The following is a 116678-nucleotide window of genomic DNA, read 5'->3' on the forward strand; positions in this document are numbered from 1 at the left end:
GGCTGTTATTATATTTAACCCTCCTGACTTCAGTGTGTGTGATAGCACGCTACATTTGCTTTATCTATTGAGGGTTGCCAAATACAAATACAGCCACAGCACGCCGCATCAATCCCCTGCTGCTGTTGCCGTTACCTAAATCATCCACACACACATGGACGCACACTGATGCAATCGCATGCCAATACCCAGACTTGTCCCACCATTCCCCTCTTTACATTTTATTTCCCTCAACCCTGTTTTCTCTTTCATCTTTACTTTCTCCTTCACTTTCCGGCCCGTCCGTCTTTTTCCAGCAGCCTTATAATGCTGACAAAGCCAATAAAGAGCCTTCAGGTGAGATGGGTCAATGTTACAGTTTCATCTCTGGACAAAGAGACCTTCAAACGAAGAGCAGAGAGGAGAGAAGAGGTCAGAGGGGAGGAGGGGGAAAGGGCAAGAAGGAAAAGAAGGGATGAAGGGAAAGGAGGATGAGGAGAATATTGAGGGAGAGAATGAGCGATAACAAGCGATAAAGCCAAGGACGAGGGGGAGAGATGGGGTGGGAAAGACAAAATGGCAGGACAACGGGAGCAGGTGGATAAAGATGTGATTATGATAAACCAACAGCATGTGTACACAATGCTCGCTCTCCCCCTCTCTCTCTCTCTGTGCATCATCTCTGTGACCAGCCGCTAATTTATGACATGATAGGCCCAGCCATGTGCCTGAGAGGCACACATAAATCTACCTCATCACTGTTAAACACAAGGGCACGTCAAGGATACCACGTTCCATACACTGCAAAAAAAAAATGTCCACCTCAACAAGTCATTTCATCTCATATTCAGTCTTAAGATCTTATTTTTCTCAAGGCTAGAGGAAAATTCTGCCAGAGGGTTGACAGAATTCAACTTATTCCCAGCATGGTTTCTGTTTGTCCATTATTTCTGTTAGAAATGTGTCAGTAACTTGAAACGATGCAGATAAAGGAAAAGACACTCCACTAATGAAAATGGCGATTTATCCCTGTGGCTAGTGGCTCAAATGAAGATTTATCCCTGAATATTTGGCAGATTTTCCTTTTTACAAGAAAAACATTCGATGCAAAAGGAGCTGAAACAATTAGCAGATCGAACAAAAAAACATTTCCTGGTTCCAGCTTAAACTTAAAACGTGAGGATTTGGTGAATTTCTTCGTCTCATTTGTCACTTATCATAGTACACTGAATATATGTGTTTTTTGCCAGATAAAAAAAGCCATTCGAATATGCCACTTTAATAGGAAATGATGATGGGCATTTTTCTCTAGTTTCTATCTCTAACATTTTAAGACAAAACAATGAATTGACTAGTCAAGAAAATAAACGACAGATGATGATAATAATGATAATGAAAACAGTTGCAGCCCTCGAGGCAAAGACACGAAACTTGATTCAATTATTCAAAAAGATGCAAACACAAAAAAAGAAAAAGAAGAGGAAGAGAGGCTCTTTGACAGACAGGAACACAGCAGCACCAAGGTTAGTCAGTCTTGGCAAAGGAGTGAGATCAGACCAAGGAGGGAAGACAAAGTGGATTATGGGAACAGGAAAGATCAGTTGGTCTGATAAGCTTATTGCCCCCCCCCCCTTCAGCGCGGTGTGCCCTGCACCACAGCAGGAAGCTGACAAAGGCAAGCCAGGGGCGCTACATTCAAACACAAGGCCTCATATCACAAGGCGTTATTGATTCATCTACATAAACAGAGGCATCACACAAATATGCAATCATAAAGCATGCACGCACGAACACACACACCCACAAAGTCATTTACATTCGATGCTGTATGTTACGTACCACCACAGGCATCAGTGAGACTTATACATTCAAAAAAGCCTTCCACTATAGGCTCAGTGTGATTTTCAACACCATCATGATCGTTAGAGGGACTCACGATCTCAAGAGTATGTCCTCCCTCTCCTCCCTTTTCCCATGATGCCATAGTATCTCTTGCCAACGGCTCTGGTCTATACGTTCTCCTCACTTGCAGATAACCAAAGCATGTACGTGTAATTAAATTTGCACACTAGTCACTCACATACCTCTACACACACACACACATACAAGTGCACATGCTCTTTGTCACACACGCCATCTCTCCTCCGATCCTTACCCAGTCTATTGTCTCCATAAGATGTTGCCTTAATTGAGCCCCCCCCCCCCCCTTATGAAAAAAAACGCAACATAAACGCACGTGGATTGCATTCTTAACAATCAACCAGCTTTCGGAAGAAAAGGCTCCCGTGGGGGCACACCTCATCCCATCTAATGCAATTTCTCAGATGTTCGAGCGATAAATAAATAAATAAACTCCTCTCTGTATGTGCCGTAATTAATTTAGAACAGTGAAAATGAAATTAAGGCGGTCGGAGCGCGGGCTACACGGAGGGGGGTGCACTTAACATTGGGATGATAAAAAAAAAGATGGGAGGTGTTGGGTGGAGTTTCACGTACGCAGGCATGTGGTGATCCAGTGCTGGGTTTTGACTGGCTGAGTCACTCAAACCAATCACAACTAATGCTATACAGTAGAGCTACGTGCATCAGAGAGATCAGAACTTTTAAACTGCTTCATCTGGGTAATGTTTATTTGACTAATTGATACTAATTGATTGTTAGAGGGGACGTCACTGAGAGGCTAATATTTTCATTAGGTACTGTAGCTCGTCTTTTAAAAGCCACTAATGTTTATATTGTTGCTCCTTTGGTAGCTTTCACTTCACATTCATTTGAAAGTTGCTTTTTCCATTCATTTCTAACTTGCTCGTGGAAGGCAGCTGATAAAATGTCATGTTAAAAGATTGAATTTCTCATATATTTTGTTGGACTTCTTTGTGTGGAAAAATCCTTTTTAAAAGCAGAAAAATTAGGGTGTGGGCATAATGAAGACCCAAATGTCTACCCTCGGGCCTTGCAGACTGAGCTGCCGTTATATGTACCACAATTACTTCACATCGAGTCTGTGAGGGTGCCGGGCCGCAAAGGAATAAAACGTGACATGAGACAAGAGTTACAACCTCAATCATTTCCACAGATATAAACTCAAGTGCCTGTAACCATCCCATAACCCAGCATATTTTGAATTTGTTGACATTAGTAATTTGAGCTTTATGTAGATATCTACTGTAAAACTTTCCCAAAACATTAACACTTATAATGTCATATTTACATCAAACCCTCAACCACACGTCCTAATATTGTAGGCGGTCTTTGCCTGTCTCACTTTGCAGATAATAATATGCATGTGTGTGCACACTTGTTGAAACAGTCTATTGTAAAAAGCTTTGTGAGTTATGTTCACTATCACAAACGCAGTCATCAGTGCACAACAAAAAAACGTGCATGCCAAGCTGCCACTTTGTGAAGTTGCAGAATGGATAATGGGGGGGGGGGGGTGGCGGTATCATTCAAAACTGAGCAACTCTATCCTCTGAGGAAGGCCACAGGAGGAAGCTGAAAGCTTTGAAAACACTAAGTAAGTGGTGGTAAGTGATGAGAATTTCGTCAAAGTAAATGGATTTTAAGGAAAATTAGAGCAAAATTTAAAACTATTTTGTATTCGATTGACATATTGATAAATACATGTACATTATGGAGTGTTATTGAACATTTTTCTTAACTCTTAGATGCTTTAAAGATGATTTGCTTCTAAAGTAGGACTTAAGTGAAGTGTATGAAGGCAGTAATGTTTGTTGTCAGAGTTGTGGTGGCAGCTATTATTGGTGATCTGATTTTTCACTGTCACATTTTCATTTCCCGAGACGTTCGCAGCTGGCAGCTAAGCTAATTTTCACTTGCTCATTAGAATTTGCTTCCTTACTGCCGTTTAATAAAAGCAATAAGCTTCAAGGCCGTGTTTTACAGTGTCGTGGCTCAGAGCTTAATTATCCACGTGATGCCTGCTTGCCTTTCATACAAGAGCGCATATCAGCGTCATGCGGAAAGCTCTCGCCAATGATTTTCCATTTGATTTACCACAGCTGATTGATGGTGTTGCCCCAAACAAGAAGAAAATGAAAAATGTGTTTGAATTTTTTTTTTTTTACGACCATCGGGAAGAGAGACAAACTCATCCGCAGACAAACACGCCATCATCTCTTTGTATGTCACACAAACGCTCGCGCACTCGAGCGTCCACACACATGCACACATAATCTGTCTTCTTCTCTGGATCAAACACGCACCTACATATGTTGCTGCTGTCTTAACGGATAGAATGAGAGGAGGGCCTCATTTGCCAAAGTGTTGGCGCTGGACCGATTGCGGTGGGGTGATGAATGGCTGATCGAGGCTCGGCGGGGGTGCAGAGGAAACAATTAGTGCCATGTTGATCTCTCCTCTTCTCCTCCACCCTCCATCCATCCCTCATCTCTGTTCTCTCCCTCTGATTCTCTCGAGTGTTCTCCCAGTCAATCATTGTCTCTGTCCTCCATCCCATCTGCTGGACCAGTTCACTGTCTGTCTCCTCTCTCTGTGCCTGTGTCTCTCTCTCTCTCTCTCTCTGTACCTCAATGAATTTGCACCTTATCGCCATTAGTATTAATATGCATCTTGAGGGAAGAGAGGGAACAGGCATAAATGAATAAAGATGGAAATAGGGAACCGGCGGATGAGGGTTGGCGAGAGGACAATGAAGTGTCTGGTCCCCGTGACGCCAACATCATTAATGTTCGCTGCTGGTGGAGTCAGGGCGAGCGAGGGAGACGGAGACAGGGAGGAAGAGAGTGAGCACAGGTGAAAAATAAATGAATTAGAAATAAACGCACAGATGAACAGGTGAAATTGTTCTGGACGGAGGAGTTGGGGCATGTTTCAGAAGATGTGATGCATGTTCAAGGCCGTGATTTCCACTGGGGATGGGGAAGACAGCCCCCCCCCGCCCTCACTGTCCAGCTGCTAAAATCCAGATAAAAGAAGAGAGGAGTTGATCAAAATGTTAAAAATGAGTCACCAATTATTACCTTGTGCTAACAGCAATTAAAAGAGCACACGATTTAACATTGCACTCCTGGACTCAAGAGGGGCAGTTTTAAACAAAGGTGATGCAGCAGAACCAGAAATATCATCTTTTTTACTCCATGCATTCTTCTTCTTTGTCAAAATCTGGCACCTACATTACCCACAATGCAACTCCACCGCCGGCAGTTTGGTCAGAGATTTGGGCGTGTTGTGCTAGTAGCGGCTATTATAGCTTCGAGCCGCTAGCCTCAAGCAGACATAAGGAGCAGCCTCCAGAGGTCTGGTACACTAACTTCTTTCATTTTCAAACTTGTAGGCTTTATATAACTTTTTTTCACATATGAAATAGGACTCCCCACGACCTGTAAACAGACTTTGATGTATAAAAATCGGTGGAGTTCCCATTTAAGCTTTAGAAGCAGCAACGAGTACTTCGCTGACTCTTTTTGCCCCGAGTTTTGCCTCTCTGGCATCGTAGAGGTTGCCCTATTTGTTAGAGGTGTTGGGGCCATATACAGCCCAAGAGGAAGACCGCAAACACTAAAAAATATTTTCTACCTCATCTATATGTTTCTAAATCATTGAATCTATCTACAGTTATTAATAATAATAATAATAATAATAATAATAATAATAGTAAGGTTGGTATTGCCTCTATAATGTTTTGTTATACTACTATCATTATGAATAACACGATAACCAATTTAATCATTATATGTTATTTGTTACATTGAGAACCTCTGACTTCTTTGCGTTTCCGCCACTTCTGAAACCAAACTTACAGCCCTGTATGCATGTGTGTGTGTGTGTGTGTGTGTGTGTGTGTGTGTGTGTGTGTGTGTGTGTGGAGCTTCCATACCTTGTAAAGGACACATTGTATTAAGTGTGTCTGTCCCACAACGAGGTCAGGCTGATGAATGGCCACTCCTCCCTAAAGTGCTAGGCAGGACCAATCTGTTTATGTCACCCTACCACTCAGTGGACAACAGTAAGTGTGTGTATGTGCTTGTACAGTGCATCCACACAGTTTGCGTGTGCGCTTTGTGCATACATGCATATATTCACCCAGTGTCACCTTTATGAATGCATTCATGTTTTTGTATAATAAGAAGAGTGTGTGTCGCGTGCATGTGTGTGAACTTGTGGACAACAGCTGCAGCAGGTGTCAGAAAATCCTGCTTTGTAGTTGCAGATCCCAGGCAGATGAATCGCTCACACTGAGTTACTGATCATCACTACAAATAGGTCATGACATAAACAGGCTAAAGAGGGAGGGTGGAAGCAGCAGAGACCATCCCATAACTGAAAACGTCTGATCACAGCAGGAGAAAATAAGTGGCACGTGTGCTTTTAAAGTTTAATGAAAGGCAAGACGGTGAAATTTAGCTAATTTGCCTTAAATCTAATCTAATTTGCGATTGATGTTTCAATTTGTGTAAAATGGACAGTTCTTGTCTTATACTCACAAAAGTGTCAAAACAAAATGTCCCCTAACCTAATTTCCACTATATTTATACCAGTTATACACAATGGGTGTTCATTTATGACCATTTATGTCCGGTTAAAGTGTCCTTGAGCTGAAATACTGACTCACTGTTTTGTAAATTGCTCTAAATAACATCCTCCATCAAAGTCTAAAGTTTTTGATGAAAGGAGCATGAAACACAGATTAGCTTGACCTCTACATCTCTATTTTCCAACCACTCTATTTCAATGTCAGACAAAGTCCTCCTCTTAAGGAACATATTTACCCGACTTCTGGTACAAAGAGTGTGTTATTCTCTCCCATAACATTCTGCTCAATTTACAAAGATCAGTTGTCAAAATGTCGTGAAAAAAACATGAAAATGTAAAATTACAGGGAATGAAAATATTATAATCTGATATAATTACTGCAGAAATGTTGTTTGAGTGCCACATTAACTTAAATGATTCATTGACAATGTCTGCAAATGAAAAATCATACATAGAGAATGATTAGACCTAAAGAGACTTTAAATATTTTATACTAAATGTGTTTTTAAGCACAAAGCATATGATTGGTGGCAATATATGTTCTACAGCTAAATGGAAGTATACAGTTTTATAACACCAAAAAAAACACAAACACATTTTTCCAAAAAACATAGTGTTCTAATGAAAGTTAGCTGCTGTAACAGCTTGACTTCTATTAGATGCTAAATTTGTGTTATAGATACCCGAGTGGCTCATTTTGATAACCTAACCTTCATGAAGGCAGGATTTATTGCAGGACTGTTGAATTAAAAAAAACACCACTTATCCATTATGGAGGGTTGAGTCTGGCACTCTAATATTTAATGCAATATTTAATAAATATATCCTTAAATAAACTGTTTAATGGTGTTTTTTAAAGTACTGTCAATACCTGAGGTGTTTTTATTTCCCAGTGTAATGTAACTGTAGTTTCAAACGAAACTCTACAGATACCTTTAGGAGGTAGATAGATGCTTTGGTTTTCAGGTTATTACCATAAGCCCTATAATCTTTGTTAAATGTTTTAATATGACATGGAAGATAAAAATGGAAATAGGTTGGGAGAGAGAGAGAGAGAGAGAGAGAGAGAGAGAAAGCACCTCCATAATGAGAATCATGCCCTAATTCATTTCGCTCAGGTAGTTAATTCAATGCAATTCACCACACTCACACACTTATCTGAAGTGCTTTAGAAGAATATGGTAGATATAAAATCTCATTCCACTGACAAAATGAAAACGGAGAGACAAAAAAGACAGAAGCGAGAAGTTTAGGGAAAAAAAAGGCGAAAAGAAAAATAGATTTTGAAGCTTCATTTCAACACCATGGTCCACTTATTATACAAATTACTTTTCATTTTCATTCTCGTGGCGTACAGAAAATTCACTGGTGGAAGTCACCCTTTTAGTTTCAGTGCTCCACATCAGAGGAGAGACTATCCGTCACAGAGAAGCACAAATAAATGCAAGCACACAGCCGTACAGTCATCTCTATCACTGTTCGACAGATTCTGATGTTTGTCTTTGTCAGACTCAGTGGATTAAAAACAGTGGATCTGGCTGACTTCTTCAGAGTAACCTGACAAACATACTGGATGGATATAAAGCAAAGGTCAAGCTGATTTTTAACAATTAAGTGTATTAAAAATAACTCAAAGGTCTGTTCTAATGCGTTTTGATGAACTACGTCGACAAGACCAAACATAACCGGCTATGCTGAAGACAGAGTTTTTAGAAATATGTGCTGCTGTTGTACAATGTCATGACAATGGCCTGACAGTTTAATCCCAACTTTAATCCCAGATGCTCACAATGATTATACTATAGAAGCACAGTGCATGTCAGGGTAGAAAGTTGACATGTCTTTGAAGCGTTTTATTTTACAGGTTTACAGGTTTACATGTAATTTGACACTAATTATTAATTATTATTATCTGAAAGAGCTGATTGAGTTAAGTTGACAAAGCACAAGCAAAATGTTAGCAACTGTAAAAACGGACAGATCCATCTAAACGCGCATAAATATTCATCAATCGACTCTAGAAGCTGTACTCCCTATATATGTTGAATTGTATGTAGCTGTCTGTAGACACATTTCACATTTTTTTCATGTTCAGCTCACCTGCTGAATAAAAGACTCTGTCGCAAGGTGAGATGCAGGAAAGCAAGGTGAGACGTGAGGAGGACAAAAAGGGTAGGTAGTCTTTTATCCAAAACAAAAAAACTAAAGAAAAATTTAGCAAGAACACTTTGCACTCACTGCACAGCTCAACCAGCTCTGGCGCTGCTCTTCCTTAACCTGTCCATTTTCTCTCTCATTGCTCTCACATATATAGCATGAGGGCCCGCCCTGCCAGTTCAAATTGGCCTATCAGGTCAACACTGTAGCATGGAGAGTTGACAATGTTAACAAAAAAAAATACACCGTTTTTCCAGCCTGCTCACACCAACAAAGCCTCAGTTCACTCCCCAGTATCTTATCATAAATGCCACTCATCCAACGCAAGCAAATCATTTGTACACCGTAGAGTATTCATCTTAATTAATTTCATCACACATCCTTTGACCAATCAAATCTGAGAACCCACCCACTCATACACCACATAAAAGGGCTATAGTGGAGGCGTGCTTCCTCTTTAAGCATTTACATTTATATTCTTCATGTAAATAAAACATTTGTACAAAATTATACACAGTAGTATTTCATTTAAGAAAACCTTCTGAGAATTTACGGTTTATATCAGTTCCTTTCTGGAAAAGGACACTGCAGGGCCTGTAAAAAAGTGTTACTGGGCTACGTTTGTTTTGTTTTTACTGGTATTATCTTCCTTTTCCATTTTGCAAATGTCCAAATACATGTTCACTTGTTTTTGTAGCTCTAAAATGTATTTTAACATCTCTCTAACTGCTGAAAACTGGCCTTACGGGACACGAAGGTGCACAAGCGTAAGCAGGTGAAAAATAGGTACCCCTTATTATTGGGTGTATATTGTGCTCATTCACTATTTTGAAACTACTGATGCCATTTCGATCCTGAGGCCCAAACACTTTCCGACCACAGGGTGTATGCACAGGGACTCAGACAAGCAACATATAATACACACCTGCACGCACAATATCTGAAAGAGATCTTGTCAGTCTTACTCCACGCTCGGCAGTTTACAGAAGACTTTTGCATTGGAAAAGAAACATTTCACATCCTTTTCAAACATTGTAGCTGGCAAGCATGAAGGGCTTTAAACTCATTGAACATATAAACGCAGAGTTGTCGCTTTTAAAACTGAGGGAGTTAGGTGTTCATTAATGAAAGAGCCACACAAGTAGCTGTAGAAAGGCTCTCCAAGCTTGTGCAGCCATTATGGTGAGCCCTCCTGGAAATATAGAGAGGGAGAGAGGGGCTTGAATGAGCTCTTGTCAAAGTAATGTGTGTGGGAGTGTGGTGTGTGTGTGTGTGTGTGTGTGTGTGTGTGTGTGTGAGTACAGGCCACCAAGTGAATGAGTGACTGAATGAGTGAAAGAGAATCACAGAGATAGATAGACAGCAGGGAGAAGGTAATCTTCGTCAGAGTGCTGATGGAGCTCCCAAGTGGTCTACCTTCCTGTCTGTGTGTGTGTTTGTTGTACATGTGTATATACATCTGACTCATCGCAGTCACAGCGTCCCATATTGTGCGTGTGTACCCAACACGCTTATGTTTGCAACCGACCATGTGTCTGTGTGTGTGTGTTCCAGTCACAGTTGTTTATGTGTGTGTGTCTGATGCACGCGCCCGGTGTGGGTGCTAGGAGGGTTGCTGACAGTGACAGAGAAGCAGGACACTGGGTAATGGAGTTTGTACCAGTCGAAAGTGCATCACACTGACAGATGCTAGTCCCCTCGGACACCGTGGGGGAGGAAGTGTTCATTCACTCTCATTGCCACCTCGTGGGAGGGCCTGTAGTACCGCTACACACACACACAGTGATAGGTTACACCATACACACAGTCATGGGAGGGCAGAAAGAGGCTAGATGAACACACACACACACACACACACACACACACTTGTAAATGACAAAAACACATGCTGCACACTACACATTACAAACTCACACATGCATGCACACACCTATTTTTGTCACCTGTGAGGACATTGTGTCGACTCTCTCATTTCAATGGAGGCTTTCCTTAATACGCCAATTTGCTTTCTTACCTTCCATAAAACCACAAAAAAAGACATTTTTAAAATTAGTCTTTCGTATGGACTAAACAAATGAGGTATAACATTTTCCTAAGTGAGCTTTAGCATAGCTGGTAGGCAGATTTTGTTACCCGTTTCCAGTCTTTAAGCTAAGCTAACTGTCTCCTGGCTCCAGGTTCATACCGAGCTGACAGATATGAGAGTGGTATTGATCTTCTCATTTCACTCTCAGCAAGAACAGAAATAAGCGTGTTTCCCAAAATGTACAACTGTTCCTTTAACACTTAAGGACTCACCAAAAACACCAGTCCCCACAAAGTTAACAATTAAATTCTAGTTTAGTTTAGTACAAACTGCATATGAAGGCCAGAGAGCAGCTCACATGCACACATACTGCACACAGCCGAACTACACACACACACACACACTCGTACAAAGACTCATTATCAAAAACACTAACTCTGACGAGTATACTCTACAAGGGCTCTTTCTCTCTCATCCTGTCGGCCGCCTTTTTCTCTCTCACACATGCTCATACCATCACTGTTCATACTCGCCAATCCATTTCAACACATTCACACACCTCCATGCACACACACACAGGAGCATGTACAGTATTATGGCACCAAAAAGCCTGCAGACAGGTACATTAAGAGTGGCAGGAGTTCACCGAAGCTGCCCTTAGGAATAAGAGGAATACAAGAGAAGTGTGGTTTTGATGATAAAATAAAGGACTATGGAGCACACCACATATTCTTTATTTTATTATACAGTTGTACAGCTCTGGTTTTATCTTTTTTTTTGTTAGTTATGTAATTTTTTCAGTTTTTTCATGAGCAGGTGTTCTGTACATTTAGGAGCCACATTTATGGGTGCAGTCACCAACTCCTCACTTTGCATTACACACTATTTCATTAACAGGCTACAGAAACCAGGAGATGAGTTGCTATTTTACGGAGCGTATATTAAATGTAGTCATTTCTGGGGCACGTTCCATTTTTTTATTTTTTTATTTTTTCATTTCAATCTCCCCAATTTTCTTGAAGAGCTGTATCACTAAATTAATCTTACATAACCAGCTCTTATCTGGACTCGGGGCTTAAAGCTCTTATCCAATTACAAACGTATCCATCCTGCACTGACGGACTACCTCAGCTTGAGGACACTACTACAAGCACAAGAGGAGGACACTCGTTCTCTCTGTCTGTATTATTCCTCTTTCTCACTTTCTTTTAATATACAGATGTTATCGACTCCTTTGACTCAGAGAGAGGGGAGAGTGCTACACACATCTACTGAGTAAACACAACAGGGAGACACTCTTTCACTCTGTTCATCCATCCCTCTGTCTCCATTCAGTAAAAAGATATTATCTGTTGTTTAGACCAGCGTAAAGGCTGGGGGAGTGTAGCAGAGATAGTCTCGGTAATCAGGATGAGACTAATCACAACAAGAGGACCCCCTTTCTCGCTGTCCTCATCTAGCTTCCGCTTCGCCCATGGTTTTTAGAGTAGAAAGAGACAGATATGCTTTAAGTATAAAATGAGTGAAATGAGCGCTAAAGATAACACTCCATCTTCTGAGACCTCTCACAACTCCACACAACACGACGACACTCATCTTCGTCGTCATTATCTATCCTTCTTTCAGCAGAGAGATGAATCTGTGCATTACTCCCTGCAGAGTGTCCATGTTTCAGACGGACTACGTCATCTGATTTATCACAACTCAACTAACCACAGCAGGACGCTCACTTATGCCATTTTATGTCCCTCTTTCCATACAAACAGGACATTCAACAAACTATGTTGGAGGAAGAAATGTTTCCATAATGTTATAATTTGCATCCTCTGAATAACAAAGACTTCACAAAGCCAGTGGTAACATAGGATGCTTTTGTCGATGCATTTTCTTTTTTTCAGTCATTCTTTTTTTTTTATCCTTTCTGCAGAAGCTGTTTTGAGCCTATTTCCGCCTTTTTTGAGAGCCACATTTGATTGATATAGACCTTCGTTAATGAGCAGCTTGTTTCACATGTAAACAAATTGCAGACACCGACCAGCGTCCATACACCGGGGGGGCACAGCGGAAATGGGTTAAAAAGCACCCTGTGAAGTTGGAGACAAACACAGTTTACTGTTTACTCTCAGTGTTTGTCTCCAAAATACAGTGTGTGTATCCTGAAAGCCAAACAAACATTTGAGAGCCATTTTCTTTCCTATAAAATATTTGCAAAGTTGTTTTTTATGTTTTGTTTTTTTCTTTAAACCTCAATTGTTTACATCCATGTTTATATCAACCTGTATTATTCTTCCTTGCCTTGTGTACTGCTATGGATGAACTTTAAGCAAATACAACTACTCTAAGTTTAGAGAAAAATCATGGTCATGGTTAAAGCCCCTGGATATTTTGTTTCAAATCTCAGTATTTTGATAAAACTGAATAGTCTAATACTCTTCAGGGTACCTTTAAGTCTAAAGTCAAAAACATGTGAATGAGAAAGCATTTAGCTCTTGTATGAGATGATAAAAAAATTACAAGTTCTTCTGTGTGCTACTTAACATCGACGTCCCTTCAGGCTAGCGAAATGAAGCTAATCAGATCGCTTACAAGTTGTTGTCAATCAGTCACTGCATTGCAACAAGCGTGACACAACACTCCTCGCGTCCTTTGAGCTTTTGCTCTTTCTGTTAATGATGCCGACAGCTGTGTTCTTTGTGCTTGAGCAGAAGTGTGTGTCAAAAGCCTCCCAGACTGTGGCCTCAGCTAGACTGCAACTTCAGCATGTTTAAAAAGCAACAAAGCACTCCTCTCCCTTCTCTTTAAATATTTATATATATATATACACACCTACAAAGAAGAAAAGGGGAGTATAACACAGAGAACTACATCCTATTAGAGTTCAGAATAAAACCAGTGTCAGCTCTTACCACTGTAATCCTCGAGCTCTTCATTTCTTTACCAGCACTTACTATTTTTTTATTTTTTCTAGATGCACATAGGCCCAAAAAGTCACGGCATGTTTCTTCAGGATCAGCTCCTGTGATAAAGCATTTCTTCCACAATGATCTGGATTTGAAAATGTGTTGTTTCAGCACCAAGCCAGTCACAAATGTATCTCAGGTCACCCCAAACTGTGTTTGTTTTCAGTCGCTGTTTGTTTGCTTTGTGTTGCTGCAGTGTGGTCAGTACTGTAATGAAATGATGAAATATTTCATAATATTCTTTTTTCTTTGTTGCTTTCACTACTGGTGCTGAATTAAGGCTGTCCCCAAAACAGCATTTTCAGAGATGACTCTCTGTTAATTTGTCATGTGCTTGTGCTTCATTGGACACAGTCCTGCTCATAGTTCAGTTATAAACCCCAAGCGCACCACGAGGCATCTCTCCTGCCGGGCTTCTGACACCGCTGTCAGCCGAACATGACAGCGGAGAAGGTTGTACCAGCGTCTGGTTCAAAAGTAGTTTAGCCGACTTCATTGACAGCCAGCACCGGGGCGTCCCACAGACACGAGTCGTGCTGCCCTGCCTTGCGCTGCCCTTCATTTCCATTACCCTTCTCTGCTTCCATCACAGGTTATTTTGAGACAAGACTCTGTTTGTGAGGAGTACAGCCTGCCGTGCTGTTGCTCCTGCATTGCTCTGTGTACAATGACGCAGCTAGAGAAAAAACATGCAGCGATTCGACCAACAAAATGAGAGTCTAGAGAACAGATGACTCGAATCATTGGCAGCCCTTTGCTAAATAGTCTTTTTTCTTCTTCCGTTCATTCCTGTCACAAAACATACCATAACATTTTCATTGTTCACATCACTGTTCATTCGTTTTCAAATGAGTGTGGATGAGATCCTCTCTCATCATTTACTTTCTGTAACCCCAGGCGTCATATAACACATACAGCTGAACCTAATGTAAGCACATTTGCTCACATGAGACAGGGAGACATTTAAATAAGTACGTTAATGTTAAATACAGTATCACCTTTCAAATCCTTAACCTGCAACGTGCTTCACAAAAACCAATAAATCCTCCAACCTAAACGAGGTCATCGTCACTGCCTTCCAAAATGACGCATGAGGTTTTGTAATCCTGCACCCCTCTCAGCAGGACGCCTTCCAAAAGCGTCACATATGAGGGCTGACTTTGTAACAACGCTGTCACTGTTGCATCCATCCTAATAAGATTAATATTTGAAGAGTAACTTAACACCAGGCAGAGAAGCAGTGTGATTAAAAGTTTAAACCCTGTGTTTAAATAATGTGAAAACAATGTGACGATGTGAAAGGAGTCGCTTGTAGTGATGAACCTATAAAGAATTATTACGCGACTGCAGTTTTATGAGTTTCAGCTCATTGTTTAGCTGACCGGCCCACAACTTTACTGTTGGTTCACTCTCACCACTCTCACAGCATCGTTTTCAGCTGAAGCTGGCAGCTGTTTTCAGTGAAAAAGCTCCAAAAACCCACTGTAAGCTACCTGCTCGGCACCAAACGGCAGACAGACACAGTTAGCAACTAGCTGGTGAACATAATTTAGCATTTAGCAGCTAAAGAGTAAATAATAAATATAATAATAAATAGATATTTCCCTCAGGAGTTGATGTTCACTGTTTGCTAACAATCAACTTAAAAGGTGATAATATATCAATACTGTGCTCACAACTTGTTTCCACCGCCCCAAGTGGCCAAAATAATCAATTATTGCAGGTTTAAATCACTGGAGGTCAGCAAAGACAAGACTTTCAGGGGGGGTGTTATAAATATTTGACCGCAAGATCTTTACCTGCACCTCGCAAAAGTATGTTTTCTGGTAAGGCCAGTTTCACACACTTAACACGACACTTAACAGAGATGAAGGCCACTGACAGACCGTGAAGGAGGTGATGCGAGAGACAGACAAGGGTGAAGAGAAAAACAGGTGGTCAAGGAGAGAACTCAGTGATACTGACGTCTCCACTCTTACAAACATAACAGTGACTGCTCCAGAGACTCCTCTCTCTCTCTCTCTCTTTCTCTTTCTAACTCTCTCCACCTGCCCTTTCTCTTCCTCCCTCCGTTGCTCCGTCTGCCAAAAAATAGTAGGGAATATGGGACCAGAAGAGATAAACAACCCAAAAAAACATGCACATGCATACAAACACACTGTGTTTCTCATGCGGCACACACACACACACGTACACACACACAAGTATTGAAGCCAATCGGATAACATTCACACTGCAGAATGTCATCATGCATGCAGCCAAACCCATTTCTCAGAGACATAACATGGTTGACAGAATCTCTCTTTCAATTCAATGTGTGTTTTTATTTTGACATGTAAATTAATTTGTGTTTCAGAAGGAAAATAGTTGATACAGGAAAAAAAGGTGATAATGACACAAACTGGTTATATGAATTATGAACATAATAATAATAATATACTGAATGTTGTAAATCTTCTTGTGTTTATACCCATGTATCATGCACACAAACATGAATACACATACAAAGAAAGACCTCTTACAGAAGGCCCACTAGATAAAGGCAAACATAAAACATATTCAGTGAGCAGAATGCCCTGTGTGCAGGTAGACACACCCTATCACAAACACACACATGGATACAGTACAGACAAACACACACACACTCGCGCAGGCAGGCCAGCAGGAACAGGAGCCCACCGTAATGTGATTTTGTCTCGATTAAAATGGTGGGAATTGGATCTGAGGTAAAAGGCCATGTCAAGAGAGAACAAATGGGAGCGGCGGCACACGGAGGAAGATGAACGACTGTCTGGGAGATGGAGAGATGAGATGGAGGGGAGGAGGTGATGGAAAGAGAGAGAAAGGCGGAGAAAGAGTGGGGTGCTATGGGTCTATATTAATCCATTATGGAGAGGGCTCCTTCCCCTCCTCTCCTCCACACATGATGATAGCACTGACCTCCTCAGGGGAGGGGGAGCCATGAGCTGAGAGTAGCTGTACATACATCCTTCTCCTCCTCCTCCTCCTCCTCCTCCTTGTCTTCCTCTTCCTTTCCTTTTCCCTCTCCTTTTTCATCTGCTCTCACCTGATTCCACCTTTGCTGCTCCACCTATATGCTTTTTCCATTTACTTCCATTATTTGTGTGTTCCTCCTTATGCTCCAGATGTTCTTCACTATTCGGTACTGTTCCTCTTCCATGTGCCTTCATTTTCCGTTTCCATTATAAGTTTCCAGAGCTCTATGGCCAGCTCTTACAAAGTAGTGTGGTGAGATGGAGGTATTTTGGAAGGAAAAGAGGTTGTTTTTTTTCTCCTTGGACAATGTTCGGGAGCTGATAGTTGGAGCACTTCCAAAGCTTGGATGACCATGAAAGTCTTCCAGTTAAATCATGAGACAAATAAAGGTGAGAAACTATGTTAAAAAAGATCAAGTCTTCAATGAAAAGTATGAGATACATGCTAAAAAAATCTAAAGGGGCGGGGTGTCAACTACAACTCCTGTGGAGCAATGTTGTATGAATCAAAATCTGTTTCTCCATACTGTAGTGTGGTGACTGAAGCTGAGGGTATCGTAGTGTTTAGAGCCATCTGCTCTACCAAACTGAAGGAAAAAAAACGTAATAACAAAGTTGAAGTAATCATTCAAAACTGATGGCTAAATCACTGCATTATCCTGGGGACTCCCATGTCTCTGAAGAACATTGAAATGCTGAAAAATCGGCTTGAAATGAATATTGATTTTCATCATGCTCCTTTCCTGGCTTCTCCTGGTCACCCAGTTTCTCCTCCATTTACCTTCAGTTTCCCTCTTCTTCCTCCTTTAGCTCTTCATGGTCTGGATTTCCCTGTTACTCTTCATCTTTCAACCCCCTGCTTTTAATTCCATCTTCCTCCTCCTGCTTCTGCTTTAACTGGATTGCAAAGACTAAAACCAGCCAGAGTTTTCTTCTTAAGTAGCTTCTTTCCCCTCTTCCCACACACACAAACAGATTTGACCTGACTGTCATTTATCTCATTATATCAAGTCCCTTCAGACAAGGAGATAAACATGGCCAGCTTGTAGAATCCATGTATTCTGTAATAAACCTTTTTGACGGAGAGTATCTCTACACGCCCAGACTGAACATGGAGATACTGATAACAACATATATCTCATGTATGTGCAACATTTACACAATGTACGCCGACCCAGAGTCTATATGACAGTAAACACATGTACTGTCAGGAAAAATATAGTCAGTACATGCACTGCTGACACGCGTATAATATATTTAGTCCATGTGGGACTGCAATATTTCACACAGTGAACAGTGTGTATTAGATCCATCATGAGCGTGGATAATACCATCTCTCTGTTTGCAGAAAATCCATGCAAAAAGTTTGCCGAGATGATTACTGAATTGAAAGGAGGGACTAGTTTTTTTGGTACAGAAAAAATGACCGCGATCATTTTACTTTTTCATTGAAATTATTGCTGCCATGATAACTTTTCAGAGTTGTAAAATCCTCCTGCAAATACGTATGAAGTGTTTGGGTGTCTGAAAAGCCTTCAAACTGGTCTTCCTGGTCCATACTTCATCTTCATACTGGTACATTACCAACGAACACGGCCTTCAAGTGAAGCCAACTTTGCTGTTTGGACAAAATCCAATGATAAAGATCAGTATAGTATGTATTTTTTATGCACTGATATTAAAATGCATCTACCGTTTCTCTTTTTGACAACACAGACCACAACAGCAAAAAAATAATATCCCATTCAATTTCTCCCCCAAAATACATTTCAAGCTTTAGAACTGACACGAAGATACCGTTTCTTTTAAATTGTGATCTGTACCTTGATATCTTATCAGCGAGTAGTAAAATGCAATGCAACACAAGGTGCACTGTGATAAGAATATGATCTGATCTGCCAGAAAAAACGTGAGAGTACAAATGCAGTCTGTGCTGTGTTTGTATTTGTAAGAAACTATCGCCCACGTTGTAGAAACTACTCACTCATAGGTTTGACGTCAACTTGCCTTTACCTCCTCCAAACAGTGAAGGCAAGGCAATACTGTAATAATATCATGATAGCATGCCTCTGCAAACATTTAGAAAATATAGAGCTTAATCAATTAGTTGACCAACAGAAAATAACTCGGTTTGATAATCGATTAATCGTTAAGTTTAATTACCTAGTTCCATCTTCTCCAATGTGAGGAGTTGCTGCTTCTCTCTGCTTTATATCATTGTAGGCATATCTTTGGGATTTGAACGGATATACAGTATATTGACATGCTAGATTAAACAATTAATGGGTGAATCGAGAAAATAATCTGCAGGTTAAACAATGATATGAACTGTTTGTTGCAGCCCTATTATATATATAATAAATACATTAAATTGTCATTTTGTGTCTCCTGTTAAAGTGTGACCCCATGTGTTTTTAATTATAAGAGATTTCACACCTACTGTCTTGTTGGAAACACAACGTAGAAGGAATGTTGTATTAAATCTGTGGATTTAACACTGTAGGCAGTGTGCTGCTTAACTAAAAAAAAAATGGCAAGGTACCATTTATAGTGACAAGTCACATTTCATTTGATAAAGGCTAGACATGCTGTAATCATGGTGTGAAGCATGATCAGAGTGGCTGTGAAGAACCAGCCTGCATTGCAGAGCGCTCCCTTGGGTGATTCTGGGCAGAGAAAAGTGATCTGTGATGAATCTCTTGTTAAAAGGTCAATACAAAATATCAGCTGGCCAGATTGCTTGCATTGATTTGAACTAGAATGTTTTGGAGACAGAGACATTTGGCAGCGGCCAGAGAGCGGCCCTTGTGGTGAAATGCTGTGTTGAAAGGCCACCCTGACAATGATGGAGATTTCTAAAAGCAAAAAGGCAGTAAATTAATCTTTCTGAGGGAAGAAGAACTTTTAAAAAGGTGAAAACCCTGCGGCGTAAACTCAAGAGAACCAGCAGGACTTTGGAGTGTTTTTTGACCTGCACCAGGTCACACAGACTCATCAGTTTTCTGCTTTTCTGCATTATCCACAACAGTGACCAACACGGGCCTCCTCTTACCTCTTGTTACAGGTACTATGTATCCATGAGCTCTGAGTGATTTTTATGTCTCCGATTGTTTCATTTGAGTAATTGTAAGAGGCCTTTAACCGTAGGATTATCCAGTATCTTGAAAGAAAAGGAAACAGAGATTAAAGAAAAGTCCAGAAAATAAATATAGTTCCCACAGGAACATGTTTTTTGTTTTTCATATCCAGTAAATCATCTTGTGACCCCTCAGGTTAGGAACAACTAGTCTAAGTAATCTGAGTGTTTCGAGTTTTTGTTTCTTTGTCTGGGCTTTTTTAGTCATACTGGTTGTTATTCACATTAAATCAAGTATTTTTCATCACCTATCTTTTTGTTCAGCACCAGATTTGTATCCAGATTAATTCGAATTATCTATAGTTTGATTGATTGATGCATTTGAATCTAGTAATGGAATCAACAGAGAAAAATAATATTTGGGTTGGTTTTTTTTTTAAATACAAAGGACCACTGCTAATGTTTATGCTGCTAGTGTAAATCAGATTAACAACTGACATGCCACCTATCCGAATACACCACTCAGCTCAAAATGTAATGTTAAGTAGCACAAGGTAACATATAGCGTGTAACATATACAGTGTATCACACAAATGAACAGCATATCCCATTAAAAACTGCTGGTGATGACTAATACTGAGCAGGTCCCAGTAGACGTCTCCTGCAAGGTAAAATGAAAAAAGTATGCCCCTGCATTACCATTACATATTTATATAGGTTCTGATATAGGTGTGTATGTGTCTATGCATGCATTAGGGCATGTGTGAAAAGGTGTGACAGCATATGAGAGAGAGAGCGAGAGAGGCTAGAGAGATGGAAAATGAATCAGTGTTGACCCCTGGACCACAGAGCGACTGATGAAATTACCCTGCTGCTGAATATTGTTTTGAATAGAGCCAACTGTGAGATGGCTTCTAGACACACATGGCTGGAGTACATGCAATCACACACAAACACACACTCACACACACACACACACACACACACACACACACACACACACACACACACACCTTCAGTGCCACTTACGGAGCACTGAACTGCAGTGAAAGAAAGTGCCCAATCTCACGTGGGTAGAGGAAGAAGATGTGTAGTGTGTGTGTGTGTGTGTGTGTGTGTGTGTGGTTGGGAAATAAAAACATGAAAGTGGGAATTGTGGGGTGGAGAGAGAAATTGAAAGAAGAAAAATTGAGAGGATAAAAAGAAGAGGGTGAGAGACAGAAGCAGGCACCTGAAGAGTCAAAGAGAGAGGAAAGAGATATGTATATGAAGAAGAAAAATGAAAAAGACATCCAAAATGAAAAGAAAGGCAAGGACAAGCAGTGAAAAGGGTGAAATAGAGTGCAGCTTATTTGAATGGCTCTCAGACTCAAGTCTTTGACTCTCTTCCCCCTTGTTCCGCTTTGACTGAGCCTGCGCCTACTAATGTATCGATCTGGGACGGGGACCGACTGAAAAGACTATGGAGTCATTTAAAGTTTAGTCTGACTTACTATCGCTCTCAAAAAGACCAGAGTTAGACATGATAGCTGCAATTTAGTAGTCCTGTCCTACTCTCTGCGTCTCTTTGGCACACTGTGATTGTTACTACTTTAACTTCATTCTTTGACTTCCCTCTCCCAATGCCCCGTGTTTTAGCCACACTTGAGATCCAAGATTATGAGACCACACCTCTGGGTCTGAAAATGTCCGTTACAAGTCTCCTGTTGCTGCATCTCTTTTCAATCTACAGGCTATTTTTGTTGTCTTTCAGTTACTCGTGTGTTGTTATGCATTCACTGGACGTCAAGTTCTGGTCACAATGAGAGACTTATCAGTCATCAGATTACCTGACCAGCGAAATCTCAAATCATCATCATCATCATCATGTTACAAATTACACATGTATCATAACACAACAAGTATCTCCGCAGAGGGCTGGTGAAAGGCCTCCATTTTGTTAGTGTTATATGTTGATGTTGTCATACTGTAAGAGTTTGGAGTTAAACAATTACTTAATCAATCAGTCAGGAGATTGATAGAAAATCAATGAGCAGCTATTTTGTTAATAGATCAGTTGTTTCAATCATCCTTGGTTACAGTTTCTTAAAATGTTTGATTTGTTGCTTCTTTGTCATAAATGAAAGTAAACTGAATATCTTTGGGTTGTAGACTGTTGGTTGGACAAAACAAGCAGTTTCAATATTTCACCTTAGGCTTTGGGAAATCCTAATGGGCCCTTTTCCCTATTTTCCATTATTCAAGATAATAATCGGCATAGTTTGGCCTTTAGCAGCAAAATTCTCCAGCTTGAATACTAACCATTATTTCTAATCCGTAAAACGCTGTTACAAGCCAGTGCTCCTTAAGTATTCATATCAAATTAGTGTAATCCTGTTAAATGCAACCGGTTTCAACTCAGGCAGTTATGCTTAAAGCTTCACTGGGCATGTAAAAAATGCAGCCTTCTTAACAGGCAGAATTATAAACTAAAGCTCAAAAACTTTTATTGGCCACATGACATTCTGACAAATGACGACATAAACACTTCCTGATGATTTATTTTCCAGAGCCACTAAGTAAAAGAAATTGCTCCTGAGTTACGTGTTTTTTCCACATTTTCAGAATTTCACTTCTAAGGCCTCCTGCTGTAGCTCCACCGAAATGTTTACAGCATTGCAGGAACCACAGGACAACACCTACATTTGATTACTATGGTGTTTTTCCAGTATTTGGGGACGATTTCGGTCACAATATCTGTAATCATGTCACAGTAATTGCATTACATGTAATCCTCAGCGTAAGATATATGCAATCTGGTGCTCTGCAGCCTTGTCAGCCTGTCTGGATGCCTGGGGACGAGAACACTCACAGCGTTGTCGGGGCATTAGGAGAACATTACAGAGACAATGGGAACCATGACAGGGAATCATCATTGTGTGTTTTGATTCTATCATTGTGAACAATGAAGCATTTCCCCCCCTGAGGCTCAGTGGTGAGATACTATGAGAAACTGCAGGACTAACGCTGAGAATGTCCCCGGAGGATGTGGAAGATGAGGAACATGTCAGTCTGCATGAAGACGTTTTTGCACAACAGCACAACCGCACACGCATAGACACGAACAATACACTTTCCTGACAAGTGGCAACCGTGAACGAAATCATTTCATTCCCCGTCAAATCCTCACATGAACACACACACCAAAGAAGTTAGTACATCAAAAGTCACGCGTGTCGGAGAGAAGAAGCATGCTTCTTGGCCAATACATTCAAACACACACATACGTCCTTTTTTTTGTCTTTAAAGATGGACATTACATCAAATTATACCGCAAAAAAATGTTTATCCTGTTTACAATCAAAATTCAATAAGTTTCTGGATCTTGAAACATGAAAGACTAAGGCAGGTCGCTACAATAGAATCACCAACAGTGAAACTCAAAACAAGGTGATTTGCATTGGAAAAAAGACAGAGACAGAGACATTTTCTCACTGCACTGACTTAATTACAGAAGAAAATGTCAAATGACTTGATAAAAAGGGGATTTTTGCAGTGTAGGTGATCATAGGCCCTGCCTTGACCTGGCCTGAGAGATAAACAAATGTGATCGGGCAGGAGGGCCAGAGAGAGACCTCCAGGATCAGGAGTGTCAACAACCTGGCAACACGAAGCCTGTCATATGTATCGTCAATCTGTGTGAGAGAAGCCAAAATATTTTGACATGCTCGCTTTTTGTTCAAACCTTGTGCGGCATCCTAGATGCAGAATGGGTTGTTTTTCCCCGAGGACACTAAACATGGGCAACTATGATAAATTGTCATACCTGTCACTCATTTCATTCCCGTCACCCCAGATCTGTTGGATCAGGACGTTTTTGTGCTGATATCATGTAGTCTTGTCCCAGAATTTTTATTACCCACATGTAGATACAAGTATGCAGCATCCCTTCATCCTTTTCACTGCAGAAACTATTAACACTACCACTTTCTCTCGTTCCTCTTCCTCCATGTGCGTCTCTTGCTGGCAGGAGATAAAGTGGAAGTGACACTTGTGTGGGAAAGATGATATTTATGCAGCGCGCAGAGGTCATTTGTTAAAAGAAAAATGGCTTATTACTGGCCACGCATGATGAAACAAAGGATTTATTCTCACCTCAGGTTTTCTTTGCAGTCAGCCTCTCCCTGTAAAACAGCTGGGATTCTCTCTCCTCTGTCTCCTCCTCACTTACTAAATCTATACATTTTTTCACACTCTCGCCCTCCTTCTTCTTCTCTCCCACTCAGGGCTGATTAACTCGGAGGACAAATTACAGCCTTGTATCTATTAGTGCCGTCCAGGTGCTCTGGCCTATTGAGCGATCAGAACTAAAAAGGTCTGCGAAATACACCCGGCTGCCAAGCCCCTTAGATTTAGATGAAGTCTCTTTATGCACCAAAGGACAAAGGAACATGACAGTTTGGAGATGACATCATTTTGGTTTTGCACCAGCTATCTGCTCTGCAGTCAGATTGGGCAGCAGATTTATGATCTGTTCACATTATTCTAACTGGCTGCTCTCTCTGTCCTTCTAAAATAAATGATTGTACACAGGGAGTTGATTTAATTTGTGCCATGCTGAGTCCCCAGTCAAATTAAACTGAGTGTTTACTAGGGATAAATGCAGAATGGCCACTGCACAAAAAGACCTACAAACGGAAGGAGCTCTGGCAGCCAATGAATGTAAAGAGGAACAGTGTGAACTCCACGCTCACGCAGCTGGGCATTTGTCGGGACAGAAGACACAGTTCATTTTCCTCTTTCTGGTAAAGAATGCTCAGATATGACGTCACCTCCAGGCTACAACAACATAGACTCCGTGGGATTTTTAATACTGTCTAATGAGCCGATCGGGTCCCACTCGTTTAAAAAAGTCCTCTATAGTCCTATATAAGCATTTTCTGATCTGACATCCCTATCAGCAGGACAATATCATTTGTCATCCATCTATTTCCATCCATCCATACATTTTCCTGCGTTTATCCAGGTCCGGGTCGCGGTACCCCAGAGTCTCCTACCAGTTGGCAATGACCAGAAAACCTCCAAAGGAAGGCGCTGATTCACACTAATTTTTCAGTGTTGTTTTCAACCGTTGCAAAAATCAAACTATGTTTTATATATATCATCATCATCAATGTCCAACAGTGGTCTCTGTGTCCAACATTTTGTTGTTCTGTAACAACTTCACATTTCACGTATCCTCCTTTACTCCCTACGTGAAAGAGCCATAATATCTATGACCCCTGGAGGGTTTTGTCAGTTCAACATATTTCATGTTACTGGCTATTTGCTGAAATGACTAATGTCTACTTCTAATTTTTCATGGGAGGACAGTCTCCTCCTGTGGGTGGGCAATAGGGATACAACCTCCTATCACCACATATGTAAAGTAATACAATGGAAATTCAACTGAGAAAACCATTTACAGATAAACTACATAGGAAAATTCTGTTTTTGGCTAATCCAGTGAATTACATACCAGAAAAATAAAGGTACTTCATCACATTGATACAATGATAGGTGCGATGAGGTGCGATAAACAATATAGCAAAGTGAATGAGCTGACAAATTACTTCACATCATATTGCAGTAGATATATAAAGCAGCTTCCTCCTGCTCTGTCCAGAAACTGTCCTCCCAGACTCTCTATATATCTAAAAAGCGTTAACCACTCAAGTTTCTTTAAATGAGCTTCTCAAGTGGTTTGCCATATGTATTACTTATAATACTTATAACCTCAGTCTGAGAGTTTTCTGACCACATACATGTGTATCAAATGCAGGTTTTCCCTCACTGTTTTCCGGCAAATGCCATATATTTAATGTGTGGCTGTTGTTTCAGACATGATCTACTAAATAAACTGATCATGAGAAGAGATTTATGTGCCTCACCACCGTTAAACAAGCACCTGGAGGAAACACTGAAAAGGCCTTATGTTGTCATTTTGGATGGTATACACAACCCTTTTGTTTACATTTAGATTACGAATTGTGCCTTTAATACATTTTCACATACCTCCAAAGCTTTCCTCTGGACTAGATACATCAGATTGGACTGGACTGGACTATTTTTCAAAATGGGAGCTCTGAATATTATTCATATCAAGAACATGACATTTACACAGGCAAGTCTCTCTCTCACACACACACACACACACGTGACATGTATAAAACCGAATTAGATATAGAGACAGGTTCATTCACCTGAATGTCATACGAGCTAATGAACACATCACAGACAGAAAACAGAAAGTGTAAAATCCAATTAAATGGAAGATATTTTAATAAGATTCACATACCCAAAACAGCACACACGCCTACCACACATACATTCATGACAAAACCTTCAACGGTTTAAGTTTACATTTCTCAAAACACACACACACACACACACACACTGATAAGCATGTATGCATCCACAAAGCCAGGGCCGCTGGTCCTTCATTACTTATTAATGCTTTCAGACAACCTTCGTAACTGGAGAGCTATTTCGGGGGCCTGAATGATCTTCGAATCATCTGCCAGGGAGCCAATCTCTCCCTGTGCTCATCACTCTCCCGCCCCGACTCTCATCACTTTTTCTCCTCCTGCTCATCACTCCTTTCCTGAGAGCAGGAGGATGGCTACGGCCAGGGCATGACAGGTTGGAGGGTGTGTGTGTAAGAAACAGACAGAAAGAGTGACTGTGGTGCATCATGTGGTTAGATAATGCCAGGTCATGCTTGTCTGACACTGTGCAGTCAAAGGGCACCCTCTATAGGTCGTTGAGCAAACTACATCCTGATACAATGGGTCAAAAAGGTCAAAGAGGAAATCATAAAGACCCCACAAAATCATGTCTTCAAATTATTCAGTCACTATTCCAGCCAATATTGAGAGACTGCTGGGGTCATGATGGTCTACATTTCTGGCCTTGTCCATTCCACAGAGAAATATCTATCATGCAAGTACAGTTTTGTTTTGGAGGAGATGGCGCCAAAAATATGCTTCCAGCAGCTTCCTCTGTGGAGCAATAAGGTTGCCCCGTGCTTGTACTGCTCTCATTATCCAGTCAAACCAGTTTCATAATAGCACAAACAGGTCTTACGGGAAAGATTTTCAGGGTTTCTTGCCTGAACTTACTGATCTTCTCAGAGATGATCTTCCTTCTGACTGACAGCTGAAAATGAAACAAAAAAAGAGAATGGAGGTGGATGAGGGAGATGTGAAAGTGCATTCCCAAGGCAAAGGAGCAGGAAGACGATGTGCAGCAATGACAGAGGATTACATTAAAGGTATATGCAACTGTGAGCGAGAGAAGAAAGATATGAAATAATGCTAAAGGAGAAGACTGAAGAAAAATTTAATTTTAAATGAATGCAGCACAGAAACAAAAATAAGTTTTGTAGGCATCATAATCTCTACACAACTATTGAAAGAAACTATTTAATAAAAAGTTTTACAAATTATACAATTTAATTAAAAACGAATCCAGTCAGTTCAAAAACATGAACATTATCAGTGACTTAAAAGACTGTTTTAAAAAGCCCCAAATGTATTCAAAATTTAAAAAACCCTCTACACTGACACATTATTTACATACAGGCTTTAGTTGTTTATTGAAACAGGTTGCCAACAGCAATTAAAGAGACTCAAGAGTGGAGACGGGGATCAATTTAGTTATAGTCCCAAAATATGAAAAAATCTCCCCAGATTTACCCCAGAAATTGTCGTCACCCGGAGCAGGTACAGGTGTTGGGCAGCTCACAAACAGCAGGTGTGCCAGCTGATTACTCAGTTGTATCAATTAGGCCGGTGATGTCACAGGCCTAAATTGAGAGTATTTGGGTGTTGATATGCATTCATGTCACAAACAAAGTCATGCAAACCACTTCTGCTCCTCAGAAGCTTTTAGACCAGCGTTTTGAGAAGGTTTATACCTGTTGCTGTAAATTGTCCGTAAATCAAACTAAAAGTTGTTCACAGTACATTGAGAGTACTGGGTGTTGATATGCACCGATGTTCAATCTGGTGCGACAGATTAGGCCTGTGACGCCTGTGACGTCAACCTAATTGATGCAACTGAGCAATCAGCTGGCCCACCTGGTGTTTATTAGCTGTTGTTTCTGGACACCTCTAACTGCACCTGATGACGGTTTTAAAGAAAAAAAAAGAAAGCTTGGAAAAGCAAATTTGCCTCTTTTTTTGGAGTAGTTCTGCTCTTACACTCTAAATATCAGTGAATATAAAACTGCTTGTCATAAGCAAGTATTTTCTATACTGTGATAAACAGCATTTTCCGGTTTTCTTTTTATGAGTATTTCTCACTTCTATCACTGTTATCATTAAGACGTTGCTTCATTCCATGTACTGCATATCAGCACGTTTTTATGTATCCGTTGTATGTATTATTTACTTCATAGTTTATGTATATGATTTGGCAACAGGTACTATATTTGAATCAAAAAGTTATGCCAATAAAGCTTTGGTTGAATTGATATGAGAGAGACAAAACTTACTGTAGCGTTTTGGGGGAAAGTGTCACTTTTACTTTAAGTCTTGTTTGTCGGTGTGTGTGTGTGTGTGTGTGTGTGTGTGTGTGTGTGTGATGCACATGTGTGAGAGAGCATTGTTTCTTTCAGTTCCTTCCAGGGCCCCTGCAGGTTTGCACTTCTGCTATTTCACTTGAAATACACACTGAATCAACACTCCCATTTCTCCCTTCTCACTCGCCAACACACACACACACACTTACTCATCAATGTCGAGCTGCCTACCTACTGAGTCTTTCACAATGAGAAACTCCAGTTCTGCTGCAAAAATCAAAAATACCAATGAACAAGGGATCTCGCCCCATCCTTCTTCACTTCTTTTTTCCCTCCTTTGATTTGTAAAATGGAGTTTACCCAGCTTTGAAATGACAGCATGAATCTCTCTTGTAGTATCTTGACTGATTTTAATAGTTAATAAAAATGTAACATCCAACATTGAGTAAAATCAAAGCCGTATTTGTTGTTATTGTTTATATTGAACGCAGTTTTGATTACACTAGATTAGAGCTAGACTAATATGAAGATGTTTAAGGTCATTTAGAAACGGTTTCATAATTGCATAGTTTGGCCACCAAAGAGGACTGACGAGACCATCCATCGATACTGTTATCAGCTTTTATATACTATAAAATATCGATATTGGTATCAGTCAGTATCAATGTTAGCATTGGAAGTTCTGTACTGTTCAAATCAACAAATGAAGCCACACTGCACAACACAGTATTTTCTCACCATATAATGTGATAGAGAGCAAATTCAACACCAGAGGCAAGGCATAAAGTACAGCCCATCTCCACACAAATATATGATTTAATATATGATTTTGTGGAAGACGCAGATCAGGTGGCACTGACAGCTTGAAATGCCATCCTCTCATGTAAATAGCAAATAAGAAAAAAAACATGAAGGTGTGTACTTAAGTTGAACCAAGAGAACCAGCATTGTGACAGTTAATGCAAAGAAAATGTTGCACAGATAAACTCTCATGTGAGATACATTGTACACATCGTAAATCTGGCATCTCTAAACTCTGCAGGTAAACTGAAGAAGACAGTCTGCTAGTGCAGCCGAAGCTCAAGACTGTCTGAAATCCCCCGGGGTGAGTAACAAAGCTCAGGCTGTGTCCACCTGCTTCTCTGGGAGAAACAGCCTGTCGTGTTCACTGCCCTGCAGAAAGCATATACTGGTTGAAGTACTGATCACCCTGTCTGAATCAGCCATGATTCTCATCAAATGAAGTGGCAACCACACTCCTCTATGAGGAAGAACACCCCACCATCTTCATGATTGCCCCAATCCAGGACAAACTACAGGAGCACTCCTGCCAGTGATTTCTGAGACAAAAGTCAAGACTGGGATGGCCAGGAAACAGATCTTCCAGACTTCTACTTCCTTTTGTCCCACAATTCAGAGAACAGTCTTTGCTTAATAGTAATGACCACAAATAACTACCTCTTAACCAAAACGTATTTACTCTCTTTTTCCTTTGAAATGTTGTGCTGTATTGTCATGTTCTGAAAAGTTGGGGCCAGACAGGCAGTCAACATATTGTTTTAGTACATGTTAACTCTGCAGCAAAGAATTTATATATGGCACACAATAAACTGTTTGAAAGCATTAAGTTAAATTATTATGTGCTGAAAACATCCAGTGCATTATAATAAATGATACTGCAAATAGTATGTGCAGGAGCCCATTTGAATTTTTCTCTCGCTTAACTGCCTTGTGCTGATTTATTGTTTACAGGGTTTTTTTTTTCTTGCAACCGATGTAAAGAAATATAGCAGAATTAAAGAATGAACTTTTTATGCTCTATTGAATCACATCACATCATTTCACATTATGTCGCATCACACACAGAAACTCGGCGATATCAAACCACAGCAGCCTAAAATATATCATTCATGAATTGGATCGTTAATCATGTGTTGAGATGTGTATCACATCACTCTACAGGGAAAGATACTCATCTGCAATCTGTAATAAGAAAAAGGAAATGGCTGGTTCTAGGCTGTATGAGGCCTGCAGCTCAAACACACACAAACACACACCAAACTCTCACCATCATCTACTGTATTTAGTCCTAAATACATAACAAGCACATTAGCATAGAAGCTGTCCTGAAAATAATTGTCCAATCATAGCTTCTTAGCAACCGTTAGCAGGCCTATGAAGATTTGGGCTCTGTCTAAAATCACTCCCTGTAGTGCACTACATTTACAGTCAGTGTGTAAATGTATCCACTAACAATCTCACAATGCAATGTAGTAACTAAGGGGGCGGAGCATAGGGAATTGTCAATTTACAATGAAACAGAAGCTAGTGGGCCTCATTAACATCTATTATGGCATTAACCAACTACCACTCTAATCATGTAAGAGTTTCACACCTTAAGAGTAACCCCACAGACTGGTGGTGAAGGTCAAATGACCAAGATTTAACCACAACACACACTGCGTTAACATTGTCAGCTTATAAAAGTCTCAGTTCTGAATGATTTAAAGCTCTGCAGCAGCTACAAAGTCCAGGAAGAGATCATAGTTAATTTGCTGTCTGATTAATGAGGAATAAACTTCCTGTGTTATCACTAAGTTAGTTTAAAATATCTTTGGTAGTAAAGTTTGAACTTGGGTGAAGCAGGTGGAAACTACCTCCTGTCTCCCTCTCACAGTGTCACTCATGAGCAGTCACAATCAATTTCCAACTAGGCCCTCAGCACTTCCCCTAGCTGTCAGTGCGATTCAAGAGGTATGAGAGCTATAACCTGTCGCTTTTCTCTTTCTTCACCCACTTTCCCTCTTGACTTCTTCCCGATCAAACCCGATTCATAGGAAATTGCTCATTCCAGGGTTACCTATTGAAGCCTGTGATTAGCAAGCTATTAGGCCTCCAGTCAGACAGAGAGGGAGCGAGACAAGGGCAAAGAAACAGAGAGACAAAAACACTACAGAGAATCCTGCTGCACGCCTGCCTATGGCTCTGTTTAGTCCGTTTCTATAGAATGACAATCGTAGCTGTATGAGGGCAAGACATCTGAGATGTAGCGTTGTTCACTACAAGGCAACTTCACAGCCAGATCTAAAAGGGCACTGCAGGGCAACAATAAAACAGAGCAAGAGAGAGAGAGGGAGCTGTGCCGGGAAAGAGAGCAAACAAAATGAAAAACAACAGCGAGGCCCTTAAAAGACAGGGACAAAAGAGCTTTCCCCCCGCTGCCTGCTCCTCGGACATGACTAATAAATCACCTTCGCACCATCAATCACCAGGCATCAAGTGCGAGACTCACACGATCGATTCAGATGCCTTCGCACCTGAGGAAAAACGGGGAGTAGATGCTGAGGCCGGGCTATGTCATGTATGCAGGGGAGCACACAAGTACACACTGAAGAGGAAAACCCATGGGAACCCATACAGTGCCTTCATAGACACACACGTACAAGAGGCACCGATACAAAACTGCCATTATTCATCTGAGTGTCAAACATGAGAATCTACTTCATGTGAAACTTTCACCGGTACATGATGTGGGAGAACAACAGAGACAAGTTGAAGGGAAATTCCAGTATTTGTCTTATATTCTTTTTTTTTTTTTTTTGCCTGACGTCATTATTGCTCTCTCCATTGTAGAGATTTGGGAAATGTGGACTTCTGAAAGAGCGTCAATCGAGGCAAGAAGCATTAGCACTTGGACAAAAGTATACACACAGACTTTCCTGGAAAGCCCTGTAGTGGCAACCTACAGTTGTAGAGCAATTAGCCACAACTGTCTCTCTTTAGCCAGTCTTTCTTTATTGTTTCACAGCAGTCAATGAAATCTGCAGTGCGTACTATTTTATTCTTGCATTTGGGAACAAACTATTGTCCACTACCATATGACCACAATGTCACCGGTTTGATTCCGACTGGAGACCTGTGTTGCATGTTGTTCCCCTCTCTCTCCCCACATTTCTGACTGTTTCTAGACTGTCAGCTACAAAATGAAGGCAAAATGGCAAAATAATTCTTTAAACAGCCTCATGAAAAACGTAAACAAACTCACACGTTCGCATGAATACGACAGGTGGGAAAGTTGACCAGGCAATCGATCCAACGACAGCCACAGGGCTTTCCAAGGTACTACTTTGTGTGTTTAGCTGCAGTCAAACTCAAGGATAAGTGTTTAAGAAAAATGTGTAATATTTGGAAAGCTGTAGGAGGCTCACGTTTCTTGCCTCGATTGAAATGAGACTGTGTTTGTCAAATCTCCATAACAGAGGTGGTGGTAAAATGGTATTAAGACCAATAGTCACAATGGACAAAAATATGGGATTAAGATCCAGTTTGATTTTCCCTTTCAGACATTTTGCAAAAGAAACTGCAGAAATGGTTTTAATGTGATGTCTGTTGCTGCAGACAGTATCATTCAGAATTAATCCATTTTAATTTGTGAACACCATTCTAAGACTCTGGGTGCAGTCAGGAAGTAAAAATACATTTTGTCAATACTGTGTGTCTCACAGCTCAGATGCTCTTACACAAATAGGAACCGCACACCATGTCCTTACACACAAACACACCAGGGTGACGAGAAATAACAGAAAATATATCACAAAGCAAAATGTCTTTCCCCTTGGAGGCGCGTTGCTGTTAGATATGATCAAAATCCCTTTCCTCAGGACTATACATCCTCGCTTCAGAAACTTCCCCCCCAAAAAAGTGTGGACTTTTTGAACTCTGAACTCCCGTTTCTCTAAGGAAACCAACCAGAACATTCTCTGTGAAATGAAGTTTCTCTTTAGTGCCATTCTTCCTGCAGCAAGAGGAGAAGAGAGAGGCGAGCAGAGGGAGAGGACAACGTAGCACTTTGTTGGCCTCCATGGATGTTGCCTTCAAACGCCTTATACCCGTCGAGGCAAAAGTGCTGAGAAACATGAGAGACTTTTATTTTTAATACAGCCTTCCATAATCTAATTACCTCAGCAATTAGACTGCGCTGTCATGAAAATGAACTCGCAGAAGGCAGTGCGGGAGCTGTGACATGCTCTGTTTGCCTTGGCCAGCCTGAAGACGGGAAAAAACGCTTCTGAGAGTTGGCAAAATATTTCATCAGTTTTTCCGCCTGTGGCAAGTGTGTGATGAGTGCTTGTGTCCATGCCAGTTTGTGTGTGTTAAAAAAGAATACTGTGCATACATATCTGTGCGTCTGCATGCCTCTTCTCTGGTTTTTAAAACGACTGATCTGCTACAGTAGGAGCTGAAATACATTTTTCTTCCCACATCAGAGACAGCTTATTGCTCAGCTTCACACACAACAGTCATAATCTCCATTAAGGAGAGACAGAGTCAGATCATGTGATCCAAAACAAGGCTTTCAGGAACACGTCCATACCTCCTTGGCGCTGCGAGTCACGTGTTTTGGACAACAGCCTGAGCTTGCTGGCAAAAGGTAAAGTCACACACAGACGGAGAGATGAGAGGCAGCACACGGCTTGGTGTAAGTACAGACGGGCATGGACAAACAAGGCAGAGCAGGGTGAGGAAGCAGAAGAATGAACAGAGAGAGAGAGAGAAAAGAGAGGACCATGAAGACAAGGATGTTTAGCTGGTTGTTGTGCGCCCATGAGAGGGAGAGGAAATAATTCATACTTTACATCACTTGTCTTGTGTTTAGAACCGTGTGTGTGTGTGTGTGTGTGTGTGTGTGTGTGTGTGTGTGTGCATGAGCTCATCTCTTTACCACCCAGTCTCCCAGAACACTCTGTCTCACTACAAAGTCAAACCAAAACTGATTTATTAAGTATTTCCCTTGACGGGACATTATGGCTGCTGATTAGCATACACTGGTGGGGTGGAGTGTATGCAGATACATACAGATACACAAAAGGCATACACGAGAGAGCACAACCAATTTGTTGTTGGGTTGATGATATCAGCTGGCCAGTACATTTTATGGTGTACTCTTTATGTTATGTGTTCAGGTAAAACTGGCATAAAAGAATCCAGTATCGGTTGAGCTACAATAGATGCAATAATAACAAAAGACAACAGAAATGCACAAATGATGGATGGCTACACAACTTGAGAAATATGTACGTACACAAGCAAAAAGCATCACTATTGTCAACTGCATCTGCACCAGTACTTGTACATCTGCTGTTGCTGTCGAATAAAGTGTTCCCGATTCTCAAGACACTCATCACACTCACACATATTCAGGCGCGTCTCCAACATTTAAAGCCACTGCCACCCACCCACACAAACACACAAAAGTCTGTTTTCTGTCTCCAGTGGTAATTTTCAAGCTGTCAGTCAGAACAGAGGAACCTTGAGATTAATGGAGACAGAGAGAGTGGAGTTACACACATGACTACCGCATGTGTGTGTGTCGCCACTGCAGCTTCTGTATTGCAGTTGATTGATTGACTGGATTTGATTATTGTCTTAACGCATGTCATAGAGGGAAAGGGTGGCGGCTGTCCATAAGCAAGCCAGCTGACTTTTGAAAACACCTCAATAGTTCATTTTCTGGGGTGGATTGTACTATTTCTTCTACTTACATTGAGAGATAGTCACGGATGGTCTTTTGAAGCTATGTTGAACAATGAGATTCGTACAGCTTAGCTACATTACTGGGTATCTGTGCTACTGCTTCAAAGTAGGGAAAAACACCTTTCTCCATTGCTGATGCCTCCACGCTTTAGTTCAAATTATACTTTCTGTGTCCGCGTAGCTGCTACATTTTGTCATTTTTCCATGTCTGCGGGGGTACATGCATGCCGACCACACGTTTGAATGCGTACATGCACACAAACACACAAAGTAGTATAAACAAAATTGCTTGTGCATCTGCTGTCCACCCTGCTGTCCACATCCATGTCCATTTTGGAGTGTGTCAGGGCCTTTAGCCCACCCGTGACAATCTCTTGCTTTGGCTAAGCACGTGTAAACAGGAGGTTGATAGGACATTGGATTGAATGTAATTTCATAGTGGTGTTATTGACTTCATTTGAGTTGTTAATGATCTTACAAACATTCCGTAATGAAGTTAAAATATGCAAATCTCACCAAACTCTTTCAAACTGCATGCAGACATACATGAGTTAGGTTTGTCCGACACTGGGTGAGTAAAGTACAAAACTCTAAAACCTGAACAATCTCTTTCATGCTGGCAGATGTCCAATCTCGCTCTGAACATTGCCGGTTACGTATTGTAGATGTTGGGGCAATTTTTCATCAGCACTGAAATGAATTCTACTGGCCTGACTGCGCGGCAATAAAAGGATGTTAAACTTGGATTCTCTTTTGGTCTCGCCCATCAAACATGAGCAGACACAACAACAACAAGAGATTAGAGAGCAAAGCTTATATCGGGGCAATAAATCAATGAGAAAACTCCTTTACCTGGCATATCTGAGGAACAAAAGTCCTGCAAACAACATTGCTGGCCTTGACAGTGCACTGTGCTTTGCCACAACATGTGGCTGCACCACAGCCCTGCATGTACAACCGGTTTCATATTCAATGAGTCTGTTGTCAGCAGCGTATGACATGAGAAATAGAGGCATAGCAGAGAGAATTTTCTGAAATGTATTCCTTCACCTCATTCACTGCTTCCTCCATCTCTTAATTAAATCAATTTCACCCTCCTTCTCTGTACCTTCTCTTTCCTTCTCATTCTTTCCATCTCTCTATCTCTGCCTTTCTCTCATACTCTCAATCTCTCTCGCCCGCTCTCTGCCCTGTGTGACTCCCCGGCTGCAGTTGATTGATGATGAGAGAAATCTCCCAAGGACAGGCGCCTTGTTAAAGACAGGCTAGTGTGTTCTGTCTGTGGGAGCAAACGGAGACAGAGTGAGTTGGGGGGATTACAAAGAAAGGAGAACCCTGAATTCCCCCTGGTTTTTTTCCCCTTCTTATTTCCTCCTCTTCTTCTTCCCTTTCCCTTCCTATCTCCTACTTCCATTTTTTATTCCATATTTTCTTCACCTTTTTTCCTTTTTTCTTCAGCCCCCCAACCTCCCCAGCTTTACTACCAGGCCCTTTTTAGCATCTCTGCTGAGGGAGGGCCTCGTCACCAGAGGGACTGCAGGATGGGGGTGATAGCTGTCAGGTGGAGGAGGGTGGGAGGAGAGGGAGATAGGAAGAGGAAAGAAGGGGGCTCTGAGGTCCCTGCTGAGCCCCCTCCGAGGCCTCTCCAGGGGGGGCCGAGGTGCTTTGGACGGGGGTCCATCCCAGGGAGAGACAAGCTGATTAATGACAGGGAAGCCATCGTATTCATCACTGCCCCACATCAGCCCAGAGAGAAACGCTGTTTGTTGCCAAGACTGCCTCTGGATGTGTTTTTTTCCCCTCCTAGTTTTACAGCAATTAATTTAGAATAATGACTGATGAGGCGAGCAGAGTCAGAACACATTACGGTAAATATTAAATGAATTAAGAGTGATAATAAATTAGATTCAGGAGAGATTTTTTGTATTGGCTGGTTAACAATTTGCTGCTTTTCTTTGTCTTATGTGATAGTAATCTTTGTGTTTTGGATTTTTCACAATTTTCTGACGACGTTTTTCAATTTATCTGTTAATCTAGAAAATAATCAGTAGATTGGTCGATAATAGAAATAATGGTTACAATAGCTGCAGCCCCAGATGAAAGCATGGATTACATTTGGAAGCATGGAAGAAACATGGAAAAACACAAAGGCAATGAGATGTTGCCACAGTCAACAATTTCTTGGATTCTCAAAAACATATTACTGGATTTGCAAGCAGGGTCTTTGTCCAAACAGATTTTCCGTGATTCTCCAAATATGTTACACTTCCAGGAAGAGAAAAAACGGTCACTCAGTACCAGGCTATGAGCACCTGAACAAATTGTGATAAATTGATGCCTTCCATGGCTAAATCAGGCAGCTTGTTGTGAAATCCATGAGCTGCTGGGAATTGTAAATGAATGTAAATAGCTTTGTTTTAATTTACAAGCAGAACTTATTGAGCCTCTGAGTGCCTGATTAAACCTACAGCAAGCAGCATACATGGTCATGCAAGGCAGATCATTCCTTTGATCCTCTTTCACAACTACACAGACACAGAGAGAGCAAGGTTTCTGCGACTCCCTCTCATCTCTCAGATCTTTCTAAACATTTCAGTCATTTCTGAACTGAGGCCAAGATCATTTAGGAGTCTTTTAATCCCAAAATAACACCCATCACTGTAGTTACAGCATATACAAACTCATGTACACACAGAAAAGGGGGCATTGCCTTCAGTTACTTCCTGGCCTTGAATCTGTTCAACGAGTGTCTTTTTCTCTACTGCAACCACCACCGATAAGTTACTTTTGTTCCTCTCTCTTCCTCCTCTCCTCTTCCTCTCCTTCCTATGCTTTCCTCTTCCTATGCTGTCCTCTTTTTCTCTACTTCCTCTCCCCTCCACGGACTCATACAACATTTATGACTGTCTGGAACATACGCTTGCAGAAGGAAACTGAGGGGCATATCTTCTTATCCAAAAACCAATACTAACACTGTCTAACAGCTCATCTGTCACCAGCTATGTTTTGTTTTACACTGGACAGTATTACACCGATTCTCTTGTGGCATCGTCCTGCTTAAAACTTTTGCTGGAGCAAATGCAGTCTGGAGTCTGAGACAAATTTCCCCACAGGGGCATCAACCTAATCCAGTCGATCTTACCTCCCGTGCGAATGTAAATCAGAATACTCCTTGTCTGCTGTGTATCACAGATGCAGTACAGGGTGCAGGATGGAGGGTGGAGCAACAGTGCAGCTTGTAAAAAAGGCGGGACCTCTGGGACAGCTGCATCTGCACACAGAAATACACCTTACTTTTTATTCATTTTCTCAGTTGTTTTTGAATAGAAAGTTGACTGTCTTGTGTGATTTCCAAGCATCACATTTACAAACTTTCACACCTGGGATCTGTCTAATAAAATCACAGCAGTCTACTGTCGACCACAGAGCAGCTTCTCCACTTTGCTCAAGGGCACCCTGATGGTAGTTGCTGAGTCATTTCTGATTGAGATTTGCACCAACAGCTTTCCTGTCACAAGCCATTTCTTTGCCCTCATGGCTTTTTCTGCTCCACTTGCATCACTCTCAGTAGCAGCATGGTGTCTTGCTTTGTGGCAACATTCCTATATGTCCTTATTGTAAATGTTACTTTTCTAAAGGTTTAACTTTTCTAAATTGAAAGAGCTGACAGGGAGTTTTTTAGGGAGTTTTGGATTTTAGTGGTTACAGGGTAAAACATATGTATAATCTTAAGCATGTTTGTAAAACAGGCACGTAGGAGACTGACTACTCTGTCAGAAGCGCAACAGAAGAAGAGCAACTTGAACCAGTTTACAGCACAGCCGTGTCATGTTGTTTTGATAAAAGAAGACTTTTCCAAATGCCCAACTCTGGCTTTTGCCATTCGCATCACGTCCGGTACATGTATTGTTTCCTGTGAATTCCTTGTGCATGGGTACGCAATCTGAATCCTTCCCGCACGGGAAAGTCGGTAACAATGAAAACTGCTACTCAGAGAGGCAATTACAGAATGCAAATGCATCGAATGGCTGTTCCTTAAAAGAGTGCTGTCCGTAGTATCAATAGTGTCCAAAATGGGGTTTAGAATGAAAAATCTTAAGAAATATCACTACAAAGAATACAGAGCTAATGTACCTCAGAGGAACCACAATTAGCTATCATGAAAAAAAAAGCATCAGGTTGTGTGAAAGAATGTATGGTGCCGCTTCAGAGCTCAATACAGCAGTGTGGAAGGATTGAAGCAAGTAACTACAATGGCCGATTTTTACAACGGCCATTTTATTGGACCTCACACTCTTTATGTGGTGCAGAGCCATAATAGACCGCCATTGAAGTCCTAAGTGAGCACACTAGAGGTGCGGAAGGCTTAAGGAGATTCCACCAGTTCATATTTCAGAGGTTTTTTGATTTCACGCCTTTATCCTGCCCATTACTTTCAATCATCTGCATTAATAATGAAATAGGTGGCTTTCTTTTGTTGCTAATCTATCTTATTTGCTATTCAGCCACTTAAGGCCATTTCACCAGAACTCATATTAGAATACTGGGCCCAATGGGCATTAATATTGGATGAAGTGGGACTATAATAACGTGAGCTCCCCTCACTGGAGGCAAACCACTCTCAGTGCTTTTCTCTTGGGCTCTGCGGCAATATGTATGGAGGAATATTAATTACTGTCGAAGCATTATGGTTATTATTATGATTTCACATTATGTAGCTTCCAGGGGAAATCGCTGGTGGGATGCTAAACATGTACGAGCCACTTAAGATGATGAGGTGAGGAGGAAGAGGGTAAAATAAGGAACGCAGCTGTAAGACCAGTCATTTTTCTTTCTCGCCCTTTCTCTGGTCGTCTTACTCTTCTGTTTCTACCCGAGGATAATAAAGTTGGTTATTTCTTGGCAACAGATTTATGTCCATGTACTTTCTGTTTTCTCCTCCCATCCATTTGCTCCACTTCCTATCCTCGCTCTCTGCTCCATCTCTTTTCACTTGCTCTCTATCCTGCTTTTTGGTAACTTTCTCTTTCCTCCTCAACCTCTGCCTGCCTCCCACTCTCTGTCTACCTCCCTCTCCCTCCTACAAGCACAGTGGATCAGAGGGTTTTAGGTGATAAATACCCTGGACCAAGGGCTCACCAGCCACCGATTCCTGCCACTTTACTGTGTCACATTGTGGCCGAGGCCTCATTAAAAAGGCATTAGCCTCCTCTTGGTCCCATGATGGAGGCCGTGTCTGGCTCAGTCACTGCCGCAGGGATCTATTTAAAAGTGGCGGCAGGAATGGATAAGGAAAGGAGAGATAGGGGGAACAGAGAGAGAAAAAGATGGCCTTGTAATGAAAGGGAAGATTTGGTGCGAGAGAGGGAGCGAGAGGCATCAATTCCACGGGTGAGGATGAACCGAGGTCCGGGAGTCCAAGGAGGCAAAGGAGGAGGAAGCAGAGATAACTAGCTGAAGTCCACTTACTTGTCCCCTGTGAGTTCATGTGCTTTCAGAATTTAATTGATACCGGCCAATTAAAGCCACTCAGGTTTCACCTTGAGGGGGTCAGGTGAGGTGGAGTCGGGGTTGGGAGCAGCATAAAGGGGGGGGGGGGGGGGGGGGGGGGGGGGGATGGAGAGGAGCGAGGTGAAGAGGGGAGATGGAGAGTGCAGCATGAAAACACAAGAGTAAGCATTTGCAGCACATCATTAGTAAATAAGTAGTCTGGAGGTGATGACAGACGAGAGGAAAAAGTGAGGGACGGGGGGAGGAAGGAGAGAGGACGACGAAGGGGTTGACACATAAGAGGAATGTTGTTTGGGGGTTTGGGATAAAGGATGTAGAGAGTATTATCAAGCAACTGTTACAGCAACATTTGAAGTGTTATAAAACAGATGAAATGTGTAGTAGTATGTGGGTTGAATCTAAAAGACTTCCTGAATCTCAACAAAACTACAACCGGAAAAATATATTATTATTAAAAGGAGAGATCAATATTGGGCCATTTGTTACTGCTCTTTAGAGTCAAGTAAAATTGACCATGCATCAAAAAACAGATACACAAGGCAATATTCTAATGTTCCAGCTAAAGGTCAATAATCCACAAGGGGCACTGTGTACATGGGAGCAATGCTGTGTATGACATTTCAAGAAAATTGTGGTCCCACCTTTTTTACCAAGATAAGCAGACCCAATCAACAATGACCCCAACCCTAACCTTAAACCTGCAATAACTGATTTTTTCAACCATTTGGGGGCAGCAGAAACAAGTTGTGAACGCAACATTGACGTATCATCACTTTTTAAGTTGATATGACAAACCTTTTAACAAACAGTTGCTTATTTATACATCCAGTAGTTACAGAGCAACATTATAATTCATTTCATTTCATTTCACTTGGCGAACGTAAGTCCGATATTCACACACTCTGTATAAATCGCTCTCTACAAATATTTTCAGTGTTTTTGTTAGCAACTAGCTGGTTAAAATAGTAAAGCTTTTCCTCAAGAGTTAGTGGACGCCAAAAACAAGGTACAAGACTTACAAGGAGAATGAATATGGACTTACATTCATCTGGTGAACAGAAACACGACTCTTGAAAATTTAATATGTCAGCATTGTGTTAACAGCATGTTTCCGCTGCCCCCAAGTGGCCAAAAAAATCAGTTAATGCAGATTTAAGGAGGATGCAAGCACATTTAGTCTCCTACCAGTGGTCATAAACAAGTAGTTTTAATTGCCTAAAACTAACCATTCCTTAACCACGCCAGGTCCGAAAACGTTCATATCAGCCTTTTGGGAAGGCACTGACAAACAACCTACTATCTCACTAAAGGTACGAGAACAAACTGTTGACCGTAAAAGCAGCTTATGATAGTTTAGAGACCGAAATAGAGACAAAGGAAAGACAGGAAGGCTGGGTCTGAGAGACAGACTGATAAATGACATGACATATCTCCACGGGCGGATAAGTAGATACATATGTAGAAGTCCTCAAGTGGGCTCCAAGAGAGACGCACAGAAAGACCAGCAGACAAACAAGCTGGCTCCTTATTTATCAGCAGTGCAGATTCCGATGCAGCTGCCCCCGTGCCCTCCTCACTGTGATGGAAGGATGAAAAATAAATGAGCAGATAGCTGTCACCTCCACCGTCTGTGTGTCTGTCCATACTGCACACTGACAAGCTGAAGGAGTAAGACGGCAAGTGTGTAGGCAGCCCAATGAAAGAGGACGGGGTCAGGCAGGCAAGTGTCACTCAGGTGCAGAGGAACGTATTAGTTAATAAGGATTTCAGGGTAAAACAGCCACAGACAGACTGAAGGGTTTTCAGAGGTGAGTCAAGGCACAGGTGAGTAGTTCGTCTAGGCAGATAGACAGAGGTCATACTGTAGACAGCTCAGGAAGAAGACAAGCACTGCTGAGGCAGGGGGAAGCTCTTGCACTGATGCAGATCAAAAAGCAAAGGTCAGACAGGCAGACAGGACTCAGGTGGAAGGAAGTGGATTAGCTATTGTGATTTTTTTTTGTACAGTTTTCTGTTTTTGTACAGTAAGAGACAGACAGTAGGCTGTCAGAGGTTATTTCACAGGAAATAAAAGTGTTTGTTCAGGTGAAGGAGGAGAGAATCTGAAGTGAGGCAGGCTGTGTTAGACCTGGCAGGCTCTGGGACTGCTGTTCGACCAATGAGCGCTATGCTGTGAATGATTCAGAGGACAGACAATCAGCAAAGTGGAAGGAATGATATAACACTGCAGTCAGACAGACAGATAAGGTGTCGTTGTAATGATGCAAATCAGTACACTGAATAGACAGAACTTTTCTTTCTTTCTCCCATCTAAGGCCTTTTTGTTCTGTTACGCAGTTTGTTTAGCTTGTTCTTATTCTGTTACGTATTGTCGTGTTTTTCTGTTTGGGCCAATTAATGAGTCTTCAAACATTTGGTGCCTATTGTTTTTTCCTGAGATGGTCATAAAAGAGGCAAAATCAGAGATGAGACAGTTTATTCTTCTGTATCTGTGCACAGTGGAAACCCCTTGAGAAAACTATTTTCAACAGATCACATCTGTTGTTTACCAAGCAGCATTAGCATAATGAAGTAGAAGTTCTATTACTGTAAAAAATGTAACTATAGCTATGAATCTTCACACTTTAGCTGCAAATTTTCACACAACTCCCACAATCTATCATGTCTTCTGAAGGAACTTCGACAACTCATCCTCCTTACACTATACACTTGTACATTGTGTCTCTAACTGACTCATACTTTCAACTTTCAACAATATTATGTTCTTCAATATTTTAGGCCGCGCAGTCTTTTGAGTGTATGTTGATCAAGCCTGTCAATGCCAAGCACTGAACCTGTAGTTGTGAACTCTGAGGTGATGCTTTATATGAAATAGAAGATTTAGAGCTGTGTGTAAACTCATATGATAAAAAAAGGGGGGGCAAACCGTGGTGAGCCTGTCCCATTTAAAGCTGAGGAACCAGACTAGAGCCAGCTGGTCTCTCAGACAGGCCAGTTAATTAAATACTGACAGTTAATGCTCATTTTAGCAGTGGCATGGTTCAGTAAAACTTCTTGGGAAGCAAAGTAAGACAAATCCTCCAAAAAAATGAGGTCTAACGTTGGTTGTGTGGTTTTACAAAAAAGTTAACATATACAGATTTGTAGTACCGTTCCACTGTGGTGTAATACAACAAACCCTAAAAGATTCTTGCAGTTACAGCTCAGTTGGTAGATAAAATTGGCCACAAATCACAAGTTGGTGGTTTAACCCTCAAACTCCTTCTGTCCTCATGTACTTTAGCAAAAATTGCTGACAATGTATATGAAAAACATGAGTCACTTTGAATGAATGTGTTGAAAATTGATGTCAACAATGCACACAACACACTCATATCTATCTTCTTAGACAACAAACATGCAGCAAATCTTATGCAATATGCTACAGATTAGTAGTGGCTACTAATATATCATCATTCATAGTATCAAGGAATGTCTGAAATACATGGATTACACATTCCTTTTATTTATATCCTCAGCATACAAAAACATCCCCACTGATTAAAGCTAACTTCTCATTAAAATGCTCAGCTTGAAAACAAAACAGGGATGAAAAACTGGTCTCAAGAAACCTCCTCCACAGGCTCCAAACACAGTCAACTGGTGACTGAACAACCGATAAAAGCAACATTTGAGATGATATAATATTCATAATAATAACCTCAACAGGCTCTGTCCCTGCTGACTGTGTCGGCGTAGACAGCAGCAATAACACAGCAGCTTTAGTGTCCAGCCAAGCAAGTCACAGAATAAAATATAACCTCAAATACATACAGCTAATGCAGGACATTTAACCACCAGTAACAAAACCAGCTAACGCTAGTAGACAGACAGGCCATTTTACTTACTTTATTTGTCGTCGAAGCCCATTCTCCTTTCCTTCATGGAGCTGAACTGTATCCATGTCATAAAATGTCCCATTGTACTTGTTGCTGTGATGGTAGCTAACTTGCTGACTTCTTCCATTTCTTCTTCCACCGGCTGCTAGCTAACATGTCTCACAGAAGCACGTTAGCCGTTACCCTTGGCAACACTGTAAAACTAGCTAACTCTCCCGGTTGTTTAAATGAAACGATACTGAAATAACTTTATTTGCCGAGTGCAACCGATGTCACAATTAACTTACAGGTTATTTTCCAGAGTTATGTCCACTCAATATGTCGCAATGAAATCCGCATCTGATTATTTACATTGACACATATTGGGGTTTTTTTTTTTTTAAACACCTGGCTTCACCTCCACAGGCTGCCTTCTCGTACCAGCCGTTACAATCCAGGGGGGCGCTGTTTCACTCTTTTGAAGAGTTTAATAGTTGAGAGTTTATTAGGTACAACTAGCTAAAACTAATGCAGTCTAATACAGCAATAATACATATACTGCATACATATTTACCTTCATGATGGTTAATGTGTTCAGTTTTTGTTGAAACCGTTTTGCAGGGCTGTTGTATTAGACTGCATTCATTTTAGCTAGGTGCACCCAATAATCTGGCAATTTAGTGTTTAATATAATACACTCCATTGCAAAATCACCACAAACTACAGCCTCTGTTTACCTAAGAGTTAACTCAACATCTCTCTGACAAAGTCTAAAATAAAACTGAACATCATAAGCTTCCCATAGATAGTATTTGTTGCAGGACTTTTCTGCCATTTTTGCATTATACAGGTGTTATTTCCAGTACCGATTAACCTATTAAACCATTTCTTGATTGACTGATTAATCATTTAGTCAATGAGATGTCAGAAAAAAACACCACATGTTTCCAGGGCCCAAGGTGACGTCTTCAAATTAGTCATTTAGTCAAACCAGTTGCTCAAAACCTAAATATATTAAGTTCACATGGAAAAAGCAGCAAATACTCACATTTGAGAAGCTGAAACCATAGAATATTTGTGTTTGATAAATTCTTTTGATTGACTAATCGATTTAGTCATTAATTGTTTTAAGTAATGCCAACTCTGTATGTGTATGAATTGTGTTTTTGCTTTGTGTATTCTGTATGTATTGTTTTTTAAGATCCATCTTAACTCATCCAATCTCACCAGATTGTCAAGACTAATGCACCTATATACAAATGTATGTCTTCAGCCTGTCCTCACATGATACTCTGCACTGACCTTAGACAAACCGCTTAATTTATTAAACTATAGAACGGAAGGTTTATCAGGTTTACCACAAGAGACCAGTGTATGTCTTAATGGTCCCACAGCAACTCTGAATGTATGAACTGACAAAAAAAAAAGTTTAAAAAAAAAAGATCTTTGGCATAACTTATTCGTGTTTAGGTGAAACATCTTTTCCAATAAACTTTGGACAGTAGGTGAACAAGATAGAAACTCCCAGCATCCGGAGGAAGTTGCTGAAATAGCTGGACAGTAATGAGACGACAGGAACGCAGACATTTTGCTGATGCCTGTAGAACTCTCCAATCCAATTAATAATAAAATTCCCCTACATCCCTCTATATCCCCTATCCTTCTTATTATGAAACTGTATTCAACTCATGCTCAGAGGGCGTTGAGTTCCCATGAGGACGCTCTGACAACAACCGGCCTCCTAAAAAAAGGTCAAAGAAAGTTGAAAGGTCATGAGTCCTCAACCTTATTCACTCACAGATGATTTACTTCCCGTGTTTGCATGCAGGCACGACTCCAGGGGTGTTTGTGAGGTGAACTGGGACAGGAGGAAGGATCGTGACAACAGGGTCAGGTTGGGTGTTTATTAAAATGATGAATGGCCTGGGGTCGGGGAAAGGGACCCTCATATTGGGGTTAATGATATGAGGCATTGATGGAAAATCTATGTAGTAAGTACATACATGAATGTATGCATGTATGCGTCTGTATGCACTTGCATGTGTTTGCCTTTCTCTGTGGGTTGATTCAATTGATTGAATTTTTAGGAAATTAGGTGCCCACATTGTTGGTGGCCTTCAGGTAGCATTTGAAGGGAATAGATGCACACGAAGATGCCTGCAGAGAACAAAAAAACTAGTAGAAGTTCCATCTGTCTTTATTTATGTATACCAACATTACAAAGCTATACCACTTTCCGACTATACATACTTTATAAAGGATTTATAGGTTGTTATTAATGGCTGAATTACTGATTAGTACATGATTTACTAATGCTTCATAGATCAGTAAGAATTTGGCTGGTGTATGCACTTCTTAACCAAAGATTAATCAGGGGAGCCATATGATGTAGAAAAGTGAGGATATTTTATCTGCTCAATAAATGCACAAATAAGGCACTTAAAGGAATAGTTCTACATTTGGGGAAATGTGCTTATTTGCTCTCTTGTCCAGAGTTAGATGGGAAGATGTTGGGTAAATATAAAGCTAACTCCAGCAGCCAGATCTGACATCTGGTTAGTTTAAGTATAAAAAAAAGTATAAAAATGACATGTTGGAGTTTTACGCAGGGTTATGTGACAGACTATTTCCTGGAGTCTTGCCATCACCATGAGGAGTGACTGCGCCGGCATACGAGGCGCACCAAAAAGACTTAAATGCAGTAAAGATGACAGCAGCATCTCCCTCTTTATTTGAACATCTTACTTTGCCAGTAATATCTACCACACTACTATCTTGTTATAACTTATGCTACATACTGTGCGCAAAAACATGTAAACTGACTGTCAATACCACACTATGTTGTTTGAATAAGCTGTGTGTGTACGTACAGTGTGTGTGTGTGTGTGTGTGTGTGTGTGTGAATGGTTCAGTGTACAGGCCTTTAGAAGGACAGATAGAAATTGCTGAGAGAGGTTGTAACATTCGGGGTGAGGAGAGGTTGTACAGCCTAGAGAGCAGTGGTTTTGAGTAATGGACAGTGAACTGGGTTAGGTCAAAGGTTACTAGCTCTAGGCAGTCTAACCTCTAACCTGTTCTCTGGCAGATTTGTGGGTTTGCCGAGCAGCAAAGAGCCCACCCCGACAAACCTTTAACACCTACTGCCTCGTAGAATCAGACGTATGATGGATTGAGACAGCGCTGAGGTGGTGACTGCCATCTGGGAGTGTGTGATACAGAGGCGAGTGATTGACTGGGATTTAGCGGAAACGGGTCTGACTGTGTGGCCTGACAGGGACTGATAGCCTCACCATCATCATTCTGGGTCACAGCAGGGGCGGTCTGCACTCTGTCTTGGAGGTCAGGATGGAGGGACGGCAGCATATGGGCAAGAGTATAGACCGCTACACTGAGTGTTAACAGTATTTTGTCAGACTGTTCATATAAAGTGGGAAAGCAAAGGTACTCTCAGTTAAATCTTACATACTTCACCTTCACTTCACTCATGAAATGTAGAAATGAAGACATAGGGGAGATTAAAAGAAAAGGAAATTTTAAGGTTTTAAGTCCCATAATCACTGAGATTGAAACCACACAAAATGAGCGTAACACCTTTTCTATTAACATGTGTGCAGCACAGATGCACAATATTCAGGGATGCCTAAACTCACTGGGGAGACTGCTGAAACAGTCTGATTATAGAAATATTTATGGATGTAACTGAAATACTAAAATAGGTGTTTAGATTTAATTAACTGATTAACCATAATACCCTAACTGGAGCAGATTCATTGTGAAATTACACTACACAAGTAAAAAACTTAATGTAACAGTATGTCAGTGACCGTTAGCATGACATACACAGCATATGTGACTATCCTCATAAAACCAGAGCCACATATGAGGCAAAAATATCCACCATGCTATATCACATTTTACACATCTAATTTCTACCGCACGTGAAAATGGCCAAAAATGGACGCCTCCACCTGTTAACAATAATAATCGATCACACTGTATGATTGTAAAGCTACTCCAGCTGCACTTAACTTAATCAGTTCTTTCTTGCAACAGCATTTCCACAAACTCTGACATTAACTGAAATGCAAAATGTAATAGTAATAATAATCTAATTATTATTATAGTAATAATTAGCAGCTTATCACTGACTGTGCACAACATATCTAAAATGAACAAAACAGACAGCTAATGTTATTCATTATAACCCTATTAGTGCATTTTAACCCAATGTGCAATTAAAACTCCAACTGCTGTTATGATGTAATAAAACTAATCAGCCCAATCAAATCAACAATTAAACTTTGGGAATATGATGTGGGTCTGGTATTTCACCCGCAGCAACATTAATTTACAGTTGTGCCTTTTCTTTCAGTCTGAAATGTTAATCCATTTGTAATAAAGCTCATCATCGACAACACAATAATGAATGAGAGGTTACCGTAGCCTCTGCTAGTGAGGGGATAAAGACTTTTGATTATTACTTCTGCACTGTGAATGTCTCTGGATTTAATTTTACTCTCTCCCTCTAGTGTTTTTTTATCCCCCCCTCTCTCCCACTTCTTCTTCTACCTCCTTACGCTCCTTCATTTCATCTCTTTCTCCATCTCTCTTACCAACCTCGACTCTGTAAAGCCTATAAATCACATGGTGATAGATTGGCCCCATTGGGAATGTCTCAACCCGAGGCTCGGTGCAAGGGTAGCTCACCAGATATGGGTCCTCTTTGTTCGGAAACCACGTCACAGGGGGATATTTACATGAAGGGCACAAATCCCAGTCATCCTGGCTTGAAAGAGGGGAAGAAAGGGCTATATTCACGGAAACCGTCCAAGGACAATAAAAGGCTACAATAACAGATATTTCCAAGGGACCAAATTGCAGGTTATATTTGGACTGAGGACCTCTGGTGGGAGTGAATACTACGATCGTCTCTATTTATATTGCAGCTTTGTGGCTTCATAGAGAATGGGCCATCAAGGTAAAGTGTGTGTTTGAGTTCAAGAGGCGTAACCTAGAAAGTGAAGCATGCTGCTGCTGTGTGGAAGACATGCTGGATGAACATCAGCCTGGGGTGTTGTTCGCTTCCTGCCGCCTGAATCTTTGATAAGTGGTTTATACCACAGACCGCAGAGCTCTGAGCATTTTTACATTGTCATTGTTCAGTTTAACTCGTGTTTCACACAGTAAATTAGACACTTCAGTTTGAAATGACCTTCATCCCAACATGCTGCCTCACCGCATTCCCCACGCCAGCGAGCCACCATGGAAAGCTCGCGAAAAAGACACGCTGCGAGGGGCTCGCACCATCCATCACACCTCGCAGGAAACGCCGAGGTGGCTGTCACACAATTCCAGTGGCTTGTTTGACTTTTAATGTATTTATCTCTGTACAGGAATGCCAAAAGCAACAAGGTCACCCCGCGTCATCACAATTTGCCAAAAGCTCCGTCTGCCATGAGTCAGTCATCCCAGAATTTTGACCCCGGGCATCTTTCACAGTGGGATTAAATATTTATGCGACGCAGCGAGGGCTTACAGTTATAACAGCAGGAGTGGCACAGTTTAACACAATGCCAGGTAGAGTTATCACCTGATTGTTAATGACCATAGACATTATATACTCTGGGCTGTATACAGGTGCTATATACAGGCCACCCAGGGGCTTGACGGGTACAGGGCATACTTTCTTTGCAAAGCTGCCAGTCTTTCTTAAAGATGTACTCCCTGATCTTGCTGTAGTGCCCAGTAGCATCCCCAAATCCAAAAGTGTCCTCACAGCTCACTGTTGATATTTTGAAACTCACCAATTGGAGGCGCTAGTGAGTGGACCTTTAAAGACTCTGTGTAGAATTTGAAGAGTTGGCTCCCTCTAGTGGTTGTATCGGAAGTGCAACACACTGCACCAATTTTCACAAGGATTGTCTCTTTCTTTTAGCCATGCTAGCAGCGTGTCTCTGTGGATGGCGATGTCAGTTCAGACTGAAATATCTATTGGACGGATAGCCATGACATTTTGTACAGACATTCATGGCCCCCAGAGGATGAAACCTCCTGATTTGGAGAATCCACGATTTTGCCTCTAATGGGACAATGAGGTTGACATTTGTGACTTTGAGAGACATTTCTCCGGATGAAGTTAATAAACTAAGATCGTGAATGTGATTATAATACCTGCTAAACATTAGCATGTTAGCATTGTCATTGTTAGCATTTAGCATGTTCAGAATCAGAATCAGAATCAGAATCAGAAACTGTTTATTGCCAAGTAACATACATTACAAGGAATTTGCTGTGGTCTGAAGGTGCTAATGTTTTGATAACAAATAAGTAGAATATAAAAGCTAAAATAAGAATAAGAATAAAAATAAAAATAAGATAAGATAAATAACAACAGTGCAGTGACCAGAATAAAGTAAAGTGTCCAGATAAAGTGTCCAGTAGGGGGTGAGTGCGTTAATGTAACGCAGTGGGGACAGGGGTGATGTACGTTAATTACGTTAATATAACGTATAGATTGATCCCTCAAAGATAGATGTTAGCATTTAGCTCAAAGGAGACGGTTCCAGGTCCGGCCTCAGAGAGCTGGTAGCACAGCTGTAGACTCTTAGTCTTGTTTACAAACAACATATGCTATCAGTAAAACTTTGATGCTACAGTATAATCACATAAATAACCAACACATAGTGGCTTTAATGTCAACATTAGAAACATTCTGTACACTTTCTACAGTAATTTGAAATCAGAGAGGTTTTTATTCCCGTTGCTAAAATGATGAAAGATCGAAAACATAGAAAAGACATGCTTATATTTGGTTAACAGATTAATCAAACTTATCTGTGAGCCAAATTTGAAACACACGACTCTCACTCTGTTTCTAAAATGACAGATCACCTGGCAGACCTTTGGCTTACAACAGTAGAAACGTCATCGTTGCACAAAGATGCTTCAAAGAAACCTCTATAAAGTGACACTGAAGTCACTGGAGCTACAAAATAGAAAGCAATGCTCAAAACTGTCCTTGACAACATGCATTAGACATCCAGGAGCTGGAGTTCTTTGATAAATAAGACGAAAAAAACAAACTCCCTTGCTAAGCCTGCCTGTAATTGCTTTTCATTATTAAGTGGTCAAAGGCAAGACCTGATTTAGCAACTTGAAGTTTCATTCCTCCTCTCCGCGATGCCTTCCCTCCATTAGCTTCACCAGCTCATGGGAGATGATTCCCTCCAAGAAATCTGGCGCAATAATGTACAATGCACAGTGACAAGGAATAAGACTTTTTAATAAACGAATATAAGAAGAAAATCCTGCCAGGAGACAGGACCAGGAACCTTTTATGGCCTGCCTGTTGAAAGTGTCTCGCTCTGTATTATACTGCTGCGTTTTTGGGGGGTCTGCTCCAGATAAAGGTAAATAAAGCCTTTTATTGCCTTGATTCCCTCAAAGATAGACTCAGCTGTGTAATATAGCCACGAGATATCAGGGGATTGGGGACAAATAAGGACAGCAGCAAGGTAAGGAATATATCATATGAAAGATGTTTTTATCCTTCTGGTGATAAAATGTATGCAAAGAATAGCTTGCAAGCACTATTAGAATATTTTTTATTATCCTGAGACCAAAAGTAATCAGAAATTAGTTACTTCCTGTTAAGTGGTCTGTCTGTTTAATGAAGACATTCAAAAGTAAAGATACACTAACCCTGTTTGTCTTCTTGTGACAATCAGAACACCAAATATGCATTTAATCTCATAATAAAGGTGTATTTTGTGTAGTAATAGTGTTTATTCCCTGCAGGCTGTGCCACAATTAATGAAAACACCTTAATTCAAAACCAGCGGACATGGTGGCCTATCTTAACTCGGCCTGGTAATAAGGTCATATCTGACAGCAGACAGTTTCCTTTCATTACCTCCACCTGACACTTAATGTGCCTGTTCACATACAGTAGCCCTGACACGTATCGATTGAGTATTAAACCTGCTATTGGGCTCAGCCTCAAATCAATACACAAATACTTTACCGGCTCTCAGAAAGTCCCTTTTCTGTAACATCAAGTCCTCAAGTGGTTTAAATAATTTCTGCAGGCACAGATGAATGCTTCCCGAAATTACTTTTTTATTCGTGCCTTATTAGCAGTTATGTGATAATATGGCAGTGATTTATTTCTCAGCTTGGCCTTTTTACTTGTTCACATTTTCTGACACAGTGCTTTCATGCAGCAAGTGGAACGACTCGTCATTCACGAGCAAAGTCACCTAAAAGTCAACCTTTTTTCCTGCAAACTCCACGTCGTAGAGTGGGAGTAAGTTACTTTTTCATGCTTTCTTTCTCATTAGATTCCTTGTGGATGATATATCGATGTATCTATCTGTCTAACTGATCTGTCTGTCTCTCTGTGTATGTGTCATTAGGTGGGTTTGCATCCACCTGGTTTTATGCACATTTTCAAGTGGAAACGATAAAAATTCAAAAGTCTAAATAGCACCAAAAACGTTTTACACTTGGCTGAGGTGGAAACGTTGGTGTATTGATAAATCTACAGATCTACGTCATCTGGTTGTGCCCTCTTCTTCTGCAAAGGTGTAATGGCACCTGACTGCAGCATTGGTGCCACCTACTGCTCATCTTGATGAGCCAATTCTTAACCCTGTAAAGCCTGAACCATGAAATAATTACCAGAAATTTTTTGCAGGGGGGAGGTGTTCCTCCTTCTTCTGGAGAGGATAGTGGTCTGCCACACTTGATTTTGCCCTTTCCTGCACTTGTGAGAGAGGTGCCAACAGCAGCTTGAAACCTTCGCAGGGGCATGGGTTTCTGCCTGAGCTTCAATTTCTTCTGGTGCACTGCATGTGTCTGATTGCATACATCAGGTTTTTCAGGAAAAAAAAATATCACACTGATGATGTAGAGGTCTCAAAAACTCATGTATGATACACTTGGCATTACAGGGTTAATATTCACATAATAGTAGTGGATGGAAATGTGCTTACATTTGCGTTTTCTTTTGCAGAATTTGTGTTACGTTTGCATGGAAACCTGGAAAATGTTCATGAGAGCTTCATGAAGTGATGCTGCTTCCTGCTTTTTGGCTCAGGACTAAACAGCTTTTTCAACAAAAACCTGTGTCAGTAAGAGGTGAGACAGGACCAGCAGGTTTGAGTCAAGTCAATTTTATTTATGCAGCCCAAAATCACAAATTTCCCTTAACCTCCTAAGACCTGGCATCCACATGCGTGGACATCACATTTTGGGTTATACCATAATACTTAATTCTGCTTATATGGAAATTCAAAATTGTCCCCGTATGCGGAACCACATCATGTCAACAGATGATGCTTAGTTTTTATACTTATCAGGTCCCAATAAGCCCAAATAGCAAAGACAAATTAAGATAGAGCTTGGGTATTAGGAGGTTAAAGGGCTTTACAACCTGTACAGCATAGGACACTTTCAAAACTTTAACAGGGAACGAAAAGGAAGAAACCTAAGGAGCTGCAACAGAGGAGGGATCTCTCTTTCAGAGCGTACAGACATGTAATAGATGTTGTATGTACAGAGATATTAGATATGTCCTGAGCCCTGAACTACAAGCCTTTGCTTTTCCAAGTTGAAGCTGATTTCACTGCACATATTGTAAGAGCATGGGACAAATAACACTTTGTCAGGCTTTTAATCTTCAGTCTTGAACTATCCCATCTGAGAGTCAACCGTCAAGGCAATAAGTTGCAGCTTTAATTACTGCACAAGCAGCTGCCCAATAAAATAAACAACATGTTTCAGAGAAGGACAGACAGAGACAGTATGTTCAAGACTTTTTATTGGATCATGTATTTGCAGACGGCCATTCGACACTGCATGTGGCTGCATCACTCTCTTTTGTTGAGAGCAGTCGAAACAAGGAACATTGTGTTTTAAGCGCAATGCATGTACTCTGTTACAATAAAAATAAACAAAAACGCCCAATGTGCTTTAAAATGGATTCAGTATTAATTCATAGCGCTGAGGCAGAAGGGATGAGCAGTCTCAGAGCAGGAGACGCCTGAGACGCCACACTATCCTCAGTCAATTTAAATCACATCAGTGTTCTACAGAACCCGTCTGCCCAAAAAGCTTAATTGAAATGAAAAAAAAATAAATTACTTCATAACTTTTTCCACAATTTATCCTTTTGGGTTCTGCTGCACGGATATAAAACTTGTTTTACATGTAGCCGACCACGTCAGCTGTCGGTTCTTGGGAAAAGAGAACAAGGAAAATGGAGAAAGGGTCTTTCAGCAGGATACCAGCAATAATCTGTGTTAAACCTGCTGAGCTGCTGTATTACTGAAGCTCTTGGCAGGTGCAACCAACACCGTAGCCTCGCTCAGTCAGTTTGAATAAGCCCTGCGTGGCTATGATCACCGTGAAACTTCAGATAAGCACGACGCGCACTCAGACATGCCAGGGGAACGCTGAATCTGCTCTCTTGCCGCTGTAACGTCAAAAGAAAACCAATCAGGATGCAAATAATAAACGTGTTTTTGCAGCACTGGAATCTGTAGCCGTATTGTTTCTGAAGGAACGGCAGGCACATGTGGGACAGGGAACATCATCTGAAGACACAAACAAGAGCTAAGCATGACTACAAATGTCATGCAAATGTTAAAATATTTGCTTGAAGCAGATTTTAAATTCTTTTGTTTTTTTTTGTTCACTTGGGATTCCTGTAATCTGTTCCATCAGCGGTGGCTGTCCCTTCTTAGAGGCCACAAAAAAGAAAACACTCAAATTAATGCATCCAGCCCATTATTGTTAATGTGATGTACTGATTATGCAGGAGGAGAAAAATCAGCAACTCAGCATTTTAACAGGCATGATGTGCTTTCTTTTTTTTTTTACAGGAAAACAGGCGAGGAAATGGGCACCTGCTACTAGAGACTTGAGGGCACAGCACTTAAAAACACTTTGCACATTTTTTGCGACTGAGCGGACCGAGGCGGGGGTCAGGAGGTCGACAGCTCTGTGATGCATGACAGAGGAGCAGGGCTTTCTGCTAACGGGCACGCCGGTGTTGCTTACAGCGAGGTCAGCATTTTACTCACTTCGCTCTACGCACACACTCCCTCGGCTCTGGATTTCTGCCCCAAGACACATCACATCAGCTGAGTGAGGGGCCTGCAGCCTATCTCCACTCACCTATTTAATGCGTGTGTGTGTGTGTGTGTGTGTGTGTGTGTAGGCCTGTTATCTTACTTGTGTGTAGGTGTGTTAAAGCTGCACTAATCAATATCTTTTTATTAACAATGTCACATGACTACAGTGTCACATCTCTCTAGTAAAGGCATGCATTCAAATTTTTTGCTTGTACTTGTGGCAAAGAAAATGACCAATTGATGCAGCTTTAAAGGGTCAGTTCTGATATATTTGGTTTTATATTGCCAGTTTTTGTGATATCAGTTTCTTAAAAGACAGCAGAGAGGTGTTCTCATTCTCTCTCTCTCTCTCTCTCTCTCTCTCTCTCTCTCTCAGTAAAGGAACAACTGTTACGAAGCTAGTGACTGGATCAATAAGTGCACTATGTTCAGCTGAAAACTCCCAAAGTTAAAAAGTCAAACATCTCCTTCTTTCATGGAGAGAGATTTATTGACAGATGACTTGTACCAGAAAAACTACTTTTGAAAGGATGTTAAAGGAGTTTTCAAAGGTGCCTGAAGGAGTCCTTCAGCAGCAGAACTGTTCCCTGGTGACTCAGTCTTCTATTACAAATGAAATTACTCTCAATTATATTTAAATTATGTGGTGCTTCATTATCTGTCTAAGTTTGCTCTCTTTCTGTATTGAAATGCAATGCAACTCATCTTTCAAAAAATGTATTTTTGCTAAGAAATCGGTAAAGTAAGCGTCCCCTACGTTCGTGTTCTGCGCAGGGTGTGAAGTTTTGGTTCCAACAAACAAAGTTGTTGCTGTAGTTTGATCTACAGCAGTTCACTAGTTCAGGGGCCCATCTGTGATTTAAGTTAAGCACGTCATACGTTCCTGACGTGAGGTTACAGGACCAGCTGTTAGTTGTAAGTTTTGACAGTGCGGTCAGCTGACATCACACCCACTGGAACCTTGAATGACAGATAGCTAACGCTAGCTAGCCCTTACTTTGTGTAATGTGGAATAAACACAGCACTTTGTGTGTGGGAGCTGACGATCACTCAGCAGCAGCTGTTGAAAAAGCCTAATCGGAAAGTAACTGACATCTGGGCTGGAACTGTTGGCAAGCTAGGCTAATTAGCTTCCACCTTTCGAGTCTACGCTTGTTGGCTTAAGATGCTAGTTTCCACTTTCTGAGTGGAATTCAATCAGCAGCACGATGGGTCCTCCCAAAAGTTGGCTGTTGTAAAGGGACAGATGTCTTAATGTAATTAAGTGTATTATTAATTATGTAACCTACACTATGTGGGCAAAAAAAAAATGCACAATTTATCTCCTCCATAATTATAGTGTATATTCCTTTACACAAAAAGTAAGGAGAACACACTTTTCAAGCCTCACCTAAATTTGGGTCGACCATCAGCAGACTATTCAGAAGCAAAGAATTATTAGAAATATTCACTGCACATTTAAATGACAGACAGGAATATTAATCACCAAGATTATATCCAATTCTCTTCTGTAAAAAAGAGACTATTGTTTCCTGTGCTGAGATGTGTTATGTGTGTTATGTGAAGTGGGGAAGAGGCCCATTGTGCAGCAGCTCTTCAAGCAGACCCCCCACCCCCCCGCCCCCAATCATATCACTCACCACAGCATCTAATAAAAAGAGAGGCTGAAAATGAAGACAAATTGATCCCCCAACTTATTTTATCATGTAGGTCTGCTGCCGTGAATCCAAGAGACAGGTGTTTCTCAAATGATCCAAGAGCCAGCGTGTGTGTGTGTTTGGATAATCGGTGTCTCACAGCACCAATGTAATCGCCGCTAACTTCATCTCTGCGTTGTTTTGTGCCCAGAATCACAAGTACACACCTGGACAGGAGCTGCCGCCACACACCACCCCAGCATTTGGCAAGAAAACAAGACACAGTGTCGGGAGGGTGTTTTTCTTTGAATGCTGACCATCGTGGCAGCAGGTAGTTTCAAAAGCAGGTGTCTTTGGAGAGTGTTTAAGACAAACGTACACCACATATGGGTTATATAGATGAGGCATATGGGTTGTAAGCACATCACGTGAAATCACACACAAGGGAGCAGTTAAAGGAATGCCACAGAGCATAAGCCTTAGCTGAACAGCAATATCAAGGTCCAAGTGACAGCAACGCTTTGAGTTCAATCTGCGAAGTTATTCCTGCGTCAGAGTCGAATTATATTTGTATTTCTTGTCTAGTTTTAACACTTTTGTTGTGCACAAGTTACTTTGACTTTGAATAGTTTTTCTTGAGTCCTAACCTCTTAGCTGCTTATGAATAGTTTACATCGTACTAATGTGGTAATTTACTGAGCCTTCTAAGTTGTCCCCTCAGCAAGGCAATAATAGGATGCTTCATCAAAGCGGAGACGCACCAGTACGGTGAACTTAGCCCAGGTCATCCAGCTGAAGGACATTCAGCCACCCATATTGTCTCAACATTATACTTTGCATTATATACATCATGTCCTGTGATCATGTGTTATCACAGATAGTGTGTGCTGTTCATATTCGATCTGGGGATGTTATTCTCTCCCACTATGATTAACATTTGTCTAATTGGAAAATCTACTGCATTAACAAGGGAGAATCCATTGGCTTTCCTCCGCACACATCACCCATTAGTGCAACCTGTATTTCCACACACTATTAATCACATATGAGTCATACTAAGTGATAACATCAGCCTCCAAACACAGCCTGTGACAAGGTGAACAGTAAGGCATTTGAACTTAAAGTGGGATTTTCTGTTGGAGGACACAAACGGGCCCTTTGTCTCCTTCCTGGTCTCCTAATGAATTGGTTTTAGTCTGTTTTAGAGCAAATTATTCTTCCCTCTCCTCCTAATTTTCCAATTTGCTGTGTCATTTATATCTAATTGAGGACCGCACTGGGCTGTATTACTCTCACAAATAGGGTGATATAGTTTATTGAGGGTCTGCTTTATACAGAGGGGCTGGTAAACCAAACATCAATTGTAGACCATACAGAAGATGGGGATTTTTCCCGGAGGCTGGGGAGCATTGCAAAGAGGCTTTAATTATTTCTCAAAGGCAATCCCGGCCATTGCTCCACCGCTCATTTTATGGTCACTTTCCTTTTCTTTCTTTGAAGCAGGTAATGAATGGGGTGAGAATTCACTTTATTTTATCCCTGCTCTGTCGCCCTTCCTGATATTTGCATCTCATATTCGTCTAACCAAATAAGAAAAGCTTGTTTTCAATCTGGCCAGGCCAGGTGCAGCATAGGAATGAATGGCAGCACAAAGCTCAAGTCAGTGCCTCCACTGCTAATGCTTTCCACATTTAAAAGCCTCTGCATGCAGGCTTTGGTTCGCCCGGTTAGGAAAAAAGTGTAAGTTTGTGCCCTTGACTCTCAAACAAAGGATGAAACGCTGCTTGTTGGTACGCATAGATGCAGGGCCAGATTATAAAATATGCCACCTCAATGTCTAATTAACTTTGGGAAAACAATAAACAAGAATGTGCTGTTAAACTCCTAATTAGACTGGTGACCCAGGATATTATGTTTTTTATATTTGAGTAAACTGAGAGTGTAAAAGTGTCAACCTTGCAATGTCGACCCTGCAAACCTTTATATATCTTTTTACAGAGGGGTCCTCATTCTTTCATTCAACTGCAGCATTCATCAACAAACCAGCATATGTCCAGTGAAATTGAAAAAACACATCTATGGTGTCTACCATTTCAGTGCAGAAACATCACTGAAATTTCATCGTGTCATCCACAGCGTATACTTTACTGCTTTCATTTCTTTAACTTACAGATCAACTACTTTCAGTGCTTGAAAGTCAACTGAAATTTCAACTGCTGTCATTCCAACTATTTACAGTACACACAACTTTTTCAAGCTCTTCAATCGAAATCAACTGGCAGTTCAACTGCTTTCAGCACTCCCACATCAACTGACGTTCTTGGCGTACACATGGACTGACATTTCAGCTGCTTTAATACACCTCAACTGAAATTTGACATGCTGTCAGTGATTACATTTCAACTGATTTCAACTCTGAGACTTCGACTGACGCCTCAGCTCTTTTCAGTGCGCACACCTCAACTTTCCTTCAAATGACAGTTGAACTGCTTTAACTTCTTACACTTTAACTGACGATTCAACTGCTTTCAGTGCTTACACGTCATTTTAGACATTCAGTTGCCTACAGACATTTCAGATGTTTCAATCGCTTTCATCTCGTACAGTTCAGCTGACAGTTTAACTGCTCACATCTTGTGCTCCTCAACTGTTAATTCAAATGCTTTCAGTGCTTACAAACTACAACTCAATTTCCTACTTAAGGTAATTACACTTCAACTGATTTCAACTGCTTTTCGCTCTGACATAACTGACACCTCAGGTCCATTCAATGCTTACACTTCAAATTAAACGGCCACTCCCATACAATAATTCACATGCAAAGAATTTGCATCTGCTATTTTCAGCTTAAGTGAAAACACCCTTTTCTTTTTGGTCGGTTTTCCCATGAATACACTCCCATTTGCATCACACTATTGGCACAAACCTGACAATTACACAAATCAAGAAATGTCCTACACATGACTCATGAATCACAGAACAGGTTTAATGTGTAACTTCTTTTGTTGTCCAGTGCAAACAAACGCTGTCTTGTCTCTCGCAGATAAATGTCTGACTTTCAGAGCCACCAAGGGGCCTCTCTTGCAAAAGCTTGTCTCTGTGCAATCAGCAAATGGCCTCCTGCCTCTTCCTCAGAGCAGCCTGTTATTTTCAGGGCCTAATTTCCACAGGATTTTTTTGGCAGCAGATGTTCCTCTCCACCCCGCCCATCATCAGGGGTGCCTGAGCAACAGAGGGGCCGCCCATCAAAACGCCATCAGGACCCTGCTGGCCACCAGACGAACACATGCCCAGAATGCATCATGTGGGGGCCGTTCGGCCCCATTTAACTCTTCCTCCCGTCTGCCACTTCACTTTACCGTCAGCTTGTGTCCTCCCAACTCTCCATCACCAAAGCAGACAGAACAAAGCAGTCAGTGACATTTTTTTTTTTTGGTTATGCTGACAAACCAACTTAGCAAAAGATGAGTCTCGACCCCTGGCTGGCTCAGTATGAACTGAGCGAGAGGCAGCGGCAGACAGAGGTGTGGGCACGCGAATAAATCGATTAGCGGAACACTTGACGGATGGGATTTATAGGAGGCCTCGACGCACCACAGAATTAATTTTGCTAGACCATGCCTCTGCCAGGTTCATTCGTCTTGGCAGGAAATTTGGCAATTTCCCCAGGTCTGGGGGCTCAATTAACCAACGGCTCCAGCAGTTTGGGGAAGGAACAGCTTTGTTGAGGAATACGCCACATTCATGTGTCAGATACGCGTGATAATGATAACAGATATTTGGAATATAAAATGAGAGAGATTGTAAGGGAGGTGAGGTGGTTATGGGCTAAGAGGTGGGATTGGTGTTGGGGGGGGGGGGGCTTGTTGTGGAACAATAGGACAGGTTCGAGGTTCGTGGAACACTACAGCAGCTTAAAACATCCTGTTATTCCGACTTGGGACTGTTCTCGCATTATTCCGAGATGGTTACCTCGGCTGCTACAACCGGATAACATAAATTACGTGGAGGCCGATCTGATCTGTTTCTTCAACTATGATTTGAAAGATATGACATGAAGACAACATTACACATTTAGCAGACACGTAGACAGCATTCGCATTCATTTGGAGTTATAGTTATATTCAAGTTGGGTTATGATACTGTCATTTGATCCATTGTTCCTATATTGATTAGTGTAGCTTTAAAGACTCATTTTGCACAAATGTGTTGCTTTAAATCTCTCATTTTCTTTGGACTGCGTTAAAGCAGGCGAATACGTAACGACACAGAATGGACGCAAATACCGAGCTGCTTGCCAAGTGTTGAAGCATCTCTGTACTGTGCGTCTCTCTCCCGCTATCTCAGGTTCCAGTCCCTCATCCTGAACATCTCCGCGGATGATTTATGTAGCAGTGTTGCTCTGTGACCTCAAAAACCACCCCATCCATACCGCACCTGTCACGGCGCCACTGCCTGCGCGCTTACTGAAAACCAAGCCATCCATGCAAAATGGCAATTTTCCACTCACCTAGAGAATAAAAAAAAAAGGATCCAATCCATTCAGAGGCAAAACTAGGAAAATTCTATGATATGTAGAGCAGGTGCGCGAGAGGCTCGGTACTCCGCTAACGAGGGAGCTGAACTGCACGCACCGCTGACCACAACATCTGTCGTTTGGAGATGCAGAGTTTGGTTTTTAACTCTGCAACACAGTTTGCACGGCGAGAGACAGCAGATGATAAAGCGCTTAAGATGGATACAGATGGAAGGGACCAGGCCCGGTTTGAGCTGGGGGCCACAGAGTTCTCATGCTGTGGCTTGGTAGCATATGATGCATGAGAATCCAGCGGGAACAGCAAAGAGCTATACTTGTCTGTCTGGGCCCAAGGTGAGGCCCGGTCTGACCTCGTTCACCATCCCAGGTGGAAACCCTAACGAGCTCATCAGGCCTAACGAAGCTTAACAAGCTTCTAATTGGCAGCGTTATGATGTCCCCAAAGTTCAGAGTGCAGGTTTCTGTGCCAGCAGCGGGACAGGCTGCCACTTCCTGCCAACAGCACGTCACGTGACCCGCTAATGTCCCTCTGTGTAAACAAAGTCATGAAAGGACAAGAGGAACTTCTTACATAAGCAAAAGCAAGAGTTTGTTAACCTATAGTGGAAAATTACACCCAAAAGCAAAGTGGACAGCTCTGGTAACAACACTGTAGAGCCACTTTAATTTATTAACCTGTCTGTCAGCATTAACTAAATAAACCTCATTAGTGTAGTGCAGCACAAGGTAGCAGTGATTTTGATATTTTTCCCTGTAAATATGTAACAAAAATCAATGTACATCAAAGTATATAGACCCAAGTAATACCAAAACTACAATATAGTACTGTGTTTAAAGTTCTTAAGAGTAAATATGAGTATTTTTCTTGATCATCAGCAGAAGCAGCAAGTACTGAAATTGATTTCATTTGGCAACATCTTTAATGCTGAGGACAGGTTACAACTGAAGAAAGAAAGCAGTCAGAGGAGGATGCTCAGACTACTCCAGACAAGCAAACTTCTGTGGTGAAATGCTGCAACCTACTGGTCACCATGCAAAGGTACAGCTTGGTGATGATAGACTTGCACCATCCGATTTTAAATCATTGCTAAAACTGCTCATCCACACTCTAATTTTAGCCCCAAATAAACGATATCACACACATTTAGAGCTGTGGTCAAAATCCTTTATCAGTTTTGCAGACAAAGAGTGATCTATTTACATGAAGTATGTATTTGCAGTGATAATGCAACTGCAAGCTGATGTATAGAAACGTGAGGATCGTTGATTCAACAATGACAAAATGAAACACAAAAAAAATGTAGCATTACAGTGTACTTACAACACAATCAAAGAACGAACAGCAAATCCTATTTGCAGAGTGCAGGCCTGTCAATTTGAAATAATCTTACAAGTCTTACAAGACAAATAAAATCCAGACTGAACAAGTCTGACTGGCCAACAGGAATAAAAGACTGGAACGGCACTAAAATGAGACCAACATTAGGCAGAAGCCTCTGAAGGATTAAGCCTAATGCTACAAAAGCACCAGAAAATACCCATTTAAGAATGAAAGGTGAAGTAAGTAAGGCTGTTAGCTAAACTATCTTACAAAAGCAAAGGAGTAATATAGTAGTAAATGGTAAAATAACCCATTTTAACCCACATTTATACATTTGACAGCTTTCATCAACCGGATGAATTCCAGTGAATGTGTTGGGTTTAAAGAAAACTACGTCTAGTAAAACAAAACATGGTTTTCTTATCAGTAAAAAAAAAACCCATCATACCATGCCACAGGAAAGGACGCAAAGCTTTGAAATAAAGATAAAATCTCTTAAAAATGTACAAGTCAGCAGCAGACGGTGAGGTCACTCTGATGTCCCACACAGGGTTGTGAGGCGATTCTGTTAAGAAGAGAAAACAATGATGAGAACACCTAATGCTTAACTACATCTTGTAACAAAACGGGTCCACAGTGATCCAACAGAAATGATCAATATACCTGCAGCAGCCGAATGCTCCTCAGAGCGGTTTCATCCAGTAGTGACAAGTCCACTGAGTCCATCTGACTGGCCAATAGCTGAACGCTCTGGATCAACATATTACAAGACATTTGGCTGGTAAATTAGCCTGCTCGTTCAGCCTAATCCAAAGTCTTGTCAGAAGTCAAATAATGAATAAAACATACTGGTCTTACCTAAAATAAATATAGGCCTAACACAGTAACATGTATTATCATGTCCTAGAGTATTGTGACAGTTTGCAATAAGGATTTAGAAATACATGCAAATTAACTGTTGAACAAAATCTAATTATAAAAAGTATGGTATTAATTAAATGAAAGTCTGAGCCCAACTAACTGCGCACTCACCTCTCCGTTGCCGATGGGGACGTTGATGACAATGTCCTCATTTCCTGCTGCAATGGGCGAGCCATTGACTGAAATGCTGTAGACCCTCTCTTTGTGGCGGGGAACTCTCACAGCGGGGGTCTTAGGAAGCCTGGGGGGGGGGGGGGGGGGGGAGAGAAGCATGTGAGGTGAGTATTATGAACCCCCTCACTGTGGATAATTTAGATAATTTAGATTTAGAAAAGAAAACACAAGATCCGAGGGAGGAAATCACACTAGTCGCCGCAGCATTTCAAATAAGCTGGCTAGCTATGAGAACAAGTCTCCAGTGCCCCCCAGTAATGTATAACACTCATATGAAGGTATGTTAGTCCTCTTGCACATCTATAAAAGCAAAAGGAGCAAGTGCTTTAAAGATCAACCTGAGATTCAGTGCTGTAGTTTGGGCCCAATTTGTTTTCATAAAATCAAAACCAGTATTAAAATATAGTGAGCAATAACTACATTTCTGTTGGTGAAATGTTAAATACTGAACATAGCACACACACACACATTGACATTACATAGACTTACATTGCTTTCCTGGAGACTTACCCTAAATATAACCACTACTTGCTTAACCCTAACCACTGACCCAAAAATCAGCCTTTTCCCAATTGGGGACAAAAGCCGTGTCCCCAATTGGACGTCATAAAGTTTGAAACTTGGAGAAGAAAGTTGAAAAAAATCATGTAGCTTGTAGTACACAACTGGATAAAACATGCACTTGCCTACGTTCAGGAGACAGTTTCCCATTTTGCATTTTGTTTTTTATTCATCACTTAATTTGGGTGGAGAAGTTTAACCCCATTGATCAGACTAACATAATATAAAGCTGCATCAATGTACAGGGAATGAGACATCCTTTATTGCAGAAACAGGGAGAATATTTTAACATAAGAACCAGTTCTGCAACAGTAACTGTAAGACTTGCCTACCTTGGGTCGAAGCGTGGGGTGACAAGGGGAGTTGGGCCCATTATCAAAGAGGAATCCAGCATACTCCTGGCAGGAGTGACCAACGGCTTCCTGGTTGATCTGAATCCAGACAGAAACATGTTAGTAAGGTGTTTTTGGGCAACTGAACTTCAGAAAAGTTTGATAAAAGAAAGACAGAAAGAAAGAGACAGGTCTTACCGTCTGATGGAGGTGTTCTGCTTGCTGACTGCCAGTGCCTTTGCTCTTTTTGATGTAGTTGGAGGTTTCCTTGTTGCTTTCCCCTGAATTAGGAACAAGCAGTTAAACAGTGGCCCACTCCATATGTTTATGATCACTGGTGCTCTCAAACACTCAGCTGTGTTTTGCTCCTCGCATGCATGCTTGAATGAAAACCAGCCACTACCTTCCTTGTTGTGCTCGGGGTGTTTTCATCCTCCGAACTGGATTTGGCACCTTTTTTCTTTGAAGCTGCGGGTTGGAGACAAAATAAAACGGGATTAAAGCCACTTCCTTCTCCAAATCTTAAATTCTTGACTGGATTGAAAGAATTTGGACATGTTCAGTCCATCCCATCCAAATTAGTATTTGTTGATATACTTGTTTATTTTAAGGATACTTAAAAAGGAAACAGAAAAACTCATTTTAACATACTTTTCTTGACTGATTTCAGAAGGACTGCGTGGTCCTCAGCCACAACGCTGTCAACAATAGCAGCTTCCTCTTCTCTCTGTTAACAGACACACGTGAATCAAAAACTGAACATTCAATACAGCACACCGTGTGCCTGCACAAGCCAAAGAGATTCTGAAACTTGTGAACCGTGAATCATGATTTGATATGAGATAATCAACTCACCTTTATATTATCCACGTCTGGTGACTTTGGTTTTTCAGATTCTAGGCGTAAATTGGATGATTATAGGATTAAACAATAAATGTTGCCATTTCTCAATTACACAATATATGTAGCACCAGTGCATCTGTTTTAAAAGCAACGGGGCAAACAGACAGACAGGTACAAACTGCTCATTAAAAAACTGCAGTTATGAGACCAGCACAGAATGCTGATGAAGCCTCAGTGACACGATTGTGTTATCTTAAAAGGCTGTTCATGGAATTAGGACTTGGATGTCATTACACTAAAGTGAGAGGGCTTGTGTCAACTTACTGCAATGTTCCAACCAGGTGGTTTGCCTGACAGCCTTCGGGAGCTTAATTAGTGCCATGTTGTAGCTGTTGTCAACATCTTTCAGCAGCTGGTTGATCTTCTCTTTCAGTTGTCCAACTCTGGTCTTCACTGTGAAAACATAACAAGTGTTGTTGTTGACGCCGTGTTTTAGATTACACATGAGTTTATAAACTAGTTCAAATTGGCTCCACATTGACGGACTACAACATTAAAATGCTCCTCGCATGAGGATGTGATAATAATATTACAATAACATATTGATCCGAGGGCGATACTATCGGCTGATTTCAGCTTATTACAGATACAAAAGAAATTGCAGCACAGAAAGGTCAAATATATGTTATAGAGACATTATCGCCATTAGTTTGTAGAACAGCAAGCACTGCTGAGTTTATTTTCCAACTCATCTTTTTGCTCTCAAATATCAATATCTGTCTCTCTCTAAATAATAATAATAATAATAATAATAATATAACATTCTGCATAATTTAGAGCCATATCACTGAAATAGTCCTAGTATACCCAGCAGCATACCCAGCCTGCCTGGGACTGGTGTTCAACGTGAATTCCTAATTAAGTCACATTAAAACAAACGACTTATGTAGCATATTTAAAAAGGGCACAGCTTCACAAAGTTAACTGCAGTGTTTCGTGACCATAAGGAAAATATATTCACCCTCGCTGTCGAAATCCTCCAGAAAAGCTTCCAGCTTGGCCGTCTTGGGGTTGTTTTTCCGTTGTTTGGTGGTCCTTTTCCTGGGAGCCATGTCTGCATGGACAGGCAGCGGAAAAGAAGTCAATTCACCCACAATTGACAACACGAGGCAATAGTATCATCAGATTGTGTAGCTTTAGGATATAACTGCATCCAGAATTTTAAAAAGAAACTGCCGACATGCGGCCGGCTGGTAATCGAGCTAGGTTAACTAACATTAGCAAGCTAGCAGTTAATGCTAACGTCACAGGTTCAGCTAACGCTAGCAAATTAGTTAGCACAAGCTTGCCTCGCAATTTGGCTGACTTGCTCTATTGTCAGTTCACACGCACGCACAAACATTCAAAAAACACTCTAAATAATGCGTTTCATCGTGGTGATACACATATTTTGTAAACAATTCATTACCTGCTTATGTTTTTCTTCCTCGGACACCCGACTCTCCCTTCTTTCACAAAGCCGTTTTCAAATCTCCGCGCGGGGAGGAGCCATACGCAACGTCGGCCAATTAGAACGCGTGTTTCCTTTGCGTCACGAAAAATGGCTCTCGACCTATCGTAGCACCAAACGTCAGTGTTTACATCAGGAGAACGGAAATGGGACTAGGCAACATGGTGGAAATGTGATGTTATTTGCGGATATGGTTACCACACTTTAAAGGGTTACAGAAATCGTATTACGGGAGTCTGTTGCTCCAAAACGGATTAAAATAACTTAAATACAAGCATCCAGTTGTTGCTAACACGCGGCTTTGATTTTATGGTCAACTGATGTCTAAAATCAGCGCCTGAAATGTCCAAACCTGCACTCCTTTCGCTTCATCAAGCACTGAGGAAAAGCTTCCAGAGTCTCGAAAACAATCAGAAAGTATGGACGAGTGTGTTGGCCGATTGCAGCCCTCTGATGGTGTCTCTCGGGAATTTGGCAGAGCAGTCGAGGGCGCTTTCCAACGTCCAACTCTCCAACACGCCTCTCAGAGACTTTCCTGACCTGGAGGAACGGCTGCGTTTCAAGCTCTTACAAGCCACGGATACAGTCCTGGGCAAAGTCAATGAGAAGATGTAAGTAAAAGGGTACACAAGAGCAACACAAGTGAAGACTGTATTGATGATGTACAGACTCACCTCTCTGATTTCTCACAATGTTTCCCTGAGATGTACACTGTTACAGACAGTGACTTGGTTATTTAATAATGACTCATTATGACGGCAGCCCTGCTTCCCACACTGTGTCACTCACGTTTTACTGAGAGGTATCACTCTCCTGCCAGCTTATACTGATCATGTGCCACAGCTAATTATGATATGCTGCTGTTATTTGCGACTTGCAACGGGTTGCTACTCTTGTTTCACTGGCAGATATCACTTTCCACTGGCATGTGATGATACAACAAGTGACCTTCAGTATATGACAGTGAAAAGTGTTATCCACCAGTGGAACAGGAAATTATTTTGCACATTGCTCTACAGCTCTTTCATTTAAATAATTGTATATATTAATTGTATATATTGTTTTTGTCAATTTTACATTTATGCCTATTGACTTACAGTACCTGTTTTATTATTTCTTTGTATTATATTTCTGTTTGTTAGGGGGAAATTCCTTGTATGTGAAAACCTACTAGACAATAAATCTGATTCTGATGGCAATGAGCAGCAGCATATCATGATCAGCAGTGGCTTATGCCCATAAGAATCAGAATATGCCAGTGGGAGGTTGTATCTGTCGATAAAACACGAGTGACATACTGTTTATAAGTGCCATAAGCCAGTAAAACGACAGCAGCATACCAAAAATCAAGAGAGACATACAGTACTACTCTGAATCAGCATATGCCACTAAAACAAGAGTGGCGTACCATTAGCCACTTTTCGATATCTGCGCTGTTTCCCATTCCTCACACTCTCTTACTAAATATGTATATGTGTCAGTTTTTCTGTGATAATTTGATTAGAAACACATTTATTTAGGAATATGCTCCATGTAAGCACAGTATCAGCGAAGATAATAAAGGGTTTAAAACTAGATTTTGACACAGGGCACCTATACTATCCGTCCACCCCTCCGTCCCTCTTTCCCTCAGGTCTTCTCTACAGTCTGTCAGAGATTCCATGAGTAACCAGGTCTCTGCAGTCTTCCAGCTTTACGAGCAGAACCCAGAGAGTCTGGATCTGCTCACTATGACCGAGCGCTCGGCCACCGCCCCGTCTCTCTCTGACATGCTGGAGTGGCTGCAGGATGCCGAGCGTCACTATCGACAACAGTATCCTTTCTGTTCGTGTTTGCATTGGGTTCGGTTTGCGATGTGTCCTGGGTCTTTTTTTCCTCAACTCATGTCATCAGATTTCTGAGGAGGAAGACTCTGCTGCAGACGCTGAGGGCAGACGATCTCTCCCTTTTAGAATCTGCTCCCAAAAGATGGAAATCCTTGGAGTCTCCCAGTGCAGAAGACTGCATCACAGGTAAAATCTGTTTTATATAATGTTGACAACTTCATTGTAATGCTGCTCTGTTCAAATAATAACTAATTAATCATATATAACAGGTTCATTCTAATAAGATATAAACAGTTTGACACAGTGGGTCATACTTTACAAACCATTTGTTGTAGTTTTGCCACTATCAGGTATTGAGTATCTTATCGTTTGTCAGCCCATTTTGTTTTTGATAGATTTTTTTTATCACCATAGATAACACTGGGGAACACAATTTTTGTTGAGTTAGGTCTGACAGCTGTTTTTAACTAATTTTTGGGTGCGGAATCCAAAACTGATCTCAGTTTTTCTCTATCACGTGAAGTTTTTGAACTAAAGGATCCCCGTTTTCTTAAAAAATATGAAAAATACTGTACTTAACAGATATGTGTGTGATAGTACTGACCTATTGGGAGCTGCACACACCTCTCACCGCACTGTCTCAATTGTGACTGCACAAACAAGTTGCCACGTAGCTGTAGATGAGTCCAATCGTAGTCAGCTGGCAAGTCTTACTACAGCTAATCAGTGGAATTTTGCTTATCTGGAGGGTAAGCTGTGGAGAAAAAACTTGACGTGCTAGAAAAAAACTGACTGCAATTTTGGAATCAGCATGCCAATTTTAGTTTTAATCAGCATAAAAATCTAACTCAACAGAATTTTTTTTTCAAATTGTTCCCCAGTGTAATAGACCAAACTAAACTGAAGTCATGTAACAATATCTTTTGTGTAGCAACAGGAAGTTTGACAGCAATAGCCAACAAAATAATAAATAATAGAACAAAAGCTAAAATGTCAGAAATGTCAGTTTTTGATGTTTGAAATATTATCTCTTGACCCTTTCTTCCTGTCACAATGCATTGTGTTTTCAGATATTCTCTTTATATTACTTATAATGACCCAAGCCAGTATACATACAATTTAAAGAACAGGAACATTTTTCAACTGCCCTGGAAAAGCCATTTGACATAATTTGGTCTGTTAGTTTATATAACTTGTGTTTTAGTACAAGTTGACCAGAGACCAACGCTCAGCCAAATCTATAATGGCTGTCATCTTCATTCACGTGTTAGTTGTAGGGGTGTACGTTAAATATACGCTGCTGAAGATTTGTAGGTGAACTAATTACTTCTCTGTCTTCTTTCAGATATACTTTGCAAAGTGTCCTTCTTTATTGAATCCCAATGAAGAGAGTAAAAGCAACATAAGTGGAACTCTGACTGCATTTCTACAGAGAGGCTAGAAGAGTGGAGTGGGATCGCTAAAGGAAACATACATGTATACCTCAGACGCATTTCCTGTGGATGTTAGGAAAAGGACTGGATTTTAAGTGTCATCATATAAATGTCCGTAGACATGTTCTTGGATGGGAAGTGTGTGAATGTACCAGACTTTATATGGTAATTCAAGATGAAGAGGACATTACAACATTGCAGAAGGTGCCTTTTTGTTCACTAAAAAGGACCCTTCATATTTAATTGATGACCCAGTGAAAATCGCTGTATCAATTGCTGTCTGTGATGGTCAAAATGGCCCAAACGAAATATATTTTTGAGAACAACCAGCACACACAAGGATAAAGACAGTTGCAAAACACAGTTTCTGAAGCACACTTTAACAAACTTGTTTTATTTCACACTTTCGATGTCGGCACACTCAGTCAAGGCTTTATGTGACAAATCGAGAGGGAAAGACATTGTCAGAGAATAACTGCTTAAGAAATCACAGCAATCTTCACAACACAAGCCATCATTAAAGCCACCGTAACAGTCATACCTACTCACTTTGTGAATTTGTTGAGTTGACATTATAGGCAATGGGCTTTCTTCAGGCACTACTATAAATCACAGTGCAGTAAAAGTCAAATTTCAAACAAACGTGAATGTTTTTAAGTACTGAAGACAAGCGTAACATTACAAAGAGATATACAAAATAAAATGATAAAATATAGGTTGAATATATTAATAAATATATGGATTTCAATTTATTTATAGTTCATGGACTTAAAACTTGAGACAGTAAATTTAGGAAAGAAGAGAAGAGAAGAGTTACAGTTTTTAACAGCATCAACTCTTTAACTTCCTTCCTCCTCCACCTGCTGGTGTTCCTACCTCTTCTCCCTATACGTACTCCTTTAGGGGTAGACTATTAGACGTGATAGGTTTCGGGGGATCTGGTGCTGAAGCGGGTGAATTAGCAAAGCTCCGGCCTATGTAGCCCCTGCGGTACCTGCCGTCCCTCTCCATGAGGGGGCAGGTGCTGCTCAACACAGCTCCACTGATCATAAGAATAACGGCAGCTGCCCAGCCCAGATATATAGCCTGACCCAGCTCCCTTTTGTGCATCAGGGGCACGTTGGGGTTGTAGAAATCCTGGACGACAGTGTTAGCAGTCCAGGAAATGGGAATCAGCACACACAGGCCGGTCAGAATGAAGAGAACACCGCCTGAGAGCGCGATGCCCGCCTTGGCCCGGCGGTCGTCCCCGGCACAGGTGGTGCACTTCATGCCACAGCAGGACACGGTGCAGGAGAGCCAGCCCATGAAGATGGCCAGACACATGAGGGCGCGGGCCGCCTGGATGTCCGGAGGCAGTGCCAGCATGGAGTCGTATGTCTTACACTGCATGTGACCAGTGGTCTGGTAGATGCAGTTCATCCAGATGCCTTCCCATTTGATCTCTGAGGTCAGGATGTTGCTGCCGATGAAGGCCGAGACCTTCCACTGAGGCAAGGCCGTGACGGCGATCGCCATGATCCAGCCGGTCACCGCGCAGGTGAAGCTGATCAGCTGCATGCCAGTGTTCACCATGGTGACCTCCTTTGTGTGGTCCCTCTTTGTTTCCTACAGTTGCCTCTTTGGGGAGATCTTGTTTTCTTTATTATCCTTCTTTTTGGTCTTTAAAGTCTACTACTTTGATTTACTTGTCCCCTTCCTGTTTGGCTAGGCCAAACTTCCTACGGTCTTTGCCTCAATGCCACTTTGTCAGCAGCCATTTTCTTCTCTTTTTCTTTTCCTCTTCAACATTTGCTCTCTCTTTTCACTTCCACGTGTCTTCAATTCACTGCGTTATCCAGAAGTAATGGCTCGCTTTCTCTCGACAGTCATCCACTTTCCAAAGGATCAGAGGCTCGCACACTTTCTCCTCCTTCTCATTCCTGAGTTTGAGTCAATGCATTATTGAGTAGGCGATAGCTGTGCAGTCACCTGTGGCAGCCCGCAGAAGCCGGATCGATTCACAGTCCAGACTAGTGGATAAAATGGATCTCAGCCAGGCTTTTTATTTTTTAAATATTTTGTGGAAGTGGTTCTTTGGCTTGAGCTCTGGTTCAAACCCAGGGGGGCAATTGTTGAGCTGCAGTATATGTCAGTGTCACACTCCTGGTTTGGTGTAGCCTTACCGAGATGGATCAGACTGATAAAACCTGATACTTGGATTCAAGGCCACTGATGCTGCTACGAGTGTATCCTGTCACAGCAAGGTTGAAATGGTGATGCTTGATTTCACAGAATAAAAATCGGCGTCGCTTTTTACCTCTTTAGTCGTCACAAATCCAATGTTTAGTCCTTACGGAATAAATGAAACAAACATCCTGTAGAGATGAACAATCAGCCGTTATTCCAGTCACTTATTTGAGCAGAGGCTTTTCCAAGAATCCATATCAAACTTCGCAGAAGACGGGCTTTTAAATCTGTGTATCTAATTTAAAAAAGCACAGGTTTCCAGAGGGAATCAGCCAGTAGAACTCGTCATCAGACACTGCTGCTGTTGCCAGCTGAAGTGTCTCCTTGTTGACAATAAAAAGCGCTGAGGTCCAAAGCCTTGACGAGGCCACTTCAGGCTTCAGCTGCTGCTGGGCTTCACCCTCCCCCCCAACCGCTTCCTTTGATAGCAACGCAGCCCAAATGGGTCAGTTTGGTTCCAGTGAGGGTATAAATAACAAATCAGGGCCACACTGTCAGACTTCTGGGTAAACACGGCATCAGTTCACTCCCTCCCATCTTCAGTACCGCTGTTTACAGTCAAACCTGCGAGAGCAACAACTGAACCCCCGGAGAGAGAGAAAAAACCCACCGATGCAGGAGGGAGGGAGAGGGCAAAAGAGGGTGAGACAACAAAAGGAGGGAGGGATGGATGGACAAGGATGGAGCGCTGTCCGTTGGTGGATCAGTTAACACAAAGACAACATGGGGGGGACCTCTACAATGAGGATTACACACTTTGTAGTGCTTCATACCACACAAACTCATGCATTTTAAAGGAGCTTTCAGAAAAATTAGCTTTCACTTGCCCTTTTTGTCTGCAGTGAAAGGGAGAAACGGCTTCACAAAAGGGGACAATGGGGTTTTTTTTTGTGGTTGAAATGCTGAAAAGCCACAGGAGAAATTCACAGTTCACAGGTAAAAAAAAAAAAAAAAAGGTCAGGTGCGTGTGTCATCTGAACAAAGGAAATGACAAAACCCTGAATTCTGACACGTTACCAACATTGCTTGTTTTGTTTAATCTTAATTATTTCATGTTATTTCAATAAAATGTGACAAACATTAACAGGCTGAAATGGCAGGTCTATATGGGGTGAGTTATTATGGTTATTATCGATGTATTGTTAAGTAAACAGCTAGAGAAGAAAATAGACCCTGCATGTAACAGAAGGGTCTGACAGCCCCCCTTTGTCTTCATATTCAGAAATGTCCCTTCTACCCAAGACCGCTCTCGCTCCATCTGCATTACACTGAACCTTGGTCTGCCATTGTGCCGATGAATTAAATATCATGGCATCAAGATCTGTGGTTCAGGTTTCCTTTCTTCTGTAGCCTCCACTCTCCTTGGTAACGGTGGCCATGACAACCAGCCAGGACACAGGAAACGGGAGAGGAGAGGGGATGATACACAAAGGGAAGCAGGGGAAGGTGACACATACCAATGATGGCTGTCCAGTCTGAATGAATAAAGAGACAGAGGTGTGTGTGTCTGTAGCAGTCAGAACTGTAGTGAAATTACAGCACAGTTAATGCCATGCAGCCTTATATGAATTGGAATTAAGAGAAATAGTTTAGGCTTTTGCAGTAACATCACCTCATCGGAGTTGAATGAGGTTTGTTCCTATTTAGTGACATTTTACGTACAAAAATATTGAAATTATTGGAAATTCAACATCCCTAAATCCCCTTGTCCCCTTGTCCCAGAGAGGTCAAACCAGTGGACTGCATGACCTCTTGGGGCACCATGAAGGGAGGTGCTGCCAGCACAACAGCATTGGATCCAAAGTTACCTGAGAAGTGTAAAATTGAGTGAGAAACAACCTCAAGACGTCAGAACTTAAATCTAATTGAAATATTAAACATTTGGTAACACACATTTATGTTTTTAATCCATTGTGCTTATTTATTTACCTCAATAGAAGTTCAGCTGACCAAAATGTTCAACAATATTGATCATTAATAAAACCATGTTGACAGAGCTGTCAATAAAATGCCAATATTTTAGCCGTTTACTCTTTTATTTCACCGTTTTACAGTACATTATTGTTACGTTGTGTGAATTACTTTTTGTTTGTGTCAAGTAGGGAAAGAACTCAAATTTCTTACCTGAACCTCTATTAATGATCTAATAAAAAGAAAAATGTAAGAGGATAACATGTGACTGTCCTACTTATGTGTGAATTCAAAGGACTTAGGTTACCGACTGATAGCGCCCTAAAGACATTTAATATTAAAAGGCCCATTCCTTCCTTTGTTTTGCCTGTGTACCTGCCTGTATTAACAGTTCAAGCTGCTACACTGGTTACCAGTTACATTAATACATTTTGTTTTACATGTCTAGGCGAGGCCCTGAGCTACAATATATGACAAACCCTTTAATGTTGTAGTGTACTTGTAGTAAAGCCCATAGATCCTCAGGCCCATGTACTGTCTGTGTAAACCTGATGACATGGGCTCACTTAAAAGGAAGTTCTGGATGACTGCATTTACACTGCTTAACAATAACTTTTAAAAAAGCATCAGCAAGGTGCTCCGATATCTTCATGCCTCATTCAGCTACTCTTAGATGACCATCAAGGTGAGGAAATGGATAGATACATTAATGTTTTACTGTTCTCAGTAATCATGTGATCCATTTACCTTGGTAAAGAATGCCATCTAGTGACAAAATACATGCACATTGAGGCCTTGGTGTTAACTGGTCAACTAGCTCTATGACACATTTTTTGTTGTTTATATTACGGTCCCGTCTACGAGGACGTAAGGGACGTACTTTAGTAAAATGTCCTCCATTTATGGTGATTCCTTTGTAATGGATGAAAAAGGGAATTTTTCGTTGCAGATTTTATTTGTCAAGTTTGGGAGAGCTGTAAAATTACCTGCAATTTTGAAATGAAATGTTTGACCACTGCATCTGTACTTTTGGTGTCTTGTAAGCTCATGAGGGTTGGGCACTTCTGAAAAATCAATCAATCAATATGAACATAAAAGCCCCTTTTCAATTTGTCATCAATGACGAGAACACACCTGCTATGTTATAGGCATAAAATACCAATTTATTACTTTGCACATTAACACAAGAATTCCCTGCAGGCTAAAAAAAAAAAAAAAAAAAAGAAAAAAGAAAAAAAATGTATTTGAACATGTCACATAATAGCAATAACAGCAAGTGAAGGGCCCTCTGCTGGGGGCGGAGCTACAACACGCCCCGCCCCCAGAAAGGGCTCCACCCATTCATAGAATCGGAACGTTCCATTCACGGAATTGGAATGTTCCAATTCTATTGCTATTAGACAATCACACACAGCTTCAGAGACCACTAGCAGGAACAAAAGAAACAGAGCAGAGCTATAACAAACCCCCAAAAAAGGAACCAAAAAAAAAAAATAAAAAAAAGGGAAAGTAAAATAAAAACACACAATACACAATGTCAAATTACAAATCCGTTAAGATATAACAATATATCAAAGTGAGAGGAATTTAGAAATAATTCATGCTCTCTTTCTATTGGGGCACAGAAAGAACTATGGATCTTTTTTTAAATTTTATTTTAAAAAGGTTAAAAAGAGGTAATCCTGCTCTGTTGATGCCATGGGGACCCCTTCACAAAGAGGAAGTGCATTTGTGAGGGGTCAGCAGAGTTGCCATGGAGACAGGAGAGACCCCACTAAGAGGCGTGGCCACAGGTACAAACCAGGAACGAGGAGACAAAATGGATGCTCGCTACAGTAACCTGGCAAAGAGGAGAGGGGTTCGGCCTTTAACGGGTCCACGTTTGAAGAAAGTACCTCGTTTGAATTTGAACACGACGCAAAGAGCCGGCCCCCCTCGCCTCAGAAAACAGCTTGTACCTCCCAAATTACTGACATTTGTGTAGGAATCTTTAAAATGCATCTTAGAGAGACTGGACAAATATTGCTAGCCTAAAACAGTCCCACTAAATTGATAAACATTTACCCCCCTCCACCCACCCCCCCAAAAAAAGCGTTTATATTTTTTTCTTTCTCATAATAAATATGATCCCAAAAAGTTTTTTTTTTCTTTTTTTAAAAAGGACAATACTCTGGCATGCAGGCGAGCAAAGTCTACATTGTGTTACTTTAAAAGAAAATTGTCTACAGCCTACATAACTATTTCACCAAATGCACATTCCCACTGATTGATACAAGCAAATAAAATAAACTAAAAATTAAAAAAATAAAAGTACAGAGACACAATTGCGAGATTAGACCAACAACCACAATGAGTAGAATTATAGCTTTGTTTTTCCACATTTGAAAACTGGGTTAATATTGCTTTGCAATGTCATGGTACAAACAGGGAGTGATCATTTATCTGACTGGAGTTTAATGATCAAATATTGTGAAGGATATAAAACATCAAATCATTCCCCATTAGAGATGCCAGATGAATGTTCAATCACAGCCCACTTGGCTTGGTAAAACTAGTGCACGTTTTAAAAACTGATCTGCCCCCCTTTAAACAAAGAGTAAAACTTATTGCATGCAATGCCTGGACAGCACCCTCCCACCCCCGCCCCCCCCCCCCACCCCCCACCACTAGACCTCCTCATTTCCAGCTTCTCTGCTCCTAGCCGATGTCAACGCCCACGCCTTCAACAGGCAGGTGCTCAAACTCATTCATAGTAAACCTGCTGCTTTACGGGTGGTTTATTACAAAAGGGCTTTCACTGAGCCGTCCCCCCCTGATGAGGCGTGCACGTCGACCGTTTCTCCAAACCCTCCTGTCCTACATCTTTATCCAACCGCAACACCAGGGGGCACCACTTGTGCAACCGTCACCACAGGCCGTCGCTGATGTCACCACGGTTTCCATGGTAACAGTTTGCCGAGTGTTTGTACAGGGGGTCCAAGGGCAGTGCTTATGCTTATTGTCAATTCATTTAATCCAGTGTTAAAAATGCATAAAAATATGAAACAAACACCGTCAAATAGCAGAGACTTTAAGATGGGTATACTTCAAATACACACAGAGTAATAGAAACCATTGTTTAAAAAGTCTAAAAATTCAACTCATTGCCTATCGCAAACCGCCTTTAAACAAATCCCTTAACCAAGGTTCTCTCTGATTACAATCCCTGATTGTCTCCATCTATCTGATCAAAACCAACTGATACCAGCTGAGCGATGTACGCAGCGGCAGATCTGTTTTACCGGGCGGGAGTGCTACACAAGAGCTCAAATCTGCCGCTAAAGTTTACTCACATCAGAACATACAGAGGAAGCATGAATTCATCCATCCTGGGGCCTACTTCTTCTCACCATTAACCAGAATGCTACAAAAAAAAAGTCCAACCCAAAGCTCTACCCCTTAACCTGCAGCTCAACAACTGAAGTCTATTCCTGAAGTCGCACTAGTAACTATATAACTGGCTTTGCTGCCAACCTTAAAATTTCATCACAATAGTAACAACATTGACAAATACGATAACAACAACAACATCAATGGTAAACTACTAATTCTAAACAGTTTTTAAGATAACCACAAAACATCTTATATTAAACTTTTACAAATCTGCTTTGTTGATTCGTATGTATAAATGCATAAAGGTAAGAGAGATTGAGAGTGCCCTCTGTTGCTTGCCTAGCGTCCCGGGTCAGTGCAATGAATTGGCCAGTATTAGCAAAGGAGACCTCAAAAACTACGTTGGTTTCCGGCTCTTCAAACTACTACAAAAAGAAAAGAAAAAAAAAAGTAAAACAACGTCCAGCAGTGTTATCATATAATCTTTCAGATAATCAGGTCCAAAGAAAAATAAGACCCTGCTTTTCACACAGAAAGCAAGGCTGATAAGACCATACTCTGTGTTTAATGCCTTCAGCCATTCAACAGGTCCCAATGCTGAGCCAGTCACAGGCCAGACCACGGTTACTACTGCTACACGTCAGACCTGACTTCACTTACTACTTGAAATGGATTCAGTTACTTTTCCTGGGATTCAATGATGTTTTGAGGCACAAAAAGGAGCAGCTGGCTCCAAAAAGGTGCAAATCCCACCCATCTTACAGGCTAACACGCGTGTTCAAAATGTAATTCAAAGCATTTCAATTAATAAGTGACCCAGGACTGCTACAAATACCCACACCAGCCTCTATGAGGCCTGTTTAAGTCATATGTCTCAAAGTTGCTCTATAGATGTAAATATATGCTTATATGTACTGTATGTGTGAATATAAAAACAACAAATCTGAGGCATTTACAGCAGTTATCTCCTTGATTTCCCTTTACAATTCAGTGGCCTGCCATGAAACACACATGCACACACAAACACACTCTCATACAGCAGTACATGTATATACAGAGATGCACACACACGCACACATACAGACTTGTGTATTCTTCGCTAAGATGGGAGGAAAGTAGTAATGGGCATGACACCCAGGTCACCTCGCTTGTAAAAGACCGTAAAGGAGAAAAAGTTAAAACACACGCTCATAAAAAGGAAAAATATATATATGTATATATATATATATCATTCTCAAAAGGTCGACTCCCCTCCATCTCTTTCCTTTAGAGTTCCCTCCCCACCACCCAATAAACCCAAGACCTTGTGACAGATTTTGCCCAAAGGGGCTTTGAGGTAAAAGTAGATAAGAGTCCTGCTTAGCTGGGAGAGCTGAAGAGCTGCGCTGACACAGATTGTGCCAATCCACTCCCTTGCTCAGTGTATCTTACAAAACACAAGAGTGCAGACATTCAAATAGAAAAAACAAACTCAAAATAATGGCTCAACTTGTAGTATGTGTGTATGGTTTGTTTTTGTTTTTATCGTTTTTTTTCGTGCACTGGAAACCCTCAGGGTTCGCAGTGCTGAATTGCTGGTTTGAAAGGCGGCTCGATTGGGAACGCTGGTTGGAGATTGTTCCTTGAAACAAAAACCTGCTGGACATAGGGACACAGCAGATTCCCCCGTCCAAGAGCCGCTTTGGTGCAGATTCAGAAAATGTAGAGTGAGGTTGAAGAGAAAGAGACAGACTACAAGGAGAGAGAGATGAAGAGAGAGACTGGCAAATAAGAGAGATAAAAAGACAGAAAGAAAGGGAATCCGCGGGTGGACTGGCTGACGTGCTCGCTAGCTCAGGCGAAGTACATGGTGTGCTGGGTATCATAGTGGATCTGGACTGCCTTGGCCAACGCCTGGGGGTCCCGGCCGTTACTCTGGCCCGACACGTGGCTGCCTTCAGCACTGCAAGACAGAGAAAGGCCGGGTTTACTTTGACTGTCAGGAATGATATCACATAACAAACATGCAGGAAATAGAAGGTACAAGGACAAAAACAAGAGCTGTGTTCTGGTAGGTAAGTGGTTTAGTCTCTTGCCTCTGGAAACACGTCTAGAGAGCTTTCTCTCCTGTCTCCTCTACATCGATTACGATATCGATCACTTTTTAGAAAGTACAAATGTTATAAAGTGCTTTGCAGAGACAAAAAGAATAAAGATGCTCTGTACAACACACACATCACAATGACAAAGACAACAAGTGTGCTTTAAGATGCTTTTAAAACATCTAAATACTATCCCAAGGTCCAAGAGGCTCGGTTGCAAAAGCATGAGCATCCTTAATTTTCAACCTTGATTTTGAAAATGTCAACAGGCCCTCCTCTGAGGACCTGAGGGCCCCTACACTGGGACAGCGAGTCATGTCTTCCCAGTCAAACGTGAGATGTTATGGGGCACCCCGGGGGCCGTTGTTGCATGTCATACCCCTCTCTACTATCATCTATCCAAGAAAGTCATAATCACATTTTAACGATAATTATCCATTCGGGCCAGTCGATGAAAGCATTTTAAATGCTATCACACAGCACTAAGATGTGTTATCCCTCTGGGTCTGGTCCAATACAGCCAGATATGAGCTACTTCTCTTTCTTGAACTAGCACCACAGATATCCAGGGCTGACACACCTGTCATGGTCTTTGTCCACCAGGTGATAGCGGGCTCGGAAAGCCACTAGCCGGGCGTAGTAGGCTGGTGCTGGGATGGAGACGGAGCGCGTGCAGCGGACGTAGGTGTGGCACAGCTGGTAGGTGAGGAGCTGCAGTTCGTCGGCAGTGAAACAGTTGTCATCCCACAGGACATGGTAGTGGGAGGGACGACTGGTTCCCTGAGGGAAGATGGAGCATAACATGTTACATGTCAATACTGTGCTGATCATTTGATGTCATGTCAGCTAAGGACTTCTGTCTGCTAGTTAAACTACCTGCTTCTGTCTCAAAACTCACAACTAATTGTGTGCAGCTTGTGAGCAGGTGTGCACACTCTTTTTGTTTGTTGGTCTTAATTTCAATTTGTATACAGGAATTTCTTTGTGTTCATAGAACAATTGAAGAGCAAGAAGCAAATGCTGTCATGTGCACAAACAACTGCAAGTGTCTGTTTCCACTTTTTACAGCTATCTTTTTAAATTTACAGGGGACAAGTGTTTGATAGTGGAAAGATGGGAATGTGGGAAGTATATCACTTTAAATAACAGCCAAACCATCTGATGGTTTCCCGTAATCATGCCGTTTATTGTCATTAAGCATCATTACCGTGGTAACCACAGAGCAAAATTGCCGTACCCTTGAAGAGAATTTCCACTGAAATAATGGGTTGTAACCATAATGTCTATTTTTTGTGTGACAGTGTTTAAATGTGCATAATTCTGTCAAAACTGGTAGAGAGACTTGGGAGAACTGGCGTGAGCAGGACACAATGCACATGTTAGATTTAGATAAAGTTCCACCACATCTATGATACGTGTGTGAGCGTGTATGCCTCACCTGAATCCCAGCATGGCTGCACAGGTAGAAGTCAAACTCGGATGGGTGTGTGATGGTGCTGTCCACTGTGGTGCCTGCTGGGACGTTACCGCTCTTCCCAACCTGCAGGGGTTGAACAATTAGATTATAGTTAAGACTCATACAATACAGAAAACAATTCAGTACCACACATCATAGCAGAGTGAACTCCTACTGACCCTCTCAGCTTTGTCAGAGCAGAAGAGACGAGTGTGGTGACGCTTCTGGACCACAATGTATGTAATGCCCGGCCTGTAATCCTCCTCCAGACTGATGCAGGCCTTCCTGATGGCTATCAGCTCCGGCCACGCTACCTGAAAATACAAAAAAAAAAAGAAGACAAAACACACAGACTTGAAAAATGTATCCTATGTAACATGTTGTCTTGATATACTACTGAATTTTCTGTGTTTATTTCATATTCTAATTTATTCTAATGTTTGCATCGTCATCTTTAAATTAAGGTTTTGACAGCCTCCTCTCATAATGAATCAGAGATGCCATTCCTGCCTCATACATCACAACAAAATGGCACAAATCTGGCAGAAATAAGCTGGAGATAAGCATGAAAACAACTGGTAAATCTCTGCCAAATGCTGCTAATCGCTCACCTGTTTCATTTGTCCCTCAGACACACCGCCACGATAATAGATGATTCGTGTGGGCTTGAAGCGTGTGGACTTGTAAAACTGGATGAGCAGCTCCCGCACCATGTTGGTCAAGTCTTGAATTACCTCCTGACTGAAGAGCTGCTCCTAAAGAGACAATAACAACTGATTTAGACTCAACAAAAACAGACGTTGGCATGATCCAGTCTGCAATCTCTCCCATCAAAGTGATGCACTCAAACTTTAACACAACAGACTGATTTAAAAAAAAAATTACTCAATTAATGAGTACAAAGTAACAGCTTATCAATAGTGTGAAAATCCAAATGTCACTTTCACTAATAAGCACACACAGAATGTTGTTACCTGGGACATGTCTTGTCTAGATGTCTGGACTCGCACCGTGGCGCAGTAACGGCTGGGGTGGCCGTCCATGCTGCCCACCACTGCAGCGATGGACGGCTTCTTCCCATCACCTGCCGGAGGATGTGTGACATCCGCACCAAGAAAGATGACAGGCTGCTGGAACACAGAGGGCCTGAACCAAGAACAGGCCACACAAAAGAAAGAAAGGACACTTTCCATCACAGGCATGAACATCATATTTCTTATTCAACTTCTTAACCAAGAAAAGCACGACCTCGAAGTAAAATTATGTGAGAAATGAAAATGATCCAAATATCATTATACAAAGAATTTAAACACCAGATGAAATAAATGCCAAGAAGAGAAAAATTTATATGAAAATGATGAAGATTATTACTCCAACTTGGTTTGCTCTTTACCACATGATTACCGGGGGACTATTTGTATTCAGAAAGCATCTGAACAATCTACAGCATCCAAAGCCAAGAAACATTCCCACACTCCCATCTGGACTGCAGAGAAGAAATTACAAAATCCATGCTGACCTCTGATGAGGCACCAGGACGTTGTTGATGCCTCCCAACTTGGCGTTGATCTTGAGGCACAGGTTGGAGAGGGTCTGAGGGGACGTCTTCACTACGTTCTTCACTTGCACACACTGGGTTGCCATGCCAAGGAGAGTATCACCCACCCGCTTTACCTCAGCTGTAGATGGAAACCGAGACAACAAAGATCAACATCATAAAAATGTACTTTAAAACGGAATAATAACCTGTGGAATCAAAAAAAGTTCAGTTCCCACATGTGACCCTCTTCCTTTGTTCCATCATATCCAAAAAGATTTTCCTTTATTCACTAAAATGCAAAATTCTGAATTTAAATATCTTACCATAGACTGGTGTTTTGCCAGGCAGGATGACCACAATCAGCTGCAGACCTACGTAAGACATCTTGAGGTGTTTGAACATGGGCTCCACGCTGTCAGCTCCTTGGGCGTATTTACAGAAACATGGCTGGCCTTGAATGGGCATCCCAGCGTCCTTGGAGATCTTTCGAAGCTGGTCAGTGAAGCTCCTATCGAAAAGCATTTAAATGCTCATCAGAAACCAGCAATATACGCATAAGCAGACAACTTCTAATAAAATTCAATGTAATAGGGAGAAATAGATGCAGGACCATTGTAACTGCAGGTTGTAGCTAAAGCCACACTGGAAGCATTGTGAGGCTGTAGTTGGACACAGCAGTGCTTTGAGCTAAATGCTAACATGCTATTGTTAAGCTGGTATAATGTTTGTTCTTCTATGTTTATTCTCCATCTTAGCAAATGTTAGAATGCAAACTCATGAAACTAATTAACTAAACACAGCTGAGGCCGATGGAAATGTCGTTAGATCTGCAGATATTTGATCATAAACTCAAGTATTGGAAAAATTCGGCGCAAGAAGAAAAGTAGAGAGATCACCGATCGCCAAAATTATTACAATTCATTCTGAGGGGGACATGAATGTCATGACAATCCATCCTATAGTCTATAGTCACTCAAAACCACCAATGTGAACCTCATGGTGGCGCTAGAGGAAAAGTCAACAGACATTGCTGACCAACAGACACACGCTGTTAGCATGGCCGCTGCATAAAAGGCTCATCATTTGCCTTGTTCTGTCACTTCCCTTTTCAAGTATAAAGTACATTTGTAGTCTCGTTGAAAAGCCATGACTCACTTGAGCAGGTCCTCCCGACACTGTTTCTGTGGAGCGAAGCAGGCCACAGCCCAGACCTTGATCTCAATGCCGGCGTAGAACTGCTTCCCTCTCATGTCCCACACGCCCTGGTTGGGCGTGGCCACGGTTTTATTCTGCGGAGAGAGTCCCTACTCTCTTAGTCAACCCCCCGATTGGATGAGCCAATACAAAAGGTACAACAGCCCAACCCACACTTTGATTTTCCAACCATATACAGACAGACAAAGCATTAAAAGTCCACCCAGCTGGCCTACAGACCCTGTACATTGTTAGCTAGATGAGACACAGATCAAAATATTCTGTGCACATTGAGAGGCTTCAGTTTCACTGTTCATGAAGTATTAATCTGCACAAAACATACACAGTCTATGGTGAGCATTGCGAGATGTATTTAGAAGAGAGAAATGCTCCGTTTGTTTTGTACATAAATATTCTGGTTTTATAGCTTTCTATATCAGAGTCCTGACACGAACAGAGAAGAGTAGTGTATCTATTAAAAGACGCATCATTAGGTCAGAGCTCCTACTTCAAGTGTGGTTGTGAATACAAATTCAAAGGGCAATGGCTTTCAATTAAGTTAATAGGATCTGCCGAAGGCCATTAAGAGCTTTTACTCTTCACAACAAGTGACCACAATGAACTACTTGAGACTGGCACGCCAAGAAAGGTTTCAGGATTTAAAACTACCTAATAAATTATTACAGGTTGTTGTCAGTAATATAAAAACTTCACAGTGCATGTTACACAGGAAATAGAGTGCTGCTTTTCTCTTCTCATTGTACACATACAGTCAACTTCAGAGAGTATTCATTTTTGTTTCTGTGAATACTTTAATGCAACTGTATGTCCACCAACATCAGCATGCCGTTTCCAATTGAAAGGCGAGTGTATTTCATTCATACCAAGTGATCACAGAAAAGGGAAAAGCTTTCAGTCCACATTTAAGGGCATTTCACTGGAAGCCGATTAGACTCGATATCCCAGCAGGCATATGGCCAAGCCTTTCAGAAAGAGAGTGTTGTGATAGGATCTTGGCTAAATTAACCAACGTATAGTTCAGGCAGCCAATAAAAGGGATTTAAGCTTGGCACTGGCACATAAGAGCATTTTTTTTTCAAGCAACAATCTGCTGTAAGTCTGTGAAGAACAAATGCAAATGAAGCAGAGAGTGTAAGGGAAAAGCCCCCCCCCCCAGGGATCATTAAAGTTTCATCTTATCTTAGCAGAATCACTGAACACTGCCTCTGAACGAGGTGTTATGTTCCAGTATCTGTAGTATTTCTATTAACCATTTCATTTTCAGGCTTTAAAAGTGAATCTTTCAGACAGGTTTTTACGTTAATGCCGGTGAGTCTTATCGTCATCCTGTTGGCAGCACATCCATTTTTACCCTCTTACACACAATCCTTAAATCCCAATACAGCCTCTCAAGCCTGACAACCAGGCAGTAATGTAGCATTAAAAGGTCTGTAATTCTGTAAAAAAAAAATGGGTTGTTCATGCTCCCAGTTACGTCTTCTGTTGACAAGCTGGATGCAAATGATGCCTTTCAGATGCATACAGCTTTGCTCAAAATGTTTTCTCTTATCTTCTGCATGCAGCATCCAATCAGATCTCTCTAGACGGCTGCTTTGAGATTCAGTGGGTGAACCTCAGCAGTCTGCAGTAACTTGCCCCTCATCTGCATTGCTCCACTAACACAGACTCTACTGAAGGCAACAGGTGAAAACCCAGAGCCTTCATCCACATGCACCATAATATTTACATACTTGGAAGCTGTGTCAGTGAAGGGAAAGAGAGTTTAAAGAGGTGCACCACAGGATTATAAAAACTGGGCAAGTTCCAGGTCTTACAGGTTTAATCTAAGTTGAATACTGTATCTAGAGTTGCAGAGGAAGGAGGAGTCGCTGGTTCTTTCACTATTCTTTGGCGTTTTTCCCCATTTGAAATGTTTCTTTAAATGACATTTTACTCAACATAGAAACGTGGGACGCTCCTGGATAATGGAACAATCCTGTAGGTTTAAGTAATGGCCACCAGTTTTATATTTTTATAACTTCCTTTCTAATAAATCATGTTTTGGCCATCAGTTTGGCATGGCGGACGCTCTACATGCTAGAATACTCATGAGCCTCCGCTGCTGTTCATTTAAGCTGCAGATTGTGCTATCAGTATATCACCGTAATCTTAAGCATTTAATTGTCATTAGCGGCATGTGTGACAGAATTTGAAGCTCTGTGATTGGGTGTTTCTTACCGAAATGCACATTGGGAGTCCTGGTTAACTTCTCATCTTACGTTTTTATGTACACACCTGCAATTTTTTAAAGCAACCAGATTTTTTTTTAACACAGTTACACATCTTTTGTAATGATGACTCAACTGGGGGAAGCCATAGAAGTGCTCCAACTGTCAGTCACCTCATATTGTCTATGGAGAAAATGAATGGGACTTCTTGAAATAGCTCCTCCCGCTTTGCAACTCTATAACATTTAGTAAAAAACTATTTTATTGAGTATTTAAATAATCATTCATCTCAAATTTGCTCATAAATCCACTGCTCAATCAATGAGTGATGAAGTGTACTCAATTAATAATAACTAATCAATTAGTCTGCAAACCTGGATCTTCCCCCATGTCCCAGCATTCACTTGTGTCAAGCTTGCGCCCCCAGAGTGCAGCCCCTTCCCAGTACTCACCCTGCCACAGTCCCGTCCTGTGTCGGTACTCACCCGGCCCCCATACTGTAGCATGGGTGCTGGGAGAACACGGCCTGTCACTTCTGTCATGTCATTGTGCACCACAATGCCAAATTCCTTCAGATAAGGGTCCGGGCCCCCGACCATGCTGTTACTTTTGACCTGGGAACGGAGGAGAAAGTAAGGAGGAGGAGTTGGAGGATTGTTGCAAGAAATCAGAATTGTAAAGAAAATAATCAGAGAAAATGGGATTGAGGAATGAGAAAGAACTGACATAAAATATCCATCCAAATCAACCAAATGCCAGCAGCTCCTGTTGCTGTTCTTACTCCCACCCCAAGAGGGAAACAGCACTCACCAGTCTGCTGATCTCTTCCTGTCTGTCGGGGGCTGAGCGAGCTGTAGCTTTGATCATGGTGGATGTTTGGTTGTCTGTCAGTTTCTTGATACAGCGCTGGCCTGCTACGATGTTACAGACCTACAGAGCAGGAAGAAACAAAGTCAATCAGATAAGAGCAACAACAGCGGGAAATTAAAAGGGAGAATGTTACCATTGGAGATGAAAGATGACTAAAATAACGATATTTAAGCATCAAAACAGCCTCTTTCTCACCTCCAGGGGAAGGTAGGTGTGCTTCTGTTCCTGGCCTACTTGCAGGCATGGTAAATGGGGATACTTGAGCTGCAGATTGTACTTCTGCTTGAAATACTGCGCTACTGTGCACTCCATGGCTTGGCCGTTCTCAAGCTGTAGGGGGAACCTGTGAATAAATGGAAAATGTGGGCGAAGGCACACAGAAGTCCACATGAGTATGTAAAACAAAAACACAAAAGGAAAATATGACCAAAGTTACATTAATTGTATATTTACAAGGTCTTCAATAATGTTATGACTTTGTGGCACACTAGACAACACATGCAGTGTTGTCCTTGCTGACATATGAGGGTGCACAAACGGCACTTACGTTTGGTGGCTGGCAGGTCGACGAGTTACATTGCACACACGGTACTTCCTCTTCATTTGACCACAGTGTGTGACCTCAACTTTTAAGCCTGTTTAAACACATACAAGAAAGAATGGTGACAGAATCACGTGAAGAAGCCGCACCATTTCCCCCACTAACTGCAATTTCAAATATTTTGATATCTTTAAATTTTAGCAGGTTGTAATTGCACGCTTCTCCGACTCTTATGTCATTTTCAGGCCATGATGACGATAAATGCTGACAAGGCAGCCATATTGTGTACATGGTGTTTCAGTTCTCTGCAGTTTCTCTTTGCACATTTTCAACCACTCAAAAATACAAACCAAAAAGGAGAAGGAGGAGAATAGAAAGAGCGTACTGAAGGAAATATGAAATTCCACACCGTCTGGTTCAAAATGACATGAAATCTGAAAAAAATACTACAAGCTCCTGAAGGTTATTTGGTTTCTTTCTTTGTGTATTTACAATAACACAAGTGCAGTCACACAGAGACTAGAGCTGCTTGAGTGTGAATATCATGGACATATTCTTTCTGATTTGAGACTGCCTAGTTTCTGTTCAAAGGCAGAAACTAAATCCTTACCCCGAGGTTAAGAACAAGCGTTCTGCATTGGCGTAGGTTAAGCAGTGTGTATGTGTGGTGGGTATACAGCATGACTGTGTGTCAGGAGTGGGTGTAGCTTCTGTAGTTCTTACACACTGCATAAAAAACAAACATGCATGTGCCTTCCAGGCCCACACCTTACTGTAATCTCTGTGGTGGATTTACAGTGAGTCACAGACATTGTGTATATAATAATGTGTGTATATCTGTTACTGCTGGCCCTCCTTTATTCGTTTCGGCATATTGTGTGTGTGTGTGTGCGAGCTGGTATTGAGTGCTCACCTCGTATTTCCTTGGTAAATTTGACGCGCTGCGAGTCGGTCAGTGGTTTGGTCTGTTCGTTGATGTTCTGTATATCTAGCACCTCGCACATGAACTCTATTACAGGCTGAGCACGGTAGAAAGCTGTCGCTGACACTGAAGGATAGAACAGATATGATATTATTCAGCAAATCAGTCCCATAAATCAATAACAACAAGCAAACCAATGAGTCTGAGTAAACAGTAGAGTTAGGGAGTGGGGAGCAGCATTTAAAGCATCTTCTTGCAGACTAAATGAATGTCCTGATCTCATCAGCAATAGCTACGAACTGCGAAACACCTTTCCACAAGAATAACTTGGTCTCCTCAATATAACCGAGTGGAAACAAACAAAAAGGTCCCCGTCTTTGTCTTATAGAATGAGACAGTTTTTGGTCTTGCTGTTAAGCAGACATCTCAACCACCCCTTCACTCTTAACAGATTCAGGAACTGCTTTAGTGCCAAAATGACTTGTGAAATACTGAGTTTTACAATACCAACTGACTTAACAGGTGTTCAGACAGAAAACAGCCCTGTGTTGAAAAAAGAAATGCAAGGGGTTGCATTGTTGGGGGCATGCTGTTTCAGGTAGAGGAGAGACAACTGAATACAATCCCAGAGGTTCAATTAGAGTAATAGATATGGGTTTGAAGGCTTATCAGATGCCATAACACTGCATGGTTTATAATATTATTGTACAAAGGTGGGATTTCAAAACTCTGGATGTTATCGCAGCAGAAATCATTATATCTTTCATCGAAACGATCGGGAGGTTAATAGTTTCGTCAGGAAAAAGTAATTTCAGGCTCTGGATGTCTGATTACTCCTTCTTCGTTGAGATGTAGGTGAATTAAACTCAGGTTTTCATTCATTCAAGTATCTGTCTTTTTCCCTCATGTATGTAACCATTACGTGAGGACATCAATTTTTCTACCCGATTTAGTGGGAAATCTGTACAGTCTATCGTTACAGTCTAGGCATTTCACACAATCAATTGCTGATTATCAGTGATTGTGTGCATGATAACATTTCAGTCAGTTAACGCCCACACCAAATATTAGCCTCATACAGAATACTGCACTATACTAAATACTCAAAGCAAATTTAAAATCACAGCTGACGTCGATCAGCTCCACTTAGGTCTTACCATCGATGTTGAGCATCATGTTCCACATGGCAGGACGGACAGACTGATGGAAACCAAACCACACCTCCCTGCCTCCACCCAGCGGATGGTAATAGCCCTCCGGAGGGGAGAAAAACGAACGCCCTACAGGAGTATACCTGCGTACAAAAAAAAAAAAAAACACACCGAAGACGAATAATGCATAAAAACCAATCAACATAGACTCAAACCACCTCGAATTAATGAAATGTCCACAAGATTATTTCACAATAATCAGTCAGATAAAGATTCTAATTAGTCAGTTTATTATGTAACATATTTGGGTTCAACAGCTTAAAGTAAAAAAAAAAAAAAATGTATGGACACATGCGAAACATAGATATAACTAAAATACGTTTTGGTCTTTAGATTAGACAGTGAAAGCACAGGAGAACCACTTTAAAGACACATTTTATGTTTGCAGGGTTTGCAAATTAACATAAAATGGTATTAAATCTATCAAGTGTGTCTGGAAATGTGCACTTAATTATCTGTGTGTCAAGGACCCATCTAGTAAATAGTCTAAACCCACACAAAGTTATTAATACCAAAAAAATAAAAAAAGGTCCGGGTGTAACAGAGTGCAGTGAATTGATTTCTCCTCATAATGCAGTAGTGTGGCAAGTGTCATGTTTTTGGTGTGATGGGATATGATATCCAAATCAAAGTCAGCAGATTTGTAAATCCATTTAGAGACGGACACAAACATGTCAGGAATGCAGCGCCCTGTGGTTCAGTTGCTATAGTGTCGAGCTACAAAAGCTACTGTTGGGTAACGAATTCCATGAAAATGGATCAAAAGTAAGGCACCAAACAACAAATTATAATATGATTTGATCAGGAAGACACAAGACAGCAGGATATTAAGTAATACAGAGAAATAAAAGGTGAAAAGACGTCAACAGATGTGTAGAAGATGTGGGTGTGGTGTGTTTGTGAAAAGGCAAGAGGGGATGACTGTCGGTACCTCATGGAAGGAAGATGCCGTGTGATGACATCCAGAGCCTGAACAGAGTCTTCGGGGACCTCGTTAAGGTGACCCGACAGGGCTTCCAGCAGCATCTGAAGACTGACCACAGACACCCACTGCAAAGACACCTTGAACGTCTGATCTTTCCCCTCGCCAGGCAGAGTCACCTCAAGATCCACCTAAAGATGGAGAGAGAGAGACAGAGAGGAAGATGAGGACACAGAGGGAGGGGGAAAGGACAAAGGGAGAGAGACAAAAAGATGAGTGGACGGAAATGGATTGAAGAGCAGGTGATGGGGACAGACAGTCAATAAATACACAAGGGCACAGTAGTAGTTTTTGCTAAGCAGGCAGGTTTGTTTAAACAAAGGAGGCAGGTTTTTCCAATTTGTTCTGTGTATTCGTGATTAAATGTTATTGTTTGATGGCAAGCCTCTCTTCTTCCCAGTGATAAAAGACCAAATGCAGTGATCTCACATTAAAGAACAGCTCCAATGAAATTCAATCACACACCTTTCACTCTCACCCAATACTCACTGTAAGGTTCTCTCTACAATGCAATATAAGTGTTTGAACATAACAGGAATAACAAGGACGTGTAAGAGCATTCAGGTGAATGGGGTTCTATCTTCCATTCGAAGAGACCTCCAAAGACATCAGTACTGGTCTTTCCAGACCGATCCAGCAGGCAACCTTCCACTTACAAACCCACAACCTTATCAACTAAACTATCAACATCCCTGCCTGAAATACAAACAAATCACTGGGTTTAGATTCTTCAATGCAAAACAATTTCTCCTTTTATGAATCCTTTAGAGCTGCTTTCAATATTTACACACTGTTTCTTTTATAAAGACACTTAAATTGATCTGTTCACATGCTGATGTCACAAGAGTTTGAAATACCAACCCTGTCTCTCCCAATTGGCAGTGGATGTGCTGTGTACATGTTCCTCTTCCCGTCGTAGCCAGGCTGCCGGTCTCCAAAGATCTGCATCTTGAAGTGCCGCACCATGGTGTCCACCACTTCCCTAGATGACAAGGATAACAGGATGGTAAGCAAAAAACACAGGTAGGCAGTAATTTAAGTAACATAATACAATGTTTGTGGTGACAACATGAACTTCTTTTTCCTCATTTCCCAAATTACAAGTATCTAAAACTTTTAGGAGGCATGTTCCTTCCTGGGCAGTCTGTGGTTTTAAGACCTACAGATGCGACTGGTATTTCAAAATCATCAACATCTAAGATGAAACCTCCACCCAAAGAAAAATCCCCATCCCCGTGTGCATTTACCTGTTGACCCTCCGAGGCCGTTTCTCAGGCTTGATGTCGATATCATAGTGATAGACATCAATCTTGGGAATCTGCACCTGGAAGTGGTTGGCCAGGAGCCGGATGGGTTTCCCCACTGTGCCGAGGCCGGGACGCCGCGGAGGCTGAAACAGAGAGGGAGGAGGGGCGGGCGGGCCTGGAGAGAGCAGAGAGAAAAGTGAGTGTACTGAAAAATGCCATAACTTTACTTTCTTACTGATTTTACACATAACAAGTGTGAATTACCAACATCTTAGAGTTTATATGGGCTTTTATTGACATTGTTGATACTAGTCACTAGTTTGCATATGAATATCAGTTACTTTCTTCATTTTAAATGTTGAATTTAAAACAACATTAGTCAATTTCCTCCTCTCAGTGAAGACTGAATGTACCAGACTCTTGAAAGAGAGAGCCAAAAAATAATTAAGCTTCAAATAAAGCATGCTCGGCATTTATTTTGAATCTGAACAAAGGCGGCGACAGTGAGAGCGTGTGCACTTTGCATTAAATGTCAAATTTTAAAAGATGAATGTGCGCGGCGTAACGCCAAGCTTGTTGCAAACTATCTCATCAGTGACACCTGCTTGAATGCACTGAAATGGCCTCACAGACTCACATACACGCCTTGATTGATCCGTAACTCTGGCCCCTGACCTACATGGGTCAACTAGGGGCTGGCGAAACAATGACCTCCAATTATCTTTCAGCCCGCCCCCAGCTCCACCCAGACACACAGGGCGCCCACCCCTCACGCCGAGACAAAGACCGAGCTCCTCTCAGACAGACAGCAGCAGGGCCATATGGAGGGGTGCCACGCACAGTCTGGGATTACCGTTAAACACACACACACATGCATCTCACTCACATACACACTGCGTACAGTATATCCACGTGTGCACAGGTACCCAACACAGGTGTAGCGCCTGCAAATCTTACACTGTGGCATAAAAAGTTGCAGCCAAAGGAGGAAACACTCAAGTCATCAGTTAAAAACAGCACACATACGTGCACATACGTCTCATCTAGCTACAAGTGAACCTTGATCTCACAACACTACTACTCATTGACACTGACATGGAAGGAGGAAGGAAGGAGGCACCGTGATGCTTCCTCTCTTTGTTAAAAGCTGTTGTTTTGGCCTGCCATGCATCACTCTGTGCGAGAGTGGCTGCGAGGAAACACACAGTCCATCTTTGCTCCGAATTTAGTTGAGACAAAAGCCCGCAAAAGATTGAGAAAGGCAAAAAATATATATACATCTCAACAAAGTTAAAACAATGTTGTGTTGGTGGTATCGAAGGAGGTTGGAGGAGGCTGCTTAATGCTTTTGTCAACTGACAGCTATGGGACTGCGGGGGTCCTCTTGAACTCCATGCACCCACACGCTCCAGTTAGCAAGTGAAGCGCGAGAGCACGGACAATCGGGAACCTCCCCATTGCTTCCTGAAAACACGCTTCCTAACATGCCCTCATCTAGCCTGGGCCCCAAATCAACTCCCCTGCTCCCTACTACCCACTCCACCACCACCTCCTCCTCCTCCTCCTCCTCCTCCTCCTCCTCCTCCAGCATACAAATAAACCATTAGCTTGATTATGACATCATTCAGCTTTTCTACATCACTATGGTCACGATATAATCTCAAATAAGAAGCTATTTGTTGCATGTGTGGTTTTCTTTGTCACGACTTGGATTAAAATCAGATGATTCATTCTACTTTGTCCTACTGGCCTTGTTACTGATGGCAACAAAAGGCGTACCAAGTGTTGAACACTATGCTGCAAGCTGAACATTGTGTGTATAATTCTACGTTATGTATCACAAGCACACTAAAGCATTTCAAGTGCATTGCAGTCCAATAGTAATTCAAGTGCATAGATATCTGCCCTCATTTTGATGCTGTGTCGTATGGACAAAACGTTGTGTTGTGTGGAAGGCTTTACAAGCAGGAAAATGTGTTTATACAACATTTTGTACTCTGTTGTACCTGTATATAGGGGTGGACAAAAAGTTAGAATAAAATGCAGTTCAATACAACAATACAACGGCAAACTATGACCACATAAATTACCAAATGGTTGAGTGAAAACCTCAGAAAATTACCTTTCACAAAGCTAATATATATTGCAAGGCTACTGTATTCAGGATTTCTGCAGGATTCAGCAAGTTATATCTAAGACTAATACCACATCAAATGCAATTTAATACCCATTTCATGACCATACTATGGCTGCAACCAACAATTATTTTCATATTGATTAATCTGACAATTATTAAATCGATTAAACGCAATAAAAATATTCAGCTTACAAGGATATACAAATCTGACAAAGGCAGCCAATCTTCACATTGGAGAAACAGTAACCAGAGAACGTTTGACTTAAACGATAAATCGATTATCAGATTTTTCTAAAGATCAACTACTTCATTAATCGACTGATCATTGCAGCTCTAGTTCATACCATCCAAAGTATCAACGTATGAGGAAACAAAATTCAAAGCCTTTAAAAGACATTTAAAGTCCTGCGGATACCCTGTGTATTGAATTGTATCACTTTGTACACGGGTTTCTATTCATTTCTGCTCGCTGGGTGCACGAACAGGTACATCAGAAAGAGTTTTACTCTACAGTGTGTGAGAGTGGCGCAGTGAGTTCGAGGTCTTCCTCTTCCACTTTCACCAAAAACAGAGCTGCACCTATATATAGCCTCCTCAGCTGCCACACTACCACACTTAGAAATGTATGTGTCTCAACATGAAATGCCTGAACCCATCTTTCCTCCACAACCCGTCTACTTACCACAGTCAACACCAACTGTAACTGTAAATAAAAGGAGTTTACGGCTGCTAATAATTATTTTCACTATCGATTCATCTGCCAAATGTTTTCTTGATTAGTGGATTAATTGTTCAGTCTATAAAATGTCAGAATATAAATATAAACAATGTCATTAAGCTTAAGTTTACGTCTTTGTCTGACCAACAGCTCAAAATCAAGATATTATGTTTACCATCACATAGGACAAAGAAAAGCAACAAATTATCACAACTGAGAAGCTGGAGCTACGAAGTGTTTGGCTGAAATGATTAATTTGATTATCAAAACAGCTGCAGATTCAATTTCTGTTAGTCAAGTAGTAGATAAATAGACCATTTGTTTCAGCTCTAAATGAGTTTCTAACTTGCACAATCCAATTGATTGGGTTTGTTGTTTTTCCTCATGCAGCACCGTCTCAGGTGAGTTTATGTGCACAAACAAAACGGCAATGGATACAAATACATGCAGCTGATAAACCTGACGGATACCAAATGTAGGGATGCAACTGAGCATTGTTTTCATTAATGATTAACCTGCTGATTATTTTACAATGAGACTATGAAACGTCAATAAATGATGAAAAATTGGCGATCACAAGCTCACGGTGACTTCGACTTCGACCAGCAGTCCGAAAACCCCAAGATATTCAGTTTGAATGTTGAATGATATACGACAAAGAAAAGCAACAAATCCTCTCACGCGAGGAGCCGAAACTAAAGACTTTTTGCCTTATTTCATTTTTGCATGAAACATTATTTTTCTGTCCATCAACTAATCAGTTAATCTTTTCAGTTGTATCCAAGTGATGTCAAAACCAATAAGCATAAATGTTGGGTCACTTGATGACACTATGATGTGGAAAAAAACCCTACTTGGCCTAAATTTGCGTAAATGAGGATATTTTAGTGCCCCAACGTAGAGAAGACACATCATGGGGGAACGATGGACACAAAAGGCAAGCAGACACAAAAATTCACCAACAGCTTCAGAGAAAATTCAGGAGAAACATCACATGACCATCCAGGTCATCCAACATTACTACTTAATCAGAAATTAAGGCTGCAAATATGAAGAACATTATGTCCATCACAACACACCCTCTTTTAAGTGATTTCTTTTCTGAATATGCTGCTGCTCCTCTTCTTCATGAATGTCACACATTTTGTTAGTATAGTCTTGATAAAATGTACATTTTTTAAGCCAACTGTGGGTTTTATTTAGCAGCCTTATCATGCACTATTGAAGAACAAAGAGTCTGTCCATCCTTTTTTTTTTTTTTTACATCATAACCAATAAAACATTTTAAATAGATGTCACATAAAGAGACCCTACGGACTTGTCAAAGGTGGCATTTAGGCCTTGATTTAAACAGCCCGTGAAGAAAGCTTCCTCCATAATTTTATGCTTCTGCTCCAAGTGAGACAGAGCTGCATCTACTTTGAGTCACAGAGGAAGTGAAATTAGCTTTTCTTGGCGCAGAAAATGACAGATGCACTGGAGGCCAACAAGTCTTTCTGCTCCTTATGTAGTCTGAGTGCGTCTCTTAGCTTGGATCCAAATTGACAACTAGCATGTTCGAGGCGCAGCACAACACGGTACAAAGATTATTGCCTGTCTGTCCCACTACGCTGATTTTTCTCTTCACTGATCTAATGTTTTAAAACGATTAGATTGTGTGCAGTATACTCACATTTGCTGAGAGGGGTTGGCTACTCCTGCACTGTAGAGCCTACTAATGCTGTGTGTGTCCCTGGTAACCACAGTGTGATCAAGCAGAGAGACAGCTGGGCTTAAGCTAAGCATGAGGATGATGGCTCGGCCTGGTGATGAGTCAGAAACTAACTACTGAACAGGGAGCGTGCTGACACCCACCTGGAAACCACCTGGATAAAGGTACACTGGACTGTGGAAAAGGCAGAAGTACTGAGAAAGACCATTCTCAGTGTAGAGAAGTTTAATTCTTAGCTGTTGCTTCAGGAGCTATTTGACTTTTAACTGGTGAGTTCGGATACAACACTAAGCAATATTCATTATTCACATAGATTTCACCTGTGCAGTCCATGTTCATTGGCCACAAACAGACTGTGGAGACATACAGAGTGTATGTGTAATAACTCATGCTGAGATTATCATCAAACATTCCTACATTTTAGCGCGAAATGGACTCGTTTCACTTATTTTTCTACAGGCTTTTGCCTTGAATGAAGCAGAGCCGTATATTTTGGGATAATCATGAATTTCTCGCTCAAAGTGAAACATTTTCAGCTTGAGTAGTCTCGTCTTTGCCTCAGTTCACGCCACCTAGCGTGAGTTGATGTCTGTCGGCCTCTATTTACGTCTTTCCTGTGAAAAACTGCGCATTTCTGCCAACTGCTTCACTGCTGTACTTCAGCAGTTGCACCTCACAAATTTGGAAACAATAAAAAACAGATTAAACCAGCTGCTTTGTGAAGACACCCCAGGCCTACATCACATCATTACACTCAACCTTTGGGGGGCCCAAAACCACACTGAAGCAGAGGCCAAAAGGTGCGTGTTTCTGAAGAAATCCCCAACAACCGAACCAGGGGAGGCTGACAAATGCACTTTTCTAATTAAAATTTGCGATGTGAACACTTTGTTCTCAAGTGGGGCCTCCTATGCAGGGCTGGATATTATTGGAAATGTGTCTATCCGCTTTAAAGAAGCCATACAGCATCGTTCTTGTATCCCTTTGCTGACTGCAAAATTGAAACTGTGTGATTTCATTGTGATCTTGTCTTGTATCTTGTATATCACTTAATACATCTGTTGATTAGCAAAGCATTCCAAAAACTTGTTTTGCATACAAGACTCCTATAAAAAGATGCATCCTACGATAGGCCAGTATGACCGTAAAAGGTCTGAGATTGGTACTGGACACAAAAACCACATTGCTGTATCCCCATTTATCATTACTAATGTGAATAAATAACATCTACGATGGAAAACCTGCATCCACACTCCACTTTGCACAAGGTAAACATTCATTAAAATACTAGTCCTCCCTGAAAAATGTCTCTGGCAGGTGGAAATCCTACAAGTACCAGGTGAATTTTGCAACGGTAACAGCTGCTTTTATCATGGATAAAAACTTGATGGCTTGCACTGATTGTGTGTGACAATGAGGCTGCCCTGGCTCACACACCTGTGGATGGTTGTGCAATATTGTTGTCTCCAAACATTCCCCTGGACCCTCACACAGCACCATGCATCTGCTTAACATTTGTTTCAATACTGTTGCTGAGCAAATTTCCCCCCTTAAATAATGCATCCTGGTTTTCTTAATGCCACCACATTTCCTCTAGAGCATGTGGACAATGTGTGCGGACATACAGCAAAACAACAACAATAAAACATTTGTTTCGCTGTCACAATAAAATTGCTCTGCAGGCGGCATTCAATTCACCTTGTATCTAAGGGCGCATTTCACAAACAAAATGAAGAACTGTTTGACTCTGTAGGGAAAAAATGGAGGTAAACACACATCTTGCATGTTGTGACAATACAAATGCATTGTATCGCTGGGTGTACAGGTGTGTGGCTGATTTTCCTCCGCATGCTTTATCATTAGATCGCTGCATCGCTGCAAAATAAGTGCCTTTGTTCATCATATAGGAGACGAATAATATGGAACTAGCCTGCAGATATGATCGATAGAAGCGCCATCGATGCCTGCTTTGCTCTCACAGACGCATAAAACCAGTCAAATAAGAGTCGCAAAATACGCGCGTCTGCTCGTTTAACGCCAGTAACAGTGTTTTATTGGTATCTATTTTGTTTTCCACCCATCGCTGTCATCTTGGACGAGGGCAGCCCGAAGAGACGCACTGTTCCTGATGGCGATGGTACAAATTTAGATGGTTTAGCAGAACAGGAGATTTGATACAGGTAGGATATTTTGGCAAATTTCGACAGGATCGTGTGGTCTCATTTTAGAAATTAGGTCGCAGTTATGTGGCCAAAAAAAGAAACACATCGTAGAACAAACATCAACGTAAACACACCACGACGCGGAAGGAAGGAGGAAGGAAGGTCCTAGTTAAATCCCCACTCACACAATGCCAGCCCCGACACGACGAGCTGTGCGTGCTTCAGATAAATAAAACCGCGCAGACATTGCTGGATAACCGACAAAAAACGCCGTCCCTCCTCGTACAGACAAGAAACGTGGCTTCCACTCGGTGTAAATAAAGTCACCCGCACATATACACAGACACACGGGCTGGGCCTCGGTTTGTTTTCCCCCTCAGCGCGTCGAGGCCTCGCTGCAGCCGCGGCCCCCAGTGAAGCGACGCATTTGCGCACACTCGCCCCACACACGGCTCGCGCTCCCCGCTCCTCGCTCGTTTTCTATTTTGTTTAAAAAATCTCTTACCGGGTCCGAGCGCTTCCATGGCCGAGGCCTCTCTCTCCGTCTCTGTCCCGGCCTGGCGGCTCCGTACCGACGCTGAAATTGGGGGCGGTATCGCGAAGCTTAAAGTGGCTAATTTAAGAAAAGGGAATATAGATAGCTGCGTGGATGACTGCTGACTGGACTGACTGACTGACCTGAGCTACCGCTGCTGCTGCTGGTTCTGGGGATTTGTAAGTGCGCATGCGCCAGTTAGAAGCCTAGGATCCCGCTCTGCGCATGCGTAATTTGCTGTAGCGCACTGGTAGATCAAACTTTAATGATCCCAGTCAGTTAGGGGGGTGTCCTGTAAAACTCATCATCATCATGGACATCATGAATAGATATTATAATATCAGACAAGAACATATCATATGGTGGGAATGTAAATACGCACAAGTTACCTAACCAACACCAAGTGAAGTAAAATTCATTCATTCAGATTAACGGTGGAAAGTAAAGTACATTTGCTCAAATACTGTACTTTGGTACTGTACTCAGGCACTTGAATATAATACCAGCTGTGCCAACTGTACTGCACTCAAGTACAGTTGGTACTTGAATTGAAAAATGACTCATGTAGAGTAAATTGTGATGCATTATTATAGATTTAGCTACCTAACGGTATATAAAGTAACTAAAATGAGCCCTACCTTTATATACAGTAATATATATTATTAGGCCATTCTCCATAATGACTCTTTTTATTTTTGGTACCTTAAGTATATTTTGATGTACTTTTGCAAATAACACTGAATGTGCACAATGTGCTTATCTGTTGAGGAGCAAAAATGTAAATGTATATCCCATAAAATATACAGTATTCTAAAAAAAAAAAAAATAATATAAATAATAATAATAATTTAAACCCAAGCACAAGTACTAAAACCATGCAGGTCTTACTATCCACATGGTTAATTTACTTTTTTTTACTTTTCATCCTTAACACTGACCTGTTTTTTGTGCCTCCTGTCATCAGACTGTGCAACAGCAGCAGAGACCACAGACTGTCATAACACTGAGCCATTTTCTCTATTTATCTGTTCTTATATCTGTCTTTCTGCTACTGTAACACCCTAATTTTCCCTGTGGGGGATCAATAAATATTTTTATTAGATGTAAATCAGAAGTGCTTTTACTTGAGGAAGAAGAAAGTTCTTTAACAATCATTACCACCAGGTGAGGTCATTAATGATGCATGGCTGGAAGCCCCCATAACTATGTGATTTATTCCCGCATTTGTAGATATTTAGGTGAATGTCTCGAAGCTATTTAATATGGGCTAATACCCAGGGATGATTTATAATGCAAACCTACACCAGTTGAGAACCACTTCAGGGATTTTGCATCTTCTTTCTTTCTTTCTTACTTTCTTTCTTTCTTACTTTCTTTCTTTCAACAAAGCCTTAAATCACCCTCACTTTTGCAAAGACCCTCAGCCCCGCCCGTGCCAGCATTCCCGGTATTTAAAATCAGCTTTTACGAAACTGTGTCGTCAAACTGGGCGGATACAAACCTCCCGAATAGACCAATGGGAAAGCGAGAAGGGGTCGATTGACACCTCGGTGACGAAAAACTGCGGGCCAGCTGTCACGGCGCGCGAAAGATCAAAATTTCTATTCGGTGTGTATGGAACAGGCGGGAGGAAGAGAAACAGCCCGGCTAAACGATTTCTAAATGCGCTTTAAAAGTCTAAAATAGCCTTCGTTGCGCAGACATTTACATTTCGACGTCTGTTGTGGCTGCCGAGATTCGACGAAGCGTTCACTCCGCTGGTTTGTTTTACAAAAGAGCGTAAACTAGCCGGCGGACAAAGATGAGCCTCGTCCTTTCTCAACAACAGGTGAGGAAATGCTTTCAGATATCAGTCGCTGGTTTGGACTTGTATCTAACGTGAAAGCATCCGACTGACAGTTAGTTGTAAGTCATGGGAGGAGGCTGGCAAGATGAAAGATCTCTCCAAATCAAAGAAATTAGCTTGTTGCAGATATTGTTAGCGTTAGCCAGTTAGCTAGCTCGCTATAGGTGTAGCCAGCTGGGATGGTGGTTGTCTTGGCCTGGTCACTTCCAGTGTTAAACGCATGCTGGGTTAGATAGACTTTGTTGACCGCTGCTGTAATCTTATATATAAGCAGAATGTGATCTAGGGGATTACGCACAGGAATCGATGACTTCGATGATGTGCTTGTGACTTTTCTTTCATGTATACTACACGTAGTTAGCTAAGTTAACTACAAACGTTGAAAGGAAGCAGTGTTGCTAGCTAACGTACGTGCTCATTGTTTGACTTATTGCAAGGCGCCACTAATGCAATTTAACAGCCATATGGCTGCCTAAAGTCACACAATCGACCTCCAGGCTTCATGTTAACTTTGCTACGAAACGAGTGTTATTTGACGAATACAGACACATAACTTTTGTATCCCAGAAAAAGTTATGCAGCAGGTGGACAGCTATCAACGGTTATAGTCTGTCACTTTAACCATTAAATGAATACCTTTCATTTCATTAAAGTATGGTTAAAGTACACAGAGCACAATAAGTAACCCTGAACACAAATATTTGTCAGTGTGTGCCTTAACGTTGTTAATGTGGAGTCTCAGTAAACAGACATCAGACCTAACAGACTGCAGTGTCCCCACACTATATAGTAAATGCACTTCATGGTGGGTTAATTCTGTTTTGTGTCATTGTACCCAGGCTGAGGCTCTCCCAGCTGTGGCCCAAACAGTAACAGAGAGCGATTCAGACAGCGGGATGGGCTCTCCAGAGGAGGAGATGGTCACGGAGACAGCCAACAATAAAGAAGAGCTTCCAGGTGAAGTAACACAACAATAGATGACAATCCAGCCTGATTGTTGAGTATGTTGATACCAGGTGTAAACAGCCTCTAAGAGAGACTGGACAGAGCCACTTTGGCTGTGTAAATGAGTAAGCTTGTTACATTTACATTATAATGTTTGGGCATTTGGAGGACACTTAACCACAAAGTTAATAAGTGCAACAGTCAAATTACTGTTTGAATGGCGTCCTACGATCCACAATACTCACCAAAGAGAAATCTGCCTGTGCCAGTCCTATGTGAAAAAAGAAATGCTACGTTTAAAAAAGTGCCTCAAGGACTGCATGTACTTCTAATACTTTTGCTCCAAGACAACAAGTGCTTTAAAAAAAAGTAAGGGCAAAGAGACTGAGGCTATATTTTTCTTTCTCTCCACTCACCACAGCTTACTTAGTATTATGCTGCATCACAAAAAAAGTCTTGAATGATTTGGGATGAACACTGTGCTATTATTTTCTAAATTGTTATTTTGTTTTCAGATTCTGACGACGATGAAGACATCACAGTTCATAGAAAGCCTCATCGTAATGCCATTAGAGACAGCGACAGTGAGGAAGAGGAGGCAGCTGCGGAGAACAGTGTAAACATGGCCGAAGCACTGGTCTTATCTGCTTCCAGCGGAGAGGAGATGGAGACTGGAGAGGCAGAAGAGAAGGATGAGAGGGGGGCGCACAAGAGCAAGAGAATAAGCCGTGCTCCCATTGACAGCGGAGACAGTGAGCCTGAGCAAGAGAAATGTGGAGACATGGAGGAGGTGAGGAAGGAAGCGAAATCGATGAAGGAACGGAAGAAGAGAGAGAAGAGCCAGAGGCATCGGGAGAAAAAGGAGAAGCGTAGCAAAGCAGTGGAAAAACTGAAGAAAAAAGAGAGGTTCTCTGAAATGAATGAGGTTAGTGCAGCTCTGCCTTTTCTCTCAGCAGTGTTTCAGTCTTTTTATGCTGCTGAGCTCTTTGTACATGGTGTTTGGCACATCAAGAGTCCTACTCTGTCATGAGAAACTGCACACAAAAAGTATGTTGTATATAAAGTAGATATTGCTGTACATGTCACTGAATATTTTCTACATATTTGGATCATTCTAATGTTTTTATCCATTAGGAATAATCTTAAAGTACATGGAGATATGGTAGTGTATGTAAAATTGGACTGGACACCCAAATAATCAAATTAAGGAATTAACATCTACACAAAGAACCACATTTTGGAAATAAACTGAAATGTTAAACTGAGCAGAAGCAGAATGATTGTTATAGAATAAGAATCCTTGATGTGGATTATATTTTATAATTAAAGACAACTTTGTACTCATTTCCTCAGAACACGCCTCTCCCTCGGGCTCTGAATGACAGTGGATGTCTGCTGGGCGACCCAGACCTGTTTGACACCGGTCTGAACGATGAGGAAGAGGAGGAAGAAGAGTCTCTGGAGGCCATCCGAGCTGCTGTTAAGCAAAAGATGAAAAAACATAAGGTACAAAAAAGATGACTGTTTGCAATTAGAATTGTTCATTCAATACTTACATAATACATTATTTCTTGTGACTTAAGTTCATTTTCTTTTTGTGTGTGTGTGTGTGTATATATTTAAAAAAAAAAATCTGAATCAAAACAAGACCTGTATTTTTATGTAAATGCTTTGGCAGGAATTTAGGCCCTTGCTTTTTTGTTGCGATCACTATACTCAGCATGTGGTATATGGTACACTTGATACTGGAAACAGAATTTGTTAAAGTTAATGAAATCTTGGTGAAACGTGGTGAAAAGAGTGGCACAACGTTAGGCATGGCGTTTTGCAGATGTTGTCTAGACAGGCGTTTGTATAATCAGTGTTAATTATTGCTGCAGGACCCTCTCCTGAATGAGGAAGAGGAGGAAGATGAAGAGGCATCAGAGAAACCCCAGCGTGTGGTATGCAATGCCAAAATGCTTGGATTTATTCTATATATTTATATCAAAATCCCAAAAGAGGTTTCATTCTCAATGTGTGTGATGTTTTCAGGAGAGGAAAGCTGCACGCGCAAGCAAAGAGGCAATGAAGCAGCTCCACAGTGATTCTCAAAGGCTGGTCAGAGGTCAGTTTACAATAAATACTTCTATTGTCTTTTATCTATTGTGGTAATTTGTTTTCTGGATCATAATTTGAAATACTGAGACTGCATCTTTGACATGTTCTTCTGTCGTTGTAGAGTCTACACTTGGCCTGCCGTACCACATCCCTGAGCCGAAGACCATCGACCAGTTCTTTAAGAAAAGAGCGAGGCCAGAGGGTCCTGCCATGGCGTTGTTGAAGTAAAGACAAACATAACAGATAACACAAAAGTTTCATGGCTGCCATAATATATTTATAAACTGATGATAATGTCATTCTCTTCAGATCTACAAAGTATTCAGCCGTGATGCTGGAGACACCATCAGCTCCTCCGCCTCTCACCAACCCACCCAGTGAGCCTCTGCAGCCGTCCACAGAGCAGGACTCCTCTCTCTCTCTAGATCTGTCGTCCACTCAGATCCAGCCCATACCTCATCCTGCTGCCGCCTCGTCCCCGCAGCAGGAGAGCCTCAGCCAGCCCAGAGAAGCAACTGCGAGCCAAGATCCCAACCAGGAATCCGGGCCAATGCTTTACCTCTCTGAGAGTCTGCAAGAGTCAGTCATAACAGATGAAGTAGTGAGGCGTGCTTCTGACTCTGAGGAAGAATCCTCTCCTGCGCCCTTAGAACAAAGCCTGACTGCAGTAACGTCTGACTCCGAAGCCCTGCATAAAGAGCCTGTATCTGGGGTTCTGGTGGAGCCTTTAGCCGCTCAATGTGTGAGCGCTGATCCAGCTGCAGCACAGCAACCCACCAAACCCAAGAAGGACAGATTGGCCAGACTGAAGGAGCTTGGACTGAACCCCCCACCTGTTGCTAAATTGTGTCCGGATGACGGAGCCTTTGTTCAGCTCGAGCTTCCACAGCCCAACCGTGGTGAGTGATGATTCCTCAGCAAAGTTAGAAGAACAACAGATCAAGAGTGAGAAGTCAGAATAAACCCTTCTACTGTTACATTTAGAGCTTATATTCACCTCTCTTCTTCAAACTAGGTGTGGAGGCCCTGAAGCAGCGCTACCTTCGTCACGTCAAGGCGCCCGCACGCCCTCAAGGAGAGCGCACGATGCAACTCAACATCATACGCAAAGACAGCACCCCGTCTGGCCAGGAAGAGCTGCACACTGAGTCAGTCACAGTCACTGTTAAAGAGGGAGCAGAGGAGCCTGCAGCAACCAAACCTGGTGTGGATACTCATGTGATGTGCACATAGATCCCAAGCTTTCTGGAATATTAAGAATTTTGATGGGTGTATGTCAGACAGGGAGACCGGGTGTTTGACCTCTTTTAGAACCTCTCCCCTGTCCCTCTTTTCATAGGAGAGAAGCTGCTGACTCTGAAGCAACGCCTGCAGCTCGCCATGGCACAACGGAGACGGGAGGAGAGGGCGCGCAAAGCCGAGCTGAATCGCCTAGACAATGAAGACTGTGGGGAGGAGGAGGAGGAAGAGGAAGACATGACGGATGACTCTGAGGAAGAAGAGGTAAGAGGATGTTTGTTTCTTGCCGCTTTGAAACAATAAAATTACTTTATACACATTTGTGCATCCATCCCTTTTGTACTCGCGTCCAGCCTGATCTTCTCTTTTACCAGGGTGTGGACGACTTACTGGGAGGTGATGATGGTGAGCCAGAGGAAGAGGAGGAAGGCAGCGTGGTCCGGAGTATCAGGAGCCCATCTCCTGTGGCACTGAACGGACCCTCGCCAACTCCTGACCTAGTTAACACAGATGGCACACTCATGCTGTTCCCCGGCAACTCCTGCTCTCGCACCGGGTAAGTGTGTATGGAGTGTCTGGATGTGTGTGTCTTTTTATGTTTTTATGTCTTTTTATGTTTGTAACTTTGAGAGTGACTCTAGAGCACGCACCTCGAAAAATTGTAATGATAAAACTGCCTTTAAATTAACTGACACATCGTCAGTCATGTTGGTATGTCTCTGCCACTAAAGAGTCTTTCTTAGAGTTTCCTACTTTCCTACTTGTGTGTGTGTGTGTGTGTGTTTATATAGGTAGTAAAACTTCACATGCGCTGTTCTCCTTTTTAGTGATGGCGTAAGGAGGTCTGGTCCTTCAGGACAGGACAGCAGCAATAAAATGGGTGGGTAGAGTGAAAGACCTCTGTTCAATTTGTCAATACTTTTTGCACTCAGTCTAATGTATAGTTATCGTTAGTTATTAATGAGCTTTAAATATAGTTATAGACACTTTTCTCACTCTTTCATCCTTCTCATCTCCAGAAGAGGACGACTCTCTGTCCCTGGTGAAGGACAACAGCCACAACAGCAGCTTTGAGCTTGCTGGATCTATGATAACCTCCTACCAGCCCGTCAATCATCAGCGCTCCACAGGAAGAAGCGTCTTCAACTCCTCCATTTTCCGCTCTCCTTCTCCCTGCCTCTTCAGGCCCAGCTTCCTCGGCTCTGGCTCAAAGGTAAGATTCAGTTTGTTTGATACTTTAAAGCATCAAAATTATATCATCAGGGGTTTTAATTATCACAAACCTGCCCGGGGTGCACAATTGTACTGTCATTTTATGTTTGCTCATTAAGAAATACAAACATTATAGAATATGATATGTACACATAGACATTCACATAAAGATATACAGATGCATCTGCACCTACATATACTCACATTTATATGAATTAAAAGTGAACAAGAGAGTGGTAGGAAGCTAAAAACTTATACAAAGACCTTTCCATAAAAACTCAAGGCAAGATAAACACGGATTTCGTTGAATAAGAATTTAATGTTTGTTTCAAAATTAAGTGGTTTAACTTTTCATCCTTTTCCCCATCAGAGTTCAGGCAAACTCTCTGAGCCCTCTCTCTGCCTCCCTGTTGAGGACTCCCAAGACTTGTATGCACCCCCATCCCCAGGAGCAGATTCGGGGCCCCTGGGTGGAGCAGCTTCTGGCCCTGGCCTGGGAGGAGACTCCCAAGGTCGCTTCTCCCTGGAGGACGACGCCCATTCCCAGTTACTAGATGCAGACGGCTTCCTTAACGTGGGGCCACGCCCCGGTGCGCCTCCCTCCCACAAGAGACAGTTGATCCTGGACAGCCTGGATGAAAATGCAATGGATGCCAACATGGGGGAGCTGTTGGGGATGTGTTCGGGTGTTTTTGGGACAGTGCAGAGCAGCTCAAGCGGAGCTGGAGGCCTCGGAGCAACACAGGAGGATGAGCTGCTCGGGTTGTGCTCTGGAGCGTTTCCACCGACACAAGCAGGAGAGGAGCAGATGGAAACGGACAAGAGTAAGGAGAGCGGACAGGAGGAAGAATCTGATAATACCATGGATCAGCTGCTGGGGTTGTGTTCAGGGAAATTTCCAAGTCCAGGTAAAGGAGTGTGTGCTGTCCCCCCCCCCCCCCCCCCTTTTTTTTTTTGTCCTACGAGAACACATGTACAGTGTCTTTTATTCAAAATTACCTGCAGTGTACAAAATCCGTTTAGCAGACTGGAGACATGTCTGGCTAGTAACTCACTTATGAGCTATTAATTTAATGTTTGAATTTCTATTGTTATCTGTATGTCCTTTTTTTTTATTCACAATGTATGGTTTTAGTAGCCTTTGGAGTTTCTTACATTTTGATTGTGAGGTTTGGAAATGTTTTGAATTGTTTTCCTTACAGTTACACAATGTTTAGATTTGTCTCCTTTGCTGCCAATTTCAGGTTCTGCTCACACGGCTTTGCCAGCACAAAACAGGTACAGTACAAAGACCTGACATAATCCAAAATCAAAGATTATTTTAGATTTCTTTCTATCTGTTATTTTATGTTTATGTTTTCTGTAACCTTTTGTGATTCAAAAGCGTCTCTTTTTCACTCTTTACTCGTCCCTTTTGATACAGGATTAAGGGAATATTAATTGGAATATTTATATGTAAGATTCTCATAGTGATTTCTCTGTTTAAAGTAAAAATAAGCCAGAGGAGGAAGAGCAGCAGGAGGAAGAGGACTGTGAGTTCCGGCTTCTGTCAGATGTGGAAAGTCATAGTGAACAGGTAGCCTTGTCAACACACGCCTCATGGTCTCTGTTATGATTTAGCTACAAAAGTTCCTCTTCATGTTTACATGACATACCAGATGTATGTGTTTTTATAATATTATAAGTGTATAAGTGACAAATGAAGTGTGGGTTTATAGGAGGACAATGATGAGGATGGTGGAGAGGAAAACGAGGCAGAGGACAACAATGTAGAAGAAGAGGAATTGCAGGGAGTGTTCGCACCACACCGGGTTAAGAAAAAGAAGAAAATGTAAGTTTCCCTACATGCATAACTATATGTTATATACTCTTCTCTTGGTGTTTGACATTATAGGAAACTGGATTACAGTCCTTTTCATCAGATAATCCACACTGCAGGCTTGAATAGTGTCTTGCATCCTGTTCACAGGCGTTTGAATGACTACGTCGACTCCGAGGCTGAGCTGTCAGGCAGTGACTTGGGCAGCGACGATGAGGACGGAGACAGAGGGAGCGAATACGAGGAAGAGGAGCTTCTTGAAGACCTTCCCTCTGATGAGGAGCTGCAGGACCAGGTCAACAAGATCCACATGTGAGTAACAGATCTCTTTCCATCTTGAGCATTTTATTTCTGTGCAATTCAGTTAACTTGTGTGAAGATTCTGTGTATTTACTTGTGAGGTTTATGCCCCCTCCTGACTGTCAAAGGCTTAAAAAATCTGTGGGAGTTTGTCTCAAGCTTAAACTACATTAACACAAGTAAAGAGAGTTTCCTGCTGTAATAATGCAAGATGGATATCTTGTATCAGAAATGTTGTTATAAAATTTCATTCAACCGACATTGTTCCCACAGGAAGCAGATAATGGATGATGACAAGCGTCGTCTGAGGCTCTACCAGGAGCGTTACCTCGCTGATGGTGACCTGCACTCTGATGGCCCGGGACGAGCTCGCCGCTTCCGTTGGAAAAATATTGGTGAGTTCACAGGATTAGGGAATAAATACAGTTAATAACATAATTAATTAAAAGTGTGAAGTGGATGTTTGAACTTTGAGGTCCTCAAATCTTCTGTTTAGCTTCTACAAACGTCCTTCAAAGTTGCTCCAACAATTAATTTAGAGTTTCTTTTTGAATTCTTCCTCCAGATGATGGTTTCAACATGGACAGGACGGGAGCAGAGGGCGAAGAAGACGAGGAGGAAGATGATGATGTGGACCCGTCTGAGGTCCAGAGGAGGAAAGAGAGACTGGAGAGAGAACAGTGGCTCAGAGAACAGGTACGCCACAGGGTTTGCAAGGATTCCTACACATAATAATGAGGAGCCGTTTAAAAAATACATTTGCAGTGATTCAAAATTCTACTTTTTGTAAATTCAGTGCAGGTTTAAAAGAGAGTTATCCCTGTAAACATACTCAGGAAAGCTAAATGTGCGTGTGTGTGTGTGTGTGTGCATTCAACACATGTGGTTGAGTCGTCTCCCTCCTCTCTGTTGTTATTTTGTCTTCATCCCCTTCTCTGTGTCTCTTCTCACAGTCTGAACAGAAAGCCAAGAAAGGGGAAGACTTGGATGCAGATGATGAGAGGATTGGAGAGGAAGACAGTCATTTCATGAAGCTGGCCAAGAAACTGACTGCCAAGACTCTGCAGAGAAAAGGTTGGTTTGATACGAGTCCTCACGAGAAGAATCACATGACTTTTAAAAACACCCAGACTTGTTTTTGTCCAGTAAAGTCTCAACTTTCATTTCATTATGCAGCTCTGTGTTGTAGAATATATGCAAACAAAACACAATCACCAGACTGGTCCCTCCAAAGTTTGGGAGCATTACCTTTGTGTCTAAATCTAGACTTTGGTTCAACACAAAGGGAAGCTTGGGATCTTGGGCAGCAATGTAAAACATGGTGGGTTGGAGTAAAGCTATTTGACCTTTTGAATGTTGTCAAATGTAAAATCGGCTCTAAAGGCTGATCAGCGACAAGGGCAGGGATGCAAGGATCAAAGAAACATAATCTTGTTTTTTAGTTTCAGTTAAAATCCTGGCAGGTGAGCGTTGAACAAGCGTTACATAAGGGAAGGATTGTACTGAATGCAAGTAAACACAGCATGACAGTCTAGACGGGGAAAGCATTTTAGCAGAGATATAAGATATATGCCTTTTGATCTACTTGTCAATTGAATACTGGCGTTGCATTGTTGTGGTGTTCTTGTGTTCCCGAAAAAAAGAAATAAAACTGAGTGGCTGCATGTGAATATTCATGAGTTTTTGTCACAAAGTGGGCTCTACAACAGGATGTTAATCAGATTTAACATTTAACTTTTGGCACTGCTGTACCAGTACACGGAAGATATACTCTGCTTTGAAATAACCTGTACGATTTAATAAAGATTATACAGCACATTTCAAAACAAAGCTACAAACAAATCTTGTTTATTCAACAGCTTATATTCAGTCTATTTCACTATCTAACTTTCCAAATTTTCACCGCCACCAGAGCCCCCTGTGGCACCACAACCAGAAAAGAAGATACCAGCTCTCAATCCCTTCCAGAGACCATCACAGCCCTTACAGGTACGTCATGACTTTATTTCATGTGGCATTTGGATTAACTGTCCATGTTGTAACATTACTAGCAGCCAAATGCTGTAATTGAGAGCTTTGTTTACTCTACCAGCCACTCAGGTAGCCATCAGTTGTAAGGATCTAGTGTGTTGGTGGCTTTTTGAGGACCAGCTAGTGTGGCCAGTGGAGAATACTGTACTTACTTCTACTAAATGAAAACATCACTGAATGATCCAAAATAGTGCAGAATGAGAGGTGCAAGTCGATGTTAGCGATTGGCCTTTTAAATATTTAACCAACAAAGTTCATTACATATTCCCGCTGATGTAAGATTGATGTTTTACTGTCTTATCTTCCAGGTGAGGAGAGGGTCACTACTGAGTCAGCCTCACTCCGTCCTCCAGAAGTTGGCTTCCATCTCAGAGGGGAATCCTCTGGCGCCCAGAAACAGCAGAGGCTTCCTGTTTCAGACTCTGTCTCCTGAGAAGAGCAACTCGACATCAGACGCTCCCCAGAAACAGGTGAGTGAAAGGAAAGTTGCTTAACTAATGTGATGCTCGTCCTCGTAGTTGTGCAGGTGTACGAGCTGAGACGGAAGGAGCTCGATAGCGTCCCATTTGCTCAAAACGGCGAAAACCAGTTTCATGTTGAGAAAAAACTGAAGATGTATTAAGCTGAATATACAAAATATATTTGATACACTAAGGGGTTTGGACCAAGAAATATTTCACCCTACAAATGTGGTTTTGCGTTATCACAGGAAGGTCGAGGTAGAATTTATTGCGATTCTCTTCATGTACAGTATTCAGTGTGTCCTTACAGTGCTCCGTGTACACGAAACAAACAGCTACCCAAAGAATACAGTAGTATTAAGTATGAGTATGTGAATCCCTAATATCCTGGATTAAAAGCTAAACAAGAGTTGAATCTTTCAAAGAACTGACCTTCCAAAAGTCTGCAAAAACTTCACAGAAGTACTAAAGCAATTTAACACAAGTCTCACGTATTTACTTGTGTGTGTGCAGTCCGTGCACATGTGTGTTTTCATTGCAATATAAAGTTTGTACATGGTGGCAGCGTCGTGTTTCACAAAGTGTTCCACACAAATAGCAGAAACATTGTGAGTCCTATGGGAGGGTGCTGTGGCTGACTCATGCATGGGTCCCAGGAACGATGTTTGTTCTTATTTAGATAAATGTTTCAAAAGGAGTGAAAGGGCGGGGGGGGGGGTGATCTCATGTTGCAAATCTGGCTTGTTTGTCTGCAGTGATGTGGGAACCTCACCGTTAATCTGATACTGAAAACGCTTATGGTACTGCTGACTCTTCTGACTTAACTTCTCATCTGTTCAGTCCATCAGACAAACGTCTAAATTCTGTGTTCCTTCTGCAAAAGCCATATTAGCAGCTAATGCTTGACTTAAAAAAAAATGGTCAGTCATATTTTTTGGTTTCTCAATCCTGTCTGGTTGTGTCTCTCTCTGGTGACATCTCACTGTTCTAAAATAAGCACCAAAACAAAATACTTTCCAAAGATGTTGGAGAGACCTCTCTGTGTGATAATCATGTGAGTGTGATGGTGGTATTCACTGATTCTGCTGTCTTCTAAATTCATGACACTAGGTGGAGCCAAAGCCTGCTTCTCTCATTGGATCCCACAAATGCATAAATGACTGTTGCTTGGCTTTTTTTTTTTTTTCCAAGATTCACCCTTAACCGCACTTTTTTAAAACCACATTAGTATTAATTTAACCACAAAACACATTTATTCAGTGCCTGTAGTCATTTTGTCAGTGTTCATCAAGGTTTTGTTGTTTTGTAGAGTCTCGATGTCCTGAAAATGCTTTAACTTTAGATGTGTTTGATCCTCAGATGATGAAGAAGAGGGGCCCGGTGCAAGCAGTGAACCCAGCAGCAAAGAGGGTCTGCAGGGAGAACAAACCTGCCAGACAGACTAAAGGCCCCCAGAGGAGCATCTTCAACTTCCTGGACCACTGAGGTCAAAATACACTAACTGAATGACGATCACTGATAAAGGCCAGAATTAACCAGCCACGTCCAGTATTTCACCAGCCAATAAGATTTCAAAAATGAAGGAGGTGGTGAAATGATGGTCACGTTTGAAGGTGGCTGGTAGACGTCCTTCCCTTTGTTTCCCTTTTTATGAAACACAAATACAGATGTTTGTATGCGTGTCTGCATGTTTACAGCGCCTTTTTAAAATGGCAAACTAAAAGCACCACTGAGGCATCTTTTTGATGTTCTTCTTACACACACTTGCCGCTCACTTGTCCGGCTTGTGTGTCTAAATTTTTAAGAAGCATTCATCCGTTGCATTTTACTTGACTTAATTTGGGCTGAGGTCCATTTAAATATGTTTTATCATGTAAATAGATTGGATTTGGTTTTTAATCGTCGGGGAGTTTTTGTATGAGGATTTAAACGTATTTGTTTAACGTTGTAAATAAAAGTGTATTTTAAGACATTTCTCTTATTGCTTTTTTTCTTCTCTTGTAAGACCAGATGTGAGCTGTCTGTTCCACTTGTGGTGGTCAGGTGTGTGTGTGTGCAACAGGTATGAGGTGCACTCAGTGTGTTGGTGATCCCCTGATTTTTCCTCTAGCGCCACCATGAAGTTCACATTTGTTCTTTTGAGTGAAATATCTCTGCGACTATTGGATGGATTGGATGTGTTAGCATTTAGCTCAAAACACCACTGTCCCAAAGTGCAGCCTCACAGGGCTGCTAGCATCGCTTTAGACTCTTGAGACACTGACTACAATGCAAACATGGTCCATTTGTAAAGACACCTTTTCTTGTAGAATTACACAACATTTTTTGCTTTTAAACATTGTCTGTTGGCTGGGTAAATTGCTGATATGCCTTGTTTCAGTCCTCTCCTCTGGATTATATGCTTGTTGCATTTAATTTCTGTTCCCAATAACACTCTTGGACACCACCTTTCCTCAAATATACTGTACATAGTTTTCAGGCCTCTTGCGAATAAGACGGTGCGTTCGTCTCATTAATTCACCGCGTATCAGCAGAGTTTCCCCTGCGCAGAGACTTAATGTCACTACTTGACTTTAAAAGTGTCTTCCACAATAATCTCTGAACTGCACTCGCCAAAGGTCACACCGAAAACTGAGAATTTAAGTAGTGTTTCACAGCTTTCCTGGTTGTTTGTGGGAAACCTTTCTGCAGAAGGCCACACTTCTCCACCTGTCCTGTAACTCTCCACACTTGGAGACTCCTTTTGACTCTTTGTTTCACTTTTTCTTCCTGGTTTAAAGCATAATTGCAGTTTAGAGACTAATGATTTGGTAAGTGGCTAATAATAGGCCCGGCATTAAAGGGAGGGTCTTCTAACGAGCCCTTTCATGTCTCTCCATCTCATTAGTATCCACGGTGATTAGGAGGAGGTCCCGGGGTTAGGAATGGGCGCAGGAGGCCCCATTACACATCATTAGGGGCCAACGCCAGGAGGGTCTGGAATGAACCCCATGGTGGGCCCCGCCTATAGCGAGCTGCTGTACCTGCAGGCAGGCCGGCTTAATCCTGGTGTTGTTAAAGCAGCGATTACATTTTTACCTTTGTCAAAGCAGTTAACGCCTCAGTTTTGTTCGTGAAAAGTCTCAAAACATCAGATTTTAGGAGCCAAGAGGCTTCGGGCAAAGGAATAATATGATATGCCTCTATCATTATCTTTGAGCCATTACAATGCAATTAATAGAGATAAAGACTTGATGCCAAATCCTAAGGGTCTGTTTGCAGGGTCAAGAAATCAATTCTAATTAGCATTTAATAGGAGTAATGTCTTCAGCTTTGCCATAATTCTGCTTTTTATTCCTTCTTCTCTTCCTCTGCATCAACACCACAACAGCTTCTCCAAACTCAATTTTACAACTTTGTTTAACCCCCGAGAGGGAATTACGAGGTCATCGCACTAAAGCCAAACCATCCCCCCCCACCCCCCACCCCACCCTCGAACTCCCAATTCACTCCATACTTGAAAGAGGAGGAAGGTTACATGTTTTGGCATCGAGGCCCAGCTTCTAAATATCTAGAGGACACGGATCTGGCTTTATTCAGATTATGAGGAGGAGAGAGGGCAGAGGGTGGAATAATTGAAGAGAAACATGAGCTGTAGCACCCAGGGGAGTGTGTGCACTTGTGTCATGACGTATGCACTGTGTGTGTGTCTACTCACGTCTATGCCTAAAATAAAAGTGTGTAATTAGTGTGCAAAGCAAACCACCGTGCTGTATTAGTGGTTCAATTTAGCACGTCTTGGCTGATTTGGGTGATTTTCTTTCTTTCTTTTTTTTTTTAAGAGCGCTGGCTGTGAGCTGAAGGTCCGGCAGGCTTCTCTTTACAGTCTCTGTGCATCTCAGCACCAGAGATCTGACAGTGTAGCCCATGGGTGCTGCCGGACGCCCTCGGCCGCTGTCACAGCCGAGACTGGTGCCGGAGCAGATGTGGAGCCTGAACTGAGGGAAGTGGGTCATGGCGCTGCAGGCTGTGTACAATTCAAACAAGGCCTTATTATGCACAAGGTAAGTCATGCTCCTGTTTTTTTTTTAATACTCTTCCCGTGTGTGTGTGTGTGTGTGTGAGAAAGGGTGGTTAGTGTTAACATTACAATCATCTGTCATCCCCCAGGAGGCCTCACAGACGACCCTCAGTCCACCGAGTTCAGTCTATCTCTCCCTCTATCAGCGTCCTCTGTAGTTGTCTTTTGTAACTTGGGTTTTTCTTTTTCTTTTTTAGAGAGGGGGAGATGGAGGGAGAGATGATTTTGCGTGTGACGAGGCCTTGGGCGGACGGCTGTGTTTGATGTATTTTTTATGTGCTTAGGCTACTAGTGAACGATGGGGAGGGAGGGAGGGAGGGAGGAAGGGGAGGGAGGGAGGGAGGGAGGAAGGACGCCTGGAGCTGATGCACTTGAATGGGGATGTTGTTGAAGGAGAAAGAGGGGGGAGGAAGATAGGGATAGAAGTGTGTGTGTGTGTGTGTGTGTGTGTGTGTGTGTGTGTGTGTGTGTGTGTGTGTGTGTGCGTGTGCGTGTGCGTGTGCGTGTGCGTGTGCGTGTGCGTGTGTGTGTGTGTGCGTGTGTGTGTGTGGAGAGAAGAAGGAGGAGGACGCAAGGTTCTTTCTGCCGCCAGCGACGACATGTCAGGGGGGATGAGAGCAGGGTGGAGAGAGGCAGTGAACACTTGTTAAGTCTGTCTGATGTAGCCTCTCTGTACCACACACACACACACACACACACACACCTCTAGAAAACACACTTGCATGCACACACACACACACACACACACAAACACAATCGACTGCCATGCCCTTAGATCTGAGATTGACAATCACAAAAGCAGCCAGTCGCCAGTTTGGAGGAATATCACACTGCAACAAATCCTGCAGTCCTCCCCTTTTGCGAGGTCTGGAGATATGACGTTGCCTGTCAGTGTTGCATTGTGGGTAGCAGTTTCAGTGCCTCAAGCTCACCTGTAATTGAAGATATCTTGTGATGTTGTGAAGATTTTTTCTTTTTTTAAACCTACCAGACAGTGTTTTTATTGACTGTTGTGATTTGTCTCGTCTACTTCAAATTCACCGTGTGACTTCCTCCATTTCCCAGAATGCTGTTCGGCTGTTCTCCATAGTCTTTCACTCTTTCTCCTATGACGAAATTCCCCTTTTACAGATTGACCATAAACAGACGTCCTTCTGAAGGTCTGACCAAACCAAAATCTGATGTTACAGAAAGCAAAATACCTTGCCATCAAACTCTCAAAGTCTTTAGCTGA

The 116678-nt window shown here is 41.6% G+C and overlaps 5 protein-coding genes across 6 annotated transcripts; 2 read left to right on the forward strand and 3 right to left on the reverse strand.

Annotated features, from left to right (window-relative positions):
* Window positions 1-63135: 63135 nt before the first annotated feature.
* On the reverse strand, window positions 63136-67220 carry cdca8 (cell division cycle associated 8). The gene is made up of 11 exons (XM_070922104.1): window positions 67084-67220; window positions 66637-66729; window positions 65940-66068; window positions 65628-65668; window positions 65424-65499; window positions 65176-65240; window positions 64971-65053; window positions 64773-64871; window positions 63817-63946; window positions 63448-63534; window positions 63136-63349 (listed from the first exon to the last, which is right to left on the reverse strand). Exons 2-11 carry the CDS (start codon window positions 66725-66727, stop codon window positions 63314-63316), a joined length of 837 nt encoding a protein of 278 aa, XP_070778205.1. The 5' UTR covers window positions 66728-66729; window positions 67084-67220; the 3' UTR covers window positions 63136-63313.
* Window positions 67221-67348: 128 nt separating this feature from the next.
* airim (AFG2 interacting ribosome maturation factor) lies at window positions 67349-70922 on the forward strand. The gene is made up of 4 exons (XM_070922011.1): window positions 67349-67736; window positions 68759-68938; window positions 69019-69137; window positions 70297-70922. The coding sequence occupies exons 1-4, from the start codon at window positions 67468-67470 to the stop codon at window positions 70335-70337; spliced, it is 609 nt and encodes a 202-aa protein (XP_070778112.1). The 5' UTR covers window positions 67349-67467; the 3' UTR covers window positions 70338-70922.
* Window positions 70923-71269: 347 nt separating this feature from the next.
* On the reverse strand, window positions 71270-71959 carry cldn35 (claudin 35). Its single transcript, XM_070921338.1, has one exon. The coding sequence runs from the start codon at window positions 71957-71959 to the stop codon at window positions 71270-71272; it is 690 nt and encodes a 229-aa protein (XP_070777439.1).
* Window positions 71960-77205: 5246 nt separating this feature from the next.
* Window positions 77206-99580, reverse strand: ago4 (argonaute RISC component 4). 2 transcript variants are annotated; one of them, XM_070921827.1, is made up of 19 exons: window positions 99402-99580; window positions 92169-92343; window positions 91783-91903; window positions 90871-91052; window positions 89886-90022; window positions 88720-88854; window positions 87813-87900; window positions 87461-87608; window positions 87206-87325; window positions 86881-87009; window positions 84129-84262; window positions 83297-83481; window positions 82953-83112; window positions 82408-82579; window positions 82045-82188; window positions 81613-81747; window positions 81416-81517; window positions 80558-80757; window positions 77206-79838 (listed from the first exon to the last, which is right to left on the reverse strand). In XM_070921827.1, the coding sequence occupies exons 1-19, from the start codon at window positions 99418-99420 to the stop codon at window positions 79730-79732; spliced, it is 2595 nt and encodes an 864-aa protein (XP_070777928.1). In that variant the 5' UTR covers window positions 99421-99580; the 3' UTR covers window positions 77206-79729. The 2 variants fall into 2 exon arrangements, with proteins under 2 accessions (XP_070777928.1, XP_070777926.1); XM_070921825.1 differs by having other exon boundaries at window positions 86848-87009.
* Window positions 99581-101232: 1652 nt separating this feature from the next.
* Window positions 101233-112869, forward strand: LOC139299119 (claspin). Its single transcript, XM_070922018.1, has 24 exons — window positions 101233-101259; window positions 102117-102234; window positions 102738-103147; window positions 103576-103728; window positions 104103-104165; window positions 104257-104329; window positions 104444-104546; window positions 104632-105221; window positions 105338-105526; window positions 105662-105825; window positions 105936-106117; window positions 106389-106441; window positions 106581-106774; window positions 107144-107681; window positions 108018-108051; window positions 108262-108349; window positions 108492-108604; window positions 108743-108904; window positions 109166-109287; window positions 109458-109588; window positions 109846-109966; window positions 110805-110881; window positions 111232-111393; window positions 112744-112869. Exons 1-24 carry the CDS (start codon window positions 101233-101235, stop codon window positions 112867-112869), a joined length of 3993 nt encoding a protein of 1330 aa, XP_070778119.1.
* Window positions 112870-116678: the final 3809 nt, after the last annotated feature.

This window comes from Enoplosus armatus, chromosome 16 (assembly GCF_043641665.1).
Source record: "Enoplosus armatus isolate fEnoArm2 chromosome 16, fEnoArm2.hap1, whole genome shotgun sequence".
Classification (NCBI taxonomy): Eukaryota; Metazoa; Chordata; class Actinopteri; order Centrarchiformes; family Enoplosidae; genus Enoplosus; species Enoplosus armatus.

Excerpts from the sequence above, each read along its gene's own strand:
- cldn35 (XM_070921338.1), bottom strand. The coding sequence starts at position 71,959 with ATGGTGAACACTGGCATGCAGCTGATCAGCTTCACCTGCGCGGTGACC.
- cdca8 (XM_070922104.1), bottom strand. The coding sequence starts at position 66,727 with ATGGCTCCCAGGAAAAGGACCACCAAACAACGGAAAAACAACCCCAAG. Across the intron at positions 65,669-65,939 it reads CACCTGGTTGGAACATTGCA|AATCTGAAAAACCAAAGTCA; the intron begins GTAAGTTGACAC and ends ATTTACGCCTAG. Across the intron at positions 65,241-65,423 it reads TCTGAAATCAGTCAAGAAAA|CTTCAAAGAAAAAAGGTGCC; the intron begins GTATGTTAAAAT and ends TCCAACCCGCAG.
- ago4 (XM_070921825.1), bottom strand. Across the intron at positions 88,855-89,885 it reads CATGATGCTCAACATCGATG|TGTCAGCGACAGCTTTCTAC; the intron begins GTAAGACCTAAG and ends TCTATCCTTCAG. Across the intron at positions 81,518-81,612 it reads GCTCTGACAAAGCTGAGAGG|GTTGGGAAGAGCGGTAACGT; the intron begins GTCAGTAGGAGT and ends CAACCCCTGCAG.
- LOC139299119 (XM_070922018.1), top strand. The coding sequence starts at position 101,233 with ATGAGCCTCGTCCTTTCTCAACAACAG. Across the intron at positions 105,826-105,935 it reads ATGACTCTGAGGAAGAAGAG|GGTGTGGACGACTTACTGGG; the intron begins GTAAGAGGATGT and ends CTCTTTTACCAG. Across the intron at positions 107,682-108,017 it reads AGGGAAATTTCCAAGTCCAG|GTTCTGCTCACACGGCTTTG; the intron begins GTAAAGGAGTGT and ends TGCCAATTTCAG.
- airim (XM_070922011.1), top strand. The coding sequence starts at position 67,468 with ATGTCCAAACCTGCACTCCTTTCGCTTCATCAAGCACTGAGGAAAAGC. Across the intron at positions 67,737-68,758 it reads GGCAAAGTCAATGAGAAGAT|GTCTTCTCTACAGTCTGTCA; the intron begins GTAAGTAAAAGG and ends TCTTTCCCTCAG. Across the intron at positions 68,939-69,018 it reads GAGCGTCACTATCGACAACA|ATTTCTGAGGAGGAAGACTC; the intron begins GTATCCTTTCTG and ends TCATGTCATCAG.